The sequence below is a fragment of the Notamacropus eugenii genome, chromosome 4 (genome assembly GCF_028372415.1).
Source record: "Notamacropus eugenii isolate mMacEug1 chromosome 4, mMacEug1.pri_v2, whole genome shotgun sequence".
NCBI classification, from domain to species: Eukaryota; Metazoa; Chordata; class Mammalia; order Diprotodontia; family Macropodidae; genus Notamacropus; species Notamacropus eugenii.
In genome coordinates, this window is record NC_092875.1 from 345,648,533 (window position 1) to 345,792,711 (window position 144,179).

Genomic DNA, 144,179 nt, shown 5'->3' on the forward strand with positions numbered 1-144,179 from the left:
CCAATTAACTGTATTTTATTTATTTATTTATTTTAAACGGATGAAATTCAACAGAGGGTGCATTCGGTAGTCACTTCAGCATCTCTGTCATCTGCTGTCTCATTTTTCCCAAGCTGGCCCTGGGTGGATAGCCTCAGCCCCACCTTCAGTCAGGACAGTTCAATGCCAAAGCAGGCTCATAGCAGAGAACCTCCTCAGTGACAGTGATGACAACGTCCAACATTCTGGCAACAGATACACTTCCAGGGGATTCTAAGGAGGATGAACGACCCAAGTGGGACAACAAATTCCAGTACACTCTAAGTTGTATTGGATTTGCTGTAGGTTTGGGAAATATATGGAGATTTCCCTACTTGTGTCAGACTTATGGAGGAGGTAAGTGTATATTGTTTCCCATTATAGGTTTTTCACATTGTGATTGGGTTTCATGATGTATACCCAATTATTTGAGAATGATGAACCAATAACAGTATATATTCTTAGTGCAGGAAGATTATAATTTGTTTGAGCTCTCTATTAGTTTATTGATTTTTATAACAATATTTTTCCTGATTATTAATATGTTTTGCTTTATCTATTAACTGCTGCTTTTTAAAAAATGAATGACTAAGTCTTAAAATTTTAGAGTTTTTGGGAAATTACTTCATGAAAGCATCAGAAACATGAGCACAGAATCCCTTTCTAAGCAAGTTTTAGAAGTATGGGGCCACTGGGTGGTATAGTGGATTGGGTGCTAGATTTGGAGTCATAAACACCTGAGTTTAAATACGACCTAAGACGCTCACTAAGTGGGTGATCCTGGACAAACCTCTTACCCTCTTTTTCACCTGTTTCCTCATCTATAAAAATGGGGATAATAACAGCACCTGCGTCAGAGGATTGTTGTGAAGCTCAAATGAGATAAACTTATAAAATGCTTTGTAAATCTTAACATACTAAATAGATGTTAGCTATTACTTTTTAATGGTATATGATATGATAGTATGGTCACAGGGGTGCTTTTAAGAGAACGGTGAATTGTGACATCAGTGAAGCAATTTAGTTTTTCCTAATTACTTTGCCTTAAATTAGGGAAGATGCCACCAGATGAACAATGGTAAATCCTTAGGTGGTCCATGATCCAATAAATTAAATTTGTGCTTTGTCTAAGATTTCTGTGATGACGCTTCCCCATCTCACTAGATTCATAGCCATAAAATATCAACACCTTGTTTAGAAAAATGCTATTTTTCAACTAAAATTTATAAATCATGTACATGGAGAGCAAGAGTTGAAAGAAATAAACTTCAAAGTATAATCTAGTACATTTCTCAGTAATTCTTAAAAGTCATTGATTACTGTTTAGTCTAACTCTGGTTTTATTCCCCAAACTAAATTAGAACACTTTCTAACACAATGAATTCTTCTCTTGAAAAGACCCTTTCCTAGGGCTTCAGGGCAATTTTGCATCAGGTTTTTGTAGTTTCTTTCATAGTTCAATAAAAACACTAACTACCTTCTCCAGTGATCAGAATGGTGCAGAAGTGACTCTCTATTTCAGAAGGATGTGCTAGGAGAGAGCACAAGCTCTGTCAGGACTACCAAGCAGGAAAGAATTTAAACACAAGCCCAGCAAGTAATTGAGTGTCCTTTATCCAAGTATCAGACTAGTTAAACTCAGAGGCTCATCTTTAGAAGTTCGGCCACTTGTTTTGTTTGTTTACGTGGTTTTTATTTGTTTTTGCCAGAAGAACTCACAGATTTAAATTTTATGGTGCTGGTACCCTTGGTAGGATTAGATGATGAGATAATGTTTGTAAAGACCTTAAATTCTGAGTAAAAGTGAACTATTATTATCATTGTTTACTGATCATTAGGAGGCAACCACAAAATTAATAATAATAATAATACATCATCTGAACTATGATGCTTCATTTTTGCCTTTTATCGCTAGTTCCTAGCACATGGTAAATGGTTATTGAATGAACGAATGTTGAATGAATGATCAGTGTAGTACAGATTAGAAGGGAACTAGCCAAAAATCACAAAGATCATAGGATCATGATTCTAGAGCTGGGAAATCATATGATCCATCTTCCTCATTTTAAAGTTAAAGAAAATGAAGCCAGATGAGGTGAGGGGATTTGTCCCAATTATTGGTGGTAAGTAGTATTTCCATCCATACCACCTTTCATCAGTCTGTGGGAAGCCAGATTACTAGGTATTTTGAAAGACTCCCCAGGAAAGCCAGTCTTCTTGGATAGATAGCCACTGACATCAGAGCCCAGAACCAGCTGTTTCTTTTAGGTAATGCTCCCCTCCCCCATTGGTTTGTTTTGCCTTTAAAGTGTATTTTTAAAATATACGTTGCTGTGCAAATGAACATTAAAAATATTTTCGACAGTTTGGCCCAATGGTTCCCTCTCCAGGAACTATGTAGTTCTATCAGAATTGAAAGGTTCAATAAGTCTATGCAAAGACTTTGATAGATATTGTATCCATCATCTCTAGCTACCTTATAATGTCCCAGAAAAAATATGTTCTACAGTATATTCAATTGAAGCTTTGGAGAACAATCACAGTGCAATGTCCCTGGACATCTCAACCAACACTGTTCAACATTAACCATTAATTGGGGGCTATAACTGGAGACAGATCTTTTGTGACTTAATTTTTCAGTTTCTAAAGCAAAGGTTTAACTTCCTCTTGTGCCCTGGAGTTACTTATCTATCTCTTCATTAAACATACTTACAGAAAAACTAAGGCTGCTGTTAACACTGGGAGGTACTAGAAATACTGAAGAGAAATATGAAATAATTTCAATTAAAATATACTTTGTAAAAATTAACACTATAATCTACAAATAGCTAGAATATATGTATGAATATATCATATGTAAATGGACATTTCAATCAAAATATGCTAGCTACTTGAAGTTCTTCAACCAAGACACTCTGGTGGTCTGTGTCCCTTTGTAGTGGCTGCCCAATGCCTGCAGTGCTCTCTTCTGTCTCACTCTTTCCAGGCCTTCAACTCTCAGGTCAAATTTTACTTTCTGCAGGAGGCATGGATGAGTCTACCTAGCTGCTAGTGCCTAATCCTCTCATGTTACCTTCCCTCTACTTTGTCTCTTTTGAAAAATGATAGATAAATAAAGAGATAGATATAGAGATAGATAAAGATGTAGATACAGGAATGTAGAGGTAGATGGATAAATAGAGATATAGACAGACAGAGATAAATATAAAGATAGAGGTAGATAAGTAGATAGGTAGATAGATAAAGCTATAGATATATAGAGATTGGTAGAGGTAGATAGAGATGCTAATATAGATAGAGATAGATAAAAAGATAGAGATGTAGACATATAAAAGTATAGAGATAGGAAGATGGAGATATAAACAGATATAGAGATAGAGATAGATGATAGAAAGATAGAGAGATAGATGGAGAGATAATTGTCCTTTGTTCTGGAAGAGGACTGATGACAATTCTCAAGAGAATTGGATTTAAATGAGGCAGAGCTATACAAAGTCATTAGCCTCATTCCTCAAGAGTTATTTGGAGTCCAGTGGCAGGACAAAAGTCAAAATGACTGGTGATTGCCCAGTGATAGATAGATAGATAGACAGAGAGAGAGAGAGAGAGACAGAGAGACAGAGACAGAGACAGAGACAGAGAGAGAGACACAGAGAGAGAGAGAGATAGCAGGGTTTGGAATGCTGTGGTCCACAGGGTCATGAAGAGTTGGGTATGAATGAACTATTGAATATGAAACAACAAGAATAGATGTATGTAAATATAGAGACAGATAGCTTTTTGTTTTGTTTTTTTTGCTTATTGGGTCTCGCTCATCAAGATGGGAAGTGTAGCAGCCAATCACAGTCTGATCTCCTCCATTTCCAACCTGGGTCAGCTCACTTCTCCTTAGGCAGCTTGTGGCGGCTCATCACAATCATGCTGAACTTAGTGTAGAGGATCCCATTGCACTAAGAACTCTCAAATTCGAAAGATCCACCCCACTCAACATACTCTGAGGAAGGGTGTCTAAGCATACCCTGCCACACCAGGCTTCTCTGTGTATATTTTCATGTTTTCTCCCTCTTTTAGATAATAAATTCCTTGAAAGCAAGGGCTTTCTTTACCTTTCTCTTCTTCCTAGAACCTAGTAAAATTACTGGCATACAGTAAGAACTTAATAAATATTCATTGACTGACAGTAGTAAGATACACACACAAACATATACATACATATATTGCATATAGATACCAATTTACACATATCTATTGAGAGAGGAACCACATAGTGGAGTGCAGAGCAAGCTAGCCTTGGAATCCCACCTCTGACATATCCTGGGATTCTTGGCAAGTCACATAAGCTCCCATCATCCTGAGCATTTTCTAAGAATTAATGTTCTTTTCTTTGTATTAATTAATGTTCTTGTCTTTGTATTAGACAAAACTTCTATTTAGAGAACTAGCAGCAATTTCTGTTCAGGTTTATAAATACGTGTATTGGAACCCCCCCTTTTTGTATTGCAATATTCACTTTATTGGTCTGAATGAACCTGCAGTATTCTTCAAGGTATGACTGTAGCTTTTGACAATCACTGTTTGATTAATTTCCAAGTTTAGTGATTCAAATACTATTCCATCTGCTTCAATCAATGTACTCCTTGATACACTAAATCATTTGTTCTTCAATATAAAATTAGTTGTCATTTTATCTGCTTCTATAGGTAGCCTCACTGGTATTGATTGGTATTTAATTATATTTATGAATCATTTTGGGCATTATTGTCATTTTTGCCACTCTCAACTATTAATATGACATACAGCTGTGTGAATAAAACTATTATATGACATATACAGTTGAGTAAATACAATATTCCCTCAAAAATTTCCTTAATTTTAAATTCAATGTTATCTTTCATTTTGGAAATGTGTTCCTCCTTGTCATTAACTAAGAGTTTATCAATTTTAGTAGTTTTTATGAAAAAACCAATTCTTGGTTTTTTTTTAAATTTATCATACTGAATTTTGAAATGAGAAGTGATCCTGATTTATGGGGTAGAATAGTAAAAAACAGCTTCTGAAAATTACAGGTCACCTAAAAGGCACCTTATTACAATGAACTATTAGAGATGATTGATTGAAAGGGGCTAATCAATCATCAAGAGCAAAAGATAACTAATGTGCAGACTGTTTAGGCTTTGCTCCCTATATAATACTGAGATCTAGAAGACCCAAAATTCATTTCAAGTGTCTCCTTAGCAAGATTTGTGAGAGGACATGGACAGTGGTGGGGTTTTCTGTGCCACAGAATGAGAAAGCACAGATGGATTTTAAAACTACATTAATACAGTAATGGAATCGCAGATCCATTTTTTTCTGATTGCTCTTCTAAAATCAAACAAAACTTCTTTTCCTACTTTTCTCTAATTTACCTTTTACAATGTCTTTAAAAGTTTATTTTTTCATTTTTTTATTAATATAGGCATTTAATCCCATATATCTCTATCATTGTCATCTTATAGATTGGTATGTTTATGCTATATTTTTATTTTTTCTTGTACTTTGGTCTGAAAACAGTAAATAGAATTCATCTTTTCAGATTTACTTAAGCCCTCTCTGTGAGAAAGTATAATTTTGTGAAAGTTACTGTACAGCTGAAAAATGTATATTTTAATTTTTCCCCATTTTTTCTAACATCTTCATGTTAGAATTTGACAAACCATTCAGTCTGATTTTACAATTTACTCATTTTCCTTGATCTATCATAAATAACCTAATAATATGATTTTTTAAACTTGTTAAAGTTATCAGGAAATATATGATGGAGGTACGAGTTCTATGTATTCTCCTAAAAATTGTTTTTTAACCTAATTGCTGTGTTGTTTGGGGTGCAAACTTCTTAATATTGTTAGGTTTTGTTTGCAATTCTGCCATCAACTAAAAGTCTTATCTCCCTTACAGCTAAATCCAAACCTGAAAACATTAACTGATTTAATCTTTTCATTAGCTGCTCCTTTATCTTATGCTCACCAAAGAATGATAAATATTATTATCTTTCCTCTGGTCTTAATCTTCCTAATAGCTTTTTGGATTATGTGTCTCCTATAGATAAGCTATTTTCAAATTCATACTATTTAGTGTTATAGTAATTAAGATTTTCTTATCCTTTCTCCTACCTTCCAACTTATGCAAAGACAGGAGGTTTCATCATGAGAATAATCTCCCTTTTCTCCACTGTCTTCTGAAATGTCATCTGTTTTTTTTAATCAAAACTAATATTACATTAAAAAAACCAATATTACCAGACTAATTTTTTATAAAGTAGAAACCTCGTATTTTACCCAGCACCTAGGAGTATTGTAAACACGGTAGTTTAATTGATGTTCATTTTTAATTAACACAATATTATGCTAAATTTTACATCTCTTTTAAGAGATTTGTAAGTTTTGCTTCATAATCAAAGCTATCCTTAACGACATACTTTAGGAACTCCTCCCATTGCCATCTCAATAAAGGAACTCATCTCCTATTTTATTAAGAAAATTGAAGCCACCCATTTTCCTTCCACTATACCTCAAAACTCCTTTACGTTGTTCCTCATTTTTTAGCTCCTTTGTCCAGGCTCTGAGGAAGAGGTGGCTCTTTTTACCCCAATTTTTAAAACATTTCTATTTAAAGTTTTGAGTTCCAAATTCTCTCTCTCCCTCCTCCCCAAGGTGGTGCAACACCAAGAACCCCACTATACACGGGAGGGCCTGCTAGCACAGGTTCTTTGATCTAAAAGGAAAGCCAACTTTTGAGGGGTCAACAATCGCTTTAATTAAGCACATGTATCATTCACTTAGTTCAGGGGAAAAAGTCAGCACCCTGAACTTCAGAGAAAATGCAGAAAAATAAAGATGAACAGACAGGGCCTCCAACTGTCTGACCATTATGTACATAATTAGTTAGAGAGAGAAGCATCAGCATCTAGGTTTTTAAAGCTGGGAGGGTGGGTAGAGAGGGACTTCTTAGTGGCTACCCATAGTGTCATCTGGACAAACACCTCCAAATGAGTAAGCCCCAGAACAAAACCTCATCTCAGAGTATACGTATGCTTTTTGCAACCCAAGAGCATCACAGCCCTTGAGAACCAGTGCTTCATTAGAAATTAACAAAAGGTGTGGACCTTCCTCCAAAATAAATCTACCCTAATCAAACTTCCTTAAATAGGCAGGCTCATTAAAGGGTGGGGAAGGTCTTTAACTTTCATTAATATAATTAACATTACAGAAGGTAAGCAATCAAATATAGGTAATACATGTGCAATTATGTAAAACATAGTGGTAATTTTATTAAATTAAGATCAATTAAATTGAAAAAAATTATTAAATTAAAAAATTAAAATTATTAAAGTATTTTGTACAAGAAGACTCAAATAAAAGAAAATGGAAAAAAATGAAAATAGCATGTGTCAGTCTGTATTTAGATTATCAGTTCTTTCTCTGGAGGTGGATAGCGTCTTTATTAGTCTTTCGGGATTGTCTTGGATCACTGTGTTACTGAGAATAGCTAAGTCATTCACATTTCTTCATCAGTCAGTATTGTTGTTACTGTGTATAGCATTCTCCTGGTTCAAGTCACTTCTCTGTGCATCAGTTCATGTAAGTCTTTCCATGTTTTTCTGAAATCATCCTGTTTGTCATTTCTTATAGCACATTAATATTCCATTGCAATCATATACCACAACTTATTTAGGCATTCCTCAATTGATGAGCATCCTTTTGATTTCCAATCTTAGCCACCACAAAAAGAGCTGCTATAAATATTTTTGTATAGGTGGCTATTTACTTTGTAAGGCCAATGACTTTATGTCTCCTTAATGTTATCCCCACTGTCTCTAGGAATTTGACCCCTTCATCATTCTACAGCTTTCTCTCATCATCAATATCTTCTTATCTACGGTCTCCTTCAATGCTTTCTACAAACATATCCAGGTCTCTTCATCCTTTAAAAAAAATAAAAACAAAATCTTTTACTTGGCCCCAATATCTCTTCATATTATCACCCTTTATTTCACAGCCATCCTTCCTTTCATAGCCATACTTCTAGAAAGAGTGATCTGTACTCCTTGTCTCCATTTTCTCACCTTTCACTTATTTCTTTACTCTTACAATCTGACTACCAGCCTTCCCACTTGGCAGAATCTGAGCTCTCCAAAGTTATCAATCAACTTTGAAGTGCTAACACCAGTGACCTTTTCTCCATCCTTATTCTGCCTTACTTCTATATAACTTTTGATACTGTTGACAACTCCCTCCTTTTAGACAGTCTCTCTTCCTTTGGCCTCCAGGACAATATTCTCCCCTGTTGTTTTTTTCTTCTACTTCTCTGAATACTCTTTCTCAGGCCCCTTTGGTGAATCTTCATCTATCTCTCACCTGTGTGGTGTAAGTCTAAGCCCAGGTCTGTCCTAGATCCCTTTCTCTTTTTTCTTTACCCTTTCTCAGTGATTTCCTAAGCCACTATAGGTTCAAGAATCTTTTTAAAAATGATTTAATTGTATTTTTGATTTAATTTAATTGTCAAATCTTCATTTCCTCTCTCCCATCTGACCCTTCCCTTCCTCCCTCCCTGAGAAAGCAAGAAAAACAAAATCTTTTACAAACATTTATAATTAAGCAAAATGAATTATTACATTAGCCATTCCCAAATAGATATTATTTTACACATACACACACGTACACGTATATAGTCAATGTAAGATACTATCTATATCTATATCTACCTACCTGCACTCTGAGTTCATCACGTTTATATGGCCAGTGGGCATCATATTTCGCTATGATTGGCCTTTATGTTGATCAGAGTTTCTAAGTCTTTCAAAGTTGTTTGTCCCTACAATATTGTGTTATTATGTAAATGGTTCTCCTAGTTCTGATCACTTAACTTTGCATCAGTTCATATATATATTCCCAAGTTTCTCTGAAACAGTCCCTTTCATCATTTCTTACAGTGCAATACTATTCCATCATATTCACTTACCATAACTTATTCAACCATTCCAACTGATGAAAAACTCCCTCAGTTTCCAATTCTTTGCCACCACTAAAAGAGCTGTTATCTATCAGACATCGAGCTCCTTGTTCTTGTTTTTTGCCTTTCTTTGTATCCCAAGTACTTAGCACAGTGCCTGGCACAGAGTAGGTACTTTTCCTCTTTTTTTTTAGTTTGTTCTTTTTGAGGGTATAAACTCTTTAGCATTCTAATTCCAAAAGTTTTTGTGGTTGTTTAGTCATTTCAGTTGTGTCTGACTTTGTGACCCCCTTTTGGCAGTTTTCTTTGCAAAGCTACTGGAGTGGTTTGCTGTTTTCTTCTCCAGCTCATTTTACAAATGAGGAAACAAATAAACAAAGTTAAATGACTTGCTCAGGGTCACATAGCTACTAAATGTCTGAGGCTGGATTTGAACTCAGGATAATGTCTTCCTGACTTCAGGCCCAGCGCTCTAGGCACTATGACGCTACCCAGCTGTACTGACTCAAAGGGTCTACATAGTTAAAGAGCTTTTTGGGCCCAGATTTGCTTTCAAGAAGAACTAGATTATAAGACAATTCCAAAGGACTCATGATAAAAAATGTTATCCAGAGAAAAAACTGATGGAGTCTGAATGCAGACTGCAGAATTTACTATTTTTCACTTTCTATATTTTTTCATGTTTTTTTTTTCTCCTTGATCTATATTTTCTTTCATCACATGATTAATATGGTAGGGCAGCTAGGTGGTACAGTGGATAGAGCACCAGTGCAGGAGTCAGGAGGACCTGAGTTCAAATCTCACCTCAGACACTTGACACTCACATGCTGGGTGAACTTGGGCAAGTCACTTAACTCCAATTGCCTCATCCTGGGTCACCTCCAGTCATCCTGATGAATATCTGGTCACTGGATTCAGTTGGTTTTGGAGGAGATGTGAGGCTGGTGACCTGCACAGCCCTCACTCACTCAAAACAAAGTCAAGGGAAAGTCATATCATCATTTCTCCGATGGCATGATCTTCTTCAGCAGTGAAGGACAAACATACACAATATGGTAATGTTTTACACAATCGAACATGTATAACTTATCAAACTGCTTACTATCTCAGGGAGGAGAAGGGAGAATGAGAGAAAATTTGGAACTCAAATTTTTTTAAAAAATGAATGTTAAAATTATCTTTGCATGTAACTTGGAAAAAATATTTTTTTTAAAAAAAGATTTCTGGGGAAAAAAAGAATAACTGAATTAGTGCAAAGTTCCATCATAAGTTAAATCATCACCTCCATGTAGATGGTTACCAAATTTATATATCTAACTCCACTATCTCTCCTGAAATCTAGTACTACATCATCAACTATCTACTTAATGTGTTCTCTTGGCTATCCAATCAACATCAGAATGTTCAAAATGAAACTCCTCTGCCCCGCCTACCCCCCCACCCACCCCAAAAAAACTCACTTCTCTTCCAAACATTCCTATTTGTGTTGAGGATACTACCATCCATCTAGTGATTCCAATTCACAACTTCAGATTTGTCCTTGGCTCTTCTGTCTTTCACACTCCACACCCAATCAGTTATCAGGTTTATTTGTTTTTTAAGTCTCCATTCCCACGGCCACCTCTTTCAACTCCCTACCATCTCTCACCAGGACTGTGCAATAAGCACATCCCTGTTCCCCTCTTTGATGTGTCTGAGGTCTGACCATATTACTCTTCAGCTCAAAATCTGCCTCTGGTATAAAGGACAACTTCTTCAGCCTGGCATTTACAGTCCTCCACCATCTGACTCCTCTTCTTGAGTTCAAATCTGGCCTTGGACACGTACTAGTTGTGTGACCCTGGGAAAGTCACTTAATCCTGTTTGTTTAAGTTGCCTCATCTGTAAAATGAGCTGGAGAAGGAAATGGCAAACTGTTCCAATATCTTTACCAAGAAAACTCCAAATGGGGTCATAAAGACTCAGACACGACTGAACAACAACCTCTATGTTCAGGCAAACTGGCCTATTTGCATTACTCAAATTAAACATTCTGTTATCCGTTGCTATATGGAGACAGCTAGGTGGCTCAGTGAGTAGAGTGTTGGGTCTGGAGTCAGGTAGACTGGAGTATAGATCCAGTCTCAGACACTTGCTATATGTGCCTGGACAAGTCACTTAACCTCTGTTTGCCTAAAACCACTGGAAAAGGAAATGGCAAACTACTCCAGTATCTTTGCCCAGAAAACCCCATTCAGGGTAATGAAGAATCAGACACAACTGAGCAACTATCCATTATTGTGCCTTTCTCCAGGTACTCCCTGGTGTCTGGAATGCACTCCTTCCCTACCTCCCTCTCTTAGAATCACTCACATTCTACAAGATTCAGTTCAGGTGTCACTTGCTACTCAATTCCCACCTCCACCCCACCCTCCCATTCCAATTCTCTCAGTTCTTAGTACTCTTTCTTTTTCCTGGAATGACCTTATATTTACTTCTCTCTCTCTTTCTCTGTCTCTCTCGGTCTCTCTCTGTCTCTCTGTCTCTGTCTCTGTCTCTCTCTCTCTCTGTCTGTTTCTCTCTGTGTGTCTGTGTTGTATCTACCCAATAAAATGCAAGATCCTTGAAACAAGGATTGCTCCACATTTTTTCACTGTGTTGCCAGTGCCCAGAATAATGCCCTGCAAAGTAGACTCATAAAAAATGTTTATGGGATTGAAATGTAAACTGAATTGAAGGGTTATAACAAGCTCTGTCTCACTCTAAGGTTACATAGAACAGAAAGTAGATAAAAGCAGGGAAAAGCAGAACCACTGACCCATGGGGCAGCTGTTTGTACACCAAGAAGAGGAAGGAGGAGGTACAAGTCAGACTTCTTTAAGGCAGAGGAATGTGACTATAACATTCATATATTTCTGGGTGATTTTCTTGTTTGTGCTTCCTTGTGTTGCATGTGTTCCTAGAGCAGCCTTAGCAATTGGGCTAAGCTCTATGGCATGCAAGGTTTGGGCATTGAACACGCACCAAAATATCCATTTCACATGAACTTAATGAGAGAGACATGACTAGACATCAAATGATGTGAAAAAGCTCTTGTGATTTTAATGGACTTCAAGTGCAACGAGTCAACATTTGATGATGGCAGTCACGACTGAACAAAAAGCACGTCAAAAGAGGTGAAACTTCCACTGTTCTCTGCCCTGGCCCAAACTTGCCAGAAAAATTGTATTCAGTTCTGGGTTCTTGAGAAGGATTTTGACAAGTTAGAGTATAGTCAGAGAAGGGATATCAGAATGGGAGGGGAACTGGAAGTCATGCCGTGTTAGGCTGAGTTGGAAGAAATGAGGTTTAGGAAGCACCTACAAATATTCTTCAAACATGAACTTTTTCTCATTCGCTCTAGAGGCCAGAGCTAGGGACAATGGGCAGAACTGGTTATGGGCTAAAGAAGGGCAATGTTGCAAGAAGGAGAGAGTTATAGACATGAGACTTATTTCAGGCCTTAAACTTTCACATCCATAACTGAAGGCAAGAATGAATGAATGAATAAAGGACTTATTAAGCATCCACTATATGCCAGGCACTATGCGAAGTTCTTTACAAGTATTACCTCATTTGACCTTCACAACAACTTTGGAAAGCACATGCTGTTATTACTCCCATCTTGCAGTTGAAGACACTGCGATGAGGTGAAGTGACTTCCCAGGGTCACACAAGCTGACAGATGTCTAAGGCTAGATCTGACTTCAGGTTTTCCTGACTCTGCTACAGTGTCACCTAACAATCTTTAGGCTAAGAAGAAGCAGGCTCCAAAAAAATTCAGCACCAACCTAGCAATATGGTCAGCCAATCCCAGGTTAGGAGAATTAAAATAGAGATAACACTAAGATTGACACTTGGAAGGAGATTAATAAATTGGAAAGAAGCTAAGGAAGGCTTATTTTTCTGTAGATGGTACATGTGCCTAAGATTGGTTTACTTAAAAAAACACACAGAACTATGAAATCATCAATAAGGGGAGCTCTTGGTGGGGAAATTTTCTCTGCTAATTCAGGGGTACTGAATAATTAAGTAATTTGCTCAGGGACACATAACTAATAAGCGTCTCAAGGCTGGATTTGATCTCTGGTGTTTCTCAGTTATATATCAGGTCTGCCCGATAGTATGTATCAAAAATTGAACTTGCACACAGGTCTTCCTGACTTTGAAGCCAACTCTCTATCCACTATGCCATATTGCCTCTCTAGGACTATGTTAAATGTATATGTAATATCCCCTCTGGGCTACTCTCCAACTTGTACACCTACTCTTGGGTTGACTATTGCTCTGAGTTCTAGGAATCACTCTATGAATGACTATGTCTACCACTATGGCTCACAAGCCCCCACCAGTGTGCTTCCCATTAATAATCAGTCGATAGACAATTAACTTTTAGAAAAGGCATTTACTAAAATAGCATATGAAGAATAGTTTGATGTAAACCCCAAATCTCCAAAAGCCTGGGGCTCACTTGGAGTACAACGGTAGTGAGGGGCATATGTAATATACATATCTGGTAAAGGGTAATTTAGAACTCCTTTTCCTTTCAGTAATATCCTAATGCTATTCACCTTGCATCCAGTTCTCTGCTGGATGAGCAGCACAGAGGTATTCCCAGGTTTTCTCCTTTCTTGAGTCTCAGCCAGCACTTCTATCCACCACAAAGGTGTTAAACTCCTTAAAATTGCCTCCTCCCTCAGACGGCTATCTCTTTGCATCTGCAATCATATCTGTTTTGGGTGTATATGTCTCCTATTGGTTCGGTAGTTTCAGAGACATGGCCCAAAGAATAAGAGAAGAGGAAGTCACCTTCTTCTTACTCACACAGAGGTACAGTTCCAAAAAATATTCCCAAGTCTCAAATCCTTCACTACTATAGATTAGAGAACTTGATATTTTTATACATAAGCCCAAGGGACCATAACTATTTTCTCAGCCAATAACAAGCTATTTTCTGATATCATTTGCTTTCTTTCAATTGCTAAACCTCAATAATCCTCTCCCACTGATTAAGAACACATTTACATATTGTGGTGAGATTGTGGGAAATTTCCTAAAAACATATTTCCTAAAAACGTATCTGGACCCCTGATTGAATGATTTTTTTGATTACATCAATTTGTGGGGAAGGAAGGGAAAGAATAAAAAATGGAGGGAAATCATATCACCATAAGCCCATGGTAACACAAAAGTCCAAAAGAAAAAGTCCAAAACAAAAGCCCAATCTTCTTTCTACAGCATTCCTAGCAATAGGTCATATAGCCTTCTCTTGAGCACCTCCAGTAGTAGAAAATGTCACTAGAACTCACAAAGTTCCATTTTAATTTTGGGGCAGTTCTAATTTTTATAAGGTTCTTCCTTAAGTTGATCTGAAATCTATTCCTATTACTTCTATCCAATAATCTCTACTATGAATTTACATAGAATATATTTAGTTCTTCTCTCACATGTGACAGAGATAGGGATCAGACCTAGGACTTCATTGATATTGAAAACTTCCAGAAGAAGAATTTCTATGTACTAATGCAGACCAGCACCTTCATTCACAATTTATAATCTTAGAGAGATGCCTAGAGCAGTGATATCAAAATCAGATAGAAATTTGCTAGCTGTAATAAGGATTAATTTACTAATTTAAGTTTTAATTTTTTATTTTAAAATGTATTATCTGTGTTTTAGTGCATTTTTATACATTTAGTTAAATATTTTCTAATCACATTTTAATCTGTTTTGGCTATATTTGAGAGTGTTGTGGGTCTCATGTGGTCTACAGGTAGGTGACTATTTGACACCACTGACCTAAAGCATTGAGATGTTAAGGAATCTTTCCATCATTATATAGGCAGCTAGAGGACACTATGGATAAAGCATAGGGCCTGGAGTGAGAAAGAACTGAGTTCAAATCCAGCCTCACTTACTAGCTGTATGACCTAAGGTAAAAACCTATTTGCCTCAGTTTCCTTGACTATGAAATGCACTAGAGAAGGAAATGGCAAACCACTCCAGTATCTTTGCCAAGAAAACTCCGAATGGGGTCACAAAGAGTCAGACATGACTGAAAACAACTGAGCAACAAAATATGTCAGAGGTGAGACTTGAACCCAAATCTTCTTAATTCCACAGCCCCCTCTCTATCCACTACACCACACTAACTTGATTTCTTTTACATGTCCATCTTATAAATGTTTAGAAGATAATTATCACATTCTGTCTTGTCTTCTCAAGGCTAACCATTCCCAATTCCTTCAAGTAACCTTGGTGAGGCATGGATCATCATCCTTGCCACCTCCCCCTGTGTATGGTCTAGTTTGATAATAACTTTCCTAATGTTATGGATGTACTGATCAATAAGGATGTACAAGCCAGGCAAAGCACACCTGTGCAAGAATGTCACCAGAACTTTTTCATGGAGACTGGGGGAGAGAAAAGAGTGAATGTATGGGAGCAGCTCAAGTATGGCCTGCTCACCCCAGCTTGGGTCATTTGCTTTTGGAAGGACTCTGATGGCAAGCTTGGGTCATTTGCTTTTGGAAGGACTCTGATGGCAAGCAATAGTTGCCTCTTGTAGAAAAGTCCATTGTACATTTTCCTCGGACTAAAGGGATAGAAATGAAGGAGAAGACTGAAGCAAAGTGGGGAAGTATAGTGCCTGGTACCATTCTGTTTACTCAAGCAATGTTGCCCTTGGGAGGGACTCTTGGAGTGCTCTAAGTTCCTATATTCCATCACTAGATGCTTATCTACTGATAGAGTTTTGGTAACAAATGAAAAGTTTGTTCTTATTCCTGCTGGGACTGAGATGGAAAGCTGGACTTCTGGCTTACCTGTTGTTAGGGGGAATTGGTATAGGAATTAAAAGAGGGTCACAGACTGGGCAATGTCCATGTTGGTTGCATTAACGTTAACTTGGTTTTCTTCCTTTGAATTGTATTTGAAAGCCCATGTATAGTATATATTTGTAAATTCTTTAATGGAAACCCTGCCAAGATGATGGGAAGATCTAGCAAGGCTGAGGCTGAGTCATAGTTATGTGTGTGCTCATCCTTCATTGCCAAAGAAGACCATGCCATCAGAGAATAATGACATGACTTGCACTTAACTTTGTTTTGAGTGAAGGAGGGCTGTGCAGGTCACTTCTCTTCCAGAGCCATCTGAATCCAGTGACCAGATATTCACCAGGATGACTGGAGATGACCCAGGATAAGGCAGTTGGGATTAAGTGACTTGCCCAAGGTCACACAGCTAGTGAGTGTCAAGTGTCTGAGGTGAGATTTGAACTCAGGTCCTCCTGACTCCTGCACTGGTGCTCTATCCACTGCACCACCTAGCTGCCCCCTGAGTCATAGTTAGATTGGTGGGAATACTCATCTGTACCCTGAATAAAGTGAATGCTATGAAAAAAGGAATAGAGCCATGGGGTAAATGGTTTCCAGTTTCTCTGAAAGGTGGATAGAGGCATAGAGAGTTTGATGTTTTTCCCAGATCACCCTCATGTGACAGATTTGCTCAGAAACTAGACCTGACAAAGGCATTTGGCTGGGGTTTTGGATTAATGTCAGTACCTCTGCAGCAGATCAGCACCTGTTGGAGTGATACATAACTCAGAACACACTGGGAGGTTCTCCTGAGGGTGTGGTAGCATAATCAAGAAAGGCGACACCAGGCCCTACATGTGGAACCTCAGCTTCCTTGTTTCTCACAAATCTTCCCCCTGTATCTTTGTCCCTGTAGTCCAGAAAAAGTCTTTGAGGATTCCCACCAGTCCCTTCAAAACCAGTGATACAGGAGAGGGTGCGAGCAAAGTTATTGTTGTTTGCTCATCCTATTCCATCCCTCTATCTCCTTGAAAAAGCCTCCATGCTGCTTCATTCTGCCTTGGTGAGCATCTCTGCTGGCTGGCGCACCTGCTGCTCTCAATGCAGCTTCTGGACCTGAATATAATACGTATAGATGTGGTTTGATCATGACAGAACACAGGAAGGGTGATTATTTCTCTTTTCCCAGACAGTGTACAAGGGTCATTTCACAAAGTACATCACTGAACAACAACAAAAAACATTTCTCTACCAGGAAACTAGATTGCAAAGAAGTTAGTTTATTAAAATTCTGTTTCCTCTACAATATTCTTCCTTACACAAACGAATGGGGAAAAAGTAATTTAAGTGTAAGGTGACTCAAAATCTGAGAGGTTCAGATGTATATGATAAAGACAGGAAATAAAAACAAATGTTTGAGTAGGCTGTGATGTCCAGAGGTGTGCTGGGAACAGCTCTAACCAGCAGGCTGTTAAATTTCGGTGTGAGCATTTTCGTCTCAGAAATCTGCGCATGCTACAAATTAGGGCTAGATTTATTGTTTCGTGGATTGCCTAGACTTAAGAAAGTGTAGATAAAACAGATTAAATTTAATAGTGTGTGTATAAACATTTCTTACACCTAAGACTGATTATTCAATTAAAATATTTACCAGCATACTGCCATATTGCACTATAATAAACATTGTTTTAACTCAGCATTACAGCAGTAGAAGGCTCAAGGAATGCAGACTGGAGACCTGTTAACTGCAGAATAATTAATAGTAATAATGATAATAACTGACATTTATAATAATGCTTTAAGGTTTGCAAAATGTTTTAGATCCATTTTTTCATGTATGTCTCACAGCACCCCTCATGATGCCTCTGCTTGGTTCAACCTGGAAATTTTTTTCTCCTTAAGTTCCTCTTCCCATTCATAAGAAAATGCATAAGAAACCGAAAGCATTTAGGGTTCAAGAAAATTTGGGGGCCTAAAAATCTAGCTAGCATTTTGTAGTTTATGGGAAAGGCAGCTCCTGATAATCTTTCTAAAAGGGTAAATATTGGCAATCAGGGATTACATAAGAATTAGAGGATTTCTAATTTTAAATCAGATAGAAGGTTGGGAAAAGAATGTAGATTTGTTAGCAATAAGAAATAAGGTTTCAAAGGTGGATTAAATGGCTATTAGTATTCCTGGGCTAGCTGGTTGCTCTATTTTCCAAAATAGCTTGACCCCTGGAGGTGAAAACTTCTGGAAACAAAAAGCTCCCTATAAGCCACACCCTGAGAACTGATAAATCATCATCTTTTTGTATGGAGAAGAGCAGCTGAAGATTTTTTCCTTAGTGTGAAACTGGCATATGAAGGGCCTGTTTCCCTATAGGACTTCAAGAAGAACTTTTGTATTCTAAGCTAAAAGAGAGGTCATTAGAGTCCAGTCTTCTAATGGGAAAACGTAACCCATCAACTGAGAGTTCCAGCTGAAGCCAGAAGCTAGAGGCAAAGCAAAGGTCCACAACTACGTGCCCAGAGGAATGCAACAGTACAGATTAATGCCTGGCAGAGTACATGCCATGCTCACATACCCATCAGAGACTACATACCAGATCTAATAGGGGTAGATGGGGTTTTTATCTGCCTCTATTGATCTTTACCCTGAGGTATAGACTCTATGCTAAATAACCTCTTTGAACTACTAACTATAGGACTGTCAAAGATACACACATATACTTGTTCTCTAACACTTGTCTATTATTTCCAGGAGCATTCCTAATTCCATACTTTGTTGCCCTGATCTTTGAGGGAATCCCCCTGTTTCACATTGAACTCGCCATTGGTCAGCGCTTAAGGAAAGGTAGTATTGGGGTGTGGAGCACCATCTCACCATACCTTAAAGGAGTAGGTATGTCTGGAATTTCATTAGCAGAACATTTTCATAGATGGTCTGTTCATACATTTTATTCAAGAGTGCTGACTGAGAGCAAGCTTGTTGTAGAACGAGCAGTGAAGAGGGATAAATTAAATATGATCAAGTTTCATTCATTCAATGTGATAAACATCCATTAAGTACTACTCTATGTAGGGCACACTTATGGGTGCTAGAGTTACAAAAGTAAAACAGGATATAGTCTTTGCCCTCAACTTTCTTGTAGTCTATAAGAAAATGTGTACATGAAAGTATTTTGATATATTTATTAAAAATTAGAACTCAATAAATGATTAGGAGAGGTCCAAGTAATCAGAGGGGCATAAAAAATTTTAGAAGGGAAAGATTGTTTTAGCTTGGGGTACCTAGAGAAGTTTAATGAAGGATGAGATACCAACCATCAGAGATGGCAGAGAGAGCTGTCCAGGAATGGTGGAGAGTGGAAGCAAATGCAGGGAGGCAGAGGAGAACAGTCAGTAGTTAGTATTTATTAAGCACCTACTTATACTGTGCTAAGTGCTGAGGATACAGATAGATATAAGAGACAGAGAAAGACAGAGAGATAGAGAGAGAATTTCTACCCCTCAAGAGCTTACAAACTAATGGAGAAAGACAAAACGCAAAAGAAAACCAAAAAGTGAGGAGTAGGGAGAGAGGAGAAGGTACCCACTGTGGGTGCATGGTAGAGAGGTCAGTCAGAGAAATCCCAAGGGAGAGCAGTGAGGTGAGAAATCAAGAAATATCTGAGCTGAGTTCTCTCCTTAAATGGAGGTTTGGAGTTCTTGCCCCATGTTCCTATCAGAGAGGCAAAAGGGAAGTGACCAGAATTACAAGATGATGAGATTATCCACATGAGCTTCTTGGGACATGTGGAGAAAGATTCTAGAAACGTGAGGTCATTTGTAGCTGGGAAATTGTAGGACATGGGAGCAGTCTCCAAGTAGTACAGCCAGGTGAAAAATGAAACAAGATTAGAAAATGGCAAATTTGGTCAGTTTGGTCAGTATGTGAAGAGGAGTAGTATATGTTCTAGAAGGCTGGCAAGGTAAATTAAAACCAGCTAATGGAAGGCCTGAATGCCAGAAAAAAGATTTCATACACATCTTCATTTATCAACAGGGAGCTACTGAAGGGTTTTGAGGAGAGGAGTACCATGTGAACTTACCAGACCATCCAATAGAACTTAACAGTTTGTTTGTTTCAGAAAAGGAAAACATCTCACTGATTTTTTTGGTCGATTCCATGTAATTCAACATTTTTTTGGGTGTCTACCATGTGCAAAGTACTATACCAGAGGCTAAGATTGAAAGCTAGTTAAGACACAGTCCTTAAGGATCTTTCCATCTAGCTGGAGAAACAAGCATGTACACAAATAGTTACAATATAAAATAAAATGTGTGGGAAGAATCAAAAGAGATGATGGTAATAAGGACCACAAGTGCTTGTTTGAGGTTTGCAAACTCAGACTCTAACAAAAGACTTCATTTCCTATGTTTTCCAGGCATTGGATGTTTTTTTGTTGCCTTGCTGGTGAGTCTGTATTACAACACTATTTTAACGTGGGTGCTGTGGTATTTTCTGAATTCCTTCCAAAACCCCCTTCCTTGGAGTTTTTGCCCTCTAAACGAAAACAGAACAGGTAAATAGCAGGTGGGTGACTCAGTAGGTGTCATTTGGGGAGCTCAGAACTTCATCTCTTTCTTTAGCTATTTTTTATAATCCAGACAATTCACCACGAGCCCCACAGACAGGACAAATCCAGACTGCTTGTAAACTCTGTGTGTGTGTATATGTGTGTGTGTGTGTGTGTATCTCAAGGTATCTCAATAGTCTGAGATTTGGTAGTATCATTGTTGGACTATGAACATTATCCTCTGTTCCCTCCCTGCCATACACCCCCACACACCCCATATCTATAGGTCCAGCACAAAGCAACTGCTTGCTCCTTCTACTGAAGAAAAGGCTTCTGAAGCCAGGCAGCATGAGTAGGCTACCCCAGTGCCTGCCCAGTAATAGCAGGGGTACCACTGTTTGGGGGATCTTATGGTCTTAGTTCCTGATCTGGTCCAGAAATCCCTTCAGTTTTAGGGGAGACCCTCCTCTCATCCAGGAGGAGAGTCACCAGCAAGGTTCTCTGGAGCTTCTGCTTAGAGGTGGGCAACCCCAGGCTCCTACTCTCTGACCTTATTTCCAAGCATCTAACTTATCCTCTAGGAATCCATCAACAAGCATTTAAATGTACCAGGCATGGTACTAAGCCCTGGGGATAAAATGTAAGAGTCTATCAGAGGACACAACATGTTCACAGATAAGTAAATACAAGAAATTTGCAAAATACATGAACATCTGGGGGCATCAGAAAATGTCTTTTTGAAGGAAGTAGCACTTGAGCCCTGAAGGGAGCTAGGAGATCCAAAAGGTAGAGATGGGGAGGAGGAGGAGGATTCCGGGCATGGGGTTCTAAAAACACAAAAGTGGGAATTTCAATGTCATGAACAAGTAACAGACAGTCAGTCAGTCGGAAGGTATGAGGAGGATCAATCTACAATCAGCCTAGAAAGACACAGGCTCAGAAAAGAGTACGATGGGCTTTCAGTATCACACAGAGAAGGCTCCCTTTTATCCTGGAGACAAGGAGGGGCCATGGAGTCATCTTGAGAGCAGGAGTGACAATCTGCTAGACAGTGTCTAGAATTCAGGGTTGTTCTATGCTTCTTTGGACTTTGGTGTGACCTGGGGTTCAAGCCTGGTTATTTGCATAAAACACTTCTTATTGGTGGAGAGAATGATTGCTCTACCCAGAGGGCTTTTGTGAAGGGCAGAGCTGGTGAGAGCTTGGGAGAGGAGAAACCTCCCTTGCTTCCAGATCCAGAGAAAACACAAGAGACGTCAGCATCTCTTCAAGGAGATGGAGAGAGAGAAATTTGTCTTTGGGAAGACACATGGAGGAATGGAAGCCTCTTACTCTCAGTTAAAGTAAGCTGGAAATCAGAAACATTTTGAGGCTCTGGCTCCTTAAGGTGGTGCAGTAGATAGAGTGCCTGCCAGGTCTGGAGTTAGAGGAACCTGAGCTCAAATGCCACCTCAGACACTTACTAGGCTGTGTGACATTGGGGCAAGTCACTTAACCCTGTTTGCCTCCGTTTCCTCATCTGTAAAATGAGCTGGAGAAGGAAATGGCCAACCTCTCCAGTGTCTTTGCCAAGAAGATCCCAAATGGGGTCACAGAGATGTGGACTTGATTGAAGCCACTCAAACAACAGCTTCTCAAAGTCTATTTCCTCTCTCTAGAAGTTTCTTCCTGAAGAAAGCTTGAGGCTCCTTGTGTCCTCTTTCAAAACCAAAGGAAGAAGACATCTTCCCTCTCCCAATACAGCCCTTTCTCATGGAAAGGTTTCAACTCCTGCTTCCAACTTCCCCACATGGCCCAACCCACCATGATAGAGAGCCTTTCTGACAACTTAACACCTCTAATTTCAGCATGACTTGGGGCAAAACTTTATTTATCTCACCCTAGTCTTGTCTATGAGCTGAATTGTTACTTTCTTGGGAAGAAGAAAAGAACACCAATGACAATGGAGTTTGGATTTGACCAAACCCTAAATTCATCATTTTGGTGCTTTAGTGGTCCCTGAATCATTGATTCCACTATTTTTCAACAAACATTCAAGTCAGGAAACACTAATAAATGCCTACGCTCTGCAGAGAACTTGTCAGGGCTGGGCTGGGGATGCAAAGACAGGTACAACACCAGGACTACTTTGAAAGGTTTTACAGTGGGATAAAAGGAGTCTACAGCTATTTGTGGGCTGTGATGCAGGGTGGCCTTGGCAATGACTTGTGATGCTCTTTGGTTCACAGGGCCCACTGAAGAATGCCAGCACAGCAATACTGTGAATTATTTCTGGTACAGGCAGACGTTAAATATCTCAGCAGATATCAATGAAAGTGGAACCCTACAGTGGTGGCTGGTCTTGTGCTTAGTGGCTTGTTGGATGATTGTGTATATCTGCATAATCAGAGGTATTGAGTCCACAGGAAAGGTGAGAATGTCATAAAGGCATTTGTAGAAGCCAAGTTATTTGCAGTTGTCTCTTGAAATATGAAAAATGCTTCTCTAGCACCTGATGTGCTTTTGAAGAGAGAATGGAATCCCAGGCTCCTTGGCTGCCACTAAAGGCCCTAACAATTAAATTGGTTGTCCTAAGGGTAACACAGGCTTCTTTTGCTACAAATGTGGGGATTTGTTTGGGAAAAAGTATATAGAAAGAAGCACCTTTGGATGAGACCTTAGAGTCAGAATGACCTGGGTCCAAGAATCATTTCTGACATATACACATTGTGTGACCCTGAGTCAGTCACTTAATGTCTCAGTTATTCCTCTAAAACTATAAATTGCAGAGAAATTGCTGATCTGCATGACTAGAGGTACATTTTAAGGCATATTCAAGTGGGCTTATGACCTTTACTGTACCTCCATCATCCATGAGGGATGATCACACTTTAGTTCTCTCGGTATAATTCTGCCATGGCCATGATTTAGAACTCTGAATTTTCCCTCTCTGATCATAAGCTCCTATCCTTCCTTTTACCCCTTTGCCACATTCCTTCTAAACCAATTCTCTTTCTTCAGTTTGATCTCTTATCATTCCATCTGTTCCTGTTCTCCCAATCCATTATCCATGTTCTGGTCCTGCTTTCCTCAGTTTACAGTCTTGGCCCTAAAATTAGCCAACCAAGTCAACTAAACATTGTCCTCTCCCTTTGATTCACTTACCCAATTCTTCTTTCATTCATGTCATGCCAAACCTCTATCCTGAATCATGCACATCAATTTGTCATCTTTAATTGTAATCTTATGTTGATGAACACAACTGAAAGAAGTCCAGAGAATATGTTTCAGTAATTCCCCACTGCCTCTAGGATAAAGTATAGAGTCATTAGCCTGGCATTTCAGGCTCTCTACAATCTGACTACTGCATATCTTTCCAATCTTACCCCTTATTTCTCTTCAAAAACCATATATTCCAGTCAGACCACACTATTAACTGTCCTTAAAACTCAATATGCTATCTTATGTTCCCATACATGCCCAGTGCATAAGTGCCTGACTTTTCACCTCTACCTCTTAGAATCCTTGTTTTCTTCCTTGATTTAGCTCAGTTGCTACCTTTTCCCTAAACACTTCCCTGATCTCCCCAGTTATTAATTCTCTGTGCCTCTTTAATTTATCAGGTAGCATATTTATTTATGGGTATGTTATTGAATATGGTCCCCATTTCACTATAATGTAAAATAAAAATAAATAACATGTAATCTCTCTGAAGGCAGGCTTTGTACCACCATCCTCATCTAGTACTTTACACATGGACAATTAACAAATATTCGTTAAATCAAATTGAACTAAATAGAACTACAGGTACGTGCGGCAGACATAGAGCTCAACACTGTCCAGCTTCCTAGCCAAATCTCATAAGAAATATATAAATGAAAAGTGTAATTACTATTATAATCCCACAAGAAGATGACTTGATCCTGGCTACTTATTTCCAGCCTTCAAAATCTTTCTAGAGAACTCTCCATTGACAGCTTTCTTAGTGAAAGATGCATGGGCAGAGTGAGCCACGGGCCATCCCCATGTGGTGTATCTTAGGGTCTTCTAAAGATCTTAACAACAATGCAAGTAATATATACGGAAAATGTTCTCTGGTTCAACAATCATTCACTATTTCTCCATTCTCTTGTACAGGCCATTTATTTTACTGCTCTCTTTCCTTATGTGGTCTTGACCATCTTCCTCATCAGAGGACTCACTCTACCTGGAGCTACTGATGGATTAATTTACCTCTTTACACCTAATGTAAGTACAGGTAGGTCTCATTGAGCCTGTATAAAGGGGTCAAAACTACTAGTCAATTTGGAAAAAACAGTTAAAAAAAGCACCTCCCCCCAAAATCCCATAATTCTAGATCAGTTCTCAGTACAAGATAAATTGGGGTGAAATAGTGAATCAAAGTTGTTGATGTAGCCATTTACCTTGGTCCAGAAGAGACCAGCCCTAGTTTTACTTTACTGAAATTAAAAAGCAACAGATTTGATTTGAGATAAGCAAATTTAATAAACATATAATCAAGTGAAAACTAGCTCAAATACCTTCCCTCGTTTTGCAAAGTTATCAGAGAACCTAGTACTCAAAGGTCTGTATGTCTCACAACACAACCTTATTATTGGTTCCCTCTTGGGTGAACAAATTCCTTACCTGCATGAGGTAACCTGATAATGTTACTACCAGCAGCTCTCTTTCAAAAATATTAATTCTTCTGTAAGTCTCTTCCACTGAAACTATCTGGTTACTAAATGTTCTCAGAAGGATCTTAGGATCCTATATTTAGGCTAGAAGAAACCCTGGGGGTCATCTATTTCAAACTCTTCTTTTTACAAATGAGGATATGAAGACCCAAAGAGGTTTCGTGATTTACCCAAGGTAAAAGTAAGTGACACAGAATAGATTCAAACCTCTGACACCAAAGCCAGTCCTCTCCAGACTGCTTTTTATTTTTATTTTTTATGGTATTTATTTTTCCCTCAATTACATGTCAGGACAGTTTTTAGCATTCATTTTTAAAAGATTTTGAGTTCCAAAGTTTTCCCCCTCCCTCCTCTTCCCTCTTTCTAAAATGATAGGGATATAGGAATTCTATTTCCTGATTTGTTAATTTGAATAATTTTTATTTTCATTAATATTTATCAACTTCACTCAGATTATCAGATTTATTGGCATACAATTGAGCAAAATATTTCTAATGATTGCTTTAATTTCATCTTCAGTGGTGGTGATTTCACCCATTTGATTTTTGATACTGGACATTTGTTCTTTTCTTTCTTTTTAAAAATCAAATTAAATCAATTGGCTTATGTATTTCTTGGTTGTTGTTTTTTCATAAAACCAGCCCTAGATTGACTTATTAGCTCAATTGTTTGTTTTTGTTTTGTTGAGGTTGTTTTTAACTTTCAATCTTATTAATCTCAGCTTTGATTTTCAGGATTTCCAATTTGGTGCTCAGTTGGGGATTTTTAATTTGTTCTTTTTCTAGTTTTCTTTATTTAGTTGTATGCTCAGTTCATTGATCTGTTCTTTTTCTCTTTTGTTGATGTAAGAATTTAGAGAAATAAATTTTCCTCTAACTACTGCTTTGGCTGCATCCCATAAATTTTAGGATCCTGTCTCGTTATTATTCTCTTAAGTGAAATTATTGATTGTTTCTATGATTTGTTCACTGACCCACTTATTTTTCAGATTATCTAGTTTCTAATTAATTTTTAATCTATCTTTCTACTGCCCTTTTTAATATAATTTTTATTGCATTATGATCTGAAAAGAACACACTTAATATTTCTGCCTTTCTACATTTGATTTTGAGGTTTTCATCCTGATCCATGGTCAATTTTTGTGTAGGTGTCATGTGCTACTGAGAAAAGGTTTTCTGTTCCTATTCAGCTTTCTCTACAGATTTGCCACATCTAACTTTTCTAATATTCTCTTTACTTCCTTAGTTTCTTTCTTGTTTATTTTTTAGCTTGATTTATCAAGTTCTCATAGAGGATAGTTAAGGTCCCCCACTAACATAATCTCGCTATCTATTTCTTCTGTAATTCACTTAGCTTCTTTAAGAATTTGGATGCTATACCACTTGGTACATACATGTTTAGTATTGATATTACTTCATTGTATATGGTACTTTTTAGAAAGATTTAATTTCCTTCTTTATTAGGTCTATTTTTGCTTTTACTTTGTCTGAGATCAGGATTGCTACCCCTGTTTTGTTTTTTTTTTTAACTTAAGTTGGAGCATGATAGATTCTACTCCAGTCCCTTACCTTTACTCTGTGTATCTCTCTCTGCTTCAGATGTGTTTCTTATAAACAACATATTGTAGGGTTCTGGTTTTTGATCCACTCTGCTATCCACTTTCATTTTATGGGAGAGCTCATCTCATTGACATTCACAGTTCTGATTACTACCTCTTTTTTCCCTCAATCCTGTTTTTCCTCCTGTCTGTCCTCTCTCTACTTTCACCATTTCCTTCCTCATCAGTGTTTTGCTTCTGTCTACACCTCACCTGATCTGCCCTCCTCTACTTAAGTTTCCACTCCTGATTCCACTTTACTTAATCTCCTCCTCTTCTACTTCCCTGTTAGATAAGATAGATTTCTATATTCAATTGATTGTGTATATTATTCCCTTTTACAGCTAATACTTATGAGAGTAAGGTTCAAGTGATGCCCATCACCCACCCTCCCACATTCCCCAGGACTATAATAGGTCTTTCATGCCTCTTCATGTGAAATAATTTACCTCATTCTACCTCTCCCTTCTTTCTGCACCCTGTGTACTCTTCTTTCTTGTCCCTTAGTTTTTTAAAATGTCATTCCCTCAAATTCATCTTATACCCAAACCCTTAATCTCTGTATATTCCTTCTAATTGTATTAGTGGTATAATTTTTAAGATTTACAAGTATCATCTCCCAGTGTAGGGATGTAAACAGTTTAGCTCTATTGAATCCCTTGTGCTTTCTTTTTCTTTTGTACCTATTTATGCATCAATTGAGTCTTGATATTGGGAATCAAGTTTTTGTTTTAGCTCTGGTCTTCTCTTTACAAAAGCTTGAAATCCTTCCATTTCATTGAATCACCATTTTCTCCCTTGATGCATGATGGTTATTTTTGCTAGGTAAGTGATTCTTGGTTGTAGTCCTACTTCTTTGCCTTCTGGAATATCATGTTCAATGACTTCTGATCTTTTAATGTTGCAACTGCTATGTCCTATGTAATACTGATTGTGGCTCCCTGATATTTGAAATGTTTTTTTTTCTGGCCACTTGGCAGTATTTTTTCCTTCACCTGATAGTTCTGGAATTTGACTATAATGTTCCTTGTATTTTTTATTTTGGGATCTCTTTCTTGAGATGCTCAGTGGATTCTTTCAATGCCTATTTTGCCCTCTGGTTCCAGGACATCAGGGCAATTTTTTCTTGATAATTTCTTGAAAGAAGATGTGCAAGTCTTCCTTTTGATTATGGCTTTCTTGTAGTTCAGTGATTCTGACACTGGCTCTCCTGGATCTATTTTTCAGGTCAGTTGTTATCCCCATGAGATGTCTTATGTTTTCATCTATTTTTTCATTCTTTTGAATTTGTTTAATTCTTGAATCATTATTTAGATTACACAGAATCATTAGTTTCCACTTGCTCAATTCCAATTTTAAGGAGCTGTTTTCCTCCATTGGTTTTTCTTTTCTTTTTAGTCAATTTTATCTTTTAAGGAGTTGTTTTCTTCAGTGGAGTTTTGCATCTCCTTTTCCATTTGGCCAATTCTACTTTTTAAGCAGTTATTTTCTTTTTCCTAACTGGTGACTCTTTTTTCAGAATTTTCTTGCATCACTCTCATTTCTTTTCCCAATTTTTCTTCTACTTCCCTTGTATAATTTTTAAGCTCCTTTTTGAGTTCTCTGAGCTATTTCTCGGCTTGAGATCACTTCTCATTTTACTTAGGGGTTTTGTCTTAGGTGTCTTGACATTGTTGTCCTGAGTTTGTGTCTTGATCCTTCCTATCACCATAATAACTTTCTGTAGTCAGATTCTTTTTTGGTTGTTTTTTGGCTCATTTTTTTTGGTCTTTTTCCTTTCTTTTAAATTTGAGTTCTGCTCCTGGGATGGAAGGGGAACTGTCTCAGGTTTCTTGTGTCACAGACTGCAGGTCTGGCTGCATGCAGCTTACCTGATGTTGAGCTGGGATCTTAGCACTAGTGCTTGGCATGTGCTAAAGCCAGTGGGGTATTTCTGTGCTCCCCCGGGGATACACTGAAGCATGTGGAGGTATGGTTGTTGGAGGTTGCCTCTTTGCTTGGGGCTATGCTGAAGCATATGGAGGTTTTCAGAGCTGGAGTCTGTCCATTCTCCTAGCTACGCTGAGGCAGGTGTGGAGTGGGCGTTCCTGGTCCACTGCACCGAGGCTCAGGATCTACTACTGATTTGCTGAGGTAGGACTTGCTGCTGGCTTGCTGGGACACTTCCTTTCCTGAACTGAAGTCCCTTTCCTCCCAAGTGAGGCAGAGCTTTTCTACAGATCTTCCAAGTTTTTTGAACTCACTCCATCTTTTTTGCTGGTTCTGTTATCCTGTGATTTGTTTTGGAGTGCTGTTTTATGGTTGTTTGGGGTAAATATGGGAGAGTTACCATGATATACTGCTTAGTCCACCATCTTGGTTCCCAGAAGTCCTGTCCAGACTGCTTTTTTTAAAGATGATGGTAAAATTAAACTAATTGAGGACTGGAAAAAGTCAATGTAAGACATCATTGTTTGGTCTTACAGGTGATAATTTGAATGAGATGACTTTTCCAGACGCTTTTAAAACCTCCATTCTATTGGACAATCCATTTAATTTCCCTAGGCCTCAATATTCCCATCTGTAAAATGAGCATAAAATACTACATTCCCTATCTCCCTCACAGTATTGTTGAGGTGGTACAGATGAAATAATATTTGCAGTACTAGGACCCCAGCTCAACATCAGGTAAGCTGTGTGTAGCACCATGTAAACAGCCAAGCCTGCAGTCTGTGACACAAGAAACCTGAGACAGTTTCCCTTCCACCCCAGGAGCAGAGCTAAAATTTAAAAGAAAGGAAAAAGACCAAAAAAGATGAGCCAAAAAACAACAAAAAAAGAATCTGACTATAGAAAGCTATTATGGTGATAGGAGGGATCAAGACACACAAAAAAAAAAACTGCAAAAAAAAATATTTTGCAACTATTAAGCAATTTGATACAGAAATTATAATTCTTATTAAAATTGCTATTATTCTCTAATTTCAGATGAGCATTCTCCAGAATCCCCGGGTTTGGCTTGATGCAGCTACACAGATCTTTTTTTCTCTTTCTCTGGCTTTAGGAGGACACATTGCATATTCAAGTTACAATCCACCCAAGTAAGAAGAGTTATTATTTTTGGTTAGCACCAAGTCTACAAAATTATCATTCCTCACCTTGGGTTCTTAGGGCGTGCTTCCTCCTGAACTTTTAGAGTGGTAACAACCATGACATCATCTTCACATTGTACCATTCTTCAAAAGAAAGCAAACGGCATTTCTAACAATTAATATTCCATTTGCTAAGGCGTATGGAAGCAAATAAAGAATGTTTTTTAGAAACCACCTCTTTTCTATGCAGCCCCAGAGGATTACTTGAAAGGAAGATCCTTGATTCATCTTGGTGACTAATGACCTCTCTCATGGCCTATGTCTTCCAAAGTTGCCCAACATGTATCCCAGAAGCAACTTAGACCTATGGAGACTCTCACTGAGTCAAAAATACAAGAAATCACTGATTTTTGCCACACTCTGTTCCTGGGAACCATATTATAAAATGGGTTATTCTAAAGTGGATCATATTTTCCCAGAGGAGCAATGTTAAAATTGGGTTTTGTGGTCCACACGATGTATTGTTTTAAAAAACCCAACAATACGGCAGCAATAAACCTCTATCGTATTTTAAAATGATAAAATTATTCTCCATACGTTGATCATGCAAGTCTAGTACAAAGCATTCATACAAAACATAAAAAATACAATTTGGCTATGTAACAAATTTGATTTAAAACTAATGTGAGAGTTATAATAAATATTAAGCAAGTGATTAGCAAGAATTTTGGTAGAATTCTTATAACTAAAAAGGGCATTTAAAAATATTTTGTATAGCCAGATTCCTCTTTTTTAAAAATAAAATAAAAATAAAATCAAAAATTGTTTTTACCTGTAATTGGGGAAAAAAATAAAAATATCAAGTTAGAAACAAAAATATTACTCAGAAAAGTTTAACACTTTCTTCAATAAGAAAGAATAAGAAGAAATGGCCAAAAAGTCATCTCATTCCATTGGCCTTTAGGTTGAGTTAAGGGTTAGAATCATTTTTTTGCAAATAGCCTACAGTTTCCTTTTTTAATAAATAGAAGTAGTATATCTGTAAACTGTTAAATGAGTGGGTTAAAAAAGCAAAACCTGAATTATGCACCTGTAGTAAAGACCACAGGCTGAACAGATCATGTAATTATAAAAAGTCTGGATGACCCATATTCCACAAAATATGTGAGTTGTATTTACTGGGGGACATGTTCTAGTGAAACAAGGGAGTTGTAACATCAGTGCCAATAATTTCAGGTGATTTTTAAGTGTCTGCTTCATACAGAAAAAGGTGCTAGGTTCTGGGCAGACACAAAGTTTATATCCAACATTGTCTCTGTCCTCACAGAGCTTATAGTCTCCCAGGAAAATATGACACACAGAGTACAATACATTATTTTACAAAGATATCAAGAGGTACAAACAAAATACTAGAAAGTTAGGGAAGGTTATTGCTGACTGAGGGATTAGGGAAAGTTTTCTGGATAAGTTGTCATTTGAGTTGTGTTGTAAAGAATGGGGTGGGGGGAGAGAGAGAATTCCTGGACATTTTAACTCTGAAGAGGAAGAGAAGGATTTTAAGAGGTGAAGATGGGAGAGCCAAGCAAGTGCTTCCCAGGAAATTAGTTGGTTACAGGGAATGAGGAATTAAAAATAATACCAAGGTTGTGAGGCCAGGTTACTGGGAGGATGGCAGTACCCTTGAAGGGTAGTAAGTAGAGGAAGTAAGCAGAAAAGTGAAAAAGAGAGGAAGATTTGGGGAGGAAAAGAATGAATTCTGTTTCTGACAGGTTAAGTTTGAAATGCCAAAGAGATACTCAGTTCTAAATGCTCAAAAGGCTGTCTGGTGATGTTAAGCCCCGCACTTAGAATAGTGCCTGCACTTAGTAAATGTTCACTGGCTGATTGACCTCCATGATCTCAATGCTCAAGCCAAAGTGGTGCTCTCTGCCCTCTGACCATGATGCAGTTACACCTCGGGGCCTTTTCTTAGGCTGTCTCCCTCATCTGCAATGCCCCTTCTCCTTGCTTTCACAGGAATGACTGCAAGAAGGATAGCATCAACATAGCCTTTAAAATCTAGCTAACAGAATAATAGATTTAGAGCAGATGGGGATCTTGCAGCCACCTAATCCAGCTCCTTCATTTTACAGATGAGGAAACAAAGGTACAGAGAGGTTGTGACTTACTCAAGGTCATATGGGTAGTGAGTGACAGAGATGGCATTTAAATGGTGGTCCCAAATCCAATGCTCTTTCCACTGTACCAAGCTGGTGCCCTGCTACATCCTCACCTTCTCCCAGAAGTATTCCTGGATCTCCTGGTTGTGAAAACTATCCCCATCTGAGTTCCCATGGTCCACTGTCAGAATATCCCCCACGCACTAATATTGTGGATTTTAGCTCTCTCTGTTGCTTTCTTATCCCGCTGTAAGCAACTTGAGGGTAGGGAGCCATCCCTTATCTGAATTTTCCCCTCCAATGACTAGCACAGTGGGTACTTAGTAAATGTTTGCTGCATTATATGGTACTCTTGTTTTTAAAAAACAAAACAAAACAACTCTCTAAACACCAATGAAAATGCTTTTATTTGTTTTTTTTCCCAGGAATGATTGTGAAAAAGATGCTGTAACCATAGCCATAGTGAACAGCCTGACCTCCCTCTATGCTTCTATGGCTGTTTTCTCTGTCCTAGGCTTCAAAGCAACAAATGATTACTGGGCTTGCCTAGACAGGTAGGATCCTATTGCAGGCACCATATCAGGAGCAAAATGTTGGCTTTAATTGTGTTTTTCTTTTTTGGGGTGTGGGGTGTGGTAGGGCACAGAGGAGGGAAGGATAGGGGAATGGTATGACTGAGCAGGAAATCAGAGCTAATAACTGAATTTTTCCAGGAATTGAGGAATCACACGTGATGTAAATATTATTAGTTACCATGCCTAAATACCCATGTGTCATCAGTAGTGAAGCCAGGAATAGAATTCAAACTATTCTGACCCCAACAAAAAACAGATATATTGAAAAAACTAGAATTTCACAACTGTAATGAAAGGGGCAGCTAGGTGGTATAGCAGATATAACATCGGGCTTGGAGTCAGAACAGAGTCATTTTCATGAATTCAAATCCAGCCTTAGACACTAGCTGTGTCACCCTGGACAAGTCACTTAGCCCTGTTTGCCCTCAGTTTCCTCATCTATAAAATGAGGTAGAGAAGGAAATTGGCAAACCACTCCAATATCTTTGCCAAATGGGGTAATGAAGAGTTAGACACAACTGAAACAATCAAACAGGAGAATAAACTCATTAAGGGTAGGGACCACGTCTTTATTTATCTCTGTATCTTTTCCAGTGCCCAGCAAGGTACCCTGTACATAGTACCTACTTAAATATTGTTTGGATAAAGAGGTGAATGAATGAAAGCCTAGAGCCAAAAAGTGATCAAAATATGCTAGCTTCTACATACAAAGATAATGCTACTGATGACCAATTATCCATCGTATGTGCATTAGGTTGCTTTCCCAATCTGAGAAATGATCAGCGTGATGAAAAGCCCCTTGAGATCCCTGCCACTGAGTTGGGGTCACACTGAGGCTGAGAAATACAGCCAAGATAACCTATCCACCCGGAAATTAAATGTAGAAACTTGACTTCCCAACAGCAATGAAAGATAGGCAACAAGGAAGCCAAGTCTTTCCTGGGATGTTTGGTATGCATGTTCTATATGTTTGTAAAAGTGTGGTGTGGTCTGGGGTTGTCAATCTCCAAGCTAATGCACTTAGTTGAGGAGAAAACCACTATTTCCCAGTGTAATAATGCTAGACAGAAAACTATAAATATATGTAAATATATACATATAAATAACTATAAATATAAAACTATAAATAAGAGTGATACAACAACCCACTTCCCAATAAATTCTGCTAAGTATCAGGAAAAGAAGCATGTGATATAAAAAAACCCCAAAGATTCATTGTTTTTCCCCAGCAGCAAACCTGAAACCAAAGTAGGGCAATCGAAGCTTCATCCAAGACAATGAAATTTAGCGTTCAATGATATCACCTACACTCCTTTAGCTGTTAGAAACAGCTGAGCTTAACACCCAGTTAGCACAATTACTTGGTCAAAATTGCGTCCTAGGTGAGCTCCTTCTGGGCCCATTCCCATCCCAGACTACTTCCCATCGCATCCTTAGCGGTGACCTTATGGTACTTCTCGGAATTTTCTCCCATAGGTCCAAATGTCCTAAGGTCTATCCCGCACATGCTCATTAAGAGAATTTGTTCTAAGAAGTTGATAAGAGGACACATTTTGGTTTTCTTTTATTTGCTTATCCTTGCTCTTAGATGACTAGTTATAGCTGTGTCCAACAGTAGAGGTGGTCGTCCAGGGTCAGCTGGGCTCCATAGAAGCTGATGGGATGCTTTCTTTCTTTCTTTCTTTTTCTTTCATTTCCTCCTCTTTGCTTTCATCATCATCTTCATTATCAATATGAACCCCATGGTTATATGTGGCTATCATCATGTATTCGTTTGAGCTTTTGTAGTTGTTTTTCAGTTGTGTCCAACTCTTTATGGCCTCATTTAGGGATTTCTTGGCAAATATATTGGAGTGGTTTGCCATTTCCTTCTCTGGATCAGTTTACAGATAAGGAAACTGAGGCAAGCAGGGGTAAGTGATTTACCTAGAGTCACAGAGCTAGTAAGTGTCTCAAGCTGGATTTGAACTCAAGTCTTCCTGATCCTAAGCCCAGCGTTCTATCTACTGCCCCACTTGGTTGCCCCTATTCATTTGAGTGTTACTGCTGAGTTATGGACAGGAGAGATCACCAAAAACCAGAAAAAAAAACTTTCAAGCTTTGTTTTAGCTACCATTCTCCACCTTCTTCTCACCCTCACCCCCCACCCAGAAAGAACCACTCACCAGCAGAAGGAGATTAGCATGGTTGTGTTGCAAATCCTGATGCTTCCTCTGTTCTACCCCAGGTGGTAGTGATAGAAGCTCTAAATTTGGAATTTCAGGCATTGTGCTAAGTCCTGGGATGACATTCTGAGGACATGACCTGCTTCCCAGAACCCAGCAAAAATACCATGCTTGTTTGTGAAGGATTAATGGCTCTGGTCTTCCTGCTCAGTGGACTGACCATGTGATAATTCAAAGGAAGGTGAACCTATCTTTGGCCTGACCCCCATGACCACTTTATCAGTCTTAGAAGAATTCAATGCCCTCTTCAAAAGAGAAAACCTACTTCAGCACAGAATTCACTGGATTACATAGTTAAGGCAAAGTTTCCTCTACACGTGGCACAGATAAGGATATTTTTGTTATTCACTCATTTCAGTGGTTTCCGACTCTTCAAGACATTATTTAGGGTTTTCTTCTCAAAGATACTGGAGTGATTTGCCATTTCTTACTCCAGCTCATTTTACAGATGAGGAAACTGAGGCAGACAGGGTTAAGTGCCTTGCCTAGGGTCATACAGGTTGGATTTGAAGATGAGTCTTCCTGACTCCAGGTCTGGCACTCTATGTGCCAACTAGCTGCCCTTGAGAGGGAACTAGGAAATCCAATTAAGTAGCTCCTCCCCAAAAGAAACTGATACCCCATCCCCTTTGTTGGTGTAGACATGGGGGTATCTCACAGTAATTTCTAAAATATGGATCTGAAGGAATTAAGCCCCCTCTTGGAAAACTTTATATAACAGTTATTTCCTAGAAAATGATGCGCTCTCCCATTGACCACATTTATGGTGGTAATAAACTTGTTTCGAGGCTTCTGAATTCAATGACCTGCAAGTGATTTTGTGTATACCCAGTAAAATGCTCACAAAGCCATCTGCTCTTCTCTCTGACAGAAACATCATCAGCATCGTCAATGAGTTTGATTTTCCAGACCAAAGCATCCAGCGAGATGACTATCTAGCCTGCTTCACATACTTGAATTCAACCCAGTCAGACAGGCTGGCACGGCTCCAGCTAAAGAGCTGTTCCCTGCAAGATTTTCTGGACAAGGTAGTGACACTCAGACCATGCTCTGGGTTCAGTAGGAAGCAGTGTGGCTTAGTGGAAAGAGCATGGGACTGATCAGAGGCCCAGGGATCAAGCTCCCACTGACTGTGGACTTCGCATCTGTCTGAGGCAGGAACCGACAGCCTCAAGGACCCTCTGGGTCCTCAAGTGTGGCCCTTTGACTAGACCCAAACTTCACAGAATAAATTCCCTTAATAAAAGAATTTGTTCTGTAAAACTGGACTCAGTCAAAAGGCTTCACCCAAGGACCTAGAAGGCCACATGTGACCTCAAAGCCACAGGGTCCCCACCCCTGGACTCTGAGACGTTGAGAAAGAAACATTTCTCTGGGCCTCAGTTTCCTTGAGGAGCCACAAACTGAAGGGGGTGGACTAAATAAACTCCAAAGTTCCTGCAAACTCTAAATCCTCTGGCTCTACAGATATCGACATATAGCATTCATTGGACACATGCTATCTGGCTTAATGAGTACTTTCTTCATTTTAGAAGGAACCTCATTGGCCATTTAGTCCAGCCTATACCTGAGAAAGAACTCTCAGGAGAACATTCAAGAAGCAGGCATCTAACCTCTGCTTGAAAACCCGGCCATGAAAATGAAGCCACTATCTCTAGTGGTAGCCTGTTCCACTTTGGGATAGCTCTAATTAATCCCAGAAATGTTATTAAGCACCCACTATGTACCAGACCCTGTGCTTCCGAGTCCTTCGAAGTTTCTCCTTTCTTGAAACATAAATTTTCCTCTTTTACACTTCTACCTCTTGCCCCTGGTCTTTCCCTTCAAGAGACAAAATAACAAATCTAATAGTTTATATTTTGCCTAGCCCCAGATGGTAGATCTATGATCAACAGGTAGCATTTGCAAAGTAGCAAAATTTGCCATAAAACGTCAATGACACCCATTAACTTAATCTCATATCACAGACAGAAAAGGATAAAGGAAGCATTTTTGTTTGCTGTTGCCTCCTAGGAGACCCAAATAAATATTGGCTTCCATTGGAGAGTAAATAGTGTGACAGAGAACCAGGCTTTCCTATGAAAAGAGAGATGAGACTTCTCTTTGGACCAGAGGGCAGAACTGGGAATCAGGGGTAGAGAGTGCAGAAGGGGAGATTAAGGCTTGATGTAAGGAAGAATTTCCTAGCAATTGGATCTGTAGAGAAAATGGATTACTTCAAGAGACAGTGAGCTCTCACCCACTGAAGGTCTTTGAGTTAAGGCACATTTTAGGTACCTTTGGGGCATATTTTTGGGGGTATTCTTATCCAGATTTGAATCAGACTAGAGTAAATGTTCTTAGCCTTTTTTTGTACCATGAGCCCCTCTGACAGTCTGGGGGAAGCATAGAGACCTCCCATACCCGAGAATAATGGGTTGAAATAATTGAAGGAATTGCCACATTTTGCTCAGAAATTAGGGAAAGTAAAGATATAATTTTTCCCCACTAAAGTTCACAGATATCTATAACTTTATCTACCTCTAGCAGTACAGATCAAGTTGTGAGCCCCCAGGTTAGGAACCCCAGGCCTCTAGAAGTCTTTACTAATTCTGAGATTCTGACATGAGATCATCGGCTGCCACAAGAGCCATCTTGATATTGGACTTTCCCAGGCTGGGTCTGTGAACTATGCGTGCTTGAAGAAGAAAAGACATTTAAGACTGTATGACTTTAAACAAGGTGCTGGAAGGAATTCTAGAGTACAGCATGTCCCACCTTCTCATCTGACAGAGGAAGCAAAGGAGGCAGAAGGGAGAAGTTAAGGATGTGATTTCTGTCCCTTCTTCCTCTACCTTTGTTTCAGCCTCAATGGCAGAGAAAGTACTCAGTTAAAAGGGATGGAAAGTTGAAGAATTCCCCCTCTTATTTTCCATTCATTTAATTCATGACCATGGTTAATTATAATCTCTTATTGCTTCCATGTGTAAAATGGGAAAATCATGTTATATCTTCACTCATAAGGATCTTATCAATGTCCACTTAAGGAGCTTTTAAATCTGCGGGTTGGAAGTGCCACACATATATCTGTTGCATTTAATCATTCCCAGAAAACATCATCTGCTGGAAAAAAATGTATATAGATCTTTTCATCCCACAATATGAACAAATTGCAGCAGCTTTAAGTAAGATCAGTGTAGATTCTGACCAAGGGACCCTAACTTCTCAGCGTTAGAGTATGGCCATATTCAAACAGAAATAAAAAAAAGAAAAAAGAGAAGATGAGGAGAAGGGAGGATAGGGGAAGGATTGAGGGAGGGTGAAGTAGAAAAAAGGAAGAAATGAAAATGGTTTCTTTAGTTAAAAGTCGGAAAGTTCACCTTCAAGACTCATAGATGGAGAGACCATGGCCAAGAGAGGTTAAGTGATTTGCCCAAGCTCACATGTGGAATAAGTGGAGATGTGAAAGAAGCATGTATACACACACTCTGTGCCCAAGCAGGGAAAAAAATAGAGGCTGAGGTCAGTCCAGACCATCTGTACACTACTTAAGCTGCCTAATCCCGGACAACAAGGTAAGTTTCTAGATCCCCTCTAAGATAAGCGAAAAGTTTATTCTGGCTTTTGAAGAACTCTTTAACTGATTTCCATTGACTTTATTTAGGAAAAAAAATAAACCTGTTGTTGTTCAGTTGTTTCAATCATATTTTCTGTGACCCCATCTAGGATTTTCTTGGCAAAGATACTGGAGTGACTTGCTATTTCCTTCTCCAACTCATTTTACAGATGGGGAAACTGAGGCAAAGAGGGTTAAGTGATTTGCCCAGGGTCACACAGTTAGTAAGTGTCTGAAGTTGGGTTTCAACTCAGGAAGATGAATCTTCCTGACTCCAGGCCCAGCACTGTATCTACTATGTCACCAACATAATTCATTTCCTTTGTACTCATATCTTATGCATTTAGAGAGGTGATTCTGAGAAGGGGTCCTCAGACTTCATCAGACTACTGAAGGGCTCCAGGACACACAAAAGCTGAAGAACCTCTGACTTAATTGCCATAAGACCAGAGCTCTGTCACTTGCTAGCTGGATGACTTTAGACAAATCACTCTGGGTTGGAGTTTCCTGATCTGTAAAATGAGGGAGCGAGGTCTCTTCCAGCCCTAGATTCAAGATTCTATGACTTGACTGTGACTGTGAACTAAAGCTCCCAAAGTCCAGGGTTCAACATGATTGTGCATGTGCCTGTGTCTGTGTTTGTATGTTCCACAGAGCGCCTCTGGTACCGGCCTGGCCTTCATTGTCTTCACAGAGGCCATCATTCACATGCCTGGCTCTCCTGCATGGGCTGTGCTCTTCTTTGGGATGCTGTTTTCCTTGGGTCTTAGTTCCATGTTTGGAAATATGGAAGGAGTACTGACGCCTATTCTAGATATGCAAATCCTGCCCAGGTCAGTCCCCAAGGAATTAATAACAGGTAAGTGAAGAATTAGGTCATTCTTAAAATAATTACTCTCCCTCCTCACTTTCTGCTCCGTGCCACTCCCTCCCTCCAGGTTTACTTAGCAACCTAAGTCACCCTCTCCATCCCCTTCCCCTTTTCTGGGCTCCTCCTCTAATTGACAGGCTTAGTAATAATATAACCCCCTTAGGAGGGATAAGGGTTAGGGAATCTGAGTGGTTTTCACCAATATAAAAAAGTGGTCCAACCTGTCGCTGTGTGACTTTCCAAGTCTGGGGTTCTTATGTCATCTCCAGCAGAACTTGATGTGGACAAAAAAAGAATGAGAATAGTCCCCCCACCCACCCACCTATCTATGGCCTAACTCCTGCCCCTAATCAAGGCTGTGTCCTATCTACTCAGTATTTGTTTGGGTTCTGGAGAAGTAGAGCAGATGGAAAGAATAGGGAAGAAGAAAAAAGAATGGAAGAGAAGGGAACAGAGGAAGGAAAGGAAAAGGAGTAGGGAAGGGTAGGGCCAATGAGAAGGAGAAGATCTAAAGATGGGCAAGTCAATTACTAAGGATTAGAGTTATCCCAGAGTCTATGGGCACCCTTCCTTTTTTCTGGAGGTAGTGGACTCACAATCTTTGGGGGTCTTTAAGCAGTCTTCAAACACCAGATGACAACTTGTCATGTGCATTGAAGAGATGATTCTTTGTGTGGGTATGGGCTGTGAAGCCCCTTACCAGTCTGAAATCTGAGATTCTGTAAAAAGTGTTTTTTATATGCTTGCAAATAACAAAAACGTACAGTTGCTACTGTCCCTGGATACGATATCCCTTCCCTTCTCTTTTTCGCCCCCCTTCCCTTCCAAACACCAACATACTTTTTTTCCTCCTTTTTTAGCTGTGATGTGCCTAATTTCCTGCCTCGTCGCTCTTTGTTTCGCACTACAATCTGGTAGTTACTGGCTTGAAATCTTTGACAATTATGCAGCTTCCTTGAACCTATTGATCTTTGCCTTCTTTGAAGTTACCGGTGTCATTTATGTTTATGGAATGAAAAGGTAATGTTAACCTGGTTTGGAGTTCTTTCTTCCTGAGGGGACAAGGAGTTCCTTCTCAATAACGCTTGAAGGGGACCCTCCATTTGGTAAAGTGAAGGAGAGCCAGGAGTAGCCCAGTAGAAATCTGGTTGCCTATAGGGGTAAGGAACTCAGCCAGTTAGAAGTATCTTCCTCTAAAGGCTTCATTGAGATCCTAAGGTATGTCCGCAAAACAAAAAGACATAGAGGAAGACCTCTAACATTTTAGGTGGATTTTCTCTTGGTCTGTGGGAGAATACATATAACAGTCATAGAAAATGAGAAGGCATGTATGGATTTTGACCCATACCAGGGGAAGGAATAGTGGGAATGCAGCCATCTCTAAGGTCACAGACCTTTTGAGTTATTGAAATCTCTAAGTAAAATACGTTTCTAATGACAAAAAAAATGTTTATCAAAAACATGAGAGGCAGAATGGCATAGTAAATAAAGAACTAGCCTTCTAGCCAAGATGACCTGAGTTCAGGTTCCCTCTCTGACACATCCTGGATATGTGACCCTTGACATAGCACTTAACTCCTTAGTGTTCTAGACAATTCTTTAAGACTGTAACTTAAAGAGAAGATGCGTCCCTACATTAGTAGAGGGAGTTTCTTCATTCAGAAGCTCTCTACACCAGTAAAACATTGTTCCTGTCTCTGCCCAGAAACATCATTCTACAACATGAGTGAATACCAGACTCTGCTATTAGAAGCACATATCTAAGGAATCATATTTTGTTCCTTTGTATATGGTTGATTCCAATGTGGAAAGAAAGGATTCATCTCAAGTGTGTCCTGAAACCAGCTGGACAGACCATCTACTAAATAGTGTACAAGAAAGAGTAAATATTATCTGAGGCAACCAGGCCCAGTGAATAAAGCACCCGTCCTGGAATCAGGAGGACCTGAGTTCAGACACTTGACACAAGCTGTGTGACCTTGGGCAAGTCCCTTAACCTCAATTGCCTTGCATTCCCCCCCTCCAAAAAAAGAATAAGGTAAATATTATCTGAAGTGTCATTTCAGTCATCCTGCTCCATAAGTCTGTGATTTCAGTAAGAAGCAGTGCAGAAAACGAAACAGCAGTGGGTTTCCTTTACAAAACCAAAATTAGAGTAAGGAGATTAAGACCACAGTTTGTGTTCAATAAGACTGCATCTTATTTATTTTGCATTCAGTTGTCTAATTATTTAGGGAATGGTCTTAGGAAAACCTGAAGGAATGAAGCAGAGATATAAACAGGCCTGTTTATGTCTCCTTATTCCAATCATTGAAATGTCAGTGAGTTCGGTGGTTGAGGATTCCCTCTGCTGCTCAGCTCTCATTCCCTCTACACCATAGAAAAGGCTTCATGATTCTGTGAAGACAAAAAACTCACCCAATAATGCAAAATCTGGCACTCAGCCTTTATGAATTTAGCAGGGCTGCTCCTTAGATGACATATACCTTATCAATGGATCTGTATTTGAAGTCATTGCATCTTGAAAGGGCTTGCCAAAGTACTCAGTTTCCTCCCTGGACAAAGCTTCTCAATACTTAATTTGATAACTTCATAGCTTATTTCTTATAAAGAGTCAAGTAAAAGATGCTTTTATCTGTGATGTATAATAGTCACCACCCTATACATGGTATGAATGGTACAAAAAGGGAGAGGGAAAAGGTAATTGTCACTCAAGATTGTCAAAGCTGGAACTTGCAGTATTTTCTTAATAAATACATAAGGGTAATCGGGGGGATTGGGGGGATTAGAATCTGCAGTGTTCATTCTTTACCAATAAAGAGGAATTGAAAGATGTCCATGACATTCAGAAAAGATAATCCTGTTTAGAGAGTCTAACTGAAGAGACTTCAAAGTCAGGGCTAGGGTAGGAGAGGTGGGGCAAGAATGTGAACTGTTCTATTCATGTGGCAGGTTCTGTGACGATGTGGAATGGATGACAGGAAGGCGGCCCAACATCTACTGGCAGGTGACATGGAAAGTCATCAGTCCTCTGCTCCTGCTGACCATCTTTATAGCCTACATCATCCTAATGACACAAAAGCAGCCAACGTATGGATCCTGGGACCCACAATATGTAGGTCTCTTTGTTTAACAAATTCAGGGAGTCTCGCCCATTCATCCCTCTGGGCCCAACAAAGAACCAGATTTATCAAGTCTCTAGAATCAGTTTAAACTTTATGGCTGTGGATATCTTTGGACCAAAAATCTACCTCCATAGCAACAAAGACCCAGAGAATCTATAAACTGGATAATCATTAACTAAATAATCAATTCAAATCAGATCCACCAACAGCATTAAGGCCCCGATCTCATAATCTGCTTCTTTTCCCCAACATCTTAATTGTCTAAACCCTGAGTAAGGCATATATTTGGGCTCTTAATAAGAGGACAGTGAAAAGTGCAAAGGTAAAAAGGACAGTAATAATAAAAATGAAATGCCTTTATTTGAATAAAGAGAAATGTAAAAATCTGTCATAGTAAGCATATATTATGATATGCTAGTTTTATATAAACATTTATCAGTGTTTAGTTATCCTTTCAAATGTGGTACAAAAGATAAGGTACTAGATTTACAGTTGGAGAATTGGGTGTAGGTCCTGAATCTCACTAATTGTGTGGCCATAGGAAAGAAATTTAATTTCTCTGGGCCTAATTTCTTCATGTGTAAAATGAGGGGAATAGACTCTAGACCAAAAGTGTCAAACTCATAAGTGACATGTGCTTACAAAATTTCTGAGTGTTCCAGAACCAGATTAAAATGTAACAAGAAAATATTTAGCAAAATAAAACACAAGATAGTTAATGCCAATTTGTGGTTTTCTAAGTCAATATGTGGTCTGTAAAGACCTATGTCTATATGAGCTTGTCACCATTGGTCTAGACCATGCTGCAATTCCAAATAATACATCACATAACCACTACATGGTTTTCAGAGTTCTTTTATCTATAGACATGCCTCACCTAACATTGCTAATTGGTCCCACAAAAACACAAAGTTAAATGAGATAATTATGGAGGTATATGTAATCAGCAGAATGACATTATAAATGAGTAATGGTTACAAGACAGTTTTGAGACTTTATGCTGAGGTTCAGTGATAATTTATCAATGACATAATTGTAAAACAACTTCGGTTAGGAAAACCTAAATAAGATTCTGAGGACATCATCTCATCTAAACTACGCTAATTCAAGAACCAATTTGGCTCTCAAGAACCCAAAACTATCTTGATCATAGTAAGGTCCTTGTCCATCTTGCCCCTCGGATGAAGCTGCTATGTTGCAGGGAAAGTATCCTCAGGAGCCAGGGGTCTTACCCTGGCATTTCTCTTTAATGCACAGAAGTGTACACTTTTATTTTTCTTGTAATTCAGCTAGGACTCTGAGTTCATTGATCCTAGGAAGGAAGAAGACTGAAGTTCTTCCACAGCGAAAGCTCTAAGTCATCAAAAAATAGAAATGTAATTGCTACAGTTGGTGGGAGGAACTCTTTCCATTTCAATTCTTCTTACTGTCAATGACCCTTATTCAAGGGAACTCAAAATAAGGGTGCCAAAGGGACAAGCCCATGCCACCTCTCCATGCCACTTTGGGCACACCAGCAACAAACTTTGTGGTTGTTTTATTCCTACAGGTTGATTTTCCAATCAAGCAGGACAAATTTTACCCTGTCTGGGTGCAAGTCATCTGTGTGATGTTGTCACTACTTCCTTGCATTTGGATACCTGGGATAGCACTTTTTCAACTAATCAACAGAAGGCAAGGAAAGGGGAAGAATGCATGGCCAACACCTGATGGCAAAAACCCATGAATCTGTTGAGGACTGAAGGGGTAATTCTTTGTAAAAGAGGAAGGAAATAGGGGAATTAATGTCATAAACCGTGAGTTTGGGTTGTCAGGGTGGTTTTGTCACTTGGACAAGAGGGACAGTATGCAGCTTCAGCATGATGAGTAGTTTATTCAGTTGTTATCCATGACAACATTCTCTCTCCTAGCTCTAGAATATTGCACTCCTCAGTTTTCCCTTAATTACTGGCTCACAAGTATATTTCCCATTTGGATGTCAATAATACACAGCAGCACAGTAGACAAAATGCTGGGCCTTGAGTCAGGAAAACTCATCTTCCTGAGTTCAAATCAGGCCTCAGACACTTAGTAGTTGTGTGACCCTGGGCAAGTCACTTCACCCTGTTTGCCTCAGTTTCTTCTTCTGTAAAATAAGTTGGAGAAAGAAATAGCAAATAACTTGTGTCTTTGCCAAAAAAAAACCCCAAAGAGGGTAGCAAAGAATCAGACATGACTGAACAATACATACCAATGGAGAGTATCCTGGCCAACAAGAGAAATGAACCAGCATATTCCCAATGTGCCTCAAGATGGACCATTTTGAATGATGCCAGCTGCTTCATGGACAAGAATCTAGAACCTCATCTCCATACTAACTGCCCAGTCATTCTCATGCTCTCCTCTCTACCTGTCCAGTCATTCACACATTACCCACACCTACCTTGTTTTCTATTAGCTTTACCACATCTGGTTCCATCTCCTTCCTCTTTCTTGCAAACCATCTATTCACCATGTTCTAAATTAAGCTCTATACCCTTTTCAGATTCTATTTCAAAGGCTTATAATGACACCAATGTAAAGCTACAATAACAACAACAAAAGAAAAAAATAGAAAAGAAAATATGTACCAAGGAATTCAATGGTGAAAATATTCTCGTGCTAAACATATAAATCAATATAATACTTAAAGATGACAAAATGGCAGACTAAGAATCAGTCGTCTTGCTTATCTTTAAGCCACTTCTCATGATTAAATTTGATTTAAGCAATATAGTGATTTGTCTGTTCTTTAAATGCAGAAGCCACTGGAACCTCTGAAATGACAGACAAGGTTATCAAACATATTTGTCAAGGTTATACCATTCATGAACGTTGTCTATAGTCCATACACTAATCTATTTACTCCTAGAGTCTGACCATGTCTATTTAAAAGAAAGTTGTATTGCTAGAAGCAGTCTCTGATCAGCAGACCTGAGAACCTACTTTATCTGGCCATCCTCAATTGCTTTTCCCCTGTGGTAAGGCATTAGCCTACCCCCTACCCCCTTTAAACACACCCAGGTTCCTCTGAAAGCTATCCCAAGTTTGAGGCCCCTTGTGGATCAGCATCCACTCCGAACTGTTGCTTCATGAGCCTCTGCTAATGTGTTTCTTTTACTAGCCAATTAGAGGACATGTTATTTTGAAGTAAAAGTATTTACTTTAACTTAATAAAAAAGTGATAAGAACTATTCCCCATAAACATAGGGATGTACTCTTCCACAGTCAACTGTACCCCAAGTAGAAGATTAGGGACGGAAGGAAGACACATGGTCAGGGTAATTCACACTCCTTGGCGGGGAGGCAGGGTTCTGAACTGGAACACCTTTCTGGCTCTGCTCCAGAACTGCTGCTTGCTTCTCTACCAAGCTGCCTACGGTTTCTGCTGAAGTGATTGGGTTGCAGGCCAGACTGTCTGCTCACTGGAGGTGCCTCCAACTCAGCTGGCACTTTTATTCAACTGCCCTCTGCTTCTCTTTGCTGGCATTTCCAGCGAGTTACTGATTTTATGTCTTTTTTCTAGTTCACAAAAGAGGAGTTCTCAGATCTTTTAGCACAAAGACTCAGGGGCCATCTCACTCCTTTCTCCCAGGTAAACAGAAGTTAGTAGTAAAATCTGTCTTTTGAATTCAAACTCTTTTGCTGTAATCCAGGTTCTCATAGTCTAAATCAGTGGTCCTCAAACTTTTCCAGAGTAGTAGGGCCCTTTTAACAAAATTTTAGCATATCTGTTATAGTAAAAATTCCCTAAAAAATTTTTTTTAATATATATTTAAAAACAACACAAAGAAATACAAATTAAATACAAGCTTGGGGTATTTCAGTGTCCTTGAATGCTGTTTGAAAAACACTAGTCTAAACTTTTATTTGAATTATGCTAGAAAATTCTTTTTAGTTCCTATTATACTCCTGGTTGCCTAAATTCCTACAAATCAGGGGTGTGCTGGTGCCGGTTCATGCTCTCTGGTGAGCCAACTGTTAAATTTCTAGCATGAAAATTACACATTGGGAATTGGCAAACACAACAAATCAGGGCTTGATTTATTGTTTTGTTTATTCATCTACTCTAGACTTAAGAAAGTGATGGAGGAAATGTTAGTAATTCAGATCAAAATTTAAAGTTTATCTTGTTCCCCCCTTTTTTGGAGAGCCAGCTGTTAAATATTTACCAGTACTTGGTTGCTATAAATTATCCTGGGAGGTCTACTTTGCAAAACAGCAGAGGTTCTAGGTATAGGTATGTAATAGGGTATTCCTTTCAGTCCCTGCCACATCCATGGGCTACACTGGATGCATGAAAATCCTCTCAAGGGAAAGACTGAAGATATTGGGAAAAGTTAGCAATCTTTTCCTTACCTTCCCTACTCCAAATCCCTGCTGACCTTTGTCCTACTCCCTCCCAGCAACCAAATTGTGATGCTCCCAACATTGATTTGTTTACTTCTTAAATGTTTATTGAAATGACAGACGTGGCTTCTGATGACTCATCTGGTCCCTACGATTTCTTCTGGATGGTCATAAAAGGCTCTAGTTGGTCAGGGCCTCTGTAACCACCCAGCTCCTCTTCTGATGAGTCTGATAAGCTTTTGCAAACATTTCTTTGCTAAATAAGGGGTACCAGATGTTGCTAAATCAACAAGGCTGTGCCATGTAGATCCATTTTTTAAAAAATCATCATAAATGGAGGAGATAATTGCTGAAAGCTCTATCATATAGATTCACCAATCCAAGTAAAATGTACAAAAATATATTCATGTACATGTCTTATTAGCCTTGTTACATAATGAACAAGGGTAGCTAGGTGACATAGTGGACAGAGTGCCAGCCTGGAATTAGGAAACTCATCTTGCTGAGTTCAAAAACAGCCTCAGACACTCACCACCTGTGTGACCCTGGGCCAGTCACCTGTTTGCCTCAGGTTCTTCATCTGCAAAATGAGTTGGAGAAGGAAATGGCAAACCACTCCAATATCTTTGCCAAGAAAACCCCAATGGTGTTACAAAGAGTTGGGCACAACTGAAACAATCAAACAACAAAAGGATAAACTCGTTAAGAGTAAGGACCACGTCTTTACTCATCCCTGTATCTTTTCCAGTGCCCAGCTAGGTACCCTGCACACAGTACCTACCTAACAAATATTGTTTGAATAAAGAGGGGAATGAATGAAACCATAGAGTCACAAAGTGATCAAAATATGCTAGCTTCTACATACAAAGATGAACCTGTTGATGTATAGGCATGTGTTTTAGGTTGCTTTCCCAATGTTGAGAAACGATCAATGTAATGAAAAGCCCCTTGAGATCCCTGCCACTAAGGTGGGGTCACACTAAGGCTGAGAAATGCAGCCAAGATAGCCCACCTGGAAACTAAATGTAGAAACTAGACTTCCCCAGAATAGCATTCTCACCAGACTGTCCAAGAGTTAAGGTTGTATCTTCATATTCTCATTTGCCAAGTACTTAGCACCCAGACTGTCTGCGGGGTCCTTAATACAAGGATGAAGCAAAGGTCTAGGGAGAAAACGAGGAGACAAAACACAAACCAGGAGTCACTGAGGCACTTTCAGATAGATGTGACTACTGCCAGCCTACAAAAGAGGCAGGTGTGTGACCCAATAACCTTTCAGTAACTGATACAGACCAATTTCTATTAAAACCATTTTTCTCCTAGCTGTTTGTTCAGTAAGTGCAGTGTAGTAGTAGTAAGAACGTTGGATTCAAAGGACCCGATTTGAAACCCAGCTCTGCCACTCATTACTTTTTAACCTTGGACAAGTGACAACCTTTCTAGGTTTCTCAGTTTCCTCATCTGAAAAATAAAAGCATTGAACTAGAACATCTCTAAGGGTCCCCTTCTTGCTATAAATCTGTCCTGAACAACCTGTGTTTTTCTATTCTTAGACCAGTGCAGTGAGGCAGGAAGAGGGAAACAGCTGAGCTAAGCGCATTCTGTTCTTACAATAAACAGCTCTGTGAATTGCTTTATTTATTCAAGTTCAGTTTGGGGATGTACAGCTTTATCATCTTGGCAAGCTCCCAGGAATGTCCCTTTAAAAGAGGCCAGGGTCAGTCTGCAAAGCCAACCACAGGTAACACTGGGAGCTAGAGAAAAAGCCCGTATCCTTTCCTTGAAGCAGGAAAACATCGGATTGATCACAAATACAAATTCATATTCTATGACTGTCTCCTTAATTCCATTGAGTCAGAGGAAAAAGAAAGAAAAACAAAAAACCTAACTCCAAACCCAAACTTTTTATCAAGGTTTGAAAATTGTCTCTGACATTCGTTAAACCTGGAGAGATGACTTGGGGGATGAGCACTAAGCAGGTAAAGGGAGAGGGTATAGAGATAATACCTTATCTTCAAGCTTCTGGAAAAGGTATTTGGGGAAAGGATCATTTTTGTTTGGCTTAGCTGTAAAGGGCAGAACTGAGAATAAATGAGTGGGTGGAGACAGATCCAGACTTCAAGGAAGGAAAAACTTTCCAATAATAAGTGTCATGGAAAAGTGGAAGGGGCTATCTAGGGAAGTAATGAGTTCCTCTCACTGGACATTTTCAAGCAAGAGGCTGGATAACCATTTACTGGGGGTATTGTAAAGACAGAACATGTATTTAAGTGCTTACTGTATGTGGGATACTCCACTAAGTCCTGGGGGTACAAATACAATTAAGAAAGTCAAATCCCTATCCTCAAGAAACTTACATTCTAATGAAAGAAGACTACATATAAAATGGAACTCTGTTTTCCTCAAGATAATACCTAATAGAGCTTCGGTAAAGACTTTGGTTGCCTCTCCAACGAGCTATAAATGAATATGCCCCTCAGAAGCTCAAAAACCCCTATGTCACCCAGTCAGACCTACAATCATGGTCAATGCCCCCTTTCTCTAGGAGAGGGGAGTCTGAGTATCAGCAAACTACCAATTCCTTAGACATCTTCTCTTTCTCCACTAGCAGGAATCAGCAAACGCTCCCTTCCCTTAATGCTTAGTCCTGCTCCACCCTCTTAAGAACCTAATTTAAAAAAAAAAAAACCAAGAATACTTCAGACTTCACTGGGTGAGTGTACCCCATCTCCTTGGGCCCAAGGACATTGTGGCCAAATCCATCAGGAATCCCAAATGGCCTGATCTATTTCCACCACCCTTCCTGATTGTCCTTGGCATTGTATGTCTCTGTAAAAATCTGGCTTACTTTACTATCTTATGTGTTCCATGTTTCCTTACGTTGGATCTTGTATTTTGAACCTTCTGAAGCCTGTCTTACTTAACAGCCCTGTAGTCTCTTCCAAAAAGTCATGGTTGATTTTGGGAGAGAGGTTTTTGTTGGTGTAGGTAACTTTGCTGGGCTTTGGGGAGTTGAACTATAATTAAATATATTAAATAAATTTTTTAAAAGTATACTAATCTGTTTAAATGCCTACGTGCCAGTGTCTCCAGAGAACCTAACCAAGAGGGAGTTTTACTCTTCTTTTCACAGAGAAACTCAAACAGAGAATCTCGTACCAGGTATCCTTCTATAGCTTTATGATGGTCATTGATGGACTTTGGGTCATAATAAATGCATTATACTCAGTCATTTGGAATGCTTTCCTCTGCAACAGATATAAAAAAAAGATAACATTCCCCATATAATGAGTAATTGGCTGCTGTAGGTAGGAAGTCACCTTCCTTTCACTTGAGGGCATGCCTGCATTAGTAGGAGAAAACACTTTACAAAGAAAACACTTTACTTTGATCTGGTGAACAGATCAAATGCACAGATGGGCTCCAAAGGAGAACACATCCTCAGCACGGAGACTGTCACACAGGTCTAGCACAGAGACTCTGTTGTTGTTCAGTCACTTTTCAATCAGGTCCAATACTTCATGACCCCATTGGGATTTTCTTGGCAAAGATACTGGAGAGGTTTGCCATTTCCTTCTCCAGCTCATTATACAAATGAGGAAATTGAGGCAAACAGGGTGAAGTGACTTGTCCAGGATCACAGCTAGTAAGTGTCTAAGGTGAGATTTGAACTCAGAAAGATGAATCATCCTGACTTCAAGCCCAGCATTCTATGCACTTTGCCAAAAATGCTCATTTTATTTTCCCATAAAGACATGAAGCCTTGTGGGCTTCAAATCATAGAAAGAGAAAAGGGGAATGAGAACAGAGAGCAGACAACTGCTAATTCTCTACCCTTCATTCTTTCCCTGGAAAAACTCATCCTTCTTCCTCACTTCAAGGATGACATCAATCTCAGGTTCCCAATCTTAGAGTAATCCTCACCTCCCTCCCTCCCCCTCTTATCCAATCAGCTGCAGAGTCAAAGGTAAACACCTTCACGCCCCACCCCCCACACCTGCCCCCTTTTGTCCAGATCACACAGCCATCATCACCTCTCAGATGTAACATGGTAACAGCCTAATTAGTCTCCATGCCTCCAATCTCTTTCCATCTCCAATCCTTCCACAAATGCCAGGCATATTATTAAAGCATAGGTCTGATCATAACCTCCCCCTGCTCCATAAATCCCAGCAGCTCCTACTGCCTCGTGTCAAATACTAACTCCTTGCCAACCTATCTTTCCAGCACATTATTCCTTTATTCTATGCACTCTATGGTCCAGTCAAGTTGGTCTTACTTTTCCCTACACATTTCATCACCCATCGCCTTGCCTTTATATAGGCTATCTCCCATGGCTGACTGCACACCCTACTTAGCTCAGCCTTATAGGATCCCTAGTACCTTCACTTTTTGACTACTCTAATTACAAAGTTCTTATGTTGAGCAGACATCTTTCCTTTAAATTTTATCACTTGGTCCATGAGTTGCCTGAATGGGGACCCAGCTAGCTGGGTAACTCAGCTCATTCTCTCCCTTCTATCCCCCATTGCCCCCTTCCTTCTCCTTTTGCCTAGTTAACTTGGGGTTTACTGTCTCTCTCTTTCTCTCTAATTCTCTCTCTCTCTATCTCTCTGTCTCTTGTAACTTTTGCTCTTTCCCTCCCACTTTCATTTACTTATACTTTTTACTTTGGCTCATTAAAGGGCCCATTCCCTCATTACTTCTTAAAGGGGCCTATTCACTGAATGGCCATCAGCTCACTCTAAGTGAGCACCTGAATAGGCCTTTCCCTAAAAAGGCCAAGTTCTCCCATTGCATCCTGGGCCATCTCCAGTCATCCTGATGAATATCTGGTCACTGGATCCAGATGGTTGAGGAGGGGAAAGAGAGGCTGGTGATTTTGCATAGCCCTCCCTCACTCAAAACAGTCAAGTGCAAGTCATGTCATTATTTCTCTGATGGCATGGTCTTCTTCAAAAATGCTCAGATTCCCTTTTGAGAAATTCCTTTTATCAGTCAAGCCCACTTGGCACCTTATTGGAAACTTTACAAAGGTTTTCCTGGCTCTAAGTCTAGCTTTTCCCCTACAGAATGTAAGTTCCCCATGTATCCCTAGCACCCAGCACAATCCTGGCACATAGAAGGCATTTTAATAAACACTTATTAACCGAGAATAATTTTTCACTTAGTGATGTATCCAGGCTTTCTTCATTACAGTAACTCTCCTGTTGTTATTTTAAGCAAAGAATAAATATTTATTAAGAGTAACTAGGGGGCATGCAGAAGATAGAGTGCTAGGCCCTGGAGTCAGGAGGACCTGAGTTCAAATCCAGCCTCAGACACTTACTAGCTATGTGACCCTGGACAAGTCATTTAACCCTATTTGCCTCAATTTCTTCATTTGTAAAATGAGCTGGGGAAGGAAATGGCAAACCACCTCCCAGTATCCGCCAAGAAAACCCTAAATGGGTTCATGAAGAATTGAACATGACTGAAAAATGACTAAACAATTTTTTTCTTTTTAGATATTTTTTCCCAACTATGTATAAAGATAATTTTGAACATCCATTTAAAAAAATTTTTGTGTTCTAAATTTTCTCTCCCTCCATTTTCCCCCTCCCTGAGACAGTAAGCAATTTGGTATGGGTTATACATGAACAACAAATTTTAATTGAGATCTCTTTCTATGGCTAACATGGTCCTGGGGCTCAGAATTTACTGTCCGGTTTAGGAGAGAGAACTATTACTCACTGAACAAAGAGAAGACATCTAGGGCCAATTCTGGCCCTAAGTGCCAGAAGACACAAGAGAGAGGAGAAATAAGCGAAGAGGGCATATTCTGCAAAAGGTCAGCAGAGCACAAGGGGAAACAAACACACGGTGCTCTGGCATTCCGATAGATTTGAGATCTTTGGATTTATGTATTCTCTCTGATGACAGAAATCCCATTCTCTACAGACTCCCTTTAATTCGGCATCGGGGTCCACCCACCCTGTGCAGTTCATGTTTTCTTGAAATTGTGAGAGGTACGGAGGCTATCCAATCTCTCACTGTGATTGGATCATCTTGTTCACTCACACATTTCCTTGATGCCATTTTTGATACAGATTCTCCTGCACATTTATTTGGTTTTGCTGTGTTGTGGCTACTAGTATACAGAATATGCTACTCCAACGTCTTCTAGGAGATCCTTAGCTTTGGGTGTTTGGAGACTGTGGTGGTCTAGTACTCACAAACATAAACCACTGGAGAAGATCTGCATTTAAAAAATGGAGTTTTGTTTGAAAGAGGAGTTTGAACCAGTAAGAGAATTTAGCAGTTTCTCAAAGGTTAGAGGTGACGAACCCTGAATTAGAGAAGTGGCCATGTTGGTAGACAAAGAGGATAGATGTAAAAGATGTAATGTGTAGATATAGAAATGACAAAGTTTGGCAAATCATTGTGCAGATAAAGTGCTGGGCTTGCAGTCAGGGAGATCTGAGCTCAAATTTGAATTCAGACACTACTGATGGGATCTTAGGCAAGTAACTTAATCGTTTGCCTCAGTTTCCCCATCTTTAAAATGAGGATAACAGTCTCCCAAATTTACGCCATCCCACCCGCCTACCTGTCCTCCAAGTCCTTTACCTGCAACCCAGCCTCATGCCCTTGCCTATCTCCCCTTGCCCGGATCTCCTTCCAGCCTACCGACCCTGTGTAGACATACCTCAAGAGTCCCAAATACACATCCTTCTTCCCCATCATGGGCTCCTCAGCCGCCATGGTCTTCAGCACTCTTGGTGCATCTTGCGGCACAGCAAGAAGTGGCACTAGTATTCCAGGGATGTCAGTCGTGCAGCCTGAGCTTATCATGAAGTCAATCATTCCTGTCCTCATGGCTGGTATTACCGCTATCTATGGTCTGGGGGTAGCTGTACTCACTGCCAACTCTGACACTAGGAATTCCTCTGTTCAAGACTTTCCTTCAGCTGGGATCAGGCCTCAGCGTAGGCCTGAGCGGGCTGGCAGTTGGCTTTGCCATTGGCATTGTTAGGTGATGCTGGTGTTTGGGGGACAGCACAGCATGGGGATGTGATGAGTTCACAGGGATGATCTTGACTGATCTTCGCTGAAGTGCTTGAGCTGTAGGCCTGATTGTGGCCCTCATTCTGTCTACCAAGTAGACCCTTTTCCCCTTCTTCCCAGGGCCCCACCTTCTCCTCCCTCCACTCACACCTTCAGCCAGACTATGATATAAAGACCCATCTTGATCCACCTCAACCCTCCCAATCCACTCTAGAATGAATGGCCTGACACCTGGTACAGCTGTCCAGTTGGTAGTTGGTCTTGTAAACACGCAATGTCTTAGTAACACTTCTGTCTGTTGCACCACACCAGACTGGATGATACCTGAACTGGGCCCAGGTGGGGCCAAGGCCTTCTGTGATCGACCAGGCAGCCATGCAATCACCCTACCCATTTGCCGTTAGTACTCTGTGTATAAAGATGAACTAGATTGTCATTTTTCTCTTCACTGGAGGCTTACTTATAAAGATTTGACAGGCATAACGTTTATGGAGTAAGAATTTTCAATTTCCCATGCTACATATTAATCTTAAATATAGGTAGATTATTGCACTGTGGGGTTAAATGTCAAGTGCTGAGAATTCCTTGGCTGTGATCATTTGAAACTCAAGACTGCTGTAGTGTCCTAGTATTAGTAAGAATTGTATGATTTGGGAACATGCTGAACATGTGTTTCCAGTGGTGCTGTGTAGCACGGGGTCAGGGCTCACAGTGACGTTTCCAAATAAAATTCTAACTGGAAAAAAAAATTTTTTTTAAATAAAATAAAATGGGGATAACAGCACCTACCTCCCAGGGTGTTTGGGAGGATCAAATGAAGTACTATAAAGCACTTAGTGTAATTACTAGCACACAATAAGTGCTATAGAAATGTTAGCTATTATTGTTACACAGTATGGGAAGATACTGAGGTTATGACCCTGGGTGGCCAAAAGGATTACAGTATTCCTGACAGAAATGAGAAAATTCAGATGGATGGATTTGAGACAAAAAAAGCTGTGAGAGTTTTGATGCATTTCTTAGCGATGCTACTCAGTTGATACTTACTAAGCACAAAAAAAGAAAGGTAGGCCCTTTATTTCCTGGTCATTGTCCCAGAGATGAGCCAACCCTGTGAAGGGTACCTGTCACAGTCATGGTGAGCCGGGGGTGGCATGGAGGCAGAGGGTGAAGAGGCTAAAGAAGGGAGGAATTTCACAATGGTACCCTGCAGCTGCTGTTATCAGGGCTTGATCCCAGTTTGGTTATTAATGCCCTCAGAGCATGATGACTGGTGAAGAAGGGGAAAGACTGGGAGCTTGAATGGAAACAAGTTGGGTTTGGAAATGGATTAGCTATAGAAGATGAAGTAGAGGTATGGTTGTTTTGGAGATAAACCCTACTATCGGCTCCTTAAGACAGTGTGACACCATCTTCCCAGTCCTTACATTGATCACACATCCCTTGAAGTCATGCCATGGCTACTACATTGGAGAGCAGTGCTATAAAAGACTACAGATGTCTTCAAGGTTCCTCCCAACTCTAAATCTATGACTCAATGATTAATCAATCAACAAGTATTTATTAAGTGCCTCCAAGATGACAGCTTCTCTGCTAAGTACAGAGATACAAACACAAGAAACAAAACAATTCCTACTCTCTCAAGGAGTTTACATTCCAACAATCTCTTTCAAAACACATACTTACATCTAAATACTGAAAAAAATAAAGGAAAATATTCAGTTTCCTCACCTGTAAAATAAAGAGGTGGAGGAGTGTGCAGACAACCTCTAAGGTGTCTTTCAGCTGTAACATTTTATATGTAATTTGTTTTCAAGTCAACACAACTGGGAATATTCCCAAATGGAGTGAGACATCCCATTAGTAGCTAAGTATTAGACATATTAAAGCTGGCAAAAGCACCTTAGTCTCTAAGAGATATTAACTAGAAAATCAGCCCAGGATTCAGACCCTGTGACAAAGAAACATGGGCCTTTTCTCACTGTGAGACAAAAAACTGTTAATGAAAAAAGTGTTAGTTTTAATTAAAGCCTAAGACAAGGAAAAGTGGCACTCTAATATAACACCTGCTATTCATCTCAATTCAACCCAGAGAAATGAATGACTCAAGGAGCTAATCTAATATCATTTTGAAATCTTGAGAGAGTAATGGGTCCATTGCCGTCTTTAGCATTTGCATTGTAGACCTTGGGATCTTCCGGAATAACCGCAGCTTATCTGCAAAAAAGGAGTATTAGATTAGTCTTCAGAAATCAAATGTTTCTTATCTTTTTAACCAATATGTGATAGTTTCTGCCTGAAGCAACAAGTATTCAACTCTGAGGTTGTTGAGGGCAAAAAAATAAAATAAAACTTTGGAATTTAGAATAAAGTATTTGGTTGAATTTTTTTTTCTAGATGATGGGAAAACTTTTATAATATATTTAACAAAGTCCTCTTTCTGTCTTCCCCACTTTGAACAGACAGCAACTGATCACACTAGAAAATGTCAACCAAATGCATGGCATTAAACAAGATACAGCCTGATGAGATGTGAGAGAGTCTGGGATTATACAAATGAACCCTTTCCAGAATGCCCACTTGGGTAAATCACAAGTTCAGAGTGGAAAAGAAAGAGGGAACTATTATTTTGGGTCAAGGAAGAAAAGGATACTCTAAGGCTCCAAGAAATCAGAAGGTGTGAGACTAGATGAGGAGAGATTATAGTAAACTTCAGGGCTACCTAGACTATACCATACATACTTCATAGGATTCCTTTATATTTCATAGGTTCTAGTGCTGGATGGAAGTACCTCAGACTTATAACCATTCTTCTGTCCAACACTATCACTACAAGAATTGGGGAGAGTCTTGTATCTAGACAAGTACTTAGCAGCATTTTTGTTATCAAAGTACTGGATGGGAAGTAGCTGCCCAACAACTGAGGGATGACTGAAGAAACTATGAATGGAATGGAGTACTATTGAGCTGAAAGAAATAATAAATATGAAGAATTCAGAGAAACTTGGGAAAATCTGAATTCTCTGATTTAGTGAAGCAGCCAGAACCAGAAAAGCACTTTCTATGATGAGCGCAATAAAATGAAAGAAAAACGAAAGTGAACAACTTCATAATTCTAATTAATGTGACCACCAATCATGACTTCAGAGGACTGACATTGAATGGACCCCAACCTCTGCAAAGGAGCAGGGAAAGATGCCTTCCTATAGCTCTCATTCAGGGCCAAATTTGGTCTTTAGTTCTGCGACATTAGATTTCAAATGTTCTGTGATTGTCATTCCTTGCATTCACAGTGTTGAAGTCATTATGTAAAATGCTTTCCTGGCTCTAGTTACTTCACTGTGCATCAGATATTTGATGCAAAGATTTTTCCCAGCTGATTGCTTCTCTTATTTTTTTAAATGCATTAATTATACTTGTACAAAAGCATTTCAATCTCTCATAATTAAAATTATCTATTTTGTCTTTGGCAATTGCACTGCCTCTATATTTTGGTTGAGACACCATCCCCTTTGTTTTCGTTCAGTCGGTTTTTTTCCCCAAGCGTGTCTGACTCTTCGTGACTCCATTTGGTGTTTTCTTGGCAGAGAATACTGGAGGTTTGACATTTCCTTCCCTAGCTCATTTGACAGATGAGGAAGCTGAAGTAAACAGGGTTCAGTGACTTATCCAGGATCACACAGCTAATAAGTATTGGGGGCCAGATCTGAACTTAGAAAGATCAAGTCTTCCTGACTCTGGTCTTAGCACTTTATCCACTGAACCGCCTACCTGCTCCCCTTCATTCCCTAACCATACCTATAAAAGTTATATATGTGAGCTTATAAGTTTTAATAGTATGATCTCCTATTTTGAATTTGTAGGATATGGTGTAAGATGTTGGCATAAACCTAATTTCTGCCAGACCATTTTCCAGTTTTCTCAGCAGTTTTTGTCTACAAAGAGTTCCTTCCTAGGTATCTGAGATTTCAGGGTTAGTAAACACTGAGTTACTAAGTTCAATTATTTCTGATTCTTCTTTATATTGTGTGCTTCATTGACCTACTTTTAATTTTTTTTGGTAAGTATTAAATAATTTTGATGTTTGCTACTTCATATAATCTAAGGTCTGGAAGTGCTACTTCCTTTCATTCCCAATTTTTTTCCCCACCATTTCCCACCATTTGGAAGAACTTTTGTTCTTCCAAAATAATTATCACTTTACCTAATCTATTAAGTATCCCTTTGGTAGTTATGCTAAATCTGTAAATTAACTTTGGTAGTATTATAGTTTTTATTATTTTGGCATATGAGCACTGAATATCTCATCTCTCCAGCTATTAAAGTTGTTCTTTATTTCTTTATGAAGTGTCTGTATTTGAATTCATACAAGTATTGAATGTGCTATGCTAACTGGATTTGTTATTATTATACAGAAATGCTAAGGATTTTTGTGGGTTTATTTTGTAGCCTGCAACTTTACCTAAGTTATTAATTATTTCAATTAGTATCTTTATTAATTCCCTAAAATTTTTTAAGTAAATCATCATGTCATCGGCAAATAGTTTTGTCTCCTCTTTTTCTATACTGAGGCCCTTGATTTTGTCCTCTTCTTACCGGTACTGCTAACATTTCTAGAAATGTGTTCAGTTGTTTTTCAATCAGGTCCAAATAATTCGTGACCCCATTTGGGGTTTTCTTGACAAAGAAACTGACTGGAATGGCTCACCTTCTCCAGCTCATCTTACAGATGAGGAAATCAAGACAAACAGGGTTAAGTGACTTGCCTAGAACCACACAGCTAGTAAGTGTCTGAAGTCAAATCTGAACTCAGCAAGATGAGTCTTCCTGACTCTAGGTCCAGCACTTTCTCCATTACATCACCTAGATGCCCTCTAGAACTATATCAAACAATAATATGAGAGGGGACATCCTAGATTTATTCTCATATTTACTGGTAAAATTTCTACTGTATCCCCATTACATATAACACTTGTTCCTGGGTCAACTACGTGAAGGATATGATTTGCTTATGTAGTAGAAGTCCTCAATAGGGTCCCATAAAAAGACTTCCCTTAGAGGAACACAAAAAGATTAAATGACTTAACTAAAATTGTATGGCTAGTGAAAAGGTTAGGAAAGAACCCTGATTTCTGGACTCTAAGCATAGCCCTCTTTCCCCTTAAGCCATATGCATACTTCTAATAGGGGCCAAATGTGCCTTCCTAAAAGGAGAGGATGCTATGGACCCACTATTAGCAGGGCATTTGCGATAATTATCTGTACCTCCCTCACTCAGGCTTCCTTATGATCATTGAAAGCTACCTGAGAGATGGCTGGGATTAAGAGTTTGATCAATAGCTGAGAAATAGTTTGAAGCTAGCTAGGTCATAATAAAAGCTAAATGAGCAGCTAGATGGTGCAGTGGATAAAGTGCTGGGACTGGAGTCAGGAAGGCTCTTCCTGAGTTCAAATCTGGTTTCAGACATTTACTTGCTGTGTGACTCTGGGCAAGTCACTTAACCCTGTTGGCCTCAATTTCCTCATCTATAAAATGAGCTGAAGAATGAAATGGCAAACTATTTCAGTATCTTTGCCAAGAAAACCCCAAATGGGGTCACAAAGAGTCAGACATGACTGAAAAAGACTGAACAACAGCAAAAACCAGGCAATACACATATCAAACTAGGAGTCTTGGATTCATTTGAACTACACTCTAATCTCCTGCCCTCTAATTTTTTATATTATGCATCACACTAGTTAGACATACATAAAAAGTTTGAAAAACATTAGCCTATACAACTGAATGGACTGATCAATTCATGAGGGTTTTGTTTAACAAAGGTGACCAAAACATTAATTTTACAAATTTGCTTACTCATTTTGAGAGTTCCCAGAAGACACTTGTAGACTAGCCTGTGATTCACCAGCTTAATCAAGAAAGCATGATAGCACAGCCAAAGTACTGCTTCAAAAGGAAATGGACCCGAGGCTCCCCTGGCACCCAGAGTAAATCCTGAAGGCACAAAGATACAAGGTCAAGTCTGCACAACCCCAATTTCAATATATTCTTAGCATCAACAAACACACATCTTCCTTTCTATAAACAAAGAGAAAGAATTCATGCTAATAAAAGTAAGCGTGAGTAATAATTATTCATGGCTGATATTTAAAAAAAAATAAATCTAAGGCGGTAGTAGCAACACTGCCTTGCTTGTTTGTGCTCCCTTCTGAATGTTACTCTGCATTCTTCTGTATATTTTAAAATACTCTGTTGATGCTTTTATTTCTTCTCCTTATTTATTGTTTCATATTCTTCCTCTCCAACTCTCTCTTCCCCTAGTAAAACCCTTCTCTTATAACAGAAGTGTAGTCAAGCAAAAGAAATTTATGTTGAAACAGTCAGGTCTGAAAATATATGTCTTTCTGAATCTAGTTTTAAAAACTGAACAAAAAAATTAGGTGCATACTAACACTGCCTCCCTTGTCCGAATGTCTCATAAGTGTAGAGCAGATTGACCCTGGGGAAGATCTCACTGGAGAAAAATATCACTGTATTTCATTTAAGAATTTACCTAAATACATTTTTTTGAATTGGTCTCTGACATTCCAAACGACTTTTCAAAAAACCCTCCCCCCCTTAAAATTCAGTTTATGGACTAAGATCATCAAATCATACACTGATATGTAATCTTTTTTAATTTTTTAGGTAACATAACACATAAAGGAAACAGCTCTGGTCAGAGCTACTCAAATATAGTTACTCAAAAGGGAAAATGCAAGCAGAAGAAACAATTATCTTGGCAGAAAACAAATCCAAGAACCAAAAAAATGAGACCAACCACCCTGTTGAAGAAAGGTCATTTACATCTTGGTCCCTTATTAAAAGGAAAAGCTAAGGGGAAAGGTCAAGATTGGGCAGGTGTAGTACCTCTTCTTAACAACCCTATTTAGATTTATTGCAAGATACTTCCCATTATGGCATGATAAGCAATGGAAACACCACATATTGATAATGCTAAAAAGAATGTCTACGTAAGCCATATTCCAGTGGTATGATCTCAGAAAGCTGCCTCCTCTATCCATTTTGCAATTGCAAAACTATTCATCAGGATCATCCTGAGTATTTATATTTGGTACTTTCCATCTTCCTGCAACACCATGGAACATCAATTAACTTTTTTTCAGATGCCTAAGCAGTAAATATCAATGCAAAATGAAAGATGAGGATAATAAAAGAACCATAGGCTTTTAGAACTAGAGTGGACCTAAGAGCTCACCTAGTATTTTACAGATGAGGAAACGGGCCTAGAAGGGTAGAGTGACTTGATAATATGTCACTGACAAAGTGGGACCAGAATCTGGGTCTCGTGGTGTCCAGTCCAGTGATATTTTTATTTTTATTGTACAATGTTCAACATGTCTACTTCCTTGTTCTGGGATGATGCTATCCTTTTCCTAGAAATTATTACATTTACATCATTATCATTCATATTTTTCATTTTCTAGAATGTAAAATGTGAGTGTCTTTTCTAGAAGACACTCACATTAAATAGTAACATTAATGCTATGCTTTATCTTCACAGCAACACTGGGAGGTAGGTCTTATTATTATCCCCATTTTGCATGTGAGGAAACTGAGGTAGAGGTTAAGTGACTTGCCCAGGGCTACAAAGCTAAGGAAGTACACAAGATCAGTTTTGGACTCAGGTCTTCCTGACTCTAGGTCCAACTCTCTGTTCAGTCTGCTAGCTGCTAGGCAATTCTTAGGAAATGTACTTCTGGATAAACACATGAATGAGAAAAATAAACATGTAACTGGTGAAAAATTGAATATAGACATGCTGAAGAAGAATTATCAAATAATGACCAGCATATAATTCAAACAAAAATAGACAACTGTTTAGCTAACAGGTTGAGTTTGTTCATGGGCTACTAACTAGCAGTCATAATGAAATGAAATTATCTTGGGTTTGACAGTACACCTGAATTTTATTAATCTTGCTCTTCACACTAGGTATTGAATTAATATGCCAATGCCTACGCTGGGGGCGTAAAGCATTATTAGTTTAATCAAGTAACAGCTATGTTTGGGAAATCTCTATTTCAAAAGAAAAAGGAACCTAAAAGCTTACTAACTTATTCTTCCTTCCTCCCAACACTCAAGACTTTATCAGATACTTGTAGATTTACAGAAACCACTAACAAAACTAAAGTCATTACAGCAGTCTGTAATAATAATAAGAGCCCAAGCCAATTATTACTCAACTTCATCTGAACACACCTGGATTCTTGGCTTTCAGAATGGAATAGCAGCATGATGCAATGTCCGAAATGACAGAGAGAAAAAAACCAGGGTTTTTTCTGACTTGCTGATTAAATGGCAGCTTGAGAACACATGCATGAAACCTAATGAAAGAGAATTGATTAAAAAATATATAAGCAAAGTGCCCACTCATTACGAAAAACACACAAAGCCCTCTTCAGTCTAACTCCTTACGCTAGAAGACACACACACTGCAATGGGAAGATGCCTCTCTCATCTGCACAAAGCTACTGATGGATCTGGTTCCATGTCCTTACCATTCTAGAGTCAAGAGGTAATAAAATTCTCAAAACACTGAAGCTCCAAGTGTTCCTGGGTTCTGTGTTTCTCTGTCCAGCAGGAGTCAAGCCTCTTGCCCTTCAGGGCTAGAAGGAGCATCTCCCTGTGGTTCCCCCATTCATGACACTGTGGTTACAGGCAGAAGCTGCCTGCATAAGGCTCACTATCTTCCTACTTCCCCTACCCCACCTATGCTTTGTAGATTTACCACCTCATCTTCCCCCTCCCAAAACTTCTCCAACGAGGAGAAGAGGTGAACCACTGGGAGAAGAATAACAAAGATAACAGGGATAATATGGAAAAGGAACAGAATTTGGGTAAGCCAAGGAGCCTGGGTCCTGTTCTGGGGTTGTATTTAGACATACAGAGTCAAGACCTATATGCTCAGTCCATTTGGGACAGACAAGATAGATACATACACACACACGAGCACATACATAGCATATGGGACAGAGACACATAGCATATGGGACAGAGACACACAGCCCATCTGGGTCATTTCAGTCAGGATGATTTTGACTCCAAAACCATTCTGAAAGTATCAACTGTTTTTCTCACTGGCATGTGAAGTTCAACGGCAAAACAAAAGAAAAAAACCCCACAGTTTCTTGTCATTGCACTTCCTGGCCTAGAAGAAACTGAAGGTTTTAAACTCACTGAAAAGTAGGTACCTAAGGCACAGTTTTAAAGGCAAAGAGTATGGCTGGTGGGAAGGGGAGAAGCTTTCTGCTTCTTTGTAAAGCTTATGCCTAAAAAAGACTTCAGTTGTACTTAACTGATAAGATTATAAATAGATTACTGCTTTTGGCTAGCTTCTCTTTATCTGCCTCTACTCTCTGTTCTTACTCTAAGAGGAAACATTAACCAATGATTAAAATACTTTCACAGGACAAGCTTCACTTGCTCAACTATAAAGTCATCAAGAAGTTAGTTATCTGCAATCAAACTTCGCTTGACTTGGGATAAATCTGGGCTAGGAAAATGTGCAGGTCAATGTCCAGGATACTAGTCCAAAGGCTGAGTTAGGGAAATGATCAGGTTAATGAATGATGTTTCTTGTCCTTACTTAGGAGACTAAAATGCTGCTTTACTGTGGAAAGATCTAATCATAAATTCAGAGGATACACTGATGAGACCTCAAGAGATAAAGAAAAGCCCTCCAGAGGACACCTAATCCTAACTCCTACCTGCCCCCACCTGTCAATCAATGTTGTTAATAGAAAGAAATGGATTCTCTTTTGCCTTCTAACTCACAGGACTGACTAGTCCACCTCTCTCTCCCAGGCAATTGCCAAGAGAGCACTGGGATGTCTCAGGAAATGCAAGGGTGATTCAACTTAGAAGGAGATGAGGAAATGTTAGCTCTCTGATATGATCCATATCTAAACTACTAAATCAGCCCCAAACTGAGAAATATAGTAAATTCATTTAATACATTATTTCAATTAAAAAATGCAGCATTCTCAGACAGAACAATATATTACACCTTGGGTCTTTTGTCAAGTATGCTCCAAAATGTGCATGTCTTGTGTGTCAACATTATCAATCCAAAATAATTTGGCAGAGAATGTAACATATTTATAAGAATGACTAAATGCTTAGAAATAGCTGTGTTATTTCTGATGGCTCATATTAATTCAAAATCAAATAAATGCACTCAATTAATGAAAAAATTTTAGGATGATGAGGATTTTTTTTAACACTAGAAGGGTCAGGCATTTTCAAGTAATACAAAACTTGAATTTTACTTTGAAATAAAAATTTTCAGCTCATCTAAATTTTCTTTGACCGTAAGGATAAAAAAAAAATTAATGTTTAATAATACGGATATGGAATATGGAAGCATTACATCTCAATGGACACCACTTGATCCTCTGCAGTATTCTTAAATTTGTTCTATACCATATGTGCATATGTATATACAGAGACATAAATATAATTTTACTTACTATTATTAGTCTTGCGTCAATCAATTAGGCATTACTAATTCCTATTTTTGCAGCATTATTTTCAAAAAATTCCCTCTACTTCCAAGTAAGAGTTCAGCACTAAAGCACCATCCAAGGTAGATTATTTTTTAACCAAGGTTTTTTTTTTCTAAATGCTAAAGAATTACCACAGGGGCACACTTTATTGGAGAACTTAGCTCTTCCTCCTCCTCCTCCTGATGTGCTTCAGTGATCAGTTCTTATATTGTTCCCCACATCCTGCCCCTAGGACACTTTCATTTCCTAGCCTCTTTTTTATAACACAAAACCACAATTCTTCTTTCTTCCATTCCCTAGCCAGTTGATATACACCACTGACTAGCTGACATCTGTACTGTACTTCATTATTTACAACGTACTAACTACATTCCAACCACCGATGACAAAGAAGACAAAGTTGCTCAGTTCTATGAAGACCTACAACATCTTCTAGAAATAGCACCAAAAAAAAAAAAAGTCACATTTGTCACAGGGGATTGGAAATGCTAAAGTAGAAAAATCAAAAGAAAACTGGAATAACAGGTAAGTTTGGACTTGGAGTACAAAGTGAAGGAGGGCAGAAATTAATAGAGTTTTGTCAATACAACTTGCTGGTCCTAACACTCTTTTTGGACAACTCAGAAGGCAGTTCCACACATGGACATCACCAGTGAAATCAGACTGATTATATAACTTTACAACAAACTCTATACAGTCAGTTAAAACAAAACCTGGAGCTGATCATCACTCAGATAATGAGCTTCTTATTGCAAAATTCCTACTTAAATTCAAGAGAAAACCATGAGACCACATAGGTATGATCCTCATGAATATGAAGTAGAAGTGATGAACAGAATTAAAATATTAAGTCTCTTAGAGAGACTTATGAAGAACTATGGACAGAGGTTTGCAATATTGCACAGGATGCAGCAACAAAAAACATTCCAAAGAAAAAGAAGAGCAAGAAAGCAAGATGGCTGTCTGATAAGGCTTTACAAATTGCTGAAGCATGAAGGGAAAGAAAAAAGGGAAAGATATGCCCAACAACATACAGAATTCCAGAGAACAACAAGAAGAGATAAGGTTTTCTTAAATAAGCGAAGAAATGTAAGAAAACAAGACTGGGAAACACAAGAAAAACTGAAGACATAAGAAGCATCTTGACGAAGGTGAAAGAGTAGAGTGTAAAAGATGACCTGAAGTATAACATCAAAAAAACCAAGATCTTAACAACTGGTCCTATTACTTCCTGCCAAACAAAGAAGAGGAAATGGAAGCAGTGTCAGATTTTACATCCTTGGGCTCAAAGATCACTGCAGATGGCTACTGGGGCCATGAAATTAAGATACTTTCTCCTTAGAAGGAAAGCTATGGCAAACCTGGACAGCAGAGACATCACCTTGCCAACAAAGGTGCAGCTAAAGCTATGGTTTTTCCAGTAGCAATGCATGGCTGTGAGAGGTAGACTATAAGGAAAGCTGAGCATCACAGCATCAACGCTTTTAAATTGTAGTGCTAGAGGAGACTTTTGAGAGTCCCTTGGATAGCAGAGAGATCAAATCAGTCAATACTTGAAGAAATTAATTCAAACTACTGGAAAGTAAAATATGGAAGTTGAAGCTTAAATACTTTGACTACATAATGAGAAGACAGGACTCATTGGAAAAGACCCTCATGCTGGGAAAGACTGAAGGCAAAAGGAAAAGGGAACGAACAGCAGAGAGTGAGATGGATAGTCATGAAAGCAACAAGCATGAGCTTGTACAGACTTTGGGAGAAAGTGGAAGACAGAAGGGAATGGTATGCTAAGGTCCATAGGGTCATGAAGAATTGGACACAACTGAACAACTATCTAATCATCTATTGAGCTGATAACAATTGGCATTCAGATAGTACTTTAAGATTTACAAAATAACTAAAAAACATAATCATATCTGATGACATCATAAAAGCCCTGTGAATATGTGCACTTGTACATACTGTTATCATCAAAAGGCTATATGATGTACCAGACAGAAAGCTGGGAATGGAGCTGGGAAGACATGGGTTAAAATCCTGCCTTTGACAATTACTAAGCTGTATGACCCATTGACAGACCACTTAACCTGAGTTCCTGACCACTCTCTTAGACAGTGAGTGACCTGAAGGGAGGGGCTGTTTTTAACTTGCCTTTCTCTGTATTCCCAATGCTTGGAAAATAGTAACTACTTAATAAATGTTAACTGACTCCCAGGACTATTGTATAGACCAAAAGAGAATGTAGGTAAAGAACTTAGCAAACCTTAAAGTTACTATTATTTTTATCATCATTTTACAGATAAAGAAATTAAGGCTTGGAAGAAAAAATTTATTGGTTTGTCCAAGGTCCTACAATAGTAAAGGGCAGAACAGGGAATGAAACCCAGGTGTTCTTACCCTAAATGCAATCCTCTTTCCATTACATCGAAGCTACCTTTTTAAAAAGCTTCCTCTTCCGCAGCTTACAATTAAAAGCCTTCATGTCCAGCTCCAAGAACAATAATCCTAACTTCATGTCCACATATATGCCATGGGCAAAGAATTGCAAGAATATAGTAGGCAGAAGTATGTAGCAAAGAGTCTGACACAGAATCAGGCTAAGGAAAACAGGCATCTGCAAGACAGAATATACCTACCAAAAACTAACAGGAGAGATTCCTGTTACTTATACTTAAGGGAAAGAGGGTCTCCTTCCATGCACAACTGCTGTTTTGTTTTTTTTCCAGAAAACTGTACTTCCCAACAGTAACTGAGAAGTAACCTTGTGAAAACAGAAGCTGAAAGCAATCTAGCTAACCTCCTGGTTCTGATGGTGTATGCCTCCCTCTAGTGGGGTGAAGCAGCAATGGGACTCATTACAGAAGATGCTGACATACCTGTAGGCCTGCAGTAAAAATATCTTGTAAACGTTTATGTAGACAGTTTGAAGACTATTCACCTGGTCAGGAAGAAAAGGAGCAAAAACGGGTAAGATTTATAGAAATTCATTCATCAATTCTCATGAAGTAGGATAAAAGGAGATTTTTGACAAAGGAAATTCTAATGCCTACAATCACACCGGGGACCCCTGAGCCTTGCCATCCACCCTCTGATGATCTCTTAGGACTCCTGGGTCTTCACATCTGCCCTGTGGCTGAAACTTCCTATATGTGTTGTTTTCCACCCAACCAGAGTGTACATTATTTGACAACAGGGACTGATCTTGATTCTGTTGCTATCCTCTGAGCTTCACAAAGTATTTAGCACACACCAAGTGCTTAATCAATGCCTTTTAATTCACTTGTTCATTCCACTGGGTACAGCCAGCTTTTTGTTGCCTGATTCACTTCCATAAATTATCCAGATTCCTTTTTGGGGGTGGGGAGGAAAAGAGGGAAGGAAGGAGAGAAGGAGGGAGGGGAAAAGGAAAGGAAGGAGGAAGAAACTGAGGTAAAACAATGAACAAAGAGAAATTATTAGTAAAGTAAAAAAGATTTAGGGGGAGCTTAAACCATCAGAAGGGAACAAAAAACTGAGTTAATAATATTCCATTGACTAAGTTCCATAATCCACCTTGAGTGGATTGACATCTTTTGTGGGAAGGATGACCTGTTCTCTCTTTCCTCAGGTTCCTCATCTATAACATGAAGGACTGGACTAGAGGTGTCAAACTTGCCTCCTGGTTGTCCATACAGCCCCAACCTGGTTAAAATGTAATTGTGAAATATTAAACAAAATAAATATAAATACAACACAACAACGATAACGTTAATTTGCAGTTCTGGAAGTCACAGTAGCTGACAGTGTCTGTTTCTGACTGAGTCTAATGTCACTGGACAAGCTGATTTTGAAAGTCACTTCTGGCTCAAGACCTATAATCCTTTTCCACACCATATGGCTTTTTTCCTGTTAGCACCGCCAATTGAGAGTGGGAAGGAATCAAATCCATTTTGCTTCTTGTCTGTAAAACCAGTAGAGAAAGATATGGTCATAATGGCTACAAGTGATGAAGAGTAGGGAAAGAGATAAAAACCCATGTCTACAGTGAGATTTGTTGATCATCTGTGGGTTTAAACTGAACTCTGTCATTAAGGACTGGCTTCTTAACTGGATAGAGATCTCTTCTAATTTAAAGGGTTTTTGTAACTACTTCTAGATATTCCTTCACACTCAGCAGTGAAAAAGAGTAGTATTATTACCTCTCTGCTGGCATGGAGGTGAACGAAGTCCTAAGTCACACAGTGAGTAAATAGCACAGCTGGAATTCATATAGCTAGATGACATACAAGACAGAGGGCCAGGTCTGGAGTCAGGAAGACCTAAGTTCAATGTGTGACCCTGGGCAAGTCACTTAACCCTATTTGCCTCAGCTTCCTCAAGTGTAAAATGAGTTGGAGAAGGAAATGGCAAACCACTCCAGTATCTTTGCCAAGAAAACCCCAAATGGGGGGTCCCGAAGAATCAGACATGACAAAAGAACTGAACAATAACAGAAATCACAACTAAGGACCTTAAATGTATACTTATTTGCTACAAACAATCCACTGAACCACAAACACTGGGCCATCCATAGCTCAAAACACAGGGTTCTGCATCAGTTCTCAAGCTTCTGAAGACTGAAACTGATTTCAAGAAAGACAAATGACCATCTGGTGGAAGTCATCATCTGGAAATGAAAGAGCTCACCTGTAAATCCAGAAATAAACCGTGACATTTCAACCTGAGCACCGCAATCAGTTTGTTCCGCATGTTCCTCCCCGCTTTGACGCTGTGATCAAAGGAAAGGCTGGCTCTAATAGACGTACGGGAGTAGCTGGGGGAGAAAAAAGAAGGCCCAGGTCAGGCTGTTCAGCTGTTGCCCCTGTTGGCCAGTCGTCATTCAGGGAAGTGACTTGCGTAGACAGGGCAAGCTGCTACCAGGCACAGTAGCCAGGGACCCTGGACGATACAAGAGGTGGCAAATTAAACCACTGCTACCACCTGCACTGCCAGCCCACTCAGACACCCACAGAGGCAGCCTTGGACCCTGGGGAATAGCTTGGTCTCCGGTCGTCATCCTGGGAGATGTAGCCTGGTGTTCTCAGCCACACCTACTGAAGACTCAGAAAAGAAAATTCTTGTTACCAAAATCTTTTGCTTTCTCAAACGGGTCAACATCAAAACCTGATGTGATTTTATCTGTGGAAACATCATGAAAGTATAAGTATTAACATCCACTTTGCTGTTGCACCCTAAGGCTCATGGGACCCTTCCATCTGTCCTGTAGGTAACATATTAACAATAATTGATGTGTGGTAGATGCTTAATATGGGTTTCATTGACTAATTGAGGGGAGAAACACTCAATCTGATTCTGCTTCTTTCTCTTGATATTGTTCTAAGGGCTTCCCACAGAGACAGAGATGAAGAGACACGTTCATTCCTGACTCTGCCAAACTTGAAAGCTTTATTTCCAATGACTTTCTGGAAATTTCCAATTTCCAAAGACTTGCTGACCATGTCAGACTTCCTCATCATGTCAAACACTGTAGAGAAAATCAAACTCACTCCCCTCCCCAAAGTGCATTGTCCTCCCAATTTCTTTTTTAACTAGCACTCTCCTAGCAATTCAGGCTTATAATCTTGGATTCATTTTTGTATCTGCTTTCTCCTTCCACCTCCCATATATCTAAATCAGTCACAAAGTCCTCTTGACTCTACTTTTACATTATCTCAATACATTTTCTTCTGCCCATCAGTAATCCTCACTCAAGCCCCCATGCCTACACTATTACAAAAAGTCTCCTAATTTGATTCTTTGCCTCTAATCTCAACCCTCCAGTTGATGCTATATTCCCATACTAAATTAAACTTCCTAGGACATCATTTTGATCAAGTCAGATAATCAACTCATTTCCCTACTCAAAAATTCTTACCTATCGGATAAGGGCCTATACTCCTTACGCTAGCCTCCAATGTCCTCAAAAGACCTGCCTCCAGTCTCACTTCCCAACATTCCCCTCAAAAAACTCAAGCCAAACTCATCTATTCATTGTTTCACAAGCAAACCTTTGCAACTAATTTTTTGTCCCTGCCTAACGCAATCCTTCACAGTTTACCTCAAATTCTGACTTTTTCACATTTTTATTATATCACTTTTAGTTTACATATATTCTTTTGAAAACTTGGTAAGTAATAAAAACAATTAAAAAAATTTTTTTTAAAAAAAGAAAACTTGGTTCATATCCTGTGAACACTTAACTATTAAGGAATGGCTCTCAGTATTATTCATTTTTGTCAATTCCCTATTTTGGATATGACTTTTTTTTAGTGAAATTGGATACACTCTGCTGTTTCTCTAATTCCATTCTCAGAAGCTTTATTTGTACAAAAGCATTTTAATTTTATGCAATCAGAACTGCCTGTTTTATCTTTTATCAACTCTGCTATCATAAGAAGTCTCTCACAGTTGTAGTTGGGGAAGATATCATAGTTCATTATCTTCTAATTGTTTTGTGATGTGATTGCTTCGTTATCAGGTGTTTTAACATTTGGAGCTTACTGTAACATATGGTATAAGGTGTTAGTATAAATTTTAGAGTTTTCCCCAACAGTTCTTGTGAAGAAGGGAACCTTTCTCCCAATAATTTATATTCTGGAGTTTGCTACACGGTAGGTTACTGCACTGTATTGCTTCTATTTTGGGAAATAAGTATATTCAATATATCAATATTTCTGGGTTTTAACCAATACAAGATAATTTTAACAATTAATGCTTTACAACTTGGTTTAAGAAATGGCAATACATAGTGCAGCCGCTAAGACTTACATGTAAATTTAGGGTCAGACACTTAGCAGCTATATGACCCCAGGCCACTTAACCTCCTATCTGTAAAATGGGAATAGTACAGTCATATGCAAAGGGATGCACAAATTTTAAAGGTGAAATATACGCCGCTAATTTTATTCTGTCTTATTTCTTCCTCTTTATTTCCTCCTTAAGATTTTTCTTAAAATCCCTTAAGATTTTAGGTCCTTTGTTCTTCTAAATGAATTGCTATTATTTTGTCTATCTAAAAGATATCCTTTCAATAACCTGACTGGCATTGCCCTAAATCTGTAAATTTAGTCACTTTTATTATATTAGTGTCCAACCATGAGAAGCGACTACCCCTACAGTTATTTGAGTCTCCTGTTAGTTCTATAAAAAGCATTTTATAACTATATTTATATAAATCTTGTGGGTAGTTGTCAGGTTTACTCCTAGGCCTTGTGCATTTTGCAGTCTACGTTGAAACAAGATATCTACAGGATAAATTGGAGATAATCAACAGAGGGAAGGTTTAAGTGTTAAGGTTAAGCTTCTCACAGATGATAATATTTTAATTGGGGTTTAAAGTCAAGGAAAGCCAAGAGGCAGAGATGAGGAGTGAGAGCATTCTCGGCATGAGGGACAGCCAATGAAAATGCCTGGAGTCTTAATCAATAACAATTATAAATATTATGAAAGCTTTTACAATTTAGCTTTGGAGGAAAATAATGGATGCAAACATTCCAATATATGTAAAATAGTCCAAGAACTTAAAACCAGGTTTTCAGACTATGAAAGTAAAATGGTGGTCAACATTTGTAAGAATTTCTTATTAGTAAGCTGGATTTATAAAACAACACCAGCCAGAATCATATCTTTTTTGGGAGAAGACAGAAGTGTAAAGAATTAACAAGATGTTATCCAATTAATCTCCACAATAGCCTAACAATGAGGAGGAAGTATTAAAAGTATTATAGTTGGTGTAAGAGGGAAACAGAAATACAATAAAGGTTTCATTTGACAGCATAGAAATGGAAACAAGATGTGAGTCTCTAACTTCTCATATTAAATAAAAGAGGAATTTTTAAAAATGGGAAAAGCTTGTGGAAAAGCTAGACAAACCTAATCAGTGTTACCAATGACTAAGCTTAAAGTAAAAGGTTAATAAATTGCACCTATGAGAAGAAAAATAATTCCACTGCCTGTGAATAAAACAAGTCCTCCTCTTTAGCAGGGTAGGTAAATGCTGAGAAACTCTGGCATCTCTAGTGTATAGAATACAAGCTCTCTATTGGACCACCTCCAACCTAAAGTGTTCAGACTCTTAGATAAATGCAGACAGTTGCAGTAGTAGCAATCATCCCTTCATAAGGGAAATGTGTGTTTTCTAAGGACATAGTCCATGAACTTGAAACAAAGTAGTAGGAACACTTACACTGAGGACACACAGCTGATTACTGGATATGAGAACAGTGGCCTTTTTCCCCTGCAGAGACCAGAAGTCACTGGCCTCTCATTCCCAAGAGAAAGGAGATATTCTTGAAGTTCAGTTCTTATGACACACTGCAATAGGGAGGTGGTGGAAAAAGTTTGCTAATTACCTTTCATACTAAGACAGGCACGTTAAAACGAAGTCCAGTCTTTTCCTTCTTCCCAGGTCTATGACCCTATGGCTAACTCTTCAACAACGATCCAGCCAGGTGAATGTACTTACTTGGAATAGTCACAAAACACGTTTAGGGTCCTTGTATCAAGTAATAAACCACACCACGGGAATAGGCAGTGGGCTGGCAACTGGGTAAAGTCAGAGTCACTTAGAATATCCTCTTCCACAGGAAAATTCACCACTGTCTTCTTAGGGTTTATTAAACAGCCATACTCAGGAATACCTTTTGCCAGAGTCCTAAATTTGAGGGGGGGAAATGGTTAACAAATTGTGGGAGGAAGGAAAACTTCCCTAATAGAGATTTTCGAAAGAGGTATTTTAGGTACTGGCTGTCAACCAAAACCTCTAAGAAGTAAAAAAGGAAATTAAGGGGTTTTTGAAAATTGATCTATAGAACAGATTCTACCAGAAGTCCTACAGAAGTCTGTGGAACATTCACGTTAAAGACATAGGACCTCCTCTCCAATCACCAGAAGCATCTCAGTCCAAAGACAGAAAAAAGACAAAATGAAAAAAATCTCTACATTTCCAACATTTGTCAAAGGGAATATTCAGGGGATAACTGCCAAAGATATCAAAGGCAAATAATCATATGAGGGTGTCCCTGAAAGCTTAAGTCCAGAATGGCTAAATAATCATCACAGGACCACTAATGGGAAAAAAAGTGTTACATACACACTACATAAAATGCCATTAGGAAATTACTTCAAGTGTTCTAAGTAAGCTTGGCAACTCTCCTAGATTTAATGACAATCTTCCAGGACTCCAGTTGCTTGCAGTCCCAGAAGTAAACAATTCTTAAGAATGCTGAGTTACCAGATACTTTCCCTTTGCTTCCTAGCATACTTTGAAAACAGGGAAACCACACCACAAGAGTAGAATCATGAACAAAACCAGAGGTTCTCAAAGTGTGTTGGTGGTCCCAAGGCCCCAGGGTATCTCCATGAACCCATCTAGGAGTCTTCGAGATCAAATTTTTTAATAATAATAAACTATTTTCATAATTCACATAAACTTTTTATAATATACATAATAAACCATTTCATATTAATATAGAATCTATGAATACACAATAATCTATGTTTGTGTTAATATACAATAAACTAGTTTCATATTAGTACACAAACTATTTTCAAATTAATACACATAACTATTTTCATGATAATACACATTTTCTAATCAGGAAAATATTAAAATATGCATATACATATATGCCATAGCTTCATTCATAAAAATAGTTCTTTGGGGAGCAGTTCTCAATAATTTTTAGAATACAAAAAGGTACTGAGACCAAAAAAGCTCAGAAATCTCTGGTCTAAGCCCAGACCCAAACAAGTATCTCCTCTATAACACACTCAAGTTATAGAGGACCCAGCCCTTGAGTAAAGATCTCCAGGGATGGGCATCTCACTACCTTCCATGGCAATTTAATGTTTTCTGAAAGCCCTAGTAATTTTTCCTTATATAAACATTAATGTTTCTTTCAACTTCCACCCCCTGCTCCTAGAATACATCCTTGGGGCCAAGAAAAACAAGCCTAATTCCTCTTATATATGACAGCTTTTCAAATACTTGAAAACACTTGAAAGACACTAGGCCCTGGGTCTCCTCTTTCTTCACCTCCATCCTAACTCTCCACTCTGTCTCCCAAACCAGGTCCCCTCTTCTCTGGACTAAAACTCCCTAATTCCTTCACCTAACCTTCCTATGGCACGATCCCAGACCATCCTGACCACTACTGGGGCTGCTTTGCAGATTTCTGGCATCTTTGTAAAAATGGAGCCTCTGGAACTGAATACAAGATGTCAAAGGAGGTCTTACTTGGGCAGAGCCCAGGAGGATGAGCATCCGCCTAATCTTGGATACTTTGCCGCTAAATGCAAACTAAGCCTGATTCCACCCCCCACCCCAAACTTCTGTTTAACCATTCCTTCTCTGCCTTCCTCAAAATCTAATAAAACCAGTTTTTTTAAAACCCAAGTATTTAATAATTTTAGCAAGTAACTGAATGATAAAGCCAAATACAGCCTACACATGGTCAGAGACCCAGTCTTATTTTAGACACCATACCTTAGGAAGACTTTGGCTTGTGTTAAGTGAGGAGTCACAAGCAGGAAGTCATCAATCAGTCGGATCAACAATCTGGAGCAAAAGGATGAGCAAGAGCTGTAATGGTACTCTTTGGTTTCAGCCTCAAAGCGAGATGTGTCAGAAAATGTTAGAATAACTGGACTCAAATGGTTAATAAGGAAAAGAATTAATATAGTCTCCTAGTGGGATTAGAAGTAATACAAACACTAAATTTCTAAGGAATACATACACTCTCATATATTTCAATTTAAGCCTCAGTTGTTATGACTTGGAAACAGGTTGTGTGTGCATACCTGCATGCGTGTGTGCGTGTGCATGTGTGTGTGTGTGTGTGTGTGTGTGTGTGTGTGTGTGTGTGTGTGTGTGTAAAACAATGTCTGCCGATGACAAGCAGCATTTTCAAATAGTGCCAATTCTCAATTCTAGATCAGAATAAAGCTGAGTTTCTGGAACCCTTTTAAAATCTCTTTTTGTAAACACAGTAGGAGCTTCAATCAGAATGCTACTGTGTGTGGGGCTCAGAGTCCCACAGATTTGAGGGGCAGCTACATGGTGTACTAGATAAAGAGTGCTAAGCCTAGAGTCAGGAAGACCTGAGTTCAAATTCGTCCTCAGACACTTACTAGCTGTGTGACCCTGGGCAAGTCACTCAACCCTGTTTGCCTCAGTTTCCTCATCTATAAAATAAGATGGAGAAGGAAATGGCAAACTTCTCTACTGTCTTTGCCAAGAAAACCTCAAAATGGGGTCACAAAGAATTAGACATGACTGAAAGAACTGAACAAGAGGAGTGGCAAGCACAGACCTGAAGCTAGAAGGGACCAGAGATAATCCAGTTCAACCCATTACTTTCCTGAAGGAAATGAAGGAGGCCCAGTTTGTGATCTGTCACAAAGGTATTTAGCAATAGTGACAAGATTTGAACACAGATCTTCTGACTAAATCCAGTAGTGATTTTTCTACCAAATTCCTCACTTAGTCCCTTTTCAATAGAGAGAGTAATATGAGTTAAATGTTCATTTGTTTCAGGCAAGTCTATTCCAATCTGTGCTTTGACACTTGGTTAAGAAATAAACTTAATAAAAAACAAAGTCTCACAGCAAAGTTAATCAAAGGCAAGTTTTATCCAAGATTTGAGCCAGTCATTCAATAAAAATTCCAATTCCACTCCCTGAGAATTTGGAGAGTTTCGGGAAAAGTGAGCTGAATTTTGCTGCTGCACTATCTCAAAACAAAAAGGTATTAAGCAAATGACCTTAAGATTCTAATTAAGGTTTATTAAACTTGTCTCAAAACACATGAAAATCAACTAGCTAACCATAAAATACTCATCTATTCATGACAGCAAGTTCCATATAAATTGCTCAGAGTCAACATCTTGCTAACCCAGAGCAAGTTATTCTATCTACTTGAAAGTTATAAAAGAAAGTAATAAAACTACTTCAAATATTCAAATTTTTTCCAGCTGACTGGATATTTCTCCAATTAGTTCAAAGCAATAAGGTCTTATTGACCTAGGTATCCCTAAATAAGATGAATAGGAATACCACTGTGAATTTAATTTATTTTCCCATCTTATCAGACTGCCATTTCACTAACTTCCTCACCATTTGTTTGCTCTAAAATTTTACTTGAACAGCATACTTAAATGTTTAGGGGATTTTTCATATTACAATGCATATTCACTGTTGAGTTTTCTTGTCTAAAGGATAACGGATAAGTACTGACTAGCTTTGGGATTTCTTTAGTGTAAGGGATTTCCAGATGAGGAAACCCCCTTACCAACCAATGGGCAAGTCCTTGGCTGCCCAAAGAACAAAGAAAGGGCTGGCCCCAAGTCATAGATCTAGTGTGCTACCAGAGGCAGGACCTGAACCCAGATCTTTTCAGGGTCAGTTCTCCAACCACTATACCATGCTCTCTCTCTCATCAGAGCACTCATACAATCCACAGAAGGAAACCTACAGAATAAGCTGAAGATTTACATTTCAAACATTTGATTGAGGCACACAGTAGGTCCTCTATTAACACTAGCTATTATTATTCATTATATTATTGACTCATTATTTCATATGATGATATTCATAATTATTGATGTTATTTGTATATTCATCATTATTCATTCTACCATTGATTCACATAAGAAAAACCTACTTATGTTTAATATACTTGATTGAGGGAGCTAGGTGGCTGGCTCCACAGAACTGGCTCCAGAATCAGGAAGACCTGAGTTCAAATCCAGCCTCAAATACTTCTAAGCTGTACGACCTTTGGCAAAACACTTAACTTTTATTTTCCTCAATGATAACATGAGGATAATAACAATATGACTTTCCTCCCAGGGTTGTTGTGAGGATCAAATGAGATATTATTTGTACATTTAAATGAGATGATTGTAAAGCACTTAGCACAGTGCCTGGCACATAAGAGCTCTGCTATAAATGATAGCTATCATCACCATCATCATTATTATTGATTCACATAAGAAGAAAAGCTTCTGAATATGCTGATTATATCTAATACATTTGATTGAGGGAGGGAGGGGGCTCTGGAGAGAACTGGGCCTGGAGTCTGGAAGATCTGAATTCAAATCCAGTCTCAGACACTTCATACCTGTGTAATCTCCTGCAGGTCACTTAGGCTCTGTCCACCTCAGTTTTCTCCACCATAACATTAGGACAGTAGCACTTCCCTCCCAGGACTGTGGTGAGGTTCAAATAAGATAATAACTGTAAAGTATAGGGCCTGGCACATAATGAGCACTATGAAATGTTAGACATCATTCTAATTATAAATTATTATTATTAACTGTGTGACACTGGACAAATCACTTAACCTCAGTTTCCTTGTCTGTAAATTGAAGATAATAACAGCACCTACCTTCCTGAGACACTGTGAGGAACAAGTAAAACACTTTGTATGGTGAGGAACAAATAAATAAACACTTTGTATAGTGAGGAACAAATAAATAAAACATTATTTGTGTGGTGAAGAACCAATAGATAAAACATTATTTCTATAGTGAGGAACAAACCAAAACATCTGTATAGTGAAGAACAAAGACATAAAACACTATTTGTTTGAGGAACAAAAAAACATTATTTGCATGGTAAGGAACAAATAAATAAAACACTTTGTACGATGAGGAACAAATAAACGCACTAAGCCCTCACCACCTCTGCACACAGTAGGACCACCGCACACAGTAGGCTTGCTGCACAGAGTATCCCCCCTTCCCCCCCACAGTAGCCCTCCCCCCCACACGGTAGGTCTGCTGCACACAGTAACCCCCCCTTCCCCCCCATAGTAGGCCCACCACACACCGCAGGCCCGCCGCACACAGTAGCCCCCCCCCCCCCCCATACACGGCAGGCCCGCCGCAGTAGCCACACACACACACACACACACACACACACACGGCAGGCCCGCCGCACGCAGTAGCCCCCCCCACACGGTAGGCCTGCTGCACGCAGTAGCCACACACACACACACACACACACACACACACACACACACGGCAGGCCCGCCGCACGCAGTAGCCCCCCCCCCCCCACACACACAGCAGGCCCGCCGCACGCAGTAGCCCCCCCCACACGGTAGGCCCGCTGCACGCAGTAGCCACACACACACACACACACACACACACGGCAGGCCCGCCGCACGCAGTAGCCCCCCCCACACGGTAGGCCTGCTGCACGCAGTAGCCACACACACACACACACACACACACACACACACACACACGGCAGGCCCGCCGCACGCAGTAGCCCCCCCCACACGGTAGGCCTGCTGCACGCAGTAGCCACACACACACACACACACACACACACACACACACACGGCAGGCCCGCCGCACGCAGTAGCCCCCCCCACACGGTAGGCCTGCTGCACGCAGTAGCCACACACACACACACACACACACACACGGCAGGCCCGCCGCACGCAGTAGCCCCCCCCACACGGTAGGCCTGCTGCACGCAGTAGCCACACACACACACACACACACACACACACACACACGGCAGGCCCGCCGCACGCAGTAGCCCCCCCCACACGGTAGGCCTGCTGCACGCAGTAGCCACACACACACACACACACACACACACACACACACGGCAGGCCCGCCGCACGCAGTAGCCCCCCCCACACGGTAGGCCTGCTGCACGCAGTAGCCACACACACACACACACACACACACACACGGCAGGCCCGCCGCACGCAGTAGCCCCCCCCACACGGTAGGCCTGCTGCACGCAGTAGCCACACACACACACACACACACACACACACACGGCAGGCCCGCCGCACGCAGTAGCCCCCCCCACACGGTAGGCCTGCTGCACGCAGTAGCCACACACACACACACACACACACACACACACACACACACACGGCAGGCCCGCCGCACGCAGTAGCCCCCCCCCATACACGGCAGGCCCGCCACACACAGTAGGCCCCCTTCCCCCCCATAGTAGGCCCACTACACGCACTAGCTGTTGCCACCATCATCTTTACTGACCCACACAACACAACTCCCCGCCCGTGGGACCTTGTCCGGGTCCCTCAGGCTCTGCCCCTCAGGTTTCCCCACAGTAACGTCGGGATGGCCGCACTTCCCTCCCAGGACCGTGACAATCGTGGTCTAGAACAGGGCCTGGCGCATCAAGAGCACCGTGGAATGCGTGATGTCATTACTACACTAAGGCGGGAGACGCCGCACGAGTGACTTCACCTCCGTTTCCCTGCCTGTAACAGCACCTACCTTCTGGAAATACTGCAAGGGACAAATAAACGGAACCCTATTTGCACGTTCCTACGCAAAGCCCTCGCACGTGGCAGGCCTGCTACAAACGTTATCTCACTATCCGCGACTCCTAATAACTATTTTTGAAAACAAAGAGGCGTTACCCGTCCTGCTGGATCCCAGGAAGGAGCTGGTTCTCCATGTTGCCGTAGCACAGGCTGCAGAGCAGCGGGGACAGCACGGAGCCCTGGGGGATCCCCCGGCACTGCACGTAGAGCCTAGAGAGAGGGAGACAGGAGGCCGCTGAGCACCGCGTCGAGCCGGCCACGACTCCATGTTGGTGGCGTTGGAGGTTTAAAGGGGGCTGTATTACCCGTAAGCTGGAGCCGGCGCCAGGGACATGGCCTACAGCCTCAAGAGAAGTCGGAGCTCTGGGCACAGGCGGCAGCGGGGGCAGCGGGGGCAGCGGCACCAGTGGCAGCAGCGGCACCAGCGGCACCAGAGGCAGCAGCGGCAGCGGCCACACCCCGACGAGCCTCGGCCGCCTCTCAATTGGTGGGGAGGGAAACAACCTCATTGGCTCAGAGCAGGGGTGAAAGGGTCGGCCCTTGGACACCCCCCAGAGGTGGCGAGGGGCGAAGCGCTTCCTGTGGGGGCGGGTCTGCTGCCTGCTCTCTGCTGCCCCCTCTGGCACGTTCGTGTTTACGCAGGGGGATGCCCAAGGGTAACCGCAGCGAGATTTGGGGGCATGACTCGTCCTCATACCCACAAGACAATTTCTCTTGCCTTCTCAGGAACACGTTTGCCTCAGTTTCCTCATCTGTAAAATGGGGGTAACAACAGCACCGACCCAGCAGGATGGTTCTGAAGATCAGGCGAGATAATTACTAAACGCTTAGCAATGTCAGCCCCGTGGCAGGGGCTTCATCCAAATCTTTGCTGCTGTGATGACTGGCAGCATGACCCTGGGCGAGTCACCTCCCCTCTGTCCACCTAAGTACCCTCCCCTGTACGGACGGTGACAGCAGTCCCTGCCTCCCAGGGCCCTCACGGGGATCCAGTGAGATAACTGTAAAGACAGCAGCATGGTGCCTAGCACACAGCATCACGTAATGTTGGCTGTTATTATCACTACTCTCCGTAAATTAAAACTCTGAGGTAACACCTCATACCTGTCAGACTGGGGATGTGGGAAAACAGGGGCACTAAAGCACTCTTGTGGAACTGCGCTGATCCAACCATTCTGGAGAAAATTTGGAACTTTACCCAAAGGGCTACAAAACTATGCACACACCTTGATCCAGCAATAGCACTTGTAGGGCTGTACCCCAAAGAGATCATAAAAACAGGAAAAGGACCACATGTACAAAAATTTTGTGGTGGCCAAAAACTGGAAACGGCTGAACAAGTTGTGGTATATGAATGTGCTATAAGAAATGATGAACAGGCAGACTTCAGAGAGGCCTGGAAGGACATATATGAACCGATGCTGAGTGAAAGGAGCGGAACCTGGAGAACCCTGGACACAGGCAACAGTGTGCGATAACCGACTGACAGACTTAGCTCTTCTCAGCAACGCAAGGATCTCAAACAACTCCAACAGGCTCAGGATGGAAAATACCATCAAAATCCAGAGAAAGAACTTGGGCATCTGAATGCGGGTGGAAGTACAGGATTGGCTCTCCTTTTCCTTTGTTGTCTTGTTTTGTTTCTTCTTTCTGGTGCTTTTTCCCGTTAGTTCTAATTCTTCTTTATATCATGACTAATGTAAAAATATGTTTAGTATGAATGTATAAGTAGAGCCTATATCAGTTTACACACCGTCTTGGGGAGGGGAGAGAAAAAAACGGGGGAGAAAATTTAAAACTCAAAATCTTATGGAAGTGAATGTTGAAAATTTAAAATAAATTACTTAAAAAAAAACCCAAAAAGGCAAAAAAAAAAAAAATGACAAGCAGGATGATTTCAGAAAACCTGGAGACACTTAACATGAACTGATACAAAGTGAAATGAACAGAACCAGGAGAATGTTGTGCACAGTAACAGCAATATTATTTGATGAAAAACTGTGAATGACTTAGCTCTTCTCAGTAATCCAATGATCTAAGACAGTCCCAAAGGACTAACAACGAACCATACTAGAAAAACAACTGATATTGTCTGAATACAGACTGAAGCATGATCTTTTTTCACTTCTTGTATTCAAGTCTTCTTGTGAAAAATGACTAACAGGGAAATGTCATATAATTGCACATGTATAACCTCTATCTGATTGCTTACTGTCTCAAGGAGGGGGCAAGGAGACAAGAGGGAGGGAGGGCGGGCTATAATTCAGAACTCAAAACCTTTTTTTTTAATGTTTAAAAATTGTTTAACATGTAATTGGGGAAAAAATAAAATACTACATATTTAAAAAGCTTAAGGCCTCCCCCCAAAATTATTACTACTACCTGTGTAACCTTGGACAAGTCACTTGGCATAATGCAGGGCACAGAGCAAAATTGTGGCTGTTATTAAGAAAATGGTTATATTTCAGGTCTAAAAGTGTCATTATTGGGAGTGGCTAATTGTCTAAATATCACACCGTGTGGGCACATTAATTTGTAAGTGGCTAGTTGTAGAGCTGGAAAATGTATCAGATGGGGGGTGGGGGGGTGGGGGCTCAAGAGATAGACAAGTAAAGGAAGGGTATTTCCCCTTCACAGGCTTCCCCTTAGGACCCTTAGAGAGTCTGATTGTAACTAAGTTGTGGTGGTCTCTCAGGGAACCCAGAGTGAGGACAGACAGGGAAGAGTGAGCCTAGTCAGGCCAGAGAGGAAGAGGGAGGTTCCCCTACCTCGGTGAGAGACGTAAAGTCCCTTTGTGCTGGGCACGTCAATGACCTTGACTGTGACTTCTTTTATGCTCTGGCGGCTGTGCGAGGATGTTTTGCTTATATTCTACCATACTGCCAATCTGACATATTACATTTGGCTCTTCCTGGTCCCTTATATCCAATCAATTACTAGAGTTCTTTTAATTCCACCTTCATGAGATCTCTCCCATTCATTCGCTCCTTGCTGTGCCTACTTCTAATCACCCTCATACTGTCCTTTATGACCACCGCTTAAAGCTGTTGCAATTACCTCCTAATAAGTATTCCCACCTCCATCATCCTCCTGTGCCAATCCATCTTTCATACTGCTGAAAGATATCTGTCTCAGACACAAAGATACAGTCATGTCTCTTCTCTCCTCAAAAATCTTCAGTGAATCCCAGCTGCCTACACAGAACAACATTCAATCTCCTCAGCCCACAACTCAAAGGCCTCCATGATCTAGGGCTACGACACACTTCTAGTCATTATCTCCTTTTCCCTTTCATGTACCACACACCCCAGTAAAACTGAACAATCTCCCCTATTCCCAAGAACCAACTGGGCTCTCATACCTCTATGTCTTTGCTTAAGACAGTTCCTATGCCTGCAATGCCCTCTTTACTGGTTTAATTGTTACCCATCCTACAAAAGCTTTTTCAAATACCACTTCCTTCAAGAAGCCTTCCCTGATTCCTCCCCTTTAAAAACAAACTTCCCTCTGAAACTTCACTCAACAGTTTCTCAACTTTATCATGCTCCTAGGGGCTATGCACAGGATCACAGAAACTTTTTCCCATATTTTCATTCAAAAAATGGTGGGAATAAAGGGATAAAGAAATTAGAGAAGAATCTCCGCCCTTATTGTCTTTCATTCGCTCTACTCATCCAGAGAACCACATCACAGCAAGAGTCACTGAAATCTGCTCCAAAGCTTGTATGTAATCTGCCCCCAACCTCATCTCACTAGGTGATTTTGTCTGTCTCCCCATTAGACTGTAAACCAGATGAGGGAGGCAGGGATTACATCTTATCTAAACTTGATAACTGCCTTAGCACAGCATACACAACAGGAACTTAATCAGTGTTTAGTGAATTTGCCTGCACTTCCTGAAAGGAAGTTCAGCAATTTGAATTTCTGAAACGATCTGCTAGGCGTGAAAAATTCATTAACTGAGAAATTTACAATGGAGACTTTCTCAGTGGGGAAGGTCAATGTGCCAGAGAGAAAGAGAGAGAGACAGAGAGTAAGAGAAAGAGAGAAAATGAAAGAGAGAGAGAGAGAAAAAGAGAGAGACTGAGAAATACGTAGCAGGGGAAGGTAGCAGGAGAAAGTACAAATAAATTTATAGTGACTGAAAGTGTTTTTATTTAGAATTTTCTTTCTCTTTAAGTTTCTTTTCCTAGCATGAGCACCTCTGAATTAAAGTTAGAAGGATAAAGCTCCAAAGTCTACTGCTCCAAAGTCTACCTGCAGATAAGTCATTCACCATTTCTCTAAGTCAATGGGTAAACTAAATGACGAAGTGCTCTTTGTCACTACTTAAATTTAACTTTTTATCTACTTCAGCAACAGTGACACATTTGGGCAAAAAGCATTCCTTAATAGAGTTTAGCAAAAGAGAAATACTTCAAGCTTTATTGTTTTACCTATATCAAGATCACTGCACAATCAGCTGTGAAGTGTACTCACGTTTTCAAAAACTATGTGAGCTCTTCCCAGTGGATGTGGTGGTTATTTCAAAGGAAAAAAGATAGATATAAAAATACATACAGAAATATGTGTATGTGGATGCGTACACGCACACACATACACACACACACACACACAGAAATATAAACTACCTAGGTAGATGTAGATATAAAACTATATATGTATATGCACACATACATATGGGTCAGCTAGGTGGCTCAGCAGACAGACTACTGAGCCTGAAGTCAGACAGACCTGAGTCCAGCCTCAGACTCTTACTAGCTATGTGGCCCTGGACAAGTCATTTAATCTCTGCCTGCCTCAGTTTTCTCACTTTTAAAATGAATATCATAAGAGCTACCTCCTAGGATTGTTGTGAGGATCAAAATGAGATAATATTTGAAAAGCACTTAGCATGGTGCCTGGCACCAAAGTGAATTAAATAAATATTTGTTCCCCCTCCTTTCTCTCATTTTACAAAAAAGGTAATTGAGGAGCAGAACAATAAGTGACTTGCCAGTGGTCACAGAACTAGCTAAGAGTCAAAGGTAGGGTTTGAACTTTGGTCTGGACTCCAGGTCAAGTACTCTACCTACTGTGTGTAGAGGTAAAGAGAACGAAAAGGCGAGGAAATAATCGCAGGAAAAGGTGCAGTGCCAACCAATGACTTAGACAGACTACCTGCCCTATCTGCTTCTTGTCTGCCACCCAGCTCACTATCTAAATGAAATTATGTCACAATGAAGTTTCTCTGACGGGACAGATCTCTCAAAAATGTCTGATTGTATCTTACTTGTTCTTGATCTTCAGGATGCTGTTATGAATCAAATGCAAAAAGAAAGTGAAGAGGTTCATACTGGTCTCATTTAAGGAAGAGCTCTGTAAAAACAAATTCAAACATAAACTAATTACCGTCAGAGACACAGGAGAGTTAGAGAATACAAGGGAAAGTCACATATGTGCTATAGTGGGGGGTTCTTAGCTGGGGTCTGAGAAATTTTTTTTTATATTTTGAGAACTGTAACTGTCATTTGGTCCCTCACAACACCAGGGAGGACAGTGCTACTGTATTTTACACATTTTTCCCTCATCTCACAGATGAGGAAAATCAGGCTAAGAGAAATTAAGTGATTTATCCAGGGTCACATGGAATAGGAGTTGTCTGAGGTATGATTTGAACTCAGGTCCCACGGGTCCTGAATTCTCCCATTCAGTGAGACAACCTTCTTTTAGCTTATCCCAGTCTTAGAACTGGGATGTTTCAGGCCAAGTCTCCAGCAGGGACAGCACTGTAGCTGTCCACTTGTACTAACCACTGCCATAAGCTCTGTTCATACAGATGTTAGAACTTGACCACATCTGCCCCATCCTGAGTATGGTTTGGGCCTTTGGAGTCCCATCCTCCTCCTCAGACACTATTTTGCCCCCTTGGTTGTCCCAGGCCGTCACTTCTGATACGCCATACCTTCTCCTACAGTTCCATTGGCTTTTGCTCATTTTTGCCACCAGTGTTATCCAAAAGACAAGACAGGGCTCCTCCCCATGACTTCTTCCTACGTTTTTTGTTACGAATGTTAGCCATTAACCTGAAGACCGCTCCCATTTCTGTGTTCTTGCACCCCTTACTAGTCTGTTGAAGCCTGTGGACTCCTGTCTCATATTAATATTTTTAAATACATAAAAGAAATTACTCTCTAATTTGAAAACATCCTTGCGTCCCCAAGGCTGGAAGCCTGCCCCTGAAAACAAAGGGGAATTTCAGATATTTGGGGACACTAGTGGCTTCCACCTTTCATTTGGTGTGGCATCTTTCCCACTGGCTTCTTCATGACTGACTGCAACAGCCCAAAACCCTTCCACCCAGGACCAGGTGTAGACCTGACATCCAAGCTCTTGCTGCCATGGGGCCTGCCTCTTCTCCTTTCTCTCCACCTTCATTTTTTGGCTACTTGGGATCTGAGCTTCCCCTTTTTAGGACCCATCCCCTACAAGAGGGAGAATCAGTACTGGTGGACTGCTAAACCTTTTCTTCTAGGTTTCTGTTCTCTGATGGCTAAAGTCAGACACAGCTTCTTCTACTCTACCACCCCTCAAATGGAGAGAGGGAACCAGCCACGTCCTAAGTGAGAGTTTTTCCTCCTTACTGACTTGAAAGTGAAGAGATGGGCTAAAGACAACGTCTACTTTCTCTGCCCTTCTTCTCAAGTTTTTGTACTTGGGATGAAGGGGAAAGACTCTCTATTACACTATTTTAAAAAATATTCGCTTAACCCCTCAGTGTCTGAGATGGATTCTGTCACCCTTCCTGTTAAATGAGATATTTGGCAAAGGGCTTAGCACAGTGCTGTGCACACAGTAGGTGCTACATAAACGCTTATTTCCTTCTCTAATGCAGTGGTGGTGGTGGTAATAGGGGATAGCAGTAGGTGATAGTAGCAGTAGTAGTAGTAATAAGTGGTGGTGGTAGTAGGTGATGTAATTGGTGGGGGTGGTAGATGATAGTAGTAATAATAGTAGGTAGTGTAACAGTATGTGATTATAATAGTAGTAGGTGGTGGTAGTAGTGAATAGTGGTGATAATAGGTACCAGTAGTAGTAGTAGGTGGTGATGGTGGTAGCAGTAGTAAGAGCAGCAGCAGTAGCAGCATTCATCACTAACCCATGTGCAGATTACATCCTCCTCCTGGTCAGTCTCTCCTCCCAGTTTTAGAGATAACAAGAGTCCAGCCTTCTTTCTACATCTCTACCCAGTCTTCTCTTGCACTGTCCCTCCATCTCACCTCTTAGAATAGAACCTGCTCCCAAATCTAGCCACAGCCCTTGCCTTTCTTCCCCCTTCCAGTCTCTCTCCCTCCTGCCTATGGCTTTGACCTTTATCAAACCATGCTCAAACCTCTTTCTCTAATCCAGGCTTTTCCTCTGAGCTTGAGATCCACATCTACAAATGCCTACAGGACATTTCAATGCAGGGGGGGTGTCAGAGGTATCTCATGTTCAATAAGTTTAAAACCAATATCATCGTTCCTTGCAGGGATGTCCTCTTCCTTCCTATTTTATTACTGATGTCAGAGATATATCATTCATCCCAGATGGTTCAAATTCAGGTCTTCTGACTCAAGTCCCATGCTGTCGCCTCTATGTGATGCTGTATATTTTACATATCAATGTTTCATTCCACTCTATCATACTAATTCACCTTTTATCCCTAAGTCTTGTCTCTTCAACCTCAAAACCATCTTTCAACCAACACTAAACATAATCTTCCCAATATGCAAGCTTGACCCTATCATTTTTTGACCTAAAGTATTCACTAATACTTATAAGATAAAATATGAACGCTTACATAGATATTCAAGGCTTCCTATAATTTGACTCTCACTTGCCTTTCTAGTCTTATCTCACACAACTACCAATCATAAAGAATGCTCATTTAACATTTAATGAATTCAACTGGTACACTGTGGGGTCTAGCCTCACTGGCCTAGTAAATAGTTGCTTCCAATCTCATCCTACCTCTTTCCTCATGTATGTGCATAACTATTACTGAAATTCTTCTCCAATCTCTCTGGGCTTAATATTCCTCTTCCATAAAGTAAGGAGACAGGATTTCAAGATCTCTCAAATGCTTTCCAATTCAAAGTGCCAAGAAATCTTCCTTAAGCCCTGAGCTAAGCTAGGAGTGATCCTCCCTTCGCAAATTCTCATCCCTCTCTCTATTTAATCACTCCTACACATAGCTGTGTTACAACTTCTTCCATACATGTCTTTAAAAATTTTTTTTTTTATTTTATTAACTGAAATAAAACAAGCATTTCCTACTGCATACATAGTTTGTACCCCAAATGAACCATAAGCTGTCCAAGGCCAAAGACTATGCCTTTCTTAATCACCCTCATTTTCATCCTCCTAGACTCCTCATTCTCACACACCTTACATATCTAATCACCTGACAATTCTACTGCCCCCCATCATTTTGCAGATGGAGCCTGTGTCTCCACTCACAGTCCCCACCTTGGTTCTAGCTTTCTTCATCTCTCACTTGGATTATTTACAACAGTCTCTTAGTTGGTCGACGGATCCAAGGCTCTCCATATCCATAAGTCCTCCTCCACAGCTACCAAAGTGATCTGCTTGAGCTCAGGTCTAAAGAAGGCACACCCCCATTCAATAAACTTCAGGGGCTCTGCGCACATCAAACCCTTCCAGCTTTGCCCCAACCTATCTCTTTCTAGCCTTATGGGCCACGATGCCCTTTTCTAAGTGCCACCTTCTTTGTGTTCATGAAAAGGGATGGAAAGGAATAAGCATTTATTAAGCTCCTACACCGTGCTGAGTGCTTTATGTATATTATCTCCTTTGGTCTTCCCAACAACCCTGGGAAGCAGGTACTATTTATATTCCCATTTTACAGCTGGGAAAACAGAAGCAGGAAGAGGTTAAGTGATTTTCCCAGGGTTATATAGCTAATAAGTGTCTAAAGCCCCATTTGAACTCAGGTCTTTCGGATTCCAGGTCCAGTACTCTACACACTATGACGCCACCTGGTGGCCGCATGATTCCTACAGCTGCCAGTACCACCCAAAATGACCATGTATTATTTTAGTATGTACATATACACCTACCTGTTGTCTCCCCCATTAGAATGTTAATTTCCTTGAGTGCAAAGACTATTTCATTTTTGTCTTTATACCCCCAATGACTAGCCCACAGAAGGTGCTTCATAAATACTTGTTAGTAGACTAATTCATCTGTTTCCCCAACACTTAAGTGCTTAACAATTGTTAGCTACATTGGATTGAATATGCATCACCTGTTCAACCACAATGGCATTCTGCAGGGAGGTAGTCTCTTGCAAATGTGCCACAAACTGGTTCATATAAGGCAAGGCATCCTTGTAAGTGTAAACCTAGGACAAAGAAGAAAGTGATCTTGGAGAACTTAATACAGAAAGAATCTGGGTTCCACAGTCTAGACCCAAAAAACATTACATAAGAAATTTCAAAAGAATCAAAACTCAGATGATAAAAATCAAAATATTTTCTTATAAACTTCAAGGATGATCCTAGGACAGGGGTGGGGTAACCTGAGGCCTCAAAGCCATATGTGGCCCTTTGACTGAATCCGAACTTCACAGAACAAATCCTTTGCCTCAAAGGCCACACCCAAGTACCTAGAAGGTTGATGTGGCCTTGACGCCACAAGTTCCCCATCCCTGCCCTACTAGAAGGTTTTTCTTCAAGCATCCCATATCCTTTGTAATAGCAGGAGTTCAAGAAATTCATGGTGGACCTAAGCTCTACTGTTTCTTCACCTCTATCTTTTACCAAGAACTAATTTTCTAAATTAAGAACCACATTTTAAAATTTCCAACAATACTGAATATATAACAAGATCCACTCAAATTCATCCCCTTTCATTCTCATTCTCTCTCTACTTCACTAATTAGTGGATATTAGTGGATACAACGGTATACTAGGAATCAGGAAGACCTAGGCCTAAGGGTCCTTAAGTATTTCTGTTACTGCTCACTCAAGTCTTGACAAAGATACTGCAGTGATCTGTCATTTCTGTCTCCAGCTCATTTCACAGATGAGAGAACAGAGGCAAACAGGGTTAAGTGACTTAGCTAGTAAGTGTCTGAAGCCACCTTTGAACTCAGGTTTTCCTGACTCCAGTCCCAAGGTTCTATCCACTGAGCCACCTAATTGCCTAGCTAGCTGTATTAACTTGGACAAGTGTCTCTGAGTCTTAATTTCTTCATCCATAAAATGCAGGTCAGCTGGATGGTCTGGGTCCCTTCCAATCTATGATTTTCTACACTTGAAGCAAGGATTAAAACTGTCAAAGGAGAATGTACCACAGACAGGCACATAATGACGAATAAATGGTCTACAACCTTGTAATAGTCTTATTACAATATAATTATATATTATAATAATATAAATATATCATAAATTATAATAATGTTACAATTACTATATATTACGTATAATACAACCTTCATAGTTCTGTGTAAGTAGAGTACAAAACTATAATAATAAGCATAATAATTAAACATAAGCAAAAATATAAATAATTGGCATTAGGTAGTGTCTTAGAGTTTGCAAAGTACAGTACATACGGTAGGTATCATTTAGGTCTTGCAATAACTCAGGGAGGTGAGTCCTACAAATATTATCCCCATTTTATAGATGAAGAAACTGAACAGAGGCTCAGAGACAGTCAGTGACTTTTCCATGGTAACACAGCCAGTGAGCATCCGAAGTAGGGCTGAAACCCAGCTGGCTTCATCCCAAGCCCATTTATCCACTGTGCCATGCCACCTCGCTAATCAAGAATGTCTCCACGTGCAATAGCGGTAAAGGAAAAGTTCTGTTTTTGTATCCTCTCCAAGTAGAGAAGTCTAAGCACACAAAAGATCAGAACGTCAGCAGTAAGGACAGCGAACGTTTGCCATACGTGTCTTTTAAAGGCTTTCTGGATGTTTCCGTGGGCATTCTTCTGGACTACAGCGTAACGTCTGATACAGTAGACTTTATTCTCTTCAGGTTTAATGATGCTGGAGATCACTTCGACAAGCTTGTCATGGGGGATGGTATCATAAGCACCCCTCAGGTCAGCCTGTGGAAGAACAAAGACTGGTTACAGATCTCCAAAAGGCAAAGGCCCGGGGTACTTCTGCAAGACAATGCAGATGTTTTCTTCTCAAGTTCTGGCAAATGTATTTCAATGTAACTGGTTCCCTTGGTAGTGCTATGTATTCTATTTTATGCATTTAAAAACATTCTACAAAGGGGTCCATAGGTTTTCCCATGCTGTCAAAGAGCTCTAGGACACCCACAAAAGGTGAAGAAGCCCTGCTTTCTATAATGGTCTGGAGTAGGGGTAGGGCAGGACAACTAAAATCAGCCTTGAAAATTAAGCTTGTTTCAGGATTTTACCATAATCAGCGATGGGAGTCAGAGTGATCTGATGGAAAGCGTTCTAAATTTGAAGTCAAGAGTTTGAACCCTGTCCCTGGCTAGTCATTTTTTACTTGTGACTCCAAGACAATCACAACCTCATCTGTACAATTTCCTGTAAGATTTATAAATGCACTTAACATAATTATTCTTTGGGGTCATGCAAGAAGGAAACATTTTAAAATGCTCAATATGACCCATGAACAAGTATTTATTAAGCACCTACTATGTACCAGGCAAATTAAGGAGAGGGTCTAGATTTATGATTTCATTCACATAGGTTACTCCTGGGGAAGGAAATGCCCTCTGCCAGTGCAGGTCAGCACCTGTCTCAGAGTTCACAGTCTCCAAGAACTGCCTAGACCAAGGAAAGGTTAAGTGATTTGCCTATGCAGGGCTACACAGTTCCAGTGTGTATCACAGAGGTAGATCTGAACCCAGGTCTTCCCAGTTCCCGGGCCAGTCCTCTACTCATAGAGCCAAAATACTTTCCAAATTAACACAAGCAAAAATTCTTTCTATGACTAAATTTAGCCAACTCCCAATTTATCTGTCTCTACTTCAAAATTTTACTTAAATACAAATATATTATAATTTATAATATTTATACATAATGTATTTTGTATATGCATATTTTATACATTATATATTGTATATATGTACTATGTATACATAATGTATACATCCACAAGTATATTATAATTTATTATATTTATATAATATATAATATAAATTACATGTAATCATATACTTTATAATATTTGCATATAATAATGTAATTTATAATATTTGCATTTTTTTCTATTTTAAGGGGAAAACCCAACAAGCATGCCAGACCTCCACTATCATACAAACTAAGGTAATTCCTGCGCTCAGAGAGTTTGCCTTCTAACAGAAGGATACAACTCATATAGAGGAGCAGCCTAGGGGCAGTCACAGGAATTGTGAGGGGAGGCGTGGTCCAGTTAAGTAGATAAGTCCTTTTTAGAGGAAATGGTAGTCTCAAGTACTCCCAAAGTAGGGCTAAGAAGGGGCCAAGGAGGAGAAGGTAAAGGGCCCTCCCTGGCTAGGTCATGGTAACTTGGCGGATAGAAGGAGAGGGACAAAAACTGTGAGCTGGGGCTGACTAGATATTCACCATAAAGTGAATTTATAATTTAGGATGAAATTTATACACCAAATTGCTGCCTACTCCACCACAGCTCTGTTTTTGAAGGTGGGTTATTATTCCCACATAGTGTGAGGCAAAGAGAGGAACAGTCCCATATCTATTATGTACAGAATTTCACAAGTATACAATTCCAACAGAATGCTCATTCCTCCCTCAACCTGAAAAGCATGTTATTCTGGAAATAGAGCCTGTCTTCCAAATACTTGCTGAATTAAATTCAGATTTTTCAACTGATCAAGAAAATTTATTTCCTTTCTTTCTGTACATTTCCCTTTGCTTTGGCACAGTCTTGTACTCACTCTTTTTCTCTTGGGAGCCAGTCTATTCTCAAATCCTGACAATTACTCCTTAAAAATGTTCCCCACATTCTCTACTGCCATCCATCCTTCAAACCCTACCCATCTTACTCCGAACTCTGGAAGCTGGACCGCTGTAACCCCTGAAACACTATGGTCAATATTCAAAGCCATTATCAGTCATCTTTCTAGTCTTATTCCTGGAGGGCTTAAAATGGCTTCACACTTCTTTATGCATCAGATTAGAGAAATCATCATCCATTTCCCCATCCTCCCCATGCATCTGGAGCCACCTTTCACTTAGATCCCTGACCACCCCTCTCTCCCTTCCTATAATCAAACCACTTAATCCCCTTTGGATTGCCTATGCTATTAAGACACAGTCATGTTACTGTCCCAGCTACGACTTAATGTTAAAATGTTTCTCACAATGCCAGCTTACCATCAGGTCTCCCATCTATCACTAATGCAGTTCCTGAAATCCTATTTTCACTGTGAAATCTTCTTAGATTAAAGGGAAGCAATAGTAGAATATTCCCTCATGACTCTTTATAAACACAAAAATTTCATCATCACTCATTTTACATTACCAATGTCATTATCTTACACTTGTATAAAATGTAGCAGCTGATCTTAACTATGTGCAGCACACGGATGCATGTGTACACAGCTTCTCAGAATTTAGTGTACTTTTGAGCTTATCAAAGCCTAAATTTGAGAGACGTTGTATATATTCAAATATTTCTAAGTTCTTACATATGTGTCACTGTGGTCCATGTTAGGGTAGAAGTCTCCTGAAGTTAGGGTCCATTTAATTCTTTGATTGGGATAGTTGGAAACCATTATAGGGGTAGCAGGGTGGGGCAGTGGATAGAGCACCAGCTTCAGAGTCAGGAGGGTCTTTGTTCAAATCTGGCCTCAGACACTTGACACTCCACACCTGTGTGACCCTGGGCAAGTCACTTAACCCAGATTGCCTAACCGCCCCCCCCCCCAAAAAAATAAATAATAAAAAGACTAGCATTGTAACTTCTACAGAAAGTCTTTCCTGATATTTCCAGGGGCAAGTGTCCTATACCTCAAAGATTTACTTGGCATTTGTTCTGCACACACTTATATGTATATGTATTGTCTTCCCCAGCAGAACTGAAGACAGGAAATACTTCGCTGGGTCTTCATATTCCCACCTCTCAGCATAATCACCCTAGGGAAAAAAGACTAACCTTCACAAAGTAAAAGTTGGAAACTTTGTCCTTGGATTGACGCACTCTGAGCACAAACTGCCGCCATTCTTTATAAATGCCATCAATCCCAAACAAGGAAGACCCCAAGATATCAGGATTGAGGGTCCGCTCGTAATTCAGAACACTGAACAGGTTTTTAAGCTGGCCATTAAAGCACCTTATCTAAAGGGGGAAAAAGAGGAGAACTGGTTAAAAATATTTAAAATGATCTATTGCAAATGGCCCCAGGACCCTCTTCTCAATATCTAAGCACATAGCCCAGAGGTAGAGGTGAGGGGGGGAGGGGTACAGGAACAAACTCCCCAATTTTTAAGGAAAAATTAACAGCTATCCTACAAATATTATTCTCAAAAATGAAGAAAGCACTCTGTCAAACTCCTTTTACATGAGAAATATATGGTTCTAATACCCAAACCAGGAAAAAAATAAAGCAAAGACAACTACATACCACTATCATTAATGACATCAATTTTAAAGTTTAAATAAAATCCTGAAAAAAATTACTCTCCTCTAAATCAATCTTGAGGACCATGATAGATTTATACCAGAAATACAAGATTCAACATTAGGAAAATAATAATCATAGTTAATTAAAACAAACCCAAAACCACCCAAAACTGTATCAATAGATTCAGGAAAACATCTGACAAAAGCACAACACCAGTTAATACTATAAACAAAACAACCCTACAAAACGTAAGCACAGAAAAATCCACCCAAAACCCAAAGCAAGCGTGATAAATATGACAATGATAATGGCGTTTATACAGAACTTTAGGGTTTACGAAGTGGCTTTACACATGTTACTTCATTTTATCCTCACAACAATGCAATAGAGATACAGTAGAAACTTCTCCAAATAAATACAGGACTAAAGCAAAGACGCCCCTTGTCCCCAATATTATCTGATATAATTCTAGAAATACTAACAATACCAACAAGAAAAAAGGCATAAAAACAGGCAAAGAGGAGATAAAACAGTATTTGCTGATGATATGATGATTTACACAGAAAATCCTGAGGCATCAGCAAGAAACTGTCGGAGAAAATAAAAAGGTTCAGCCACGTTGTACGCTACAGAAGAAACCCACAAAAATACCAACTGCATCTCTATAACACAAAATCCAGCAGGCAGTAACAGAAAGAGAAGTCCAAGTTAAGGACAAAATGCACAAAACACCTAGGAATGAATCTACCCAAGAAAACCTAATACGTAGATTCAATTACAAAACACTACAGAAAGAAATAAAGAACACCTTAAATAGCTGGAGGAATATTCAGTGCTCATGGCATAGCCAGGCTAATATAATAAAAATGACATTCTTACAGTTACTTATAGATTTAATTCTATACCAATCAAACTACCAAAGGGATTACTTACAGAAAGAGAGAACTGCTGGAAAAACTAGAAAGCAGTTGGGAAGAAACTTAGAGCAACAAGTTAAACCATATGCTACAAAAACATTAAAAATGAATGTCACTTGAATATTAGAGATCTTACATAAAAATTAAAAGATAAGCCCGTCATACACCTTCCACATTTATAGAGAAGAATTCTTAACCAAATAAAACATAAAACCAATTACAAAAGTTAAAACAGATCATTTTGATTACATGAAATTGGAGTTTGTGCACGAACAAAAATGAACAAATCTAGGATAAGAAGTTCAAAAAAAAATCAGAAAATTCAGTTATTCAGAAAAAAATGTATAAAATATTGCTAATAGAGGTTTGACAGTCAAGATATGTATATAAATAACAGAAATATGTAAGATTAAAAAGTCATTCCCTAGAGGCAAACAGTCAAATGAAATGAAGAATTCTCAAAAGAAATTGCAAACCATTAATAACATGAAGGAATGCTCCAAATCACTCATAAGAGAAATGTTAAGTCCAAATGACTATGCCCAGTAAATTGGTAAAAATGACAAAAAACAGGAATGTTGGAAGGTCCACAGAAGGGCAGGTACATTAATGAAATGTTCATAGAGCTAAGAATTAGTAAAATCATTGTGGAAAGTGATATGTAATTATGGAAACAAAAGAACTAAAATGTCCATACACTTTCCCCCAAAGACTCCAGAGCTAGCGAAATACTCCAAGAAGGTCAAATACAAAAAGAAAAGTTCAATACATACCAAAATATTTCTAGCAGATTTTTTTCTAAGTAGCAGAGAACTGGAAACAAAGCAAGTGCCCTTTTTTTGAGAAAAGATTAAACAACCATGGCCCATGAATGAACTGGAACACGCTGTGTCTTAACAAACAAATATGATGAATGCAAAACAGCATGGAAAGACTTCTATGAATTGACTCAAAATGAAGGTAAGTAGAGGGAGAAAACATACATGATTGCTGTTGTTCTTCTTCTGTCATTTTTGTCATGTCTGCCTGACCCCATTTGGGATTTTCTTGGCAAAGATACTGGAGTGGTTTGCCATTTCCTTCTCCTGCTCATTTTACAGATGAGGAAATTGAGGCAAACAGATTAAATGACCTGTCCAGGGTCATAGTGTTAATAAGTTGTTAGGTATGATGGTGGATTTGAACTCAGGAAAGTAAGTCTTCCTGACTCTAAGCTGACTTGAGCCACCTGCCTCACACAATGAATACAATACTATAAAAAGAAATGACAACCACCACAGTCATAACCAAATGATGTGAAATTATTAAGAACAAGGTTTGACCCCAAAGAAGGGCTATGAGAAGACACCTTCCCTGCTTCTTTGCAGAAGGTGTCCATGGTTATGGAATATTGCATATACTGTAATTTTTTTCCTGATGTGCTGATTGGCCTTAATTAAAAAAAAAAAAATTTCCTCCCTGTCTCACTAATCCTTTAAAAAATGTATTATAAGGAATGACTTTTTGGGAACTGAGAGGGATACAGAGGGAAAGCAGTGTAAAAACAAAGTATAAATATATATATATTTTTTAAAATTAAATTTATTTAACTTTTAACATTCATTTTCACAAAATTTTGGGTTACAAATTTTCTCCCCTTTTATCCCCTCCCCCCCCAAACACCAAGCATTCTAATTGCCCCTATGACCAATCTGCTCTCTCTTCTATCATCCCCCTCTGCCCTTGTCTCCATCTTCTCTTTTGTCCTGTAGGGCCAGATAGCTTTCTATACCCCTTTACCTGTATTTCTTATTTCCTAGTGGCAAGAACATTACTCGACAGTTGATCCTAACACTTTGAGTTCCAACTTCTCTTCCTCCCTCCCTCTCCACCCCTTCCCTTTGGAAGGCAAGCAATTCAATATAGGCCAAATCTGTGTAGTTTTGCAAATGACTTCCATAATAGTTGTGTTGTATAGGACTAACTATATTTCCCTCCATCCTATCCTGTCCCCCATTACTTCTATTCTCTTTTGATCCTATCCCTCCCCAAAAGTGTCGACCTCGAATTGCACTCTCGTCCCCATGCCCTCCCTTCTATCATCCCCCCGACCCTGCTTGTCCCCTTATCCCCCACTTTCCTGTATTGTGAGATAGGTTTTCATACCAAAATGAGTGTGCATTTTATTCTTTCCTTTAGTGGAATGTGATGAGAGTAGACTTCATGTTTTTCTCTCACCTCCCCTCTTTATCCCTCCACTAATGAGTCTTTTGCTTGCCTCTTTTATGAGAGATAATTTGCCCCATTCAATTTCTCCCTTTCTCCTCCCAATATCTTTCTCTCTCACTGCTTGATTTCATTTTTTTTTTAAGATATGATCCCATCTTCTTCAATTCACTCTGTGCACTCTGTCTCTATGTGTGTGTGTGTGTGCATGTGTGTGTGTGTGTAATCCCACCCAGTACCCACATACTAAAATGTTTCAAGAGTTACAAATATTGTCTTTCCATGTAGGAATGTAAACAGTTCAACTTTAGTAAGTCCCTTATGACTTCTCTTTGCTGTTCACCTTTTCATGCTTCTCTTCATTCTTGTGTTTGAAAGTCAAATTTTCTTTTCAGCTCTGGTCTTTTCATCAAGAATGCTTGAAAATCCTCTATTTCACTGAAAGACCAATTTTTCCCCTGAAGTATTATACTCAGTTTTGCTGGGTAGATGATTCTTGGTTTTAGTCCTAGTTCCTTTGACTTCTGGAATATCCTATTCCATGCCTTTCAATCCCTTAATGTAGAAGCTGCTAGATCTTGTGTTATCCTGATTGTATTTCCACAATACTTGAATTGTTTCTTTCTAGCTGCTTGCAATATTTTCTCCTGGACCTGGGAACTCTGGAATTTGGCCACAATGTTCCTAGGAGTTTCTCTTTTTGGATCTCTTTCATGCGGTGTTCTGTGGATTCCTTGAATATTTATTTTGCCCTCTGGTTCTAGAATCTCAGGGCAATTTTCCTTGATAATTTCATGAAAGATGATGTCTAGGCGCTTCTTTTGATCATGGCTTTCAGGTAGTCCCATAATTTTTAAATTGTCTCTCCTGGATCTATTTTCCAGGTCAGTTGTTTTTCCAATGAGATATTTCACATTATCTTCCATTTTTCCATTCTTCTCACTTTGTTCTGTGATTTCTTGCTTTCTCATAAAGTCCTTAGCCTCCATCTGTGCCATTCTAATTTTGAAAGAACTATTTTCTTCAGTGAGCTTTTGAATCTCCTTTTCCATCTGGCTAATTCTGCTTTTGAAAGCATTCTTCTCCTCACTGGCTTTTTGAACCTCTTTTGCCAATTGAGTTAGGCTAGTTTTCAAGGTGTTATTTTCTTCAACATTTTTTTGGATCTCCTTTAGCAGGGAGCTGATCTGTTGTTCATGCTTTGACTTCATGTCTCTCATTTCTCTTCCCAGCTTTTCCTCCACCTCTCTAACTTGATTTTCAAAATTCTTTTTGAGCTCTTCCATGGCCTGAGCCCATTGGGTGGGCTGGGACACAGAAGCCTTGACTTCTGTGTCTTTGCCTGATGGTAAGCATTGTTCTTCCTCATCAGAAAGGAAGGGAGGAAATGCCTGTTCACCAAGAAATTAACCTTCTATAGTCTTATTTCTTTTCCCTTTTCTGGGCATTTTCCCAGCCAGTGACTTGACCTCTGAATATTCTCCTCACACCCACCTCGCCTCCTGATCCTCCCAGCCAGTGTTTGGGGTCTGAGATTCAAATGCTGCTTCCCGCCTTAGGGCTTTTGGTGGGGGCAGGGCTGCTATTCAGTGTGAGATTAAGTTCATGTGCTGAGGTTGGGGCAGGGCCGCCTCTCAGGCTCAGTTCCCTCAGGGGGTTTATGCATAGACCTTCCACAATGGATCCAGGCTCCTGCCTGCTTGGGGAGCCCTGGTCTGCAGCCGCCTCTCAGCTTCTACCTCCCGGGGGGGGCCTGAGTTGTGGGGGCACCCCACTCCCCTCTCGACCCGCCAAAGAGACTCTCTCACCGACCCCCGTCACCTGTGGGTGGAGGGACTTGTGCGGCCGCTGGAGATCCCGTCCCTGAAGCCTGCTCGGATCTGTACCTCTCGGTGCCGCGGCCGCAGCAGGTCTGGGCTGGGCTCTGCGTCTGCAGCGCGACGGACCTTTTGCGAGAGGTTTGCAGGTCCCTCTGTGGGTGGAGGGACCTGAGTGGCCGCTGGAGATCCCGTCCCTGAAGCCCACTTGGATCTTTTCCTCTCAGTGCTGCGACCGCGGCAGGGCTGCACTCAGCTTCCAGTCCCGGCGCCCAGTCCGCAGCACGAAGGACCCCCCGCGAGAGGTTTGCAGGTCTCTCCGGAACAGAAATCTCCCTCGCTCCAATGTTCCGTGGCCTCTGGGTGCAGAATTCGCCGCGAGTTACTTCCCTGTAGCTGTTCTATGGGTTGTGGGTTCGGAGCTATGTGTATGTGCGTCTTTCTACTCCGCCATCTTGGCTCCGCCCCCCTATAAATATATTTTTTAAAAAATATACATGCAGGGTCAACATACATGTATGAATATGAAATATAATTACCTTCTTATTTTTGGTTCCCTTATTAGATACTTTGGCTCCAACAATGCTGTCTACATTGACAATTGGTCGAAGACCATTGGGTTTGGGGATAAACCGGAGTCTGGATGCCAGGCAGATAAATCTTGTTTCCAAATTTTGCATAATCTCCTCTTCTGACAATGCTCTAAGTTGCACTTTATCAAAGTGTTTTCTAAAACAAAAATAACTATGAAATTAAGAATAGTAATGATGATGAAGATAAGTTAATAATAAAATAATAATAGCACTTATATAACAGTACCTTTTATGTGCTAAGTTATTTACAAATATTATTTTATCTGATCCTCACAACAACTCTGGGAGTTTAGGTGCTATTATTATTTCCATTTTACAACTGAGCAAACTATTGTAAGTTATTGTAAATGACTTGTCCAAGGTCACACCATTAGTAATAGTAACTTGAATTTTAATCACATACCTTTGCATTCCATTAGTGGCCCACAGAATAATAAATACTACTTATTCACTAATAATTATTCCATTAGCAGCCCATCAAATAATAACTATTAAGTTGCTAGACAAATACACATATAGATAAGATTTCAATTAAAAGTAAATTAAATCATCTATAATAGCTAGCATTTACATAGCATTTTAAGGTTTATAAAGTGCTTCACATGTAATTTCATTCAATCCTCAAAATAACCCTGGAAGATAGGTGATGCTGCTATTATAATCATCCCCAACTGAAACAGACTAAGTGACTTGCCCAGTGCGAGAGCTAAAAAGTTGCTGGGGCAAGACTTCAACTCAGATCATAAATCCCAAGTCTTTCCTTAAGCCAGATCAAATCTACACTTAAGACACCACAGCAAGGCAGTCAGGTATGGAGCTTATCAGCTGAAATTCATGGGCTCTCTACTTCACAAAGAGGCTAGGACTTGGAGCTCAGCAACATTATAGTCAACTAGGATAACAATGGAATAAATGAATTCAGTGTAGCTGGAGAATGGGGCAATAGTGAACTGACAAAGAAATGCCCATGGTGACACTTTTCACATACAAAGAAATGATGTGTATCTGCTATCTTTAATGACATGTTCCTCAAGGGCAATTTTTTCCCTCTGTGAGTATGATGAGCTTGTGTACTTAACTATCCATAATTCTACAGCTATTCCCCCTTATGACCAACTGCTTGCTTCTTTAGGATGGTTGAGAGACACACAAAGCAGCCTAAGAACAAATTCTCTCCTTACAAGACTATCTGGGTCCTTCTGGATAGTGAACATGGCCTCATTCGTATCTGGTTCTAAACAACTGTGCTAGTAACTTTGGAAGATTTACATACTCTGATCAACACAATGACCAATCATGATTTCCAGAGGATCAATGATGAAACACCGTACCCACCTCCTGCCAAAGAGGTGACAGATGCTGGTGACAGACTGATAAAGGTATGTGTTTTCGGGACACAGTCAAGGTAGCTATTGGTTTTGTTTGACTACGCTTTTTAAGGATTTTTGTTTCTTCTTCAGTGGGAATTAGGAAGAAAGTAAAAGGAAGAGAATTTTGTTAATTAAAAAAGTTATTTTAAATAAAAAAAAAACCCTTGCTATCGGCTACTGGCAGAATTCACATAGAAGATGTAGTTATTCTTTTATAACTGTCTTTTGGGCACTAAAATTATGACTATAGGCTTGGAGAAAGCTCTAACCTTTTATCAACATGGGGTCATGGTTAAGAAAATATAGGGAGCCCTAATTGTTGTAATTGGCCAAGGTGCCTGGGCACTATAATGGAAAGAGTATTGGCTACTTGTGACCCAAACCAGAGTCTTCCAGGCACCCAGGATCAACTGACAAGGAACAAAAGTTTGATCCCAAGCCATTTACAGAAAAGCAAGAAATAATAATTTTAATTACATGATACAGTACCCTCCTACCTCCTATACTGCACCAAAGCAGTATTCTCATACTTCTTAGCTCTCAGAAAGCTCCAAAGGAGCAAAATCTCCTAAGAACACATACTTTATTCATTTCCACTTGTTTTCCTGAAAGAAACTTTCCCCCCAAGTTAACATGATGAAGGCATACTTTTGGCTGAGACTTCAGCAACGTGGTTTCCAGTTTTTACTAAATGAAGTGAATGGGCAGCTAGGTGGTGCAGTGGATAGAGCACAAGTGCAGGAGTCAGGAGGACCTGAGTTCAGATCTCACCTCAGACACTTGACACTCACTAGCTGTGTGACCTTGGGCAAGTCACTTAACTCCAGTTGCCTCATCCTGGGCCATCTCCAGTCATCCTGATGAATATCTGGTCACTGGATTCAGATGGCTGTGGAGGAGAAGTGAGGCTGGTGACCTGCACAGCCCTCCCTCACTCAAAACAAAGTCAAGTGCAAGTCATGTCATCACTTCTCTGATGGCATGGTCTTCTTCGACAATGAAGGACGAACACAAATTCAATAAGGAAATTACTAACTTCACCAGAAACAAAAATTCTAGAATTTGTCCAATTGCAAATATGGATACTTCTTCAAGAGGGAGCTCTCATGGACCACTGATGGTCTGTGGCTCATACCTAGAGAAGCACTGAGTATTAAGTGCAAAAAGAGCAGAAGTAGCTGAACCAAAGCAGGACCTTCTTTTTAGCCTTCTGTGCAATTATATGCATCTCCTAAGTTGGAGCAATGCCCAAAGTTGGAAATTGATTTGATTAATCATTAGGATCATGAAAAACCAAATGTTCAAGAAAATATTCAACACTCAGTTTGGAAAATTAGCCAACTCTGTAGAAGATCTGATCTCCAAACTTAAGAGATTGTTCTGTCTTCTGCTGAAATTTTACTGTATTGAACACTTCTTGAAATAAGTGGACCATTGGGTGGAACTTGAATATCCTGTCCTTTAAAAGGAGGGTATTATTCCAATGGTAATATATATGGACTGATCTATACTAACAAGGAGTCCCTTCAATGCAATTCAACATTAGACATTTTTTAATGTTAATATGTGCAAACATAAAGAATGTCACAGTCCCTATCCTATGTTCTATTAAAGGGGAAAGGGAGAGAATGGTGTAGGAGCATACAGTTAAATATAATGCTAGACAAAGTATTTGGTCTACCCCCAACCCAGCTCTTTACTTTTCTTGAGAATGGAAGACTTCTTTCTCATTTCTGCCAATCTGTTGAAATCTGACTTTTCTCTTCAGTTTCTTCCTTTTCTTAACCAAGCTGTTATAGAATATAACTGGATTCTGGCTTACTGGTCTACTTAGTAGGGTTACCAACCTGTTAGGTCTACCCCAAAAAATTGGTTTATCCACTAGATCCTTGGCACTACTCCTGCTCAGAAAGCTAGAGAGACACTTCTTCCAGTGGAACATATATGTAACTATTTTTAAAGCAAACAGGATAAAACTAGTAAGAGTTATGTTCCCTGGATCAGAGAGAGCATTCAATTTCATAACTCTAAATCTGAGATTGTTTCACACAACCTGGGAGAAGTACAGGACCAGCACTTCACAGCTAGCATTTGAATACCAGACAATAACTTCCTTCTTATATCTGTATCATCCCCTTCTCCGGCTTAGGTTGTGCTCTAGAGAGAAATACCTGATGCCAATGTTTTGCAGCTTGCTCCAAACACATTTCCGGTAGAAGAAGAGCCTATTTTTCTGGAACATGGTCTCAGTGACATAAAAAAAGGACCTGATCAACTCAACCACATATGTGTCCATCAACCAGTATACAAATTTGGCCAAGATCTCTTCACGCAAACGATGTTCTGAGGCTGGAACAAAGTGATTCCCTGAAATGAGTTCAAATGTCAGAAAATTAAATTATGTCCCCACAGTCCATGAGCTTCATTACTGAAGAGCAATCTTCATCCTCATCACCTTAACTCTCCCACCCTCATTTAGGTCATAGGTGAAAAAAAAAAATGGAAATTACAAGGACTCTGGAATCTCCCAACAGAATATTAGTTTCCCCCAGGGCAGGGACTGTTTAATGTCTGTTTTTACATCCCCAGTGCCTAGCATCATTATCATCCTGACATTTAACATTTATGGCACTTAAGAATTTACAATATTATCCCATTTTGATACTCAAAAAACTCTGTGAGACAAGTGCTATTCTTATTACCATTTTACAGATGAGGAAACTGAGATAGAAGTGAAGTGATTTCCCCACAGAACTAGGTAAGTATCGGAGGGCTGGATCTGAACTCAGGTCTTCCTGACTCTACTCTAGGCCTAGCTCTCTATCAATTCACCCCCTAGCTGCATCACTAATCAGCTGCTATTAAATAAGACTCAGTACCTTTCACCAGGGCAAGCCAAGTGCAGTCCTTCACTCGCATCTTCCACATCAGCTCCCGAAGAGAAAACTTGTCATGTTTTCCCAAAGTGAGGAATTTCCTCACATTCTTAAAGAAGCGGCATTTGTTGTAAGTTGATCCCCAGAGTTCAGCAGGCACCAGACGGTGAAGACACTCCCTCAGAAACATATATACTTGCCAAGGGCTACTGTGCCAACTGAGAAGCTGATGGACATCACTACCACCCTTGCCTCGGAACACACTCTTCCCAGATGCACATGACACTGGCTGGGTATTTTGAGAAATCCTACTGGCAAGAACTGATTCTTTGTCAGGCATCTGGTCTGCAAGTGAGCAACTAGGTTTCTCTGTGTTGTTACTTCCACAGCTTAGGGGAGTTTCAGAACTCTGTTCCCTCTGCTGACCTTGGTCTTGGCTTTGATGTTGCACTTCCTCAGCTTTGGTTAACTGGCTGGAAGCAACAGATTGTGGCTTTTTCAGTTGGCTGGAAGGATCTGCCTTGGCTGCTGAAAACCTCAGGGGACAGTTCTTTTTCAGAAGCACGAAATAAGGACACTTTCGGTGATTCTTTATCAATTCCTTAAAAAGGTGCCGCATCTGCCAGTAACGTTTGGGGAGACGTCTCTTTTTCCAGGGGGTCCTTTGCTGCTGTGGGTCACCTTTCTGCTCAAAGAGATGACTAGTTAAGAAAATGGTTTCAACCAGTCTTTGACCCCCAGATAGTGAATCGTGTAAATGGTTCAGCAGAAATGATGTAGGCAAACATTCTCTGAAGTTGCGGGCAGAATATAAGAAACGTTTCCTGTTAATGTATACAATGGAACCGGAGGCACTTCTCAGTCTCTTTGGTTGTTCATTTCCAGGGCACAGTGGTTGTGTGAAAATGGCATCCTTTTGTTCAGTCCCTCCATCCAACCCTTCTTCTGAAGACTTGGCTTCTATTATATCTTCAGAAGTGGATTTGATAATGGAAGTATCATGACATGATAAATCCCCTTCATTATGTTCCAAAAGGGAAAGGCCACCCTTGGTAGCCTTGGTCTCGATGAAACAGTCCTCCCTACCACCATCTTCTTCAAGGGCAGACTTCTCATTGCAGAAATGCTTTGAAGAGCAGATTTCCATTGATGTTTGGGTTATGTTCTCAGCACTGTCTGAATTAGACTCATTCTCATGAAGTTCAAAACCCTGTTCCAAAATCAGTTCTTTTCTCTTCTCAAGAAGGCACTTCTCTTTCTTTGGTCGCTTTGCTGAAATCTCACTTTCCTCTTCATCCTTCCGTTGCCTTTTTGATAGCAGAGCCATCATGGAATGTGCTGAATGGGCTGGTTCTTCTATTTGGTCAGCATTAGATCCCTGCTCAGTTCCACAGGAATTTTCAGGTCTGTCTTCAAGAGGTTCTTCTACCAGATCCTCTGCACTATTCTGATTTTGACCTGCAACTTTTAAGGTCTTGTCTTTGGATCTAAGTATTGCTTTCCTCAAATCCAATTTGACTGAGGATTTTTTCTGGAAGGAAATCTTCTTTCTGACATTGTCAAGTGAGACATTTGGTTCCTCCTTCGGATATTTTTTTCGCAAGAACCCAGATGGAGAGACAGAATCTTTTAAATTGAGTTCATAGATAGGTAGCCCAGAGATCTGGTAAGAGCAGGTTGGGGGTACCATCATGAAAATGGAACAGTGCTCTAACATATACATCATCACATCATCTCCTATCCTGCTTAAAAGTATCTCCCACAAGGCACTGACACTAATTGTTTCTGTTACTGTGTTAGGGTGATAGTTGTAGACGTTTGTGGTAAACTTAACTGGCAATGGCATTCTATTTTCCTCTAAAAGGGTGTATCCAAAAGCCAGAATATTCTTTTTTTTCTTTTCACAAATCCTCTGGACAATTCTAGCAACTACTTCCTTCTGGGAAGACAGCTAAAGAAAGAAAAAAATTCAAAATTGCTGATGGCAGTTTTTTCCAACTTTCTAAATAATATTCATAAGGTGATCCTGGGACCAAAATTCATCTCAATGTTACTCAAAGCAGAGAGCCAATTCAAAACTACATTCAACAACATTTTAAAGTTTCTTCCATATGCAGGGCACCAGGCTAGAAGAAACTAGAACCATATCCCCTTGAAAGTAGATTAAAGAAAATATAAGTCAATCAACAACCATTTTAAAGGCACCAACCATGTGCCAATGCTGGGGATAGAAAGGCAAAATATAAAGCCTGCTTTCAAGGGTCTCACATTCTAATGGAGAGACATAATCCTTTCCCTTGTATTCTACAGGGAGTAAGACAACCTATACATTTAAGTATATCGATAAATAGAAAGCAATTAAACAAAAGGTAGTTTGGGAATGAGTTCACAAATTAGCAGCTGGGAGAAAGCAGAAAGATTTCCTGAACAGGATGCTGCTCAAGGCACATTGCGAAAAAAATAAGGGATGGTACAAGACAAAGGTAAGGAAGGAGTGCATTCCAGACATGAAAGATAATGGCCAATTCAAAGTCCCAGAGAAGGAAAATGGAATGTTTGTGTAAACAATAGAGAAAAGTCTAGTTAAGCTTCACCCTAAAGTCAGGCAAATGGAGTAATGCATAATGAGGATGGGGCCAGGTTGTGAAAGGCCTTAAAAAGCTCCATAAAAGAGTTTACATGTTCTAGAATGGAAGGTGGAAGTACCAGAGAGCCCGTAGAGTTTACTGAATAGGAGAGTGCCAAGATCAGATCTGAGCTTATAAAAAAATCACTTTTGTGGTGACTGTGTGGAAAACGCATGCAAAGGGAAAGAAACATGAGGGAGGGAGATAAAAGATAAGGCTATCATAATGGTTCAGGGAGGAAGTGATAACTTTGTAAATAGAAATGGAAGGAGGTTGTAAAGGTAGAAATGGTGGGACCTAGAAAGTGATTGGATATGTGGTGTGGTGCTAAGGTTATAAACCTGACATGCTAGAAGAATAGTAGTATCCTCAACAGAAATAGGAGTGGGTTTTGGGGAAGAGGTAATGAGTTCTGTTTTGGATATGAGCTTGAGATGTCTCTGGGACGTCCAATCTGAAACATCCAATAGGCAAGGAGCGATGGAATTCAACAGAAACGCTGGGACTTGAATATTTCGTTTTACTAGATGATGGAGTCACCCAATGAGAGAAGAGGGCCCATAATATGGCTCTGGAAGACACCCACACAGGGGGCGTGCCCAGGATGAAGAACCAGCAAAGCATCCTGAGAAGGAATGGTGGTTAGGTTAAGAGGAAAACCAGGACAGAGTGTTTTTTACAAAAATTGGGGACGGGAGGATAGTCAACAGTGTCCAATGACACAGGTCAAAAAAGATGAGTCAAGAAAGCCCCCAGATTTGGTCATTAAGAGATCACTGGTAACTTTAGAGAAAGCAATTTCAGTCCCTGTGATGGGATCCAAGGCCATACTACAAAGGTCGAGAAGAGAATGAGAAAAGACTGTAGAAGGATTTTTCCAAGAGTCTAGCTGAGAACGGGAGAGGAGATATAGAGCAATTAAATGCTAGAGGAGATAATAAGGTTCAGAGAGTTCTTTAAGAATTGGGGAACCTTGGGCACATTTGAAAGCAACAGGGAAGGAATCAACAGATAGGGAGAGATTGAAGGTTAAGGAATGGGGGGGAGGGGGTGGAAGGTGCAATCTATAAGAGAAAAACCCGGGGAATGGAATCTAAGAGCACAGGTAGAACGGCTGGCTTTGGCAGGAAGGGCTCATCTCATCACAGAGAGAGGTGGAAAGTAAGAGGTGACTTCCGCAGGGAAGGTATGTGGAGCTTAAGGACAGCCTGAAGATGCTTCAGTGGGGAGTGGAACAGGAAATTACCTATGGAGAAATGAAAGGTAGAGTCCGAGCAGCCCAAGGTGTTAAATGACTTGCTTCCCTGAAACAATTGGAGTATTTAATCCAAATACTCTCTTGGTCGAGTGGGTAGAAAGGAGCAGGCCCCCCGCCAACCGCCAGCCACTGAGGAAGCCCCGAGTTTCGGTCCGATACTCCCACCCCAGGGCTCCTGGCAAGGATGCATGCATTACCTGCCGGAAGGTGAGAGGCCTGGGGAGGGGCCGGGCACCCCACGGCACACACACCACACAGCCGGACACAAAAACCTGGAAGACCTCGGGATCCCCGCTGCGCAGGAGCCGCACGGCTACCTGCTGGTCCGGCCGGTCCCCCGGAGCCCGCGCGGTCCGCGCCTCGTCCTCGAGGCGCTGCACGAACTCCGCCAGCCCCAGCACATCCCGGTAGCTGTCCCGCAGCACCTCGCGCACCGGGCGGAAGGCCGCCGAGGCCAGCAAGGAGCGCGGGGCCGGGGGCCGGGAAGCCATGGTGCGCGAGGGCCCGGGAGGGTGGGCGCCGCCGCTCCTCCCGCTGCTGCACCTGCCTGCGCTGCAGCTGCCACCCAGAGAGCAGGCTAGGAGCCCGCCGCGGAGGCAGACCAAGGGGCGGCTGGGAGCGGCGAGGCCGGGCGAGGAGGGTAACCCGGGGGAGCCCGAGCTGGGCTGCAGCCCGCAGCGGGGCGGGGCGGGGAGAAGAGGCAGGCGGAAGAGGAAAAGGGGAGGGGGCTTTGGGGCGTCTGGGCTCTTAAAGGGACAACAGCGCCTGGGAAAAGACTAGAAGGTGTCAGGAAGGATTCTGGAGCCCAATTGTTAATTTTCATTTACACTTTCTGGGAGAAGCCATATTTGATAATTCAACATTGTTAATTCAATGTTGGGGGAGGGGGGAGTCCTTAAGTACCTACTAAGTACCTATCTATTAAGCACCTACTATGTGCCACTCATTTTGTGCTAAGCACTGGGATAAAATCGAAGAATCTCAATCTTCAAAGGAGCCACCAAGCTCCACCTAGCCCATCCCAAACCTGAAAAAAGTTCCCTCTGCAACATTCTCTTTCCTACTGTGACTTTGTAACAGGCGTAAATGTTGCCTGTTACAGCTGATATTCCCTCTATCTTGATTCTTTACTATCTTTGTAAAACCTGCGCTCAGGAAGGACCAGCACCTCGGTGTGAGGGCTGACGGATGACTTTTCTGGGCTGCTCCTTCACGTTTGATGTCCACCTTCACCAACTCTCACCTGCATCTCCAAGAAGCTGTAGCATGCTCAGCAGCCACATCAGCAGATGGGCTAAACCAAGTTGAGGATAAGTGACAGGCCTCAAGCTGGTTGGTGAGTTGGGAGGGGCGGGTGTCTACCCCATGCACATGAAGACTTCCCAGGGCTGAAGGGGCCCATGAGAACAATTTGGTCCAAGGGCCATGAAGATAGCTGAACCAGGTGCTTAGATTGCTCAAGTATCAAAGAATCAAGATTATCCACTGCATCCATCTCCAGTCATCTTAACTTTCCTCTTGCCACTGGACTTTGATGACTGGAAGAGACAGCGAGGCTGTTGTCTTTGCAACCTGTCTCACTTAAATTCAGTTCACACCGGGAGTCAAAACAGCACCCCATGATGTCATTGGTCTTCTTCTAAGGACAAACAACTGTTCAGACCCAGATAGACACACCCATTCTCTTTGCTCCTATCTATTCCACCAGCCCAGCTTATGTGGTCAGTGTGGAAAACTAGTCTCTCTTTCCAGGATAAGAAGCTTTGTTTATAATGAAATAACTAATGGAATGAATTTAAACATTTATTGAGCACTAACTGGTAGCAGAACACTATACTAAGTACCTAAAAAATTGAAAAACTTATTTATCCCTTTTGTTGAGGGAATATACCATGCACTGGGGAGAAACAATGTATGCATATGAAATGATATGAATACCAAGATATGATGCATTTCTTGAACTTTCAAAATGAAATAAGTATTCTGAAATTCTCCATGTTTTCCTAGGGGAAAATTTGAATAAGAATTCTAGACATTTGATATGGAAAGTACGTCAGAAGTGTTCTAGCCCAGCCTACAGTTGGTTATGAATTCCCAAGATAATTTCCACATCACTTGAATGCCATTATTGATTTTGGTTATGTTACCATCTACTCTGCTACACCATCCCTGGCACAGCACCCTTGTAACCAGATTTCTAAAGACTGTGTCTTGAGTGGTTAATCCCCTCTGCTTTGGAGCTCCATCCTGAGCTCAGCTCTTCTGACAGGTATATGAAGCACAAATTCACCTATCCTACTGTCTCTAGCCAGCCCCTAGAATGAGACTGCTTGGGGCAGGGATAGCTTTATGGCCAATCTCAGCAGGAAGTAGCTATGAAAGAAGAGACTTTTGCCCCTTACCCCAAGATTTTGGGCCGCATTTGCTGAGAGGGAATGAAGGGGGTGCTTATGCTCAAACTAGAGTCCATGAACCCATTATCATAGCCTCATTCACTATTGCTTACTGTTTTCCAATTTGCATTCCCGGGGTCATCATTCTGGCTAGAGGTACACCCTCTTCAATCTGAGCTGGGACCCGGCCAACTCCCCATTCTCCCTACAGGTGTGATGAACCTGGATACAATGTTTCAGAATGATCTGCAGGGGCAGCTCCTACCTCCTTGCTCAGTCTAAAACCAATCTTCTATCTACGATACATTTTATATAGTTCATTAGTTGGAATGCCATCTGTTCTTCCAAAATCTACTCCTGCTCTCAACAGAGCAACAAAACTCTTTCCTTATCAATCCTCTCTGACCTTGAATCCACTGGCTATTCATTCCTCTGTCTCCAGAAAACCTATCTTTTTCACTAATTCTCACCATCCAAAGTACCAATGATTCTCTCATCTTTTGGGTGAACCAACTCAAAACATCTGTGACGTCCTGCTGAGAAAAATCCTTAGTTACCTCCTACCTACCTTTGGGGAGGTAATTGTGGAGGAACCCTGATTCCCCTGCTTCCTTCTTAATACTGGCCCAACTTCAGCCACCTCACTTGTTTCATTCTCCTTCCACACATCCTCCTGGCCTGTGTTTAAGCCCGAATCAAATCCAGCCTGCACAAGGGCTGCCTTCACTTTCCTATTGTTAACTTTTCGCCTCCTGTGAGACAAACCAACAACAACCTTCTCTTCTACCACTGGAAACTCTCCAGCTTCCTCTCCCAAGGGCAGCCCGAACACTGCTGGACAAAAATTCTCTCCAGCCAATTCCCTTTCCATCTGAGCCTTCTCCTCCAGCAGCCCATCTCACAGCATTTGCATACTGTGAGAGACAGCGAAAGTTAAGTTTCCACAACAAGTTATTGTTAATTGATGAAGTCATTGAGAATAAGATAATAAGAAGACCATCGGACAGTGGCCTTCAGAAAATTACAAAGTTTTTGATAAAGGAACCAAATCTACAGCTAGCTGGAACTAGCCAAGAAAAATGACCTAGAGTTACCTAGAGAAGGCTTTTCTTTACTGCATTTGCTTAATGAACTTCATGCATATGCTTAAGCAGACACACCCTGCATAAAATTATCCCTCCATTTTCTGATCATGGGTCCCATGTTAGAGCATGTTTGGGAGGGGGAATCATACTAAAGGGGGTTACATAATGGACATGCAGAGAAGAGGTTGACCTAAGGGAGGATGGACCCATCCATCTCCTGGTGGGAGTATTTGTCTTGAACTAATGGTATATAGTTCATTTCACTTCTGTATTCAGTGCTCTCTCCTCCTGAAAAGAGGGTGGGGGCCCACTTTGGCCAAAATGATCAATTCCTCTGAACTCTGCAGCAATACATTTTACTTGATACCTTAGTGTCAAGAGTGTCTCTAATACATACAATTCGAGGCAAAAATGGTTTTTTCTTTTCTGAGTCTCCCTGGCCCTCACTACACCCTAGCCCTCACTACACCCTAGCACATAAGGTTCCAGCCATCTTCTGGAGTCCTTCATCCAGAGCTTAGCAAAGCCCTGCCTCTCCTACATAACCCTGCCATTTCTTTCCCTGGTGCCTTTGTTATTCCCTGGAAATATATTTCCAACTCTCTGGGTTCTCCTTTCTGTAGCCTCAGTTCCCAGTTTTCACAAAGTCCTGTGCCCTTAGCACATTCTCTTTCTGGGGCAGAACAAAAATCCTCCCACCCTGGGATGTCCATTTGTTCCTCTGACTCCTCTGCCTTTTTGCCTCCAAATTGAGGTCAGATATTTCATTATCCCATCCCCATGACCATTTGTAGTGCAAATGTAATATTCACAGCACCCAGGGCAGCCATGAATATCATAGTGCAATTCAGAATAGCAAAATACCACAGACTATCTAGGTGGAAAGCAGAAACAAAACATTTATTCAGACCCAAATCCATCACAGCAATGAAAATTTATACACAATAACAATGTAGAGGACAACACCATCCCCAAACCATCCCCCTGCTAGGCTTCCCACAAACCAGGTCCATTATACTCATCACAAGCAGGCTCTCAAACAAACTCACAATCACAAAATCACTCATGCTACCCAGGAGCCAGCATCCTTCCTAGCAGTGACTCTCAAGACTTACTTCCTCTCAGCTCTACTCTAGCTCCCCCTCTTCTTGTTCCACTCCATTCAGCAAACTCCTCCCACCACAAGCTCCATGGGACTTAATGGGCCTATTAATGAATAGGAAAGATTTTCCAATTCAAATTATCATTACACTTCCTCAGGAACAAGTAATGCCTGTCTAACTTTAGTTCCCATTTCTACTAAACTGGAAGATCTTGGAAATGCCACAGATAGAGCTTACCTGAATTTTAGCCAAATAGTTGTTAGGATAGAGTACGTCATGCTATTCTTGTGGGGGAAAAAACAGAAAGGAAAGCCACTTCACTGGTGTCGAATTCAAATAAAAGTGGGGTCACTAAAATGTGCATAAGGATCCCTGCCCACATATTGATTTAGAAAACCACAAAATAATATTATCTATATTCTACTGTATTTTTTACTTATTTTGTAAAGTATTTCCTCATTACGTTTTAATTTGGTTTCTGCCATATTGGCATGTTGCTGCAAGGGCTATAGGTCACATGCTTGATACCCAGATGATAGTACAATTAGATGGACTGAGAACTGATTAAATGGCCAGACTCAAAGAGTGGTCATTAATGGTTCAATGTCAACTTGGAAGGAGGTTCCCACTGGAGTGCTCCAAGAATTTATGCTGGATTCTGTGCTAAGATTTTTATTAGTACATGAATAAAATCGGAAACAGAATCCTTTTCAAATTTGCAGATTACACCAAATGCAGAGCAATAGCTAGCACACTGTATGACTGAGTCAGGATCCAAAAAAGAATTTGACATTATAGAACATTGGGCTGAATCTAATGAAGGGAAATTCTAAATGGATAAAATGTAAAGTCTTACAATTGAAAGAGTAGATTTTACAAGTACAAGATGAAGAGAAAATTGTTAGGCAGCAGCTTGCCTGAAGCTTTTAGTGGGTCAAAAGTTCACTATGAGACAGCAATGTAATGGGTCAGTCAAAAAGGCTAAGGCAATCTTGGTGACATTAGACTCTCAAAGTTTCCAGGAATAAAAATGTGATAGTCTCTTACTTTGTCCTGTTCTTACCACATCTGGAGTACTGTGTTCAGTTCCGAGTGCCACAGTTTTAAAAGTATATTCATAAGTGTCCAGAAGAGACCAACCAAGATTGTGAAAAGCTTTGAGTCCACGCCATATAAGGATAAGTTGAATAAATGGAGGGGAAGGTGAGCCTGAAAGAAAGAAAACTGAGGGGGTCAAGGTAGCTGTCTTCAAGTATTTGAAATGTTGTTGTGTACAAGAAATGTTTTTAAATGCATAAAATAAAATATATAGGATTACAAAAGAAACTAATTATGTTGAAATATAGTTATCAAAAAACTTTTTTTTTAATGTTCATAGATCCCAGTTTAAGAACTCCTAATCTAAAATGCTTATTAGCACAGTGCTTGGCACACTGTAGGTACTATATAAATGCTTATTCCCTCTCCTTCCCTACTGGAAAGCCTCCTTACATTTGGAGTTTGTTCTAGACCTCCTACATGAAAGTGGCAGTAACTTTGGGGTTATGTATATCTCCTTTTTTTTTTTTTATCAATGGAGGGTTGCTAAGCAAAATTATCTCACTAGTAGGAATCGAGGAATCTTCTATAATTTTGACTTAAGTTTGCTATATCAAAATCCCAAAATGAACAAAAACAGTTTGGATGTCTCAGTGCAATCTAGCAAACATTTATTAAGGGCCTACCATGTGCATGGCACTGTGCTAGATTCTGGGCAGAAAAAAAAAGAAAGATACAATATAAACTCTGATCTCAAGAACCTTGTCAGGGGAGGGGAAAGGCTGTGAGATATCCAGAAAAAGTTCTGTGAAAAATCTGAGGAAGTAGGGCTCACTTCTGGCTTGGAGGGATCAGAAGTAACTTTGTGAAAGCCTTCGTTGACAAAGAAGACCATGACATCAGAGTAATAATGACATGACTTGCGCTTGAATCTGTTTTAAGTGAGGGAGGGCTATGCAAGTCACCAACCTCACTTCTTCTCCAGAGCCATCTGATTCCAGTGACCAGATATTCATCAGGGTGACTGGAGATGACCCAGGATGAGGCAATTGGGGTTAAGTGACTTGCCCAAGGTCACACAGCTAGTGAGTGTCAAGTGTCTGAGGTGAGATTTGAACTCAGCTCCTCCGGACTCTTGCACTAGTGCTCTATCCACTGCACCATCTAGCTGTCCCAGGACAAGACTGAGTAGTGTCTTAAAGGAATGGAGAGTTTTGGAAAGACACGGTGCAAAGCCAAGCCACGGAACTAGAAGAAGTCACAGTGAGAAGATGGGAAAGAGAATGGACCAGTTTGGCTGAAAGTTCATGAAGAAAAATAATACAATGTAAGGATGGAGAGAGAGGTTATAGTCAAGTCGTGGCAGGGACTTGAATGCCAGGATTTGGAGATTCTGCTTCTTTTGGTTGACACTGGGGAATCACTGAGGATTTTTGAGTAGATAGGAGAATAATGTTATCAGAGTTATAGTAGCAGAATGATTGCCTGAACAGCTGTTTGAAGAATTGATTGAAGGAGGGATACACAGAGCAATGAAGACTAGGTAGGAGTCTATTATAAATAGTCTACATGAGTAGAGTTAGCGTGCTTGTATGTTAGTATGGTAGAGTTAGAATTAATATGGTTGCAATAGGAGTGGAAAGAAGGAAATAGATTGAAAAGATTGACTTGGGTGATTTTTATGTCTCCTGAATTAATATTTTAATAATAATCATTTAAATGTATATATGTTGTTTAGTCATGTTTGACTCATTTGGGGTTTTCTTAACAAACCAATGTGGTTTGTCATTTCCTTCTGCATCTCATTTTATAAATGAGAAAACTGAGCCAAACAGATTTAAGTGACTTGCTCAGGCTCACAAGTCTAGTAAGTATCTGAGACCAGATTCTAAAAGTGAGTCTTCCTGTCTCCAGGCCTGGCACTCTAGCCACCGTGCCACCTGATTCCATGGTTCATCAGTCATCAATAAACGTTTTTAGTTAGACTTGGAAATGTTAACCTTTTGTGGTGTTTAAACATTTGTGAATGACGTTGCCTTTTTTTTTTTTAATTCTAGAAAACAGCATTTAGACAGTCCTGTGCTCACTTGCTTCCATCAGGTCTTTCATATTCATCATATTCAACATTTCTCAACTGCCATGGTATTGTAAATAGTCAGGATTACGTTTTCCTGTTTTTAAACCACGTTTAGTGAGCAACGCGTATAAAACCTGGTTTTAAGGACTGTATTTGAGAATTACTTATTTCTACTGACAGATGGCTTGGCTCTACTTCACAGAATATGTACTTTTCTAATGAAGAGAATAGTATTCTATTTACCAAGGGATTATGAAAACACAAAGATTAAATATTTTACCATGACAACAAAAATTAAGTTTAATAAACAAGTACTAATCAGATGAGAAGCAGAAAGTCATATAAGTACAATTAACTGATTTACTGGTGAGAAAATATTTTTTCAAAATTCTTAAATTACATACTCCATCTCCAGAAAACTCTTTCCCAGCATTCAATGTAAAAATCTATCTTCAGAAACTTGTTGTTTTTGTTTAGTCGTTTCCCACTCTTTGTGACCCTACTTTGTGGGGTTTTCTTGGTAAAGATGCTGAGGTGGTTTGCCATTTCCTTTTCTGCATCATTTTCCAGATGAGGAAACTGAGGCAAACAGGGTTAAATGACTTGCCCAGGTTCACACACCTATTACATATCTGAGACCAGATTTGAACTCAGGAAGATGAGTGTTCCTGACTCCAGGGATGGCACTCCATCCACTGTGCTACCTATTTGCCCTTTACAAAACTAATAGCTTTAAAAGGAAGACTCAATGACAAATTCTGAGAAAATAGTGCTTTAATGGTTCAAAAAAATCTTTCTAACCTGTTGAATATATTGCAATAGACAGACCTTGCTGTTTCTAAGCAATGTGAAATAAATAGCTGAAAATAATTCCAACTGTTCTCCAGCAACTATCTAACAGATAAGTAATAAAAAAAAACCAGACAGTTCCCAAACACAAATTATCAATATCCATCTGAAAAATTGTTCATTTTCTAACAAGTAGAGAAAAAAATCCTTTTAATACTACTTTACATGTATGTGTGTGTGTGTGAAATATATTTAAAAGTGATAAAAGTCAGTGTTGGCAGGGCTGTGGAGAACTAGACACTCTGTATGTACTGTAGGTGGAACGAGGAATTAGTGTAGTCTTCAGACAGCAATATGAGAAAAAATGGAAAGCTACAGAACTGGTCATACCCTTTGACCCAATGATACTACTACCAGGTTTATACTCTAAGGGTGGGGCAAGAATAGCAAAAAATTATTTAACCTATGCAAAAGTATTGATAATATCATTATTTTTGAGAGCAAAAACTGGAAACAACCCACGTGTCAAGCAATCAGGGAATAGCTGAACCAAATGTGTTACATCATGGGATATTATTACAGCACAAACAATAACCGATATGAAGAATTCAGAGGAATATACGAGGATATATGAAGTTGAATTGAGTAAAGAAAAACAGAACCAAAGTAGCAATTGACCCACACCTTCACCTATGTAAAATAATAATCCACCAATATGTGAAAAAAATAGAAATAAAAGAATCTAGAAGGAGACACAGAAACAAAGCAAACAGAACATTTTTGTTCTTAGCACAGTGCCTGGCATGCAGTAGGCACCTAATAAGTGTTTATTCTATTGTGTTGTATCATATTATATTATAAATGTTTGGGGGCAGCGAAGTAGCAAAGTGAAAAGAGTGCCAGATCTGGAGTCAGACTCATCTTCCTAAGTTCAAATCTAGCCTCCAACACTTACTAGATGTGTGACCCTGGGCAAGTCACTTAACCCTTGGGGTTTGCCTCAGTTTCCTCAAATGTAAAATGAGCTGGAGAAGGAAATAGCAAACCACTCCAGTATCTTTGCCAGAAAAACAACACATGGTGTCACAAAAAGTCAGACACAGCTGAAACTACTACACAAGAACATTAGAGCATAAGCTCCTTGAGGGTAGGAAACATTTTATTTTTGTATCACCAGTTTAGCATAGTGCTGGCCATTTGGTGAGTAGATGGATGGATGGATGGATGGATGGATAGATAGATGATCAATAAATTGATATCTATCTCAGGGTTTACTATACACATATACTCACACACACACATATATATACATATACAATAAGCCTTCATATACATATTTACATAGAAATATTCTGTATTTTAATTAATTACATATTAAATTGTTTTAATTACATAGCATGTATATGCCTATACATATATATAGCAAGCCTTTATATGTGATATATATGTATGTGTATACACATACACATACGTAGTAAACCTTTATATATTTATGGTATATCTATATATAGCATGTATATGTGTGTACATGTACATAAATATATATTATAAAAACTCTGACTTGACAATGCTCTAAACACTTTACAGTTTTCTATGAACGTATTTTGTTGTCATATTTTCTTAGTACATCAGACATCTGATCCCCTCCCTGTAGTAGCTTTGCTATATTAATTCTCCCAGACGCCATTTCTGTCTCCCTGTTTGTCTTTTCTCACTCTTTAAACTACCTTATAAAAACTAATAAAAAGTACTTAGGAATAAAATCCCTCCAAAGGCAGCTACTTAATCCCTCTACCTGTGTAAATATGGTTCAGTTCCTGTTTTACATCTCCGGATTTCTATAGCTCTAGAAGTTACCTGGTGGAGGTTAAGAAAATTGTGAGATATAATTACTCACTCAGATGTTGAAGACTTGAAATTTACTCTAGGAATTAAACCTCTTGTTTTTTTTCCTAATAAAACCAGAGAACACTTCCCTTCAAGCCTAGCCTAGCCAGGTAGTAAACAAACCACAAAGTTCTTCCCCTCAGGTGAGTGGTCTGGAGGAAGGGCCATGGGAAAAACAAGAGTAAGAGTCAAGCTGGTTCAATTAAACACACATGTATTGAGTGACTACTGTGCTAAAGGAAAAGTGTGAATAGGTATGGGCCCTGACCTTGTGAAAGTTACAGTCCAATGGGACCATGACATACACACACACACACACACACACACACACACACACACACACACACACACAAATAATCAGTCAATCAGTGAATATTAAGTATTTATTTAGCATCTATTACCTGCCATGCACTGTGCTAAGCACTGGGGATACAAAGAAAGGAAAAAGATAGTTCCTGCACTCAAGGCATTCACAATCTAATAAGTATTTTTGTTGTTGTTGTTGTTATTCAGTTGTTTCAGTCATATCCAACTCTTCATGACCCGATTTGAGATTTTCTTGGCAAAAATACTGGAGTGGTTTGCCCTTTCCTTCTCCAGCTCATTTTACAGGTAAGGAAACTGAAGCAAGGAAGGTTAAGTGACTTGCCCAGAGTCACAGAGCTAGTAAGTGTCCAAGGCAAGTTTTGAACTCAGGAAGATGAGTCCTGACTCCAAGTCTGCCCTTCTATCCACTGCACCAGTTCTCTGCCCAGTAGGTATCATAGCTATCATAGTGTGTGGGATGGCTCAGGTCCCTACATAAATCAGTTACTCAGAGGCCTCTCAAAGTGATGACAGAAAAGTGATTTATTCGATTCTCAAGAAGAGGGGCTAACCTGTAGGAGTAAGAAAGCCGAAACAAAGAAAAGGCAGTGATTTATATAGACTCTAACGCAAGTCCCTCCCCCCCCCCCCCACCGACCATTATTCTCATTAGCTGAGAATATGATCTTACATTCTAAACACGAAATCTAACCAATCCCTTTTGAAATGAAGACATTAAAGAATTAGGTAAACTTTATCCAATCATTGAGACCCTAATGTACTACACAGTTTTATATCCTTATATGGAATTATTCTGTTCTAAAAATATAGTCTTACCTCACCCCTGGGAGAAGAATTACAATCTGAGAAGTCTTCACTAAACCTATCCCACTCAATAGTGATGGACTTTAATAATCTGGACATCTAGGACACTCTCCTTCTTTCTCAATCTCTCCCTCTCTGTCTCTGTCTCTGTTTCTCTCTCTCTCTCTTTCTGTCTGTCTCTCTTTCTCTGTCTCTCTCTCTGTCTCTCTCTCTCTCCCTCCTTCCCTCTCCATCCATCTATTTGGATGGATAAATATTATATATGTATGTATGCATATGTATATGTGTATATATACAGAGAGAGAGAGAGCAGCTTAGATCTGGTAGACAGAGTGCCTAAAGAACTATGGACAGAGGTTCTCAATATGGCACAGGAGGCAGCAACAGAAAATATTCTAAAGAAAAGAAGAGCAAGAAAGAAAAATAGCTGTCTAATGAGGCTTTACAAATAGCTTAGGAAAGAAGGAAAGGGAAAGAAGAAAGGAAAAGATAAACCTGACTGAATGAAGAATTCAAAAGAATATCAAGAAGAAATAAGAATTTTTAAAATAAGCAATGAGAAGCAATGGAAGAAAGCAATAGAAAGGGAAAGACAAGAAATCTCTTCAAGAAAATGAGAGAAGTTAAGGGAATGTCTCTTGCAAAAATAAACATGGTAAGAGACAGAAATGGTAAAGACTTGACAGAAACAGAAGAAATTCAGAAAAGGTGGTGTAACAGCAAGCACCCCAACATACATGGGGCAGGGCCTACTACAACAGGTTCTTAGATCTACATTCATAAAAGGAAAAGCATCTTTTGAGGGGTTAACAATCACTTTAATCAAGCAAAAGGCAGGTTGGTTCCTTAGCAGCTTCCCAGAGTCTCTCTGGCCAAAAAAACACTTCCAATCAGAAAGACCCAAAGTAAAATCTTACCCTCAGAGTATTTATATACTTTTTGGAGCCAGAGAGTATAACCCTCTGACCCAGTGCCTCAACAGAAAAACCAAAAAGGTACTTGGGACCCTCCTACAAAACAACTCCTCCAATCAAGCTTCCTACAGTGAGCAGGCCCATCAATGAATGGGAAAGATCCTCCTTAATCACATTATTCAATCAGAGGCACTTTTAATAAAACAAAAACAACAGAAGATCTTAATTTGATTGCCATTACAGGTGGTAAGAATATACAGAAAAACTATATAATATCTTAACATCACCAATAACCAGTATGGTTCAATTACTGATATAGAGCCAGGCATCCTGGAGAATAAAGTCAAGTGGGCCTTAGGAAGCATTCCTAATGGTAAGGTTAGTGGAGGTTATGGAATCCCAGCTGAGCTATTTAAAATTCTAAAAGATGATGTAATTAAATTGCTGCATTCAATATGCCAACAAATTTGCAAACTCAACAGTGGCCATTGGATTAGAAAAGATCAGTTTTCATCCCAGTCTTAAAGAAGGGCAATTCCAAAGAATGTTCAAATTACCAAACAATCGTGCTTATTTCATACACCAGCAAAGTTATGCTTATGATATGCAAGTCTGGCTTCAACAATAGGCAAATTGAGAACTACCAGAAGATCAGGCTGGTTTTCAAAGAGGCAGAAGAACTAGAGACCAAATTGCCCACATTCACTGGATTATAGAGAGAGCAAAGGAGTTCCAGAAAAACATCTATTTCTTCTTCATTGACTACACTAAAAGCTTTGACTGTGTGGATCACAACATGTGACAAGTCCTCAAAGAGATGGGAGTACCAGATTATCTTATTTGTCTCTGGGGGAACTTATATGCAGGTCAAGAAGCAACAGGTAGAACTGAACATGGAACTGATTGGATTAAGATTAGTAAAACAAAGCTGTATTTTGTCACCTAATTTATACACAGTACAACATGGGAAATCCCATTTTGGATGAATCAAAAACCAGAATTAAGGTTGCTGGGAGAAATGTCAAAAGTCTCAGATACGCACATGACACCACTCTGATGGCAGAAAGCAAAGAAGACTTAGGAAATCCTCTTGACTGGTGAAAGAGAAGAATATAAAAGCTGGCTTGAAGTATAACAGAAATAAAAATAATATGGCAACTGGTCCCATTACTTCCTGGCAAATGGAGAGGAAGGGATGAAAACAGTGTCAGGTTTTATATTCCTGGGCTCAAAGATCACTGCAGATGGTGGCTGCAGCCATGAAATTACAAAGACATTTGCTTCTTAGAAGGAAAGGTATGGCAAATATGAACAGCATGCAAAAGAAGCAGAGACCTCAGTTTGCCAACAAAGGTCCATATAGTCAAAGCTATAGTTTTTCCATTAGTAATGTATAGCTGTGAGAGTTGGACTATAAGGAAAGCTGAGTGTCACCGATTCAATGCTTATGAACTGTGGTGTTAGAGAAGACTTTTGAGAATCCCTTAGAAAGCAAGGGTGATCAGATCAGTCACAGTACTTAAAAATTAAATTCAGGCTTTTCCCTGGAAGGTCAAATACTAAAGCTGAAGCTTAAATGCTCTGTCCACATAATAAGAAAACAAGACTCATTGGAAATGACTCTGATATTGGGAAAGATTTAGGGCAAAAAGAAAAGGGCTTGGCAGAAGATAACATGGATAAATAGTGTCATCGAAGCAATCAGCATAAGCTTAGAGAGACTTCAGGAGATAGTGGAGGACAGAAGGGCCTGGTGTGCTATCTGTGGGCCTTGGGCCACAAAGTGTTGGACACAATTAAATGAATGAACAACAACAACAAATGTATATACATATGTGTGTGATATACATGTATACCTATATAATATCTAGCATTTAAATTGTGCTTTAAAGTTTGCAGTGTGCTTTACAAATATTACCTCATTTTATCCTAATATCCCTGGGAGGTAGGTGCTGTTATCCCCAATCTACAGATCAGGAAACTGAGGGAGACAGAGGTTAAGGGACTTGCCCAGGGTTACATTGCTAGTAAGTATCTGAGGCAGGATTTGAGCTCAGATCTTCCTACCTCCAGGTCCATCACTCTATCCACTATTCTATCTAGTTACATATGTGTCCATGTATAACCTTTACGTACATAACCGAATTCTATACATAAATTCGTAAGATGCAATGTATAACATGTACATATCCATGTACGCACATAAATAATACATGCATATATGGAGTACTGTTGGTCCTCATCCTCTCCTTATTCTGGCTGCTTCTGGAACCATCCATCCCTATGATCACAGTAGAGGAAGGGATGGAATCAGCAACTCTGTGCATGCAAGTGACTCTGCACAGGGAAAGGGGCTGGGGATTTTTCAAATTCTATCTGTGATATTTATACTAACTCAGTGACTTTGGGCACATCACATGGCCTCCCTGGACCTCAGTTTCTCCATCTGTAAAGTGGAGGATCAGAGGACTAGACTCGATGGCCTTTCCCATCCCTTCCAATTTTAGATCTATGATCTTTTTTTTGCAGGGTACTTTGCAGCCTCCGGTTACACTTAGGTTTCTATTTTCTTTATAATGCTTTGAGAGCTAATGTGATATAGTAGAAAGAACGGTGAACTAGAGATGGTACATGATGCTAGAGCCCTGAGCCTGCAGGGAGGAAGAATTGCCTTGGACACTTACCAGTTGTGCCACCCAAGTTACTTAACCTCTGCTTGCCTCAGTTTCTTCATTTGTAAAATGTGATAATAATAGCACCTAGCCTCCCATGGTTATTGTGAGCATCAAAAGAGTAATATTTGTAAAGCATTTAGCACAGTGTGTGGCACATGGTAGACACTATATAAATGCTAGCTGACTATTGTATTTCTTATTATTAGGAGTAAAGTACTTTGCAGACTTTAAAAGCAAAATACAAATGCTAGGCAAAATATATACTCACATACACACACATAATATCTATCCAAATAGATGGATGGGGAGAGATAGAGACAGCTGGCTATTACCATTATCGTCAGGAGTCAAAAGACCCTGAGTCAAGCCCTAGCTCTGACCCGTATCAGCTCTGTGGCCCCTTGAATAAGTCGCTTCAATTCCTTGAGCCTTAGCTCTCCCATCACTGAAGCGAAAAGACCTGAATGAACACTGACATATGACTTTTAGAATATGCCCCTGTCAAGTTTTGGAGGGGGAAATGGGCAGCTCTAAGCAAACCTGAATTTCCACATTGTCCTTAAGACTTTCTAAGGTAATTCTAGTCCTTACAGGAACCATCTTAATTTGTGGAATGAAACAGAGACCGGACTACCTGCTTCAGACTCCTCAGCATTTCTGCCTTTTTTACCAAGGCCTCTGGGGCTCCTGGCTGAACCTCTACCAGGTCAGCACTCTGTTCCAACAAATGTGACTGCATCATCTTCTCATAGGAACTGGCCTTGACTTTTCTTTCTCTGCGGGCCATTTAATCTCTGGCAGTTCACTGATAAGCAGTCACATGCCCTAGAGTCTAATATTTCCCTTCCAGCATTAAGCTGAAGTATATGCTGTATTGGTCTAACATAGAAGCCTCCCCTACCCTCCTTCCTCCACCCCCATTCTGGCTTGTATGATGGGAAAACACCAGCCAATCTTCAAATCCACCATCTTGTCCCAGTTATCTGGTGATAACTCCTGGAATTTAGTCTTCTGACAAAAGACGTACTGTCTGACGCTAGCCCCATACTCAAATCTTTCCTTTTTTTTAAGAAAGTTTTTATTACAAACTTGACAAACATGAAAATTTGTGTATACAAAGATCACAAAAAGAATTGTATGTGAAACCATGAATCTTTATTGCATGCAACTTGTTTTTTAAAGAATATTAAATTTTACTTGGCAGTTAGCTAGCCTTTTTATAGTTTTTTTAAAAATTCTAAATGTAAAAGTGTATTTATTCATAACTTTTAAGAAGCTGATTCCATTCCTTCAAAAAGTCTGTAATATGGACAAAATGCCAGGAAAAATTAGACAGCAGCTTATGCCTAAACAAAAATATATACCTGGTGTATACAAACTTTAAAAAGCACGTTACAGATAGTATGAATATAGATTATTTTAAAAATACTTCAAAATGGCATAGCTACAAACTTAAATTATTGCAAAACTTATAGCAATTACATCTTTAATTTGAATATATACGTAAAATATACATATCTAGTTAGCATCTTCATTTTGCAAGATAAAAAGAGGAGATGAATTTATAGATACCCTTTCTCATACAAGTTAAAATATTTGAATGGCCATGTGATTTTTAAAAAGGCAGCAAGAACTTACATCACTATTTGCGTCTTAATCTCCTTATGGTTTTGAGGAAATGAACTACTATTGTTGTAAGAAAAAAACTGCTAAGAAAACTAGACAGCAATGTATCTATTGAATTTGTACTAGATCCCCTAGCAAAATAAAGAGTACTGCTCAGTTTGGGGGCATTTTATTCCCTTATCCTTTCAGTTCATATTTAACTCATGCCCTTACCTGAGGGTGTTCTGCCCAAACGAAGGTAAATTTTGATGGCTGAAACCTACCTAGTTAATTTGGGGTGTACTAGCTAGATTTCTTTCTTAAAGAACAACAATAGGTCTGTTCCCAAGCACCACTTAATGGTGACTTTTTGGGACCTCATGGTTCAGAGTGAATGTAATTGCTTCTCTTTTGACCAGCAACCCTAAGAGTCTTCCCTTCCCAGTTTGATTTTTTTTTTTTTTTTTTAGTTAAAGGGACCATCCCTTGACTGACTTCTTAAACAGGCCTATTCACTGAACAGGTGATGCCTCAATCAAAGTGAGACCTTGGCAAGACCTTAGCTTGAAAAGGCCGAGGTCTCCCACTACATCCTGAGCCATCTCCAGTCATCCTGATTTATATCTGGCCGCTAGACCCAAATGGCTCTGGAGGAGAAAGTAAGGCTGGTGACTTTGTTCAGCCCTGCCTCATTTAAACCCAATTCACTTGTATATCATGGCATCATCTTCCTGATGTCATGAAAGGACAAATCACATAACCTGTAACATGGTAGGGAAAAGAAAGGCTAGCCTACTGGGTGCCCCCATTTACATAGCTCTTAAAGGTTTGCAAAGTACTTAACCTATGTTAACTCACTAATTTCTCACAACTACCAAGGAAGATGAGTACTACAATTCTCTCCATTTTACAGATGAGGGAAATTGAAGAGAGTTTAAGTGATTTGACCAGGGTGACATAGTTAATAAATGTCTGAGATTGGATTTGAACTCAAGTATTCCTGATTCCAAATCCCACACTCTATCTATTGTGCCACCTAGCTGCCTGGGAGAAACCAGCTGGCCCTTAGGGTCCACCTTATTGGCCCTTTAGCTTAAAATAAGGTAACTTTGTGCACCTCTGCCTCAGTTAAATTCAATTCACGAGCAAGTCAGGACATTGCACCATGATATTGTCGGTCCTCTTCAAAAACAAAGGGCAAAGAACAACTGTAACAACACTATTGTAATGAGGTGTACAAATTGAGGGACTGTCCAAAATTTAACTTCAAGTGGAATTAACCACTTGCTTCAGGCAGTGTTCTCAAACAACCTGACTGAGAAGAATTGGTCCTGGCCAATATGCTGGGGTTGCTACCAACCTCACACTCTCTATTGTTGGGACAAGATTCACTTGTTTTCTTTCTCAGGGTATGAAGAAGATACCTCTTTCTAATTTAATCTGAATCATTCTTGGGTCTTTCTGGGGTTTGTTTATGGCTCTAGGACCAACTGGTAAGTTTTGGATCCAAAGCTGTTATAGTTGCTTTGTTTAGCCTAAAGAGACAGGCCTCTAAGGATGAAATAATCATTAAGGCAAGCTAAGAAGTTATTAGCCTGTGTGCTTTTGTTAGGCAGAGAAAGAAAGATGAGAAGAGAAGAGGGGGAGAGAAGAAGAGAGGAAGGAATATACATACACATATATACATATATACATGTATATATACACACATATCCATATACACACACAATATACATGTATACATGCACACACATACATGCACATATATGTATATATGGAGGGAGAGAGGAGAGAGACTGATATAACACGGCTGATGTACACTACTCAACCAACATGACGATTTGACCATTCTCAGTGCCAGGATGCCATCCTATAAATTCTTTTTATAGGGAGAGGGGAGTAGAAGGGGCCTCTAATATTGAGGTTGTTGTATCATAGTGGTCTAAAAGAATTCTGACAGAACTTTTTCCTATCATCCCCCAAATTATCTCTTGCAGTCTCTACCCCTATTTTGATTAGTACTAGGTTTGTGGTGATTAGGAACAATCCTCCAAACAACCCTCCTTTGAGCTGTGAAAGGGCTCTAAAATGCTGCAGAAACCAAAACTAAAAATTGACCTTAGGACTTAGAGTTAAAATGGCAACATGAAAGGTTGTAGAGAAGCTCAGCTCTTCAATATAGACACCTCCCCCCAAATATCTGTAAAAGAAACCAAAAAGACCAATGAAAAAAACTGAAAAGAAACATAGGTAAGCTTTTCTCTTCAGTAAAGAGCTGCTTACAAAGATGACCAGAAGACAGGAGGCAGGTAGAAGGGTTGCATCAGGAAGCCAGTTTGATCTCAGGAAAATGAGAAGATCCATTAGGGAGAAAGGAGCCAGATCTATTAGAATCAGAAGACAGTGAAAATAGAAAGAATCCACCAACCACTTCTTAAAGGAAATTCCAAACTGAAAACATCCAAGAATGTCATAGTCAAAATCTTGAGTTTCCAAGTCAAAGAAGAAAAACTGCAAGAAAGCATACATAAGCAAGGAAATTACATTATACCACATATAACAAAAAATAATATTATTTAATCTGTATATAACTATGTGTGTGTGTGTGTATGATTTTGATACCACTCACCCAACATGGTAGTGTGACCATTCTCAGTACTATGTACATACACATGCACAGGGTATGAAGAAGATACATGGATAGCATGGAACACGTATACTTAAATGAAAAATTTATCAAATTATAGGACAAAGATAGCAAAATTATAATAGAGACTCCAAATACTTCTTTCAGACCTAAATAAATCAAGCTAAAGAAGTTAAGAAAAAAAGTTAGGGACCTGAACAGAATTTTAGAATTTTTAGTCCATAAAAATGGGTAATATATTCTCCAAATGGGGAATTTTGTACATATAGAAATGGACCACATGTATTTATAAGTATTTAAAGCAGTACTTTGTGTAATAGTAAATAAACAGGAGTACATGAATGTAATGGAATATTATTATGCTATAAGATGTCAGAAATGACAGGCATGATGAATAAAGAGAAGCATGGAAAGATATAGATGATCTAATACAAAGTGAAGTGAACAGAGAAAAGAAAAACAATATGCAAAAAACCCACAATAATATAAATCAAAAGAACAACTACAAAAAAATAAGAACTAAATATTGTGAAAGTAGAAAGAAGTGTGGCTCCACAGAAGAGATAAAAGACACCTTTCCCAGTTCCTCTGTAGAGGTAGGGATTCATCGGTGCAAGCATTGCATAATTTTTTCTTAGTGTTGCTGAATTTCTTCCTCTTCTTCTTCTTCTTCTTCTTCTTCTTCTTCTTCTTCTTCTTCTTCTTCCTCTTCTTCTTCTCCTCCTCCTCCTCCTCTCTTTCTCTCTCTCTTTCTCTCTTTTCAATCCCCCCTATTTTATATCTTATTCTTATAAGGATGGTTCTTTGAGAGAAAAGTGGGAGAAATCTAGATGATTTTTTAAAAAATGCTATCAACTGAATATTTTTCAAAAGAAAAAGGTAACAACTTCCATAAAATAATAGAATATAAAATAAAACCCCCAAATCTAACTCCTCCTGGATATTACCAGTAGAACCTAGAAGGAAGAAATAAAGAAACTCTATTCAAAATAACTGTAGAATATATAAAATATCTGAAAGTTCAGCAACCAAGATGAAAAAGGAATTTTATGAATACAACTATAAAACAATCTTTACAGAAAGAGAACTCTAAATAATTGCCTAGAACTTCTAAACCTAAAAAATGAAATTTCAATTCAAAGAATTCACTGATCACCTCTAGAAAAAAAAAGCAAAAGCTACAAACTCCAAGAAACATAATGGTTAAATCTAACCAATTCAGAAAAAGTTCTGCAAGCCAACAGGAGAAAGACTTTCAAATACAAAGAAAAGGATATTTGAATAAAACAAGAGTATTTCACATCCACTAGAAAAAGGAGGAAGGAATGGAATAATGTATTCCAAAGAGCAATGAAAGTCAAAGCAGCCCAGGGTGACCTATCCTGCAAATCCAAGTGTAACTATACAGGACAAAAGATGGATATTCAATAGGAAAGAGTTTGAAACAATTTTAGAAAAAAAAAATCAGAACCAAAGAGATTGCTTGCCTCTCAGATACTCCAAACAACATAAATGCAGGAAAGGTGAATAAATGCAGCAGTTGAAGGCAGTAACAGAGACAAGTAAAAGATTTCTTTCTCAGTATACATAAAGAGACAGAGGTGAGAGCAGAAATCTGTCAGAGGAAATAGGAAAAGAGACGGATAAGGAATTATGGACAGGACTGAGGTAACACTCAGCCTTCAGGTGAATATTTCTGTGTTCCAACTGGGGAGGGTACATAAAAGGAGGGGAGGAGAATATAGAGAGGACTGAGAGACATGCCACGATCAAATCAAGGGCTAGCAATGAGAGGAAGGTGACCTCTGTGATGTCAGAAAGAGAAGAGCCTACAGGGGAGTGGGTGATGAGGAATTGAAAAGCAGAGGAAAGGAAGGAGGCCTTACTTTGGAGGTGGGAGGATGTTCCACTGATGACTGCTGCTATAGGTGGATGAATATAAGGACCTTACACTGGATTAGGCCTGGGAGATTTGGTGCTTGAAAAGTCCATTTGTCCTTTTACGGAGGAATTGGAACCCAGGGAGGCAACTGGCACCTGGAGGATTAGGAGAGCATGGACACAGGAGAGGAAATTTCCAGACAAATGTAGGGGAGAAGGTCAACAAGAGAGGGTGTAGATAAGTAGTGGACTATACAATCAGGGATTGGTAGGGGAGGTGCCCTACCATGGGCAGTGTCCTCCATGACACCTATGATAATTGTCATTGTTCTGAAAGTGAGGCACAATGGAAAAGGGAAATCCATAGGGTGAGTCTTACAAGGCCAAGGGAGCCTAGAACGAATACTTTGGAAGTTTTGATCACATAAAGAAAACATAGAAAAGAGAGAGACCAGATTAATTATAGGGGTTACGAATCAGAGAACGAGGGTCTAGAGTAAATAGAAAGGACTGATAGATAATGAAGAGAGTGAGATAAATCCTTATGGGAAAAGGGCACAGAAAATGAAATCTCAAAAAGAAGGCCCAGGACTACCTGAAGGTGAGGAGACAAAGAGGACATCTATTGAGAGAAAAAATAAGGGGGAAGAAATATTACATATATATATATATGTCCACATATGGATATAGACATAGATAGACAATCAGATAAAAAAGGAAAAAAGGAACAAATAAAACTCTAATGGAAAGAGGTGCTCTATCCACTGTACCACCTAGATGTCCAATATCCTTCAACTGGGAAATGTCAAAATAAACTGTGGGACATGTATGTATATTACTGTGCTGTAAGAAATGATGTGTGATGAATATAGAGAAGTAAGCAGAGCCAAGAAAATCACATGCATAATAACTTCAAAAATGTAAATGGAAAGAACAATGCCATATCAAAAAAAGATCAAGTGGGACTCAGATGAAGAGATTTGAGAAGATAACCTCTCAACCTCCTGCTTCATGGAGGTATGAGGTCCACAGTTGTTATACATTGCACAGGTTTTCAGACTTTTTCAATACATTGATCAGTTGTGCTAAATTTTGCTTTTCTCCTCTCCAAAAAATGCTATTTTTCATGTAGGGTAGGATATTCTATGGTGACAGAAGAAACATAAAATAACAATAGAACATAAAAATGTGTTAAAAACAAAAAGGATCTTATGTAGGAAAATGTAGCAGCATTTTATGTAATACCAAAGAAAACAGTGGGTAACTATTAGTTGAGAAATGGCTAAGAAAAAGTGGATAACTATTAGTTGAGAAATGGCTGGACAAATTGCAGTATATAAATACAATAGAAGTTATTATTATTATTATATAAGGTAAAGAGAAAGACAAAAAAAAACCCAAGGAAAACTTGTACCAATTGATGCAGAAAGAAATGAGCTGAACACTCAGTATCACTAACTTACTATGCTAAAAGACATAGCCCTCTTTTCCCTTTAGTCTTTCACCTGCCCACCTTACTGTTGATCACCAGAGACCTTTATTTCTCACCAGATTTGGAGTCTTGAATTCCCTGACTCTCACAAATCCAATTAACTGCCTGTTTTCACCGTATTCCCAACAATCTAATGTTTTCTTTTTATTCCTATGGAGAGAACACTTTGTGTTCAGGTGCTTAGTATATATTTAGTGCTTAATAAATGAGATGGAAAAGCTCTTGGGCTACTATGGCCTTACCTTTTTTAAAAAATTTATTTATTTATTTTTAGTTTTCAACATTCACTTCCACAAGATTTTGAGTTCCAAATTTTCTCTCCATCTCTCCTCTCCCCCACTCCAAAACACTGTGCATTCTGAATACCCCTTCCCCCAATCTGCCCTCCATTCTATCACACCCCTTCCTTCCTTTATCCCCATCTTCTCTCTTTTATTGTAGGGCAAGATAGATTTTTATACCCCATTACCTGTATTTCTTATTTCCCAGTCGCATGTAAAAACAATTCTCAACATTCGTTCCTAAAACTTTGAGTTCCAACTTCTCTCCCTTCCTCTCTCCCCACCCATCCACACTGAGAAGGCAAGCAATTCATTATAGGCTATATATGTGTAGTTTTGCTAAAGACTTCCATAACAGTCATATTGTGAAAGACTAACTATATTTCCCTCTATGCTATCCTACCCCCTATTTATTCTATTCTCTCTTTTGACTTTGTCCCTCACCTAAAGTGTTTACTTCTAATTACTCCCTCCTCCCTTTCGCCCTCCCTTCTATAGTCCCCCACACTCCCCTTCTCCCCTTCTCCCCTACTTTTCTGTAGTGTAAGATAGATTTTCATACCAAATTGAGAGTGCATGTTGTTCCCCTCTTAAGCCAAATGTGATGAGAACAAGCTTTACTTTTCCCTCTCACCTCGCCCCTTTTTCCCTCCATTGAAAAAGGTTTTTCTTGACTCTTTTATGAGAGATAATTTGCCCCATTCCATTTCTCCCTTTGTCCTCCCAATACGTTCCTCTCTAACCCCTTAATTTTATTTTTTAGATATCATCCCTTCCTATTCAACTCACCCTGTGCCCTCTATCTATCTATCTATCTATCTATCTATCTATCTATCTAATCTATCTATCGATATATGTATGCATGTATGTATGTATGTATAATCCCTCCAACTACCCAAATACTGAGAAAAGTTTCAAGAGTTATAAATATTTTTCTATGTAGGAATGTAAACAGTTCAACTTTAGTAAGTCCCTTATGATTTCTCTATCCTGTTTACCTTTCCATACTTCTCTTGATTCTTGTGTTTGAAAGTCAAATTTTCTTTTCAGCTCTGGTCTTTTAATCAAGAATGCTTGAAAGTCCTTTATTTCATTGAATGACCATTTTCCCCCCTGAAGTATTATACTCAGTTTTGTTGGGTAGGTGATTCTTGGTTTTAATCCTAGTTCCTTTGACTTCTGGAATGTCATATTCCACGTCCATTGATCCCTTAATGTAGAAGCTACTAGATCTTGAGTTATCCTGATTGTATTTCCACAATACTCAAACTGTCTCTTTCTGGCTGCTTACAATACTTTCTCCTTGACCTGGGAACTCTGGAATTTGGCTACAACATTCCTAGGAGTTTTTCTTTTCATATATCTTTCAGGAGGTGATCAGTGGATTCTTTCAATATATATGTTACCCTCTGGTTCTAGAATATCAGGGCAGTTTTCCTTGATAATGTCATAAAAGATGATGTCTATGCTCTTTTTTTCTTCAGGGCTTTCAGGTAGCCCCACAATTTTTAAATTGTCTCTCCAGAATCTATTTTCCAGGTTAGTTGTTTTTCCAATGAGATATTTCACATTGTCTTCAATTTTTTCATTCTTTTGGTTTTGCTTTGTAATTTCTTGGTTTCTCATAAAGTCATTAACTGCTCTATTCTGATTTTTAAAGAACTGTTTTCTTCAGTGAGCTTTTGGACCTCCTTTTTCATATGGCTAATTCTGCTTTTTAAAGCATTCTTCTCCTCATTGGCTTTTTGGACCTCTTTTGCCATTTAGGGTTAGTTTATTTTTAAAAGTGCTATTTTCTTCTGCATTTTTGGGGGTCCCCTTTAACAAGCTGTTGACTCACTTTTCATGATTTTCTTGCATTGCTCTCATTTCTCTTCCCAATTTTTCCTCCACCTCTCTTACTTGATTTTCAAAATCCTTTTTTTGAGCTCTTCCATGGCCTGAGACCATTGCATATTTATTTTGGAGGTTTTAGATGAAGAAGTCTTGACTTTTATGTCATCTTCTGATGGTATGCATTGTTCTTTCTCATCTGAAAGGATAGAAGAAAATACTTGTTCACCAAGAAAGTAACCTTTTATAGTCTCATTTTTTCCCCTTTTTAGGCATTTCCCCAGCCAGTTATTTGACCTTTGAGTCCTTTGTCAAGAGGAGGGTATACTCTAGGGACTTGTAAGCTCTCAGTTCCTCCAAAGTGGCACAATCAGGGGAAAACTCCTCTCTTGATCTGTGCTCTGGTTTGGGAGCAACCACAAGCTTTTCTGCCTAGGATCTGCGAGTAGGATTCCCTCTCCAGAGCATCCACCAGCTCCACCAGTCAGTGTTTCTCCTCACCCCAGGACCATCATTCAGGACTGAGATTAAAGTCAGTGGTTCACTTCCCCCAGGGTCTTTAAGCTGAGTGCTCCAAAAATGGATTCTGCTGCTTCCTGGGACCACCTGGGGTCAGAACTAGGGCAGGACCTACTCCCTTCTCACCCAGGTGAAAGAGCTTTCTCACTGACCTTTGAAGTTGTCTTTGGCTTTTGTGGGTTGAGAAATCTGGGAACCTCCCCTCCTATCTGTGAATTCACATCCTGAAGCCTGCTCCAGTCCTGTCCCTGTTGCGTGGTGGCTGCTCCAAGCCTGGTGCAATAGACCTTTCTTGTCAGCCTTCCGGGCTGTCTTTGGCTGGAAATCTCTTTCACTCTGTTGTTTTGTGGTTTCTGCTGCTCTAGAATTTGTTTAGAGTCATTTTTTACAGGTATTTTATGGGCTGTGCAGGGAGAGCTTCTACAGGTCCATCCTTCTACTCCACGATCTTGGCTCCACCCCACCATGGCCTTACCTTTTTACCCTGAAATCATACCTCACAGTTCTGATGAAAATATGGCTGCAGAAAGGAGAATTTGCTCCACTGGTCCCTTCCCTAATCTTAGTAAACTGCTGAATTGAATGCTGCTGAGGGACATCAAAACTGTATTAATTGCTCTGTGTATCTTGACTGTTGAATCTGTTCCAGTCTGTCAGACAACTCAAATTTGTTAAGCATTTGTACTGTGCTAAACATGGGGGATATAGAGACAATAATCCATGCTTTCGGGTTTACAATCTAATAAAGGAGACAACATGCAAACAATTATGAATGACCAAGATAAATAGAGGATAAACTGAGGATAGTTTCAGAGGGAAGACACTAAGATTGAGAACTTGGATGAGCTTCTTGCAGAAGGTGAGACTTTAGACAAAACTTAAAGGAAGCCAGGGAATTCGACCTACAGAGATGAGGAGAGAGAGCATTTGATGCATGGGGACAGAGGAATGAATACTTGTCTAACACTCCATTGAGGACAGTCTGTTCAATTAGGCAAATAGGAAGTGGCCACATCCCAGACACAGGTTTACCTAGGAGCCTGTGTGTTTATGGCTTTTAGTTTAGAGGGGTAAGGGTATCCCCCTCACTTTCTCTGGAACTCAGAAAAGAGATGTCTGAGGGGTGAGGATTGCCCCATTAGCATATCCATGGTACTCTAGTTCAATTCCCTATTAAAAAGGGTCTTTGTGTTGTGTCAAGTAGGAAGCAGCCAGAAGATATCTACTTCTCTGAAACAGGAGGTGGTAAGGGAAGGACCCTTCTATCATATAACCCCAAGGAGGTGCTACACAGGTAAAACCTGGAGAAGTAGCCCCATACTAGAGGTTCTTAGACTTTTCTGAATACCTCATTGTTCCCTTCCTTTGAAAGGGGTAATTTTGACTTGTTTGTCCACAGGAAGGAGAAAGGAAGGAAAGAAACAAGGATTTATTAAAGTGCTTATAATGTGCCAGGCCTATCACCCCTCTCAGATAAATGAAGTATATTGTAGGCGTGGACAAGCTGAAGTCAACTCTGTCTCCAAACAGCTGATTGATAATTTTTCAATGTGAGCAATTATACCTCAGAAATCATCAATCATTGCAAATCAGGGCTTGATTTATTTTGTTGATTGTCTAGATTTATGAAAGTCTTAATAATGCAGATTAAACTTAACAATCTGTGTGTGCTTGCATTTTTCTTTCAGAGGGTTGTTAAGAATTGCTTTATAACCGTTAATTCAGCAAGTAGGCTGAGTAGGAGATTCAGAGAATGCAATCATCACTAGAGTAGAGGTCTAGGGACTATAGGATAACAATAATGAAAATAATGATGACAATTACAATAACTGGCATTTATATAGATCTTTAAGGTTTGCCAAGTTCTTTACATCCATGATCTCATTTGAGTTTCATAATACTCCTGATTGCAGGGAGGTGAAATCAAGATGGCAGAACAATAGAAAAAAAATACAACCCAGTTTCTTCACCATGACTCTACCACAAAGATATAGAAAATGCACTAGACCAAATCCTTTTCAGGAAACTCAAGAAAAAAAATCACAGTGTCATTTTCAAACCCATGTTGGCATAAGGAAAGAGACAAAGAGGTTGGTGGACACTAGGAATGAGTTCTGACCAGGAGCATTCCACCACCCAGGGACTTAAGGAGGACTGAGATTGTCAACACTGGGATGAGCAACACTAGGGTAGGAAGAGGTCCTAGAAGTCTCTGGACTAAGTGCAAAGAATGGGAGCAGTTGCCATCTGTTACTCTGTTGCTTGCTGGATACATTTTCAGGTTACAGATACAGGGTGGACTGAGGAAGGGACCCATGTCTAGGAGTGATGAAGAGGAGTGGTCACAGGTCCTAGCTGTGTACTGAATGAGGATCAAATTCAGAAGCAAATAGTTGCTGTGTAACTCTGACCTCAGGAGCAGATCAGGAATTCAATTCTAGCCTCCAACCCAGGCTGAAGCATGCAATGGGATAAGCAGGGCAGGGATGCCAGACCAAAGGTAAGTCTGCAGTTTGATCCCTCTGAAACTACAGAACTTCCCAGTAGGCTGAGAGTAGTTGAGTTTAAAAGCAATGTACTGGTACTTCCAGCCAGGAACAAGCCAACAGGCCTCTCGCTCAGACTCACCTAAACTTGGGTCAGAAACTTGAAGAACTCAGACCAGAAGAAAAATGGGAAGATGTCATCCTGGATCACATTATTCTGGGATCAATGAAAGCTTGTGGGTTCCCAGCCTGAGCTCCCCTTGTGGTCTTAGAATAACACAACATTCAATACCTACAAGAAATCTGCAGATGGACTCAAGAGGACAAAAGCTCAGCTCAGTCATTTCCCTAAGAAGTTCATAGAGCTCAGTCTTAACATAAAGTCCAAAGTCAAGAAGTAAGATGGAATAATGAGCCTCTCCCTGTCCCCCAAAAGAAGAATTCTACTACAAAGAATTATTATGGTGACAGAGAAGATCAAGACACAAAACCAAGAGAAGAGAAGGATTTCAAAATATCTACAAGCAAAACTTTAAAGAAAAAGGCAACTTGGGCACAAGTTCAACCAGAATTCCTGGAAGAGATAAAGGAAAAAGTTTTTAAAAAAATTTTTTAATGAGGGATAAAATGATTTTAAAAACCATAAGACTAGGTGAGGGGAAAAAATGAAAAAGAAATGAGAGCCACGGAAGATATGGAAAAGGGAATTAACAGCCTGGAATGATATAAAAAAACCTTACCCAAGAAAATAGTCTCTGAAAACAAGAATTCACCAAATAAAAGCTAATAACCCCATAAGACATCAATAAATATTTTTTAAAATTCTGAAAAATAGAAGTTGGGGATAGGTAGAAATATATGGAGAAGTAAAGGCTCAAGAAGAAAGAATGAGAGAGGCCAAAGACTACTAGAATGCAAAGAAGGCTTAAGCCTCTATAACCTGAATCCTCTTTGAGAAAAGAACCGATAGGAGCTGGACATCATGTGCACCAAATAACATTATAAACAACAAAATGTATTAAATTTTAACAGGAAAAGTATTGTTCTTACTGTGAATAAATTAGTTGTTCAGGGATACTCTATTAATTCATCAGAGCTAAGATCAAACTTAGTTTAAGAAAAAACAACAACCCTGAACTTATCCTAACCTTAACTTTAACCATGAATTTAAACAAAGAGTAGATAGTAAAAAAATTGGTAATTGACAACCAAATGACATAAACTTTGACTATAAGAATTTTACCCATAAGTTTAACCAATGTAAATTAATCATCAACCTATATACTTACTCTCCTATCACTACAACATGTCAGTACATTGAATGAGTCATTCATAATAAGGGTATTATCAATAAGCAAGTTTTCACAGGGGGGTATTCAATATCGTAATCATCAACAACATTTTTACCATTTCACAATTAACTGAAAGGTGTAGACTGTGCTCATGGTTTGTTGATTATGAAAAAGTATTTGATTCAGTAGAACAAAACACTTCCTTACATGCTTCCTATAGCAGTATCTTATTCCCAGAGCAAGATCATTAAAGATTTCTTGGAAGACAGAACAAGACAAATAACCCTGTTTGATGGCCTCATAAATAGGCAAGCCACAAAATAGAAATTAATGCTAACCAGAAAATTTTGTCAAAGGGATGAGGAGAGGCAAATTAAATAGTGATACTTCATGGATGGTGAGATCCTTCAGTTTTTCCTATCTGTGGATAACATTGTGATAATCATGTCAAGTCTTAGAGCCTCCTAGAAGAGATCTATAATCACTCAAAGGAACTTGGGCCAACCAGCCACATGGGAAAAGCCCTTTCATTGTTGTTCGGTCATTTTTCAATCATATCTGAATCTTTGTGACCCCATTTGAGGTTTTCTTGGCCAAAATAATAGAGTGGTTTGCCATTTCCTTCTCCAGATTATTTTACAGATGAGGAAACTGAGGCAAACAGAGATTAAGTGACTTGCCCAGGGTCACACAGCTAGTAAATGTCTGAGGTCAGATTTGAATTCAGACTGTCTGACTCCAGGCCAGGTTATCCACTGAGCCACATAGCTGCCCCTATTTTAGTGGAATAAAATTCTACCTAAAAAATGAAAAATATGAAAGGCACATGGTAGGCCTGAGAAACTTGCATCATATACTCATGAGGAACTCAGAAGGAAAGGATTGAAAGATATCATTAAGAAAGTACGTGATGGCAGAGTCAAGATGGCAGAGTAAAAGCTCACCCCCCAAACCCAGTCAAATACCTGTAAAAAATGTTTCTAAACAAATTCTGGAGTTGCAGAACCCACAGAATGGTGGAGTGAGGCAAACCTCTAGCCCAAGACAGCCTGGAAGGTTGACAGGAAGTGTCTATTGCACTGGGCTGGGAACAGAGCAAAGTCCAGCATGAGTCATGCTGCCACAGAGAGGACCTGGGCAGGCCTTGAGGGGACTGAATCTCTGGCACCTGTGGCAGTTTTCAGACTTCACAACCCCAAACGCCGAGAACAAATTGGAAGGTCAGTGGAAAAAACCTGTCAGACCTGTGTGAGGGAGGAGAGTGGTCCAGCCCCAGTCCCAGGATGGTGGAGGGGGTGGCAGCCACAGCCACAGTCGCAGCAGGGGCAGAGGCAGCAGCTATTTTTGGAGCTCTAGGCCCACAGATTGTGGGGAATTCAAGTAACTGACAATACAACCCTCCAACCCCATTGGAAGCAGAGAACGACCTTGACAAAGAACTCAAAAGTCAAGTAAATTGTTGGGGAAATAAGCAAAAACCAGAAAAATTATTAGACCATAGAATCTTACTTTGGTGACAAGGAAGGCCAAAATATACAAAAAGAGAAGACAACAAAATCAAAGCTCCTCCATCCAAAGCCTCCAAGAAAAATTTGAATTGGTCTCAGGCCATGGCAGAACTCAAAAAGGAATTTGAAAATCAAGTAAGAGAAGTAGAGCAAAAATTGGGAGGAAAAAATGAGTGATGCAAGAAAATCATGGAAAATGAGCAAACCTTGCTAAAGGGAACCAAAAATTGCTGCAGAAAATAATAAAGTAGACTAATCCAAATGGCAAAAGTGATCCAAAAAGCCAATGAGGAGAAGAATGTCTTAAAAAATAGGATTAGCCAAATGGAAAAGGAGGTCCAAAAGCTCACTGAAGAAAATAATTCTTTAAAGATTAGAATGGAGCAGATGGAAGCTAATGACTTCATAAAAAATCAGGAAATTATAAAACAAAAGCAAGGGAATGAAATAATAGCGCACAATGTGAAATATCTCTTTGAAAAAACAGCTGACCTAGAAAACAGATCCAGGAGAGACAATTTAAAAATTATGGGACAACCTGAAAGTCATAATCAAAAAAAAGAGCCTAGACATTGTCTTTCAAGAAATTATCATGGAAAATTGTCCTGATAGAACCAGAGAGTAAAATAGATATTGAAAGAGTTCACCAATCACCTCCTGAAAGAGATACCAAAAGGAAAACTCCTAGGAATATTGTAGCCAAATTGCAAAGCTCCCAGGTCAAGAAGGAACTATTGCAAACAGCCAGAAAGAAACAATTCGAGTATTGTGGAAATATAACAGGATAACACAAGATCTAGCAGCTTCTACTTAATCTATTGATTAAGGGATCAGAGGGCTTGGAACATGATATTCTGGAGGTCAGAGGAGCTAGGATTAAAACCAAGAATCAGTTACCCAGCAAAACTGAGTACAATACTTGGGAGGTGGGGGAATGGACATTCAATAAAATAGAGAAATTTTAAACATTCTTGATGAAAAGACCAGAGCTGAATAGAAAATTTGACTTTCAATCACAAGAATCAATAGAAACATGGAAAGGTAAACAGGAAAGAGAAATCATAAGGGACTTACTAAAGTTGAACTGTTTACATGCCTGCATGGAAAGATAATATTTGTAACTCTTGGAGGAGAAAGTGAGACTGGTGACCTTGCACAGCCCTCCCTCACTCAAAACAAAGCCAAGTGCAAGTCATGTCATCATTTCTCTGATGTCATGGTCTTCTTTGAAAACGAAGGACAAACACAACCTGAGAGAAGACCTAGCTGCCTGAGTGGGGACCCAGCTAGCTGGATAACTCAGCTCATCCTCTCCCTTCTGTCTCCCTCTCACCTTCCTTCTCCTCCCCAAAGGAAGGTAAATGCCCAGTTAACTTGGGGTTTACTGGCTTTCTGTCTTGTCTTGTCTTATTTTTTTTTACTTTCTCTTTTTTTTTTTTTTGAATCACATCCTTTACTGAATGGAAATTCATGAACATGTGGGTAGCAACATATGTGGTTAGCATTTGGGCTAGGACAAAGAGAGAAACAGAGGAATATTAGTTTTAAAGTATAATACTACACACTGTTTGGTCAGATGGGGGCTTTTCTAATTTTAATGGACTGAGGCATTCATCACCTTTGTAATTGCTAAGGTAGAATTGCTAAGACTTGGTAACTGATTTTATACAATGCATGAGGCAGAAGGAAGATTCAGAGATGGACAAAAACTGGAGACTGAATGGTAAATAGAAAGAAAAACTGAATTTAGAAAGAACAAATGTAGAGGGAAAGATTATGAGTTCATTATGGTATATATTGTATTTTCTCCTTTTTAAATTATTTTATTTGTTTTCAGTTTTCTACTATCACTTTCATATAGCTTAGATTTTTTCCTTTCTCTCCCTGAGATGGTGTGCAATCTTATACAGGTTCTACACAAACATTCTTACTAGATATATTTTCACCTTAGTCATGTTGCATGGAAGAATTAAAATGAATGGGAGAAACCATGAGAAAAAAACAGAACAAAACAAAACAAAATGTAATACAAAAGAAAATGGTCTGCTTTATTCTGCAATCAAATTCCATAATTTTTTCTTGGGATGTGGAAGTCATTTTGCCTCAAGAGTCCATTGGGAATATTTTAGGAAATTGAATTGCTGTGAAGGACTAAGTCTACCAGAAAAATTCCTAGCACACTGTGGTTGTTGCTATGTACAAAGTTCTCCTGGTTCTACTCCTGTCACTCAGCATCAGTTCAAATAAGTCCTTTCAGGCCTCTCTGAAGTCTTCCTGTTCATCATTTCTTTTTCTTTTTCTCAATGAAAAAGAATTTATTGAAATAATATAGTAACTAAAGTAGGAATAAAACATTTTCAGTATAAACCAGGGACACAATTATCTTACAAACACATACAATATAATTGGGAAACATGTACATATAGGAAACATGAAGCAAAGAGCCACTCACTTAGGTAACATGTGTAGCTTGTGCCTATATGTGCGGCACACATATAGTGGCATACCTATATGAAACATATTGTGGCCAGAGCACATATATCTTGACATTTAAGTGCCAAGGTAATGGACTATAAAATTTGTTGTCTAATAACCAATAAATCAAATCTATTTATAGTGACATACAATGCATTATATCTGAGAAAGATAATCTCTAATTATCCTGATATTGCTAATTCTTCTCAGTCCTGCAAAAAGTACAACTATTTAGTTCTCTCTCAGTATAGTAGCCAAAATTTCTTCTAAAGAATTCTCTTCATAATATTTCTTCACAAGATCAGAATTAAATTCAATCTCTCAGGAAAGAAATATTCTCAGTCCTTTTTCTCTATAATTAATTCAATCTTGTTTTAATTATTTTTTAATTAATTATTTTATTTGTTTTCAGTTTTATACAATCACTTTCATATAGCTTAGATTTTTACTCTTCCTTACCCCTCCTTCCTACCTCCCTCCCAACTCCCTCCCCAAGATGGTATGCAATCTTTTATAGGTTCTACACATAACATTCCTATTAAGTACATTTTCACCTTAGTTAAGTCACATAGAAGAATTAAAATGAATGGGAGTAACCATGAAACAAAACAAAACAAAACAAAACATAACATAACACAAGAGAAAATGGGCTGCTTCATTCTGAGATCCAAATCCAAGTTCTTTTTCTAGATGTGGATGGCGGTTTGCCTCAAGAGTCCATTGGAAATTTTTTAGTTCCTTGCATTGTTGTGAAGGACTAAATCTACCAGAAAAATTTCTTGCACACTGTAGTTGTTGCTGTGTACAAAATTCTTTTGATTCTTCTCCTTTCACTCAGCATCAGTTCATATAAGTCCTTCCAGGACTCTCTGAAGTCATTATTTCTTATAGCACAATAGTATTCAATTACATTCATATACCACAACTTGTTCAGCCATTACCCAATTGATGGGCATTCCCTCAATTTCCAGACCTTGGCCATCACAAAGAAAGCTGTTCTAAATATTTTTGTACATGTGGGACCCTTTCCCATTTTTATGATCTCTTTGGGATACAGTCCTTGAAGTGATATTGCTGGGAAAGGGTAGGCACATAGTTCCAAATTGCTCTCCAGAATGGTTGGATCAGCTCACAGCTCCACCAAAAATGAATTAGTATTCCAACTCTCCCACATCTTCTCCAACATTTATCATCTTCCTATTTTGTCATGTTAGCCAGTCTGATAGGTGTGATGTGTTACCTTAGAGTTATTTTCATTTGCATCTCTCTGATCAATAGTGATTTAGAGCATTTTTTCATGTGACTATAGAAAGTTTTAATTTCTTCCTCTGAAAACTGCCTGTTTTTATCCTTTGACCATTTATCAGTTGGGAAATGACTTGTGTTCTTGTACATTTGACTCAATTCTCTATATATTTTAGAAATGAGACCTTTATCACAGACACTAGTTGAAAAATTTCTTTCCCAGTTTTCTGCTTCCCTCCTAATCTTGGTTGCATTGGGTTTGGTTGTGCAAAAATTTTTCCATTTAATATAATCAAAATTATCCATTTTGCACTTCAGAATGTTCTCTATCTCTTATTTGGTCATATTCTTCATTCTCCATAAATCTGACAAATACACCATTACTTACTCTCCTAATTTGTTTATATTATCATTCATTATACCTCGATCATGTGTCCATTTGGACTTTATTCTTGTGTACAGTGTCAGGCATTGGTCTATGCCCAACTTCTGCCACACTGTTATCTAGTTTTCCCAACAGTTTTTGTGAAACAGTGAGTTCTTATCCCAGAAGCTGAGGTCCTTGGGTTTAACAATTATAGACTGCTATATTCATTCACTACTATGTCTTGAGTACCTAACCTCTTCCACTGGTTGGGGTATAGGGTGTGTTCAGGGAGGAGCAGTACCTTGGGTGTGAAGGCTGCCAAGCCCTTTTTGGGGCTCTTTCCACCTTTGGTGTCCTTCTGTTCCACCTAACTCTCACCTGTGGCTCCAAGAAGCACAGAGGCCACACCCCTGTAAATCATTTCGGGAGACGAGCCAAACCAGTTTGAGGGTAACCAAGTATTCTTAAACTCACTGGTGATTTAGGGGGCTGTCTACCCCAAGCATGTGAAGGCTTCCTCTGGTGGAATGGGCTGATGAAAACAATTTGTCCCAACGGCTGTGAAGGCAGATGAAGCAGGTGATATGGACCACTTTGAGCTTGGTTAGACACTGAAGACGCTAAGGTCATCCACTGGATCCTGAGCCATAACCAGTCATCTTGACTCTGTCCTGCCATTGGACTATGATGACTCTGGAGGAGAGTGGGGCTGATGACTTTATGCAGCTCTGCCTCACTTCAGTCCAATTTACACATGAATCAAAAGACATCACCTACCATTTCATTATTATGCCTCAAAGTCCTATGACAGCAGGCAAAGTGATGAAGCAGGAGGCGTGGATACCCTGGAAGCTGTAGTCACAACCCTACACACAGGCAGCCCAGGCCATAGGGTCATTTCTCACTGAAAGTAGCAGTGGGACTCAGCAGCCCCCGGGTGTCTGAGCAGCCTTTTTTTACATACACATATTTGTTTATTTGTTTTAAGTTTTTAACATTCATTTCCACAAAATTTTGAATTTTGAATTTTCTCCCCATCTCTGAATGGCCTTTTAAGGCTCACACTGCTCACCTCCCAGTGTGAGGAAGGGGCCTAGGAAAGGTGCCCTAAACATTGTCTGTTTACCCAATTCTGGCCTGATTACTGCGGCAGGTGGGGAATTCCACTATGTAGTCGAAACACAAAAAAATGTACAAAATGTACGAAAACGTCTGCAAAGATGATTCCACTCATCATTGGCACATGGAACATGCACACACTAATAGACAACACAAAATCCAGCAGACCTGAAAAAAGAACTGCTCTTGTTGCAAGAGAACTCAACAGGTATCACATCCAAATGGCAGCCCTGAGTGAAGCAAGGCTGGTAAATGAAGGCCAGCTTACTGAAGTTGGAGCTGGATTCACATTTTTCTGGAGTGTCAGCAGTGAAGGGGAGTGCTGTGAAGCTGGCATGGGTTTTGTAATCAAAACTAATCTAATCAGCAAGCTAGTAGGCCTGCCAAAAGGAGTGAATGATAGGCTTGTGACAATGTGATTGCCACTTACATGAAAATGCCATGCCACCATCATCAGTACTTACGGTCCCACCA

The 144,179-nt window shown here is 39.7% G+C and overlaps 2 protein-coding genes and 1 pseudogene across 9 annotated transcripts; 2 read left to right on the plus strand and 1 right to left on the minus strand.

Moving 5' to 3' along the window:
• The first annotated feature begins 206 nt into the window (after window positions 1–206).
• SLC6A18 (solute carrier family 6 member 18) lies at window positions 207–45,007 on the plus strand. The gene is made up of 12 exons (XM_072599520.1): window positions 207–375; window positions 18,588–18,728; window positions 20,254–20,391; window positions 22,614–22,795; window positions 24,502–24,612; window positions 29,626–29,738; window positions 32,314–32,442; window positions 35,560–35,716; window positions 38,938–39,142; window positions 40,015–40,174; window positions 42,107–42,269; window positions 43,829–45,007. Exons 1-12 carry the CDS (start codon window positions 207–209, stop codon window positions 44,003–44,005), a joined length of 1,845 nt encoding a protein of 614 aa, XP_072455621.1. The 3' UTR covers window positions 44,006–45,007.
• Window positions 45,008–48,611: 3,604 nt separating this feature from the next.
• On the plus strand, window positions 48,612–53,792 carry LOC140498486 (V-type proton ATPase 16 kDa proteolipid subunit c-like; annotated as a pseudogene).
• Window positions 53,793–55,235: 1,443 nt separating this feature from the next.
• Window positions 55,236–108,578, minus strand: TERT (telomerase reverse transcriptase). Of its 8 annotated transcripts, none has more exons than XM_072605356.1 (16): window positions 108,061–108,578; window positions 103,982–105,929; window positions 103,274–103,469; window positions 99,679–99,868; window positions 93,732–93,914; window positions 90,539–90,700; window positions 88,890–88,985; window positions 84,873–84,958; window positions 79,697–79,810; window positions 74,768–74,839; window positions 72,746–72,934; window positions 68,929–69,055; window positions 67,140–67,201; window positions 61,958–62,082; window positions 59,552–59,689; window positions 55,236–55,911 (listed from the first exon to the last, which is right to left on the minus strand). In XM_072605356.1, the coding sequence occupies exons 1-16, from the start codon at window positions 108,352–108,354 to the stop codon at window positions 55,808–55,810; spliced, it is 4,086 nt and encodes a 1,361-aa protein (XP_072461457.1). In that variant the 5' UTR covers window positions 108,355–108,578; the 3' UTR covers window positions 55,236–55,807. The 8 variants fall into 8 exon arrangements, 5 of the variants coding, with proteins under 5 accessions (XP_072461457.1, XP_072461461.1, XP_072461458.1 ...); XM_072605360.1 differs by having other exon boundaries at window positions 103,982–105,641; window positions 108,061–108,558; XM_072605357.1 differs by lacking the exon at window positions 79,697–79,810.
• Between the last annotated feature and the right edge of the window lie 35,601 nt (window positions 108,579–144,179).

Bases quoted from the DNA above. Each gene is read 5' to 3' on its own strand.
- SLC6A18 (XM_072599520.1), top strand. From the start codon at position 207: ATGACAACGTCCAACATTCTGGCAACAGATACACTTCCAGGGGATTCT. The intron at 32,443-35,559 runs GTAGGATCCTAT...TCTCTCTGACAG, and splicing joins TACTGGGCTTGCCTAGACAG to AAACATCATCAGCATCGTCA. The intron at 40,175-42,106 runs GTAATGTTAACC...TTCATGTGGCAG, and splicing joins TATGTTTATGGAATGAAAAG to GTTCTGTGACGATGTGGAAT.
- TERT (XM_072605356.1), bottom strand. From the start codon at position 108,354: ATGGCTTCCCGGCCCCCGGCCCCGCGCTCCTTGCTGGCCTCGGCGGCC. The intron at 74,840-79,696 runs GTAACGCCTCTT...CTTTTGCTCCAG, and splicing joins CCTGGGATCCAGCAGGACGG to ATTGTTGATCCGACTGATTG. The intron at 62,083-67,139 runs GTATGTCAGCAT...CTCTTTCATTAG, and splicing joins TTTTTACTGCAGGCCTACAG to GTTTCATGCATGTGTTCTCA.